General features: G+C 40.8%; 6 protein-coding genes and 4 pseudogenes across 6 annotated transcripts; 5 read left to right on the plus strand and 5 right to left on the minus strand.

The window, feature by feature from the left end:
• Positions 1 to 3,832: 3,832 nt before the first annotated feature.
• LOC123578471 (zinc finger protein 736-like) lies at positions 3,833 to 75,455 on the minus strand (the record flags this gene model as incomplete). Its single annotated transcript, XM_045441344.1, has 4 exons — positions 3,833 to 3,940; positions 20,344 to 20,433; positions 74,732 to 74,824; positions 75,314 to 75,455. Coding segments are annotated over 3 exons (288 nt in total), but the record flags the coding sequence as incomplete, so codon positions are not given.
• LOC123578470 (zinc finger protein 345-like) lies at positions 9,679 to 12,708 on the plus strand. Its single transcript, XM_045441343.1, is given in 3 exon segments — positions 9,679 to 11,821; positions 11,906 to 12,162; positions 12,610 to 12,708. Coding segments are annotated over 3 exon segments (2,499 nt in total).
• Positions 40,534 to 41,077, plus strand: LOC123578022 (annotated as a pseudogene).
• LOC123578436 lies at positions 55,200 to 55,871 on the minus strand (annotated as a pseudogene).
• Positions 75,456 to 76,795: 1,340 nt separating the features above from the next.
• On the plus strand, positions 76,796 to 77,132 carry LOC123578025 (annotated as a pseudogene).
• Positions 77,133 to 89,761: 12,629 nt separating this feature from the next.
• LOC123579532 lies at positions 89,762 to 89,858 on the plus strand (annotated as a pseudogene).
• An 8,758-nt stretch (positions 89,859 to 98,616) lies between these two features.
• On the minus strand, positions 98,617 to 103,315 carry LOC123578015 (vomeronasal type-1 receptor 4-like). Its single transcript, XM_045440511.1, has one exon. The coding sequence runs from the start codon at positions 99,919 to 99,921 to the stop codon at positions 98,980 to 98,982; it is 942 nt and encodes a 313-aa protein (XP_045296467.1). The 5' UTR covers positions 99,922 to 103,315; the 3' UTR covers positions 98,617 to 98,979.
• Positions 103,316 to 105,825: 2,510 nt separating this feature from the next.
• Positions 105,826 to 106,746, plus strand: LOC123578018 (vomeronasal type-1 receptor 4-like). Its single transcript, XM_045440514.1, has one exon. The coding sequence runs from the start codon at positions 105,826 to 105,828 to the stop codon at positions 106,744 to 106,746; it is 921 nt and encodes a 306-aa protein (XP_045296470.1).
• Positions 106,747 to 107,371: 625 nt separating this feature from the next.
• On the minus strand, positions 107,372 to 110,994 carry LOC123578473 (zinc finger protein 677-like). Its single transcript, XM_045441345.1, has 3 exons — positions 110,970 to 110,994; positions 109,585 to 110,870; positions 107,372 to 107,476 (listed from the first exon to the last, which is right to left on the minus strand). Exons 1-3 carry the CDS (start codon positions 110,992 to 110,994, stop codon positions 107,372 to 107,374), a joined length of 1,416 nt encoding a protein of 471 aa, XP_045297301.1.
• A 7,178-nt stretch (positions 110,995 to 118,172) lies between these two features.
• LOC123578474 (zinc finger protein 701-like) lies at positions 118,173 to 123,025 on the minus strand. The gene is made up of 4 exons (XM_045441346.1): positions 122,935 to 123,025; positions 122,760 to 122,902; positions 119,699 to 119,825; positions 118,173 to 119,276 (listed from the first exon to the last, which is right to left on the minus strand). Exons 1-4 carry the CDS (start codon positions 123,023 to 123,025, stop codon positions 119,194 to 119,196), a joined length of 444 nt encoding a protein of 147 aa, XP_045297302.1. The 3' UTR covers positions 118,173 to 119,193.
• Between the last annotated feature and the right edge of the window lie 2,901 nt (positions 123,026 to 125,926).

Genomic DNA, 125,926 nt, shown 5'->3' on the forward strand with positions numbered 1-125,926 from the left:
GGTTCGAAGTCACAAACCGTGAGAACGTGACTTGAGCCAAAGTTGGATACTTGACAAACCGACGCACCCAGGTGCCCCTAGAAGGACTTTCTTTAACATTTCTTGTAGGGGCGCCTGGGTGGCTCAGTCGGTTGAGCGTCCAGCTTCGGCTCAGGTCATGATCTCACAGTCTGTGAGTTTGAGCCCCATGTCGGGCTCTGTGCTGACAGCACGGAGCCTGGAGCCTACTTCGGATTCTGTGTCTCCCTCTCTCTCTGCCCCTCCCCTGCTCATGCTCTGCCTCTCTCTGTCTCAAAAATAAATCAAAACATTTTTTAAAAAAGTTAAAAAAAAAACATTTCTTGTAGGACACATCTGCTGATAAACTAGAGGGGTTTTGCCTTGGCAAAGTCTTCATTTCTACATGCATGGAAAATAGCTGTGCCAGGTAGGGTATTCTTGGTGGATATTTTTTGATCTTTCAGTATTTGAATACATCGTTCAATGCTTTTCTTTCTATAACATCTACTGAGAAGCCCACTAACAATCTTGTAGGAGCTCTCTTGTACAAGATAAGTTGCCTTTGTCAAGCTTTTCAAAAGTCTCTTTTCACTGGTCATTTTTGGTCAGTTAATTACAACTGTGTTCATGTCTTGTCTCTTTTCCTTCAATTTTTATTTAAATTTTAATTAGGTAATCTGCAGTGCAATATGGATTTCAGTATAATTCATTCAGTGGCTCATCATTTGCATACAGTGCTCATCATAACAAGTGCTTTCCTTAATAGCCATCACCAAGCAAATTGTCCCTCACCCATCTCCCGCCATTGATACTTATCCTACTGTGAATTTACTGTGCTTGTGAATTTGTCTCTCCTTTCCACATACAGGGGAACTACAAGCCTTTAGTTCCTCATGGAAACTCGCTGCCCCCGTTCACTCTGCTCTCTTTATGGGGTCCCCATAATGTACACATTGGTCCACTTGTAGGTGTCCCGTGTATCCCGAGTCTTTGTTCTTTTCCACATTTTTCTTTGGTCCTCTTAAGTAATTTAAAACAAGGGGTCTTCAGGTTCCCCAGTTCTTTCTTCTGCTTGACCAAGTCTGTGGCTGACTCCTTGGTATATTTTTAAATTCAAAGATTCTCCACTTGAGCTCCCAAATTCTGGGTGATTGTTTCTTATACTTTGCCTCTTTGGGTTTACATTTTGGTCATGCATGGTTTTTCTGCTCTCATTTAGTTACCTGTCTGCTTTCTCTTCTTCCTCCATAGGCATCTTTATGATGTTTTCTTCTTGATCTTGGTCATACCATTAATACGTCCTAATTAATTCAAGGTCAGTTTTGGAGATTTATTTCATTCCTGTGAGTGAAACAAGTTCTTCTATTTCTTTATGGCCTTGTGGTCTTTTGTTGAGATTAGTGAATTTAAGAAAACAAACTCTGGGTTTAGGCTTACGAACTTGTTTGTACAGGAGAACACAAGTAATTGGTAATGTCTGAATTTTTGGAATTTCCCAGTTTACGGAAGTATAGTTACTTCTTTAGAGCCCATGATACCTTCCTCTGTTGTCCTCAGCTCTGGAGTCTCTCCAGTGTGTAAACCAAAGCTCACCTGTTGTCTGAGCAGCCGTCACAGTGCATCCAGAGGGTGCCCTCATTCCCTCTGCTTCCACATCCTTCATGACAGAAATAAGTCCCTCTGGCACCTGCAAAAAAGCAGATCACTGAACATAGAGGTCACTCCTGTGTTTTAGCCTCCTGATGAGAGGTAACTGTTTCCACACAGTGTTGCCAAGGAGTGTCAGGAAGGGTGAGTAGCTGTTGTGGGCCAGTGTCACAAACTTTGTCTCTTTGATGTTTTTCTTTGTCTTTTGTACTTGCCTGCCTGGGTGGGGTTCTCCTAATTGCCTTCTGGAGCACTCACAAGGTAATTTAGTCCATTTCTGTCTCCATGGAGGAGCAACTTCCCGGTCCTCCCTATTTCTCCACTGCTGATGTCCTGTGATGGGTGTTAGTTTTGCATATTAGCATTTTAACATGTATGCATGTGAGTGTAGTAAGTGAGAGAACTGATTGTGTATCTTTTACTTGTGTCTTTCCGTAATACCATAGGCCTATTGGCAAAGTCAGGTAAGGAATATTCATTTTAAAGAGTGATGTAGGAACAATGAGATACCAACTCACACCTATCAGAATGGCTAACATGAACAACTCAGGGAACAGATTTTGGCAAGCATGTGGAGAAAGAGGATCTCTTGTGCACTGCTGGTGGGCATGCAAACTGGTGCAGCTACTCTGGAAAACAGTATGGTGGTTCCTCAAAAAATAAAAAAAAAGAACTACCCTGCTATCCAGCAATTGCACTACTAGGTATTTACCCAAGGGATACAAGTATGCTGTTTCAGAGGGGCACATGCACCCCAATGTTTATAACAGCACTATCACCAGTAGCCAAAGTATGGAAAGACCCCAAATGTCCGTCGATGGATGGATAAAGAAGATGTGGAGTGCACACACATATATACATACATACATACACAATGGAGTATTACTCAGCAATCAAAAGTAATGAAGTCTTGCCATTTGCAAGTCCGTGGATGAACTGGAGAGTATTATGCTAAGCCAAATTAGAGAAAGACAAATATCATATGACTTCACTATATGAGGACTTTAAGACCCAGAACAGATGAACACAAAAGAAGGAAAGAAAACATAGTGTAAAAACAGGGAGGGGGACAAGACATAAGAGACTCTTTTTTTTTTTTTTCAACGTTTATTTATTTTTGGGACAGAGAGAGACAGAGCATGAACGGGGGAGGGGCAGAGAGAGAGGGAGACACAGAATCGGAAACAGGCTCCAGGCTCTGAGCCATCAGTCCAGAGCCTGACGCGGGGCTCAAACTCACGGACCGCGAGATCGTGACCTGGCTGAAGTTGGACGCTTAACCGACTGCGCCACCCAGGCGCCCCAAGAGACTCTTAAATATGGAGAACAGAGGGTTATGGGAGGGGTTGTGGTGGAGGGGTGGGCTAAATGGGTAAGGGGCATCAAGGAATCTACACCTGAAATTATTGTTGCACTATATGTTAACTAACTTGAATGTAAATTTAAAAAATAATAGAAAAATTATAATGAACAAAAAAAATACCTCAAGCACCCTAGAGTATACTCTATACTGGTTATTTCTTTGCTCTGGCATTTTCTGTGTCCGTGATTGTCCTCATACTTGCTCACTCATGTCCCAGTGTACCTGCCCCACCAACATGCATCGAACCATGTTCCATGCAGAAAAGGAGGCAATATAAATCTGATAGGACTTAGAGAACTGGATCTGAAGTCTTTCTGTTTCCATTCAGGGAAGGCCCTCCTCCCCAAGTCACTACTCCCTCCAAGTCTTGGACCAGAATTGTGATATATGGGTTAGTCTAACTAGAAATCATAGCACTGGTGGACACATAAGATATTTGCAAACTGCTCCCGTTCTCTCAACTGTTTCACAGCATTTGACAAAAAGGCCATCACACTTTGCCCTGAAATTAGCCCTTAAACTTAGAATATCCTTAAACGTAATGCACGGGATTTATTCTACATGCACATGGACTGCTGAGGAAGAACCGCATAAACCTGCAATTACTGATGGTCTTAGGGTAGAAGCCAGCAAGTACAGATTTATAGCGAGAAGGCTATATTTGGTCTCTTTACAACATATAACATGTATTAATGTTTTGTACAGATTTTGTTATTAGAGTCAGTTTTACTTATGAAGAAAGTAAACCTCTTGTGTATGGTGAGTGTGAGACCACACGAGCATGATCACAAACAGAGATTTCTAAGAGTCACTTATCTGTGGCCAAGTCCAGGATGATTTCTGACCTAGTTCTTGCAGAGGCTGTCAAAGTTAGCTTTCATCAGAATCATCTGGAGTACTTGTAAATTTTGGAATAGTACTAGAAGGGTACTGGAAGAAGAGAAAAGGAGGTAGAAAAAATATTTTAAGGAATAATAACCATGGCACAAAAACAGACACATAGACCAATGGAATGGAATAGAAACCCCAGAACTAGACCCACAAACGTATGGCCAACTCATCTTTGACAAAGCAGGAAAGAACATCCAATGGAAAAAAGACAGCCTCTTTAACAAATGGTGCTGGGAGAACTGGACAGCAACATGCAGAAGGTTGAAACTAGACCACTTTCTCACACCATTCACAAAAATAAACTCAAAATGGATAAAGGACCTGAATGTGAGACAGGAAACCATCAAAACCTTAGAGGAGAAAGCAGGAAAAGACCTCTCTGACCTCAGCCGTAGCAATCTCTTACTCGACACATCCCCAAAGGCAAGGGAATTAAAAGCAAAAGTGAATTACTGTGACCTTATGAAGATAAAAAGCTTCTGCACAGCAAAGGAAACAACCAACAAAACTAAAAGGCAACCAACGGAATGGGAAAAAATATTTGCAAATGACATATCGGACAAAGGGCTAGTATCCAAAATCTATAAAGAGCTCACCAAACTCCACACCCGAAAAACAAAGAACCCAGTGAAGAAATGGGCAGAAAATATGAATAGACACTTCTCTAAAGAAGACATCCGGATGGCCAACAGGCACATGAAAAAATGTTCAGCATCGCTCCTTATCAGGGAAATACAAATCAAAACCACACTCAGGTATCACCTCACGCCAGTCAGAGTGGCCAAAATGAACAAATCAGGAGACTATAGATGCTGGAGAGGATGTGGAGAAACGGGAACCCTCTTGCACTGTTGGTGGGAATGCAAATTGGTGCAACCGCTCTGGAAAGCAGTGTGGAGATTCCTCAGAAAATTAAAAATAGACCTACCCTATGACCCAGCAATAGCACTGCTAGGAATTTATCCAAGGGATACAGGAGTACTGATGCATAGGGGCACTTGTACCCCAATGTTCATAGCAGCACTCTCAACAATAGCCAAATTATGGAAAGAGCCTAAATGTCCATCAACTGATGAATGGATAAAGAAATTGTGGTTTATATACACAATGGAATACTACGTGGCAATGAGAAAAAATGAAATATGGCCTTTTGTGGCAACGTGGATGGAACTGGAGAGTGTGATGCTAAGTGAAATAAGCCATACAGAGAAAGACAGATACCATATGGTTTCACTCTTATGTGGATCCTGAGAAACTTAACAGGAACCCATGGGGGAGGGGGAGGAAAAAAGAAAAAAAAAAAAAAAGAAGAGGTTAGAGTGGGAGAGAGCCAAAGCATAAGAGACTGTTAAAAACTGAGAACAAACTGAGGGTTGATGGGGGGTGGGAGAGAGGAGAGGGTGGGTGATGGGTATTGAGGAGGGCACCTTTAGGGATGAGCACTGGGTGTTGTAGGGAAACCAATTTGACAATAAATTTCATATAAAAAAAAAAAAAAGGAATAATAACCAAAAAATTCCCTATTCTGACTAAGGAAACAGACAGATCCAGAAGGCACAGGGGCACCTGGGTGGCTCAGTCAGTTAAGCGTCGGACTTCAGCTCAGGTCATAATCTCACAGTCCGTGAGTTTGAGCCCCACGTCAGGCTCTGTGCTGACAGCTCAGAACCTGCTTCAGATTCATCTTCAGGGTCTGCTTCAGATTCTGTGTGTCTCTCTCTCTCTCTCTCCCCCTCCCCTGTTCATGTTCTGTCTCTCTCTGTCTCAAAAGTAAAAACTTAAAAAAAGTTTTTTTTTAATTAAAAAAAAAAAAAAAGATCCGGAAGGCACCGAGAACTCCCGTTAAAATCAACAAAAGCAGACCCGAGATATATTAGAATTAAATTTTCAAAATACGGTGATAAAAACTCTTCAAAGCAGGAAGACATCTTTCACTTATCAGGGAGAACCATAAGGTTACCTGGTGATTCTTCAACAGAAACTTGGCAAGCCAGAAGAGAGTGGCATCATCTATGCCATGTGCTGACTGGGAGAAATAGGCAGCCAGGAATTCTCTATCCAGCAAGGCTATCATTCAGAAGGGAAGGAGGACAGAGTTTCCCAGACAAGCAAAATCTCAAGGAATTCCTCACCACTGAACTAGCCCTGCAGGAAATGTCAAAGGGGAATCTTGAAGTGCAAAGAAGACCCCAAAAGTGACACAGAAAAAGGATCAAGAAAGTTTCTAGAAACAATGACAAAAGGAGTAATAAAATGGCAATAAATATGCATCAATGAATACTTTCAATGAAAACGTACTGTACATTCCAATCAAAACACATAGGGTCTCTGGATGGAATAAAGCAACCAAACAAAATCAACAAAAAATAAACCCCAGGCCCATCTTATGTGCTGCCTACAAGAGACTCCATGCAGACCTGAAGACACAGATACAAAGTGAGGGTGATAGAGAAACCTTCCTCATGCAGATGAAGGTCCAAAGAAAGCCAGAGTAGCAATACTTAGGACGGACAAACCAGATATTTTGTTCTTGTGTGGCAATTACCCTGCTTTGGTACCAGGGTAATGCTGGCCTCCCAGGGTTATTTTGAATGGGTTCCTTCTATTCTATTTTTAAGATTTTGATGAAGAGTGCCCTAAATTTTGTTTTCTTTTTATTGTTTGCTAGAATTGACCAATGAAGGCAAGAGGCTGTGGGCTTTCCTATGCTGGGAGGTGTTTTATTCCAAATTCAACTTGTACATTTGTGATGGTCTAAGAAGATTCCTTATTTCTTGAGCTCAAAATTCATTTCTCAATCTTGGTAACTTGTGCGTTCTTTAAAATTAAATTTTTTTCTACTTTGTCTAATTTGTTAGTATATCATTGTTGATAGTGATCTGTTATCACACTATATATTTCTGTGGTTATCTGTTGTGAGGTTTCTGTTCCATTTCTCCATTTGGTGCTTGAGTTACCTCTCCTTTTTTCTTAGTTAATGGAGTTGGAGAATTTCCATTTTTGTTTGTTTTGAGAAACCTGGGCATTATTTTCCATGTTATTGTTTATTCTGGTCTCTCATTTCTAATTTTTAAGTTTTTAGTTTTCTTTATTCGTTTATTTATTCTGAGCGAGAGAGAGCGCGCATGCCAGCTGGGGCAAGGGGCAGAGTGGGAGAGACAGAATCTCAGGCTCCTCACTGGGAGTGAAGCCCTACCCGGGACTTGATCCCACAACTCTGGGATCATGACCTGAGCTGAAATCAGGAGTTAGACACTTAACAGACTGACCTACCCGGGTGCCCCAACTATTTTATGAATTTCTATTTTTTCCTTGGTATTTCCTTCTCCTCCTGCAGAGCTGAATGTGGGGCTTTAACTGGCTAACCACGAGTTTGTGAACTGAGCCAAATTCAATTGCTCTAATGACTGAGGGGCTCAGGCACCCCTGTTGTTGTTTTTAATATTTATTTGTTTTTGGAAAGAGAGAATCCCAGGCAGGCCCTGTATGGACAGCACAAAGCCCGAGAAGGGACTGCATGTCACAAACCATGAGATCATGAAAGGAGCCAAAACCAAGAGTCTGATGCTGACCTACTGAGTCACCCAGGCGCTCCTTAAAGGCAAAGACCGTGTTGTGTGTTTCATTCACATTGCAGAATTTGGGTTCCCAATTCTCCAGTTTACATTTGCACACACACTCATTGCCAAGTGATTGTGGGAAGGGTGCACTGGCTGAGGGAAATTTGAGAGAGCCACAACTGCTGGCCTATGAAGCAGACTCAAGCCAGAAATACTGAACTCAGACTATGTGCCTTACAAGATCAGCAAAATAGTGCCAATCATTCTGGGTGACCTTGGGGAGAAACAGGCAAGCTTGCTATTGGGGTGAAATTATCTAAGTAGCTGTGGAAGGCAATTTGGTAATACCTAGCAAAATTATGTATACTTTTTCATCTCTTCGCTAACAGTTTTCCCTCAAATTTACCTGCACAGTACTTGCAAACTTGTACAACAGTGACCTTCAAGTATTCACCACCCCTATGTAAAAGCCAAAGATTGGGAACAACCCAAAATCCTTTGGTAGAAAACCAATGAAGTGGAATAATGCCCAACTATAAGGAAGGAGGAAAATAATCTGCATTTATAATTGCATTAAAAAAAAACACTTTTGGAGAGTACCTAAGGAAACAAAGCTTTGTATTTTGGTGGAGTATTAATAGGTGGATACATGGATAATTATACAGATAATAATTTTATAATGCTTTAAATGATAGGAGGGAGACTTTTCTATCATTTTAAGATTCTCATCCTTAGGATCTATTAAAAACTTGACAGTCAGGGTAAATATTAGTGTCACCTAAGAAAATAGCTTATTCCAATAAAGCAACAACCAGTATTCCACCCTTGGACCGTAGTTCTCATTATATTGCAATTGTTGGCAGGTGTTCAATAATATCCTGCCCAATGTCATTACATTCAAAATGTGCCCAAAGCCATAGAAAACCACCGTGAGGTGACCAGGATCCACTGGCTAGCTCTTACTGGAAACTGAGATGCTGCTTGCCCACAGTCTACCTCATCTCCAATGATCCCCTCCCCAGACGATGGAGGCTTGAGCCCCAGTATTGCCTCTGGTCCTGGCAACCAATGATTATGCCAGGACAGGCCTGCAAGGACCAAATGTGCAAGGCAGACCACCCATTGTAAATAATCAAGCCCTCTTACCCTGTGGAGCTGTGCCAACTTCCCCTCCTGACACTCCAAATATGAGGAAATCTATGTCTAGTTCTTCAAAATCAGAGGCACAGTTGTTGTAACAATCATTTCTTGGGGATGTGGAAAAGAGGAGAATGATCTTTCCTCCAAAATCTTGGACAGGAGCTGCTTTCTGACCACAAGAGTACTGGTACAGTTCTCAAGGCTGTAAGGGGGGGCGTAAAAATGCCGTTGTGGTACATGCCTGGGCTCTTGCTCTACTCTCCAAATGAACTTGAACAGTGTGCCAAAATGCACCTTTCTTCCCCCAGGTACCCAAAATCTCTATGCTGTGTCAAACACCCCAGATTGATATGTAGGTAGGTAAGTAGGCAGCTAGGTCGCTAGGGAGACAGACAGACAGATGTCTTCATGATGGAGTCCTGGTACGTTTTATATTTTTGGAAAGTCATAACCATTCTTTGTTATCTACTTCTTGCCAGATAATTATCTATTGTGGGCTAGATTTATTTTTATTTCTATGGGATCAGTTATACTGTGTCTGCCTTCACTTCTTCACTTGTGATTTTAGTCAGTCTTCTCTATCATTCTGACTTCATTAGAGACAGGTCTGTTGACTTTGAGGGGTTTTCTGAACACCAACTTTTCAGAAGTTGGTGATTGTTCCTATTTTTGCTTTATTCTACAGTTTTCATTCCTGTCTTAGGTTTCAATTGCCTTTCTTCTGCTAATTTTGAGCACATACGGTACTTTCTTCACTTTCTGAGAGACAAGAACGTGATTTGTGCTACAGCAAGAGATGCTACAGAATTCTCTACTAAGCTATGTGGTCAATGCCTTGTGTGCAAGTTTACGTGTCCATGGAAGAAGAGAGTCCTGGTGATTTCTTCTTAGCTGTCTTCCTGATATTCTGATTGATTTTAAGGTTCTATATTAGAGGTTGTCAGTACATTCCTCTGAGAGTAGTACCCAAGAATGGTTTTACTCTTCTCTTTTTTTATCTCAGTCAGCTATATTTTCACATGGCACCGAGACATTCCTGCCACAGTCATGCATTGACGCTTCGTTCCAAAAAGGGTCATGAGTAGATATAAACATAATTCCCTTGAGAATGTACACTTAATAACAGAATGGATCAAGGTTGGGCAGAGTGAAGGGCAAAGGTATCTGGGGACTCCTTTTCCAGAGAACGATGATGAATGTAATAAATATGGGGAAGTCTTTTATCAAAGCGCCAACCTTATTCCACACAGGAGTATCCCTAAGAGAGGTAATCTTTATAAATATATTGAATGTGGGAAAAATTTTAACCAGTCTTCCAATGTTGGTGGTCATCAGAGGATTCATGAGGGAAGAAACCATTGCAGATGGAATCAACCTGGGAGCAGGTTTAGTCATTCATCAAGATTCAGTACAGGTCAGACAACTGGTACAGGAGAGGAAAGCTATATAGGTAACGTATGTGGCAAAGCCTTTGACCACCAGCAACTGCATACTGGACAGAAACCTTATGAATGTGAAGCGTGCAGCAAGAGCTTTAAATTGTGCCCAACACCTACTCAACATAAGTTAACTCATACTGGAGAGAAACCTTACCAATGTAAAGAATGTGGCAATGTCTTTAACCAGTTCTCAACCCTTACAGGATATCAAAGAATTCATACTGGAGAGAAAACGTACCAAGATAAAGAAGATGGCAAGTCCTTTACCCGGCCCTCATCCCTTACAAGACATCAAAGAATTCATACTGCAGAGACACCTTCCAAAGGTAAACGATGTCGTAAGACCTTTAGGCATCATTCACAACTTTCTGAACATCACAGGATTCATACTGAGGAGAAACCTTATCAATGCAAAGAGTGTGGCAAGGCCTTTAACTGGCACACAGCCCTTAGGAGACATCACAGAATCCATACTGGAGAGAAATCTTACCAATGTAACGAATGTGGCAAGGTCTTTGGGTACCTCTCAACCTTTACACAACATCGCAAAATTCATACTGGAGTGAACCCTTACAAATGTAACAAATGTGGCAAGGCCTTTTCCCGCCAGGCACATCTTAGTGTACATCACAGAATCCATATTGGAGAGAAACCTTACCAATGTAAACAATGTGGCAAGGCCTTTCGGTACTTGTCAAACTTTATAAAACATCGCAGAATTCATACTGGTGTGAAACCTTATAAATGTAAAGAATGTGGTAAAGCTTTTAACTGGCACTCAGCCCTCAAGACACATCACAGAATTCATAGTGGAGGGAAACCTTACCAATGTAAACAATGTGGCAAGGCCTTTACCCGGCCCTCAGCCCTTACAAAGCATTACAGAATTCATACTGGAGAGAAACCTTACCAATGCAAAGAATGTGATGAAGGCTTTTACTGGCGCTCAGCCCTTAAGTTACATCAGAGAATCCATAGTGGAGAGAAACCTTACCAATGCAAAGAATGTGGCAAGGCCTTTTCCCGGGCCTCAGTCCTTACAGAACATCACAGAATTCATACTGGACAGAAACCTTACCAATGTAAAGAATGTGGTAAAGCCTTTAACCGGCTCTCAGCCCTTAAGACGCATCGCAGAATTCATACTGGAGTGAAACCTTACCAGTGTAAAGAATGTGGCAAGGCCTTTTTCCGCCAGGAACATCTTGATGTACATCACAGAGTCCATACTGGACAGAAACCTTACCAATGTAAAGAATGTGGCAAGGCTTTTGCGTTCGTCTCAAACTTTATACAACATCGCAGAATTCATACTGGAGTGAAACCTTACAAATGTAAAGAATGTGGCAAGGCCTTTTCCCGCCAGGCATATCTTAATGTACATCACAGCATCCATGTTGGAGAGAAACCTTACCAATGTAAAGAGTGTGGCAAGGCCTTTAAAGGGCACTCAGAACATACTCGACATCACAAAATTCACAGTGGAGAGAAACCTTACCAATGTAAAGAATGTGGCAAGGCCTTTAACAAGCAATCATCCCTTAGACAACATGAAGGAATTCATACTGGACAGAAACCTTACCAATGCAAAGAATGTGGCAAAGCTTTTAACTGGCAATCGGCCCTTAAGAGACATCACAGAATTCATAGTGGAGAGAAACCTTACCAGTGTAAAGAATGTGGCAAGGCCTTTTCCCGCCAGGAACATCTTGATATGCATCACAGAGTCCATACCGGACAGAAACCTTACCAATGTAAAGAATGTGGCAAGGCCTTTTCCCGCCAGGCACATCTTAGTGTACATCACAGAATTCATACTGGAGAGAAACATTACCAATGTAAACAGTGTGGCAAGGCCTTTAAAGGGCACTCAGAACTTACTCGACATCACAAAATTCACAGTGGAGAGAAACCTTACCAATGTAAAGAATGTGGCAAAGCCTTTAACTGTCAATCGGCCCTTAAGAGACATCACAGAATTCACAGTGGAGAGAAACCTTACCAATGCAAAGAATGTGGCAAGGCCTTTACGCACCACTCAAGCCTTACCAACCATCACAAAATTCATACTGGAGATTGACCTTACCAATGTAATGAATGTGGCAAGGCCTTTTCCTCCCAGGTACATCTTAATGTACATCACAGAATTCATCTTGGAGAGAAACTTTACCAACGTAAAGAGCGTGGGAAAACTTTTGATTACTGTTCAACTTTGACTTATTAACACAGAATTCATACTAGAGCAAATCTTCTAAATGTTCAGACTATGACAATTTCTAACGACTGCTCCACTGTTATTCCACATCAGATAATTCATAGTGAAGTGTAATGATACACATTGGGAATGTGGCAAGATACTAAAGCAAAGCTTAAACCCTGATTCTTCATCAAAGAATATATACTGGAGATGATCTTACCAATACAAAGAATTTGGCAAGCCTTTTAATCAGTACTCAAGCCCCATCCAACATCAGAGAACTCATACTGCAGAGAAAACTTACAAAGAATGTGGTAAAAAACGTTTCACACTGCTCAAGCCTTACTCATTACCATAGTTCCTGTTGCACAGAGACGTTACAAATGTAATGAATGTGGCAAACCTCTAGCTGGACCTCACAACTGCCTCAGTATCATAGTTATGATACAAGAACAAAAGTATAACATGTAAAGGGAGTGGCCATGCCTTTAACTGGAATTCAGTCATGACTCAGTATCTCCAAATGCCTACTTGGGGATAATGTATGAATAAGGAAAGACCTTTTTAAATATACACTTTAGAAAACAAACCATACAGAGAGGAAAGTAACCTGAAAGATATAAATATTTGGTCATCTAATTACCTGAAAATCAACTGTCAATAAACATCACAATTCACAGTAGAAAGGAGTACATCGGTCACTCTATTCAGACATTATTCTCCATAAAAATACTTAACCATATGGGATAAAACAAGGTTGAACACTTAGATATCGAATATGCGGGTATGCCTGAAAATAGACACGGGGCTGTTTTTTGCATAGGAATAAGTAATTTCAACGCGTTTTTGTTTTACCTTGGCCCTCTTTAAGATGTTGACTACAAGTATTAATGTATTTGTGCTCCCAAATCACTTCAGAAAATTCACTGATTCCCAGTGGGTGTTGAAAGTATGTGGCTGATTCTTCCTGCATCAAAGATATCAGATGCCCTTCCCTCTTAGGTGGGACTCCTGCATACCTGATTTTCCATGGAAGATGGAGGACAATATCATGTACAATCTATGAACAAACCTAACTGGAGATGTCACTCATGTTTCTAACACTGATGTAAGTTATTACAAAATGGGTGGTCAGAACGTCATTCTTGAACATCTATTGAAACTGAAAACGTTTCTGAATGTTACAAATAAAATGTTTTGTTTATTGGTTTTGTGCAGTCCAGGCACATACTGAGACAAGTTCTTAACAGATGTAGTTAGAAGTAGAGAATACCAGTTGATGTGGTTGAAAGGAAGAAACTTTCACAGATATCAGAAAGAGAGTAACTAACTCTTCCCTAACATGGCATAGGATTGTACATTGACATCTTTTAAGAATCACCTCAGGTCTCAAAGTGTTCTGGTATGCAAAATTAAGGTGTTAACAAAATAGATTTTTATAAGATGTCTCCTTAAAGCCTCTTGGTAACCACAAAGCAAAACCTGTAGTAGATACACAAAACATAAAGAGAAAGGAATCAAAGTACACCACTCTAGAAAATCAACAAATCACAAAGAAAAAGACCAAACGGATAAGAAAGGGCAAGTAATTCTACAACAGCTAAAAACGTGGAAAACAATGACAAGAGTAACTCCATCCATACCTGTGTCAATACTTACTTTAAATATAAAGGGACTAAATTCTCCAACCAAAAGATACATTGGCTGAAAGGAAAGAAGTACACAAACTAAGGATATGTGCTGCCTTCAAGAGACTCACTTCAGCTGTAGGAACACACTCAGGCTGAAAGCGCAGGTGTGGAAAAAGATCTTCCATGCCAATGGAAAACAAAAGAATGTGGAGTAGCCATGCTTACCTCAGACAAAACAGACTTTAAGCCCAAGACTGTAAGAAGTCACTGTGCATGTGCTTACAAAATAGAGGGGTCACCTCATGCAGCGTTTTTAGTTATGTGGTGTTTGGCAGAATGGCAATAAGGTGTTCACCCATTTTTCTTGGGGGAGGGGGGGAGGGACACCAACAAGAGTGTGTTCATGTAACTCATATAGTGTTTAACACTTTGAAAACCCACACATTTTTCCATTAATGTTGGTGGTGTTTGTGCAGGTATCTGAATTGTAGCTTGTGTAATGTTTATGAACATCTGTGTCTTAGGAGTCTCCTAAATGGCTAGTTGATATTCAAAAACCTATTCCTGTCATTTGAGTTGGGGGGAAATAAAAGAACAGTGAATGACACTTTGAGAAACACCTATTGCTTCCAGGTTTTGATGAGTGTGGGAAAATAAATGTTGCAATGAAAATCTGGTACTTGACTGTAACAAGTGATCAATGGTTTTTCAAAACCAACTTGTAGAGGCTAATAAATCTTTTCCACAGTATTCCATTTGCTAACCTCTTGCTGTAATACATTCCATTTTTTTCCTCTCACATATCAATTAATTTGCATTGTTATCTGATGTTTTAAGCCCCCAAATAAGTTATTGGTCCTTTCAGACAGGTTACCAAATTACCTGTCTGTCAAATTTGTAACATTCATCTCTGAGGACTGTTTCTTTGTATGAAATTGCCAGTCATCACTTTTTATGGATCACCTTTGCAATACTTGTGATAGTGGATTTATTTCATGTTGGGTTCTTTCTGTAATGATAGATGAAAACCTTACATTCTACTTGGCTCACACTTTGTAGACCTCCAGTACCTGTTACTAAAGGTTTTATACATTATATATGTATTCACCAAATAGAAAACAGGAATCCTTTCATGTTGCAGAAAGGTAGCTAATGCATGTATTTAGAATGTGTCCGTGTTACATTAAACCAATAGATTTGTATATTCATGTAGTGTCTGCATTGACAAGACATTTAATTGTGTTTGTTGCTTTTTCTCCTTGAGGTACATAATAATCTTTTTGTGCATCAGATTGTTGTGTTGATGTTGTCAACATTTGGTACATTAGAGGTATTTATTTATAAAAACTATTTTTGTTTGTTATATATATATATACAAATCTTTTATAGTTTTTTTTTTAAAGAAATATAACCATCTTTCCCTTAAAAAAAAGAATAAATAGAGGGGTGCCTGGTGGCTTAGTGAGATAAGCTGCCGACTTCGGCTCAGGTCATGATCTCGCGGTCTGAGTTTGAGCCCACATCGGGTTCTGTGCTGACAGCTCACAGCCTGAAGCCTGCTGCAGATTCTGTGTCTCCCTCTCTCTCAACCCCTCCCCCACTCAAGCTGTCTCTTGCTCTCAAAAGTAAATAAACATTAAAAAAAATTTTTTTAAAGAACTAATAGAAACTAAACGAATCAATTCAACACAAGGATAGAACTTTGGTAAATATTTGTCCACACCACACAAAAGCACCTAAATATAAAGCAACTATTAACAGACAAGAATAGAGAAAAAGACAAGATATATTAGCAGGGGACTTCAATAGTGCACCTTCCCATAATGAGTAGATTATCCAGACAGAAAATCAATAATATCAGACTTCAATGCCATTAAGTAGGTGTATTACAACATTCCATCCAACAGGTGCAAGAAACACGTTCTTCTCATGTACAAATGGAACATTCTGTAGTATATGTTATATGCTGGGTCACAAAATCAATCTTAATAAATTTAAGATTGAAATCCTATGAAGCAGGGTGCCTGGGTGGCTCAGAAGTGTCCAAGTCTTGACTTTGGCTCAGGTCACAATCTCACAGTTCTTGGGTTTAAGCCCCACCCCCCACCCCCCAGACTCCACAATCACAGGGTGGAGCCTGCTTGGGATTCTCTCTCTCTCCCTCTTTCTGTCCCTCCCCTGCTCGTATGCTCACTCTGGTGCTCTTTGTCTCCAAAGGAACAAACTTAAAAAAAAAAAAATTCATCAAGTATCTTTTTCAACCACAATGACATAAAACCAGAAGTCATTCAGAAATACAAAACAAAATAAAAATCTCAAGTGTGAAAACTCAACAAAATCCAACATTCCTAAAAGCCAGGACTTGAAAAACATTTGTGGCCCCTGTCAGAGAAGTAGATAATGTGATGCGTATATAAGGTATATGCTGGCTTTAATTCACAATACTGTATTGCCTATTTGAAAGATGCTAAAGGGAGTAGCTCCTCAAACTTCTTATCACACCCAAGAAATTTCTAACTGTGAGGTGATGGATGTTAACTAGATTTATGGTAAATACTTTGCAATATATAAATGTATCAAATCCTTAAGTGACACATATTAGACTAAGGTGTACAGCTTCTCTCTGAATAAAAGTAGAAAAAAAAACCTAAGCAGACTAGTGGTTGTGCATGCATAAGGATAAGGGAATGAGGGTGGTGACCCAGAAGATATTTGCCTCATGAAACCTTGATTTTTAACCTCACAAAACCCTGAACAGAAAGTAAAGCCAAGTCCACTGAAATTCACATTTATTAACAACACAATTGTGTTTACATTCCCTCCTAAAATCATGATGACTGGTTATGGTAGTGATAGAAAACAACTACCTTAGGCATATCATTAATTATAATATGAAAATTATAAAGTATATGCTCATAAAATAAAAAGTAACATTAATTCTTGTCAAAAATAGCTAGATCTTCAGACATAACTTTTTCAAGTAGAGGTGGATCTTCCCTCTTATGCAAATTCAGAGTGTATGTGAAATTGCACTTGAAATTGAGTAACACACAGGCGCTAAAATATCTTGTGCTTGGTTCAATGTTTCTATAAATATTGTCACATCAAACTTACTCTCAAATTGTTTTTCTTAATGCTACATGAGGGTGGTATTTTCACACCAGTAGAATTCAATTTCACAAAAACAAAAATGCATCATATACCACAGTAATTGTAACGAAAACGTCCTTGTTCCAACAGTTTCTTGTTAATACGCTTACATAGTTGAATGTGTCTGATTCTTCCTATCACACACATCATGAAATGTGATCTTTGAGGTGAACACATGTGACTTAACTGGGTGGTTCTGGAGATTGTTGCATCATCATGACTGCATTCTTATACTGAATGGACTATTTCTACATGTCCCCTGCTAATGGATTTAAAACAAAGACCACATGATATCCTACCAACCATGTTTCCACAGTTAAATGAAATAGGGAAGCCATAGCCTGTGGTGGTTCTAATGCCACCAAAGCCTCTGTAGGGAAACCTTGATGTAATTCGCTGTCACTGCACTGGAGAGGACAAAAATTAACTTAAGAACAAGCAATTACAGTCAACTAGGCCTTCCAAAAATCAAGGAAATGCTTAAGGTGTATGCAATAAAACACTCTCCTTCCTTTGCTTCCACCTACTCTGTAAAACCCTTATCACTACCTCCTACAAGTGGACATGCTCAATCATCTGAATAGATCAATTGAACGGTCAAATTAACCCTTGAAAATGTGAATGTACATCAGTTCATCATTTACCACCACACAGTATCACCTTCCATTTTGCCCACTTGCATTGTGGGTCTAAGAGTCAGTGTGACCTCTTTCCCTGCCCCTCGCTGCTCACTCTTGCACGTGCGCCTAAGACCTCAATAAAAGTGCCCTCACTTGCCCAGACTTCACTCTTGGTAATGGCTCCCCACCGCGCCTGCGCAGATAGGTTGCCACCAAGTGTGGCACATGCGCACAGGGGACTTGTAGCACAGACCTCTCCTCTTGGGACTAAACCTACAGTCACGGGCTTCTTTCACCTGCCCAGGTCTATCCAGCATGAGCCTTGCATCTTGGCTCAACCAGACCCATCAATCCCACCTCCAGTGGTCCTTCTCACACACCACCCCCAGCCCCATTCCTGGCCCATGCTTCGCGCCTAATACTGGGCACAGAGCTCAGCTACCCCTGAATTTGCATTGGGAAGAGACCCTCTGCCTAAATGCAGCTTGCAAAGCCCAACAGAGAATTTTCCCTTCAGATTCTGTCAAAGATGACCTCTTGGGCCCTGATACTGCCCTCCATGCCTCCACAGTCAGTCCCTGATCCTCCTTTCAAAGAACAGCTCAGAGGACAGAGTTTCTGGCAGCTCCACTTACTGGGTGGCCCAAGTTGATGCTCAAAATTTCTTGAGGCTCAGACTCAGATAGAGGAGAGTCAAGCACTTACAACTTGGTGAGTCCTTTTCACCTATCTGGTTAAAACAGTGCTTCCAAGGTAACCCAAAGCATCCCATCTTCTGTTCCCGGGACATCCTTTGAGAGTCCACATTTAGAATTAACCAAACACTGGGTACCTGGGGACGCCTGGGAGGCTCAGCTCACATGGTTAAGCCGCTGACTTCTGCTTAGGTCTTGATTTCACATTTGGTGCGTTGGAGACCCACTTTGGGCTCTGTGCTGACAGAACCTGGAGCCTGCTTCAGATTCTGTGTCTCTTCTCACTGCCCCTCCCCCACTCGTTCTCTCTCTCTGTCACTCTCTCAAAAATAAATAAACATTAAAAAAATTCTTTAATAAAATTAACCAAATAGGTAAGGAAAATCAGTGGCCTATTAAATATCCCTCTAATCCACCCTTCTTTTCTCTTTCCCAATCTTTTCTCTATATTTGTGCCATTATATCCAACATTGTTTCAAGATTACTGATGATGAAAAAGAAGAGAAGCCATCTCTCATCCCAGGAAGGCTCACCCAGCATCCAAAACCCACCTGGAAAAAATGAATGTGCAGTACCCAACTCCCAAGGCACTTGGAAAGATTGACGCATGTAATGTGGGTCTGATTCCCTGCACAGTATCTTGGACACACTGCATCCTCCTATACCTAGAGCATGGAAAAGATGCTCATTAACATTCAAGAATGAGTACCTATTATGTACCCCAAACAGCCTTGCTCAGACATCCCTGCCTTATCTAGTCCCTTTCCAACTTGCAGGGGATGAGCAGAAAAGGCCATCTTTCCAGAAGCTGTTAATCTTCACACTGGCAACAGCAGTGTTTATGTTGAGATAAGATGGTTGGGTGTAAGGGGCTCGGGTGTGCTCTTCTGCTTTCTCTAGCTTAGTGCTATTGGAAATGTAGTCTTGGGTTGCCAGCCTCAATGACTGTTAAAAGTATAAACTAATGACCTTCATCTAGTCCTAGGGAGTCATGATATCTGAGTGTGGGGCCCTAGAATCTTTTTTAATGGTAACCTGAAGTGATTGGTATATACATGAAATTTTGACAAGCAACGTTTAGAAAAGTTCTCAGCTTTGCCTTCCCGTTGGGATACCCTGTGTAGTTTTTTGCACTACCATCTCCAGTGTCCCAACCCCAAAGATTTTGGCACTTAGTTCTTGATGGGGCCTAGCATCAATTAGGTATTAATGAAGTGGCCCAACGTATTCCATTGTGAGGCCAATGTGAACACTGAGGCTCCCAGGTACATTTCTTTTTTTTAATGTTTATTTAAGAGAGAGCAAGCAAGTGAGCCAGGGAGGGGCAGAGAGAGAGAGAGGGAGACAGAATTGAAGCAGGCTCCAGGCTCAGCTGTCAGCAGAGAGTCCAAAGCAAGGCTCGAACCCACAAACCATGAGGTCATGACCTGAGCTGAAGTTGGACGCTTAACTGACTGAGCCACCCAAGCACCATGCTCCCAGGTACATTTCTGAGGATGAAGTATAGGGTCTGGTCAATAGGGAAACCTCTATGGGGAAGGCTGCTCTGTATACTATTTGATATGGGAGATTCAATTTACCCACACATTCCTGATGTACCAGAGTTTGTGCATGTCTGCAACAGACAAGAGTACCCAAAAGTGGGAGAGAAGTAAATCACATTGGGGCCTCTACTTAGAAACTGCCTATGTGTAAAGATTTTCACCTGCCACCCAAAAGCAATGGAATAGCCTTCAGATCACACAGTCCCTCATTGGCCATGGGGAGGCATTTGGGTTTCACTGTGAATGCCATGGAAGACATTGGCACAGAAGGGAATTCTTTAGAGGATGTAGGAACATGACAAGAGGGAGACGGGATAGGTCCCTCTGTGACCACCACAGAAATAAACCCAGGTTTCCAGAATCAGTCCATTGAAGCAGAGCTTTCAAAATCACAGTTTAAGGTCACGTTTTCTCCTTTGATCTTTGGCCCTTACCTCTGTCATCTGGTGCATTCATTCCCACTTACCTGCATGTGTGGGTAATGTCTCCTTTCTCTTCACATGTCAGGGCTCTTTCCTTTTCCAGAAATCTTGACCAGATCCAGAGAGAGCAAGACCTATTTACCAAGAACAAAAGAAAACAAAAAACATGAGTCTTGCCGGAGAATCTAGGATTTCAACTCAAGCATTATGTTTATCAGAGAAGACAGCATATTACAAATGATATACAAAATTATTTCTCCCAACCCTGTTTCCTGGTGGCCTCTTTAGAGCACTTGGGAAGCCTTTTCAATGTCCCACTCCTTAATTCCAATTTGAAGTACTAGTGAGTCAAAATAAAGAATAGATAGCTGCTTGTGCAATGTGTACAACAATATTCCATGCCATTTAGGTCCTAGAATTATGTCTAATCTAGAGTGAGGATCATATTACCTCAGGGCAAAGGGAAGGTTCAAGTAAAGATAAAACATCATAGGGGCGCCTGGGTGGCGCAGTCGGTTAAGCGTCCGACTTCAGCCAGGTCACGATCTTGCGGTCCGTGAGTTCGAGCCCTGCGTCGGGCTCTGGGCTGATGGCTCAGAGCCTGGAGCCTGTTTCTGATTCTGTGTCTCCCTCTCTCTCTGCCCCTCCCCCGTTCATGCTCTGTCTCTCTCTGTCCCAAAAATAAATAAACGTTGAAAAAAAAATTTTTTTTTAAAAACATCATAAATACTTCCTCCTTTACACCAACAAATGCCTTATTAGTTCCTTTTTGAAATGATGTCCTTTATGGAATTTTAAGATACTTGAACATACCATAATTATAGGATACTGATTGCCTTTTGCTGAAAATAAAAGAGTGATAAATGAGAGAATATCTGTGACAATGTGCAGAACAAAGTGGAATCTTAAGAGATCAAGGACTAATATGAACTTTTATTTGCAAAGGCCAGGATCTCCAGTAAAGAAAGGTGAGAGCTTTCACTTTCTGGGTGAATCTGGGAGAGAGACCCTGAACCAAGTGAATAAAGTCAACATGAACTGTAACGAATCAAATTGATAACCAGTGTCCTGATGCAGAGAACGACTCATTGCTGCTGTGATATAGTTCCCAAAAACACAAACCAAACACAAATCATGGTATAATTCCAAACATGCAAAATACAGCAGCTTTATACGAATTTCAAGCGACATATTGGTTCCATGTCCTATCATCTTTAGTGTATTTTAAATAGTCTCTCTCTCTCTTTCTTTTTTAAGAAATCTCAACAGCAAGGCTCTCTTTTCCAAAGACCCACTTATTTTGGGCCCAACAGTCATCTGTTTTGTTTGTTCATGTTCATTAACTAGTTTACATAGACTCAGGCCACACCCAGACAGTCCCTAAATATTACATATTCTCCCCCTTCACTGGGGTCCTGAAACCCCAGTTGGAGAGAATGGAGAGAAGGCCCAGGGATGTAACACAGGAATGTCCTAAAGAGCTGAATTTGACTATCATAAAAGGGATAAATACTAGTCCAAAAGAAATTTGCCAGACAGGTCCATCAAAGGTTAAGAAAAAAAAAATGTTTTCAAGCTCTACAGTCATAGCATTTCAGTAAGAGATGAGGACACAGGCCCTGAGCTCAGTCAGGACAAGATTTACCTGAGAAGCAGCCGTTTCTTCCTCTCCCTTCTGCTCTCAAGTGCTTTCTGAGGTGCTAGTAGGTGGAGAAATCACACCTGTAGGCCTTTAAAGGCCTCACCACAGCCTCTTCACCTGCTTTCATCACCTCAGAGGCAGAAGAATCTTGAAATGCAGTAAACGCTGCCTTCTCCTTGACTTTGCCACAGGAGAGATTCAGAATAAAGGAGCTCCTCCGGGGACACTTACCTGTGAGTTTCTCCTTCCCGGTTTCAGATGTCCTCCCCTCCTACAGACAGCCACACTTCCTGCCACAGCTCAGAGAATGGGGCTGCACTGACCTGCCCCTTCCAAGTCCCCGCCAAACAGACTATCATCATCTCTTCTACTGAAAGGCAGACGCAGCCCTCCCAAACATGGCTGCGAATCCTCGTGTTTCACCCTGACCTCACCTGAGAATCACCTGGAGCTCATAGTTAAAGCAGCACCAATGCTCTCACCCTGACCAATAGACAGACTCTCACAGGGAGCACGGGTGATGCTGGTTCCTAAAACTTGCCAAAGGATGTTTATTGTAAACCCAGGCTGATAAGCCCTTCTGTGCTACTAAGTTTTCATGTGCATATAAATCATTTGGTGTTCCAGGTCCCATAGAAGAAAAACCTGTCAACCTTGCCTGGTTCCACTACAGTAAAGGAAAATGATGACATTAGAAATCCTGCAGGTTTCCAGTGAAAATCTGGACCAGGAAGATCATTTCCACTCTCAATACACAGCTACCATTTTCCATGGTTCAATATTTATATTCAGAAACAGTGAAAACAGCAGGGAAACATGAGTTGTGGGCTCACGAAAAATGAAATCCAATCTACACTATTCACCAAAGTCTAAAGTCATTCTAAAGCTTTTAAAATGTATGGTTCACTGTTATTAATGCTTTATTCTAATGATTTAACCCTTATGGCTTTATGCATTTGGACATATCTGATTCCTTTTCTACTGATGTTACATAACAGAGTGGGTATTTATTTTACTACTGAGGACAAGGTACACTGGTCAACCTTTCAAGCTTAAAACACAGGTTTTCCATCTAGAAACCAAGATCAGAGTCCACCTACAATAATTCATGGTCATCTGTGTATCTGACTGCATCGTCCCAGGCTGATTTTTTTTTTTTTAATGTTTGTTTATTTTGAGAAAGAGTGAGTGAGTGCATCATGGGGAGAGGCAGAGAGACTTGGAGACAGAGAATCTGAAGCAGGTTCCATGTTGTCAGGGCAGAGCCGATGTGGAGCTTGAACTCATAAACCACGAGATCATGACCTAAGTCGAAGTCGTATCCTTAACCAACTGAGCCACCGAGGCACCACCATGGGCTAATATCTTTATTGAAAATGACAACCATAAATATGCCCCCAGACATTTTTTCTCCAAGTAGCTTCCCAAAACTTAGCCCTTAGGTGTCACCTGAGAACTTGTGAGAAAGGAAAATTGGGGAGTTACAGCCCAGAACTATTGAAATAGTAACATGGGGGGCAGCTGGTGGCTCAGTCGGTTGGGCATCCGACTTTGGCTCCGGTCATGATTTCATGAGTTCGAGCCCCACATTGGGCTCTGTGCTGACAGCTCAGAGCCTGGAGCCTGCTTCGGATTCTGTGTCTCCCTCTCTCTCTGCTCCTCCTTCCCACTCTCACTCTGTCTCTCTCTCAAAAAAAATAAACATAAAACATTAAAAAAAAAAGAAATAGTAACATGGGAAGAGGCCTAGATATCTGATATTTTGTAAATGCTCCAAGTAAATCTGATCCAAAATTAATTTGACAGTCTCTGTAGTAACTAAATCAAAGGTCATCCCTGAGTTATGCACAGAAAAGTCAGTCTTAGGAACCCTCTATGTTCCACTAACATAGTGGAACACACACACACACACACACACACACACACACACACACACACACAAAACATACACATGTTAATAAGTCTGACTCTAACATGGTCTATTTCAGTTTTAATGTCTTCCATGACTCATTTCCTCCTCAACGCCCTCCTTGAGCATCCTGGAATTACCCAAAATACATTTGTCCTCACAAGCTTTCATCAAATAATACAATTTATTGTGAATTGGCATTTATTCAAACATTTCATCAGATAAGATATTAAACACATATAGCCACACATTAACAGGTGTTATATTTTATAATGGAATTGAATAAAGCAGCATTCTCACTATGAATCTGTATTTCATGATTTTTAGTACAAGACAATAAATAATTGCATGCTTAAGCAGCTCTTTGTGCCCAAGTATAAAGAATTAGCACTCCTTTTGCATACATTATACAATTCTTGCACATCTGAGTAAGCACACTCTAAATTTCAGGTGCTTTCCATAGCAGCTGATTCCAGTGCAAGGCATGATGTCCTTTGTGTCAGATGCCTTGAAACACTTCAGGTAACACTGGCCATTCCCAACAATCTCACATATCCACCTGTGTTACAGATATGTTTTTACTTAGAGTTGTGGTATGCCAGCAAGACAGAACTGCCTTGAAAAGGATGGCCTATCCTGAGACAAAAAGGAGTGTTGCAGAGTAAGTTCCTTAAGTCCCATCATATTTACACTCCCTCCTTGCTGCGTGGAACATGGTCTGATACCTGATAGTGGGGCAAGCATCTATGACCACGGGAGAGCAAGTGTGACCACAACGCCTGCAGGTGGGCAACACCACAGGGAAGAAATGGAAAAGCTAGAGCGCACCATAGGGTGTATATGCCATTTTATCAGACATGAACATTTATCTACTCACTGTTTACATAATACAAATATACATCTTCTTTTGTATTACGTACACATTGGCCTTTTCATGGTATAGTGGAACACAAAAGAACAGCTACCCCCAAATGCATTATTAGTACTTGTGCTAATGTTAATTGCAAGCATAACCTGGTTCCCAACTTCATGGTATCATCTGTCTCCACAATGGACAGAAATCCTGTTTCTCCCCCCACACACACAGACACACATCAGATAGGGAAAAAATGCTACATGGGCTGTGAATGAACAGAGGGGCTTCTAGCCTAAAAACTAGTGGACTGTTTGGGGCAGAAATACTCATTGCCTCTGACTGGTGAACTGCTCCCCAACTAATCAGTACCTTGCACAATCCTGAGTAGAACACTCATCATGGGGCTCAAGCAGGACTGAGTTTTCCTCCCAGCTGTGGATCAGCTTCACTGGAATGTCATCCATCTACAGTGGATCAGACCAACATGTGTTTATAAACCTAAGATTCTAGTGCTTTGTGGAAGGTCAGTGCAGTTTGCTGCTCCTGCCAGGGTCCACAAGGCTTCCTCATTTCCCGTATCTACTCTGCCATATGACATTGGAAAGCTATACCCACAACATTTGCATCTTCCAGCAAACCCTCTCCATCCATCACAACTGATTTTGGCCTGAAAAGTACAGGAATCTTTGTCATCCGGCATCCCCTGTCCTCAGCAATACATAGAATTTATGAACTCATGAAGATAGGAACTGACTTCTCTGAAACCCACATTTCCCAAGTCTCCATCTCTGTCACATTTGCTCATCACATGTAGGTTCCTAAGCCTTTGGAGTGACAAAAAGAACTCCCTCCCATTTGTGCACCCACATTTCAAGAGTTCTCCATATTTTCTTAGGTCAGTCTTATCTTCCTCTCAAAGGATACCATCATCATGTTTTATCTGCCCTCATAACTCTCTCAGTGCCAAGTGTCTGAATTAAACCTGTGGCCCACTGACACCTCTTTCCTCTTATCTCAATGAAGTGGTGACAATGTTGTATTTAAATCTTATACATAGGGGCGCCTGGATGGCTCAGTTGGTTGGGGGGCTGACTTTGGCTCAGGTCATGATCTCGTGGTTCGTGGGTTCGAGCCCCACATGGGGCTCTGTGCTGATAGCTCGGAGCCTGGATCCTGCTTCATATTCTGTGTCTTCCTCTCTCTCTGACCCTCCCTGCCTCGTGCTCTGTCTCTCAGAAGGAAATAAACGTTAAAAAAAAAAATCTTAAGTATGGCCTCCAATGATCTGTTTAAAGATCATTTCTCAGGGTACCTGGGTGGCTCAGTCGGTTGAGCGTCTGGCTTCAGCTCAGGTCATGATCTCACAATTTGTGGGTTTGAGCCCCGCATCAGGCTCTGTGCTGACTGCTTGCTCACAGCTTGGAGCCTGCTTCAGATTCTGTGTCTCCTTGTCTCTCTGCCCCTCTCCCGCTCACACTTTGTCTCACTCTGTTTCTCAAAAATAAATAAATGTAAAAAAAAATTTTTTTTTTAAAAGATCATTTCTCATTGCTCAGAAAAAAATCCAAACTGCTCATGAGAACGAACGTACAAGGGCCCGAGTGACTGATGTGGGAGTAGGACAGCTCTGATGCCTAGGTTGATGGGAATAGAAATGAGGAGACATCAAAGAACTAGAGATGATTTGGAAAGAAAACGATTAGAGTTTACCTTCCTAAGTTAAGAGTCACTAGTAGCCCAGGACAAGTGTCCTGTCTCTCTCCACATGCAGAATTCAGGCCAAGACTTCATCGGATTGTTTTCATCTCTTACATGGGGCAGTAACATTACTCCCAATGGAATACTGTTATCTTCCTAAGTATAGAAAACTACTACACACCCAGAACTGTCCCATGCTTGTTCACTTCAAACAAATATCAAAATGACCCATGACTTATGACATCTTCATATTTTTTTATTTTATTTATTTTTTAATATCTAATTTATTGTCAAATTGGTTTCCATACAACACCCAGTGCTCATCCTAACAGGTGCCTTCCTCCATGCCCCTCACCCACCCTCCCCGCCCTCCCACCCCCCCCCCCATCAACCCTCAGTTTGTTCTCAGTTTTTCAGAGTCTCTTATGGTTTGGCTCCCTTCCTAACTTTTTTTTCCTTCCCCTCCCCCATGGTCTTCTGTTAAGTTTCTCAGGATCCACTAAGAGTGAAAACATAAGGTATCTGTCTTTCTCTGTATGACTCATTGCACTTTGCATAAAGCTCTCCAGTTCCATCCACGTTGCTACAAAAGGCCATATTTCATGCTTTCTCATTGCCTGATTAATTGTCACAGCAATGTGAACAACTTGGAACATATCATTTATAAAAAGTGAAGGAAACATTAACTAAAGAAAGCTGAAACAGTGCTCTTGTCCCACTGAGACAGAATGAAATATATCAATTACACATGGAACTTAATAGGCTTACTGTATAACTAATCCCATGTTAATTAATATCTGCACAGCATGTAATTCAATGCAAGCCATTCTTAAAATCCCTGAGCAAGTCATACAAACAATGGTTCATGAACATTGGAACAAGAGAACAGAGTATATCCCACACAAGTAATAGGCAGATAGACATGACAGGATTTGCATGGGCAGATTCTCACATCAAGAGTCATGAGATTTGGGAGAGAAAAATTCAACACAATGTACAGAAAAGTGTTCTTATTATGAATCTGTAACATTTGAGTTTGCCAGGAAATCATCAGTTTTGAAACTTTGACATTACCTACATTGATCTGATGTTCCCTTTTATTGTGAAGATATTGGTACACGTACACGCACAAACTTTTCCCTCATTAGTCCTGTTACACCTCAATTATATCTTAAGCTTGGTAAATTTACAATTTGCATTCCATGCATATCAAAATCATGGAAGTCTTTTGTGTTCAGAACACTCAGAAAAAGGACATGGGCAAAGGATACTACAGAATAAAATTTTACAAATACTGATTTAGAATTGTGCAGGTATGGCTTATAATTATATTTGCAGTGACTGTGATAAATTATTATTTGTTAAGTACAGCCCCTGGGAATTAGATCGTGAGCCATAGTTCAATGCAAGAACACAGAGGAAATTGAAATAGGTTTATTACTCATAGACCTAACAGCATGTATACAGTATGCCTTCAAGTTGAGGCAGAGACTGGCAGGAACTGGGGCAGGTGCCTTTATTATGGTTCATGGTTGTAATGCCTTGCCATGCCTGGGCCAAGTCTAAAATGCACAATCTGAAGCAAAATGAGTGGAGTATGGTAAACTCTGTGGGCGTCTTCTCCAAAGGGTGCACAGGTAAATACACTGGGGGTGGAGACTGGTGTTCACAAGGACTAATGGGGATATCATATCAGGAACGTACACTAGCTTGTGACTTTGGGGGCTGTTATCTAATACATTAGCTATTAGAAGGAGCTAATGTCAGTTCGAGCCTCCTACAGGCAACCTGGTAATATAAAATGGAGTCCAGTGCAATATAAACAAATTAGCTACACTCTCAATAATACTTTTATATCATCTATATTCGAACCATTGTAATGTCTGAGTAGTTACAAAATGGAGGAAAAGATACAGTACATAAATTGGGGGAAAATAATCTCAAATAATTTCAGGTTACTGGAAAAAGGGAATATTGTGATGTTATCCCACGGCATTCATAAGTACAGTTGACTGTGGACTAATGGAGGGGTTGATTCTTCAATCCCCCAGCAGCTGAAAATACATATATAATGCTTCACTCCCCCAAATTTAACTTCAAATAGCCTACTGTTGACCAGAAACCTCACTGAAAACATAAACAGTCCATAAACACATATTTTCTATGTTATACATATTATAGACTATATTAAGGTAGAGAAAAAATGTTATTGCAAAAATCATAAGGAAAATACACTTACAGTATTGTACCATTAAAAAATATGGATGTAAGTGGATATGCACTGTGCAAAACCACATGTTCAAGGTTCAAGTGTACTTTGTCATTACAGTCTATTTACCTACAATGTTGTTTAAGACAGAGTAGGTTAAGGTTGGTTCAAGGATAACACTTCCTTCATTACAAATCAGTGTTAACACATGAAAACCCTTTCAGTTTTATTAAATAAAATATATTCAGTTCAAAAAAAACCACTGCAAAATCACTGTATAATACTTGGTCAAAATACAGACTACAAACATTCAATAACCAGTCTTCTTTCTCTGATATAATAATCTGAGAGTTGTGGTTTCCATGGTTTTGCCTATAACATTCCAAATATATGTTGACCAAATTGTTTATATTCTCAGGAAGGTTTCTGGTCAATAGTAGGCTGTTAATAGTTAAATTTTGTGGGAATCAAAAGCAACACACCTATTTCAACTGCATAGAGGTCAGAGCACCTAACATGTGGAAGGCTCTACTATAAACAATGTGTTTTAACCTGTTTTATTCTCAGTAATAAATACTCTGATTTAGATTAATATCTAAAAAGTTGTGTACACTTAGTGCTTTTCACTGTGAATTTTCTGCTGTTAATTATATATTTTTTTTCATCTTACACATTGCCAGCTTTACATATTTAAATTTTTATGTTGTATGATTCTTTTTTTCTGATATGTACATTCACAACAACTTTTTTTGTCTGTTCATTTCAAGGGTTATTATCCACTATACATTCTCTGATGTTGAGTTCCATGTAGAGCTTTTCCACATTCTTTACATGCATTCCACATTCTTTACATTTATAAGTTTTTTCCCCAGTATGCTTGTTTAACTTAGGTTGTCCTGGTGAAAGGCTTTGCTATGATTTCTATATTGTTCAGGTTTCTCCCAGGAATGTATACTCTGATATCAAAGAAGATTTAAGCAGTGGTTAAAGGCTTCACCAAATTGTTCAGATTTCTAATATTTCTTCCCAGTAAATATTCTCTTATATTCAGAAAGGTTTGTGTGCTTATTAAAGGCTTTGCCACATTCTTGACAGTTTCAAGGTTTCTCCCCAGTATGTACCTTCCAGATAATTTTGATTACTGGTTAAGGACTTTGCCACATTCTTTACATATGTAAGGTTTATTCTCAGTATGAAACCTATTGATGAGTGAGTTTTGAAGACTGGAAAAAAGATTTACCACATTCACTACATTTGTAAATCTTCTATTCAGTAAGAATACAATGACATATAAAAAGGCTGAAGCTTTGAAAAAAGACTTTCTGACATTTTTTCTTTTATAATGATATCTGGAAAGTGAGTTCTCTAAACTTTATTATGATTTCAACCTTGTAAATGTTTTCCCCAGATTCGTTGTATTCATAAGTTCTGTCTCCACTATAAACACTTTGATACTTATTAAAGATAAAGTCCTCACAAAAGGCCTTCCTAAGGCATTACAGATAGTTGCTGTAGGCTGTGTATTATGTGAAACCTATTTAACAGTGATGGTTGGATAAAGACGCTCCCATGTTTATCAAAATTAGGGACTTTGGAACAAGGAAGAATTTGTTGGCAGAAGAATAATGAACCATTAGAAAAGGACTTCTCAAATTGATTATATTTAGCCTTTTTTTTTTTTTAATTTTTGAAGGAGAGAGAGAGCATGAGTGGAGGAGGAGCAGAGAGAGAGGGAGACATAGAATCTGAAGCAGGCTCCAGGCTCTAAGCTGTCAGCACAGAGCCCAATGCGGGGCTCCAACTCACGAACTGTGAGATCATGACCTGAGCCGAAGTCGGAGGCTTAACCGACTGAACCACCCAGGCTCCCCTATATATATTTAGCCTTTTAAATCTTTATTTTCAAAGTTCTAATCTACAAAAATGCTCGAGTAATTAATCCTTCATATATTTGAAATGGCCCAAAACATTACTTTCAGCATGGAATACGTAGCTTTCCAGAATTTCCAAATTTCCTTTCAGAGAATACACATGCTAAAAAAAAAAAAAAAAGTGGATTTGGGTCTTTGTGTTCATAAAGACCTTCTTCTGCAAACATCAGTGTCTTAAACTGGGGCTTTCCCCAAATGTTTTACATTCTTTATCTCTTCTGGGAGTAAGGATTCCTTTAAAGGTAATTGTCCCAGTTTAGTTACATCCATTATAACATTCTTTCTACCCTTCAACTTTTTCCATCACCTTCTTAGTCTTTTATTAACCAAATTCTTGAAGCCACAGCTTCCATATCTTCCCAGTACCACTGTAGGGAATAAATCTTCTTCCCCTGTCTTTGTCAACAATCCCAGGATGTGATGAGAAGACATAGCTGGAAGTTATCAAAAGAATTAACCCACTTATTGCACTTATGTATATATATATACTTTAAAATGTTAATGTACAAAATTCATATCCATCATAGGGCATTGGGAAGATGGAGAAATAGGAAGCACCAAGACTTTATTCCTCCATGAAGACACAAATTGGACAAATTGCCTTTTTGAGTGCTCCAAAAGCCAGTTGGGAGAACACAGCACCCACAAGCAAGCACAAATGAAGAAGATCCAGTTTGAAGAAAGAAGAAAAGTTTGTTATACTTGCCCACAGTAGCTGCTCACCCTACCTGGCACTCCATGGCAAGACTGTGAGAAAACTCTCAACTCTGCTCAGGAGAGAAAGACGTGAGTGATGTATATGGGCAACAGTCTGATTCTTTGCAGCTGCCTGGAGGACTTATTTCTGTCATGCCTGAAATGGAGGGCTGAGGGAGTGGGAACACCCTCTTGTTGCATTGTAGTGGTTATTCACAAAATAGGTAAGTATTTGTTCCAACATGAGAGAGAATGCAGAGCTGCAGAACATCAGGAGAGGGGTGTATCATGTGCACTTAACATGAAACAATAATTGTTTAACTGTGAAATTACAAGCACTCAGACATTACACATCTCCAGAATATGTTTGACAGACCCCAGAATTACTGTACAGCTGGCTGTTGTGTTCTCCATTTAAGCAAGTCCATAAATCCTGGGACCACAGGCTGTTTTTTGTTTTTTAATGTTTATTCATTACTGAGAGATATAGAGAGACAGAGCATGAGCAGGGGAGGGGCAGAGAGAGGGGGAGACACAGAATCCAAAGCAGGCTCCAGGCTCTGAGCTGTCAGCACAGAGCCCGATGCAGGGCTTGAACTCACAAACTGTGAGACCATGACCTGAGCCAAAGTCGGACACCCAACCGACTGAGCAACCCAGGTGCCCCGATGGCTGTTTTTTAAATTCCCAATCCTCGAGGATTGGTTCAGTATGGGGATCCTGAGCTTGTCTTGTCCCTGAAACACAGCTAGATCAGGATCAAACCATTTTGAACACCTAGGAAGTTGATCTAAGGATTAAAACAACAATCTGCATAATTTGAGCAAGAGAACTTGGCAGGTATGTGGTATGGAGAGGTGAATTGGGGGAGAGAAAAGCTGCAGAGACTCAGACCTTAGGGAGCAGTTTTCACAGAGAGAGAAAGAGAAAGGGGAGAGAGCAGCACACTGTGATTGCACAAGAACACCATTACCCCCGAAAGTAGCTGGAGACAAAGAGTGAAAATATTTAAATATTTGTAGAGGAGTGGACAAGAAATCTGTTCCCCAAAACCATTGACAGGGAGAAAGGAGAGGGTTTCAATACCACCAGGATTCTATAAACAGTGGAGCACAGACTCTGAAGTTTTGGAGCTCTCAGTGCCTGGTGGTGCTCTGGTGAGGAAGTAGGGCAAATCCCCAGAAGCAGGATCGCAGTCTAAGGATTCCATGTGCCACATGGGCAGAAGTGGTTCCCCTGCTTGAAATGCATTTGATAGAGGCTTAGGGGCCATACAGCTTCCCTCTGGGCAAAAGTTCCAGCAGATCCTGAAGAGCTGCCACATTTATGGATATTGGAAAAAAGATGCCAGAGCACAGCAAAACCAGATCCCAGCTGTGTATTGGGATTTACCATAAACTCTGAGCCTCTGCTGCTGTACAATCATGCAAATGTTTTCTGGGACAAACTGGCACCCAGCCATTGCTCAGCAAGACCCACCCCCAGATAATCAGTGTGGGTCCAAGCTGCAGTGATCTCTGAAGTATGGGGTTTTGAAACATAGCCCAATCTTAGATAAAACTCTGGAGGTAGGCACCATCTGGAAGGCACACAGCCTGGACACAAACAGAGTAAAGGTGGGGGAGTGGACAGAAACCTGAGACAAAGGAGGGGTACCTGATCGCATGTCTCTAAGGGCACAAAATTCCCACACCAGAGACTAGAGAGCTGAGTGAAGACTTAGAAAAATTGGTGACTTATTAAAGACAAATAACATTTGAATGATAAGAGTCCTAGAAGATGAAGATAGAGAAAAATGGGCAGGAGGCTTATGTGAGCCAATTTCCTAATCTGGAAAAGGACACACACATCAAAATCCAAGAAGCACATAGAACTCCCATTAGATTCGGGGCGCCTGGGTGGCGCAGTCTGTTAAGTGTCCGACTTCAGCCAGGTCACGATCTCGCGGTCCGTGAGTTCGAGCCCCGCGTCAGGCTCTGGGCTGATGGCTCAGAGCCTGGAGCCTGTTTCCAATTCTGTGTCTCCCTCTCTCTCTGCCCCTCCCCCATTCATGCTCTGTCTCTCTCTGTCCCAAAAGTAAATAAACGTTGAAAAAAAAAATTAAAAAAAAAAAAGAACTCCCATTAGATTCAACAAAAACCCAGCATCACCAAGGCATATCATAGTCAAATTCACAAAATACACAGACAAGAAACAATTATGAAAGCAGCAAAGGGGAAAAGTCAAACTTTCACTCTTTGAAGATAACATGATAACTCAACATGGAAAACCCAAGAGACTCATCAAAAAATTGTTAGAAGTGATCCATAAATTCAGCAAAGTCACAAGATAGAATAAAACCAGTGTACAGAAATCAGTTGCATTTATTTTCTTTCTTTCTTCCTTTTTTTTTTTTTTTGAGAGAGAGTGGGAAAGAGAGAGCATGCATCAGTGGGGGAGGGGCAGAGAGAGAGACAGAGAGAGAGAGAACCTGAATCAGGTCCTGCACTGTCAGAGCAGAGCCTGATGCAGGGCTTGATCCTACGAACTATGAGACCATGACCTGAGCTGAAATTAAGAGCTGGATGCTTAACCTACTGAGCCACCCAAACATCCCTCATTTGCATTTCTATACACTAATAATAAAGCAGCAGAAAGAGAAATCAAAGAATCAATTCCATTTACAATTGTACCCAAAACGTAAAATACCAAGAATAAACCTAACCAAAGAGGTAAAAGATCTGTACACTGAAAATTATAGAAAGCTTATGAAAGAAACTGAAAAAGACAGAGAAGTGGAAAAACATTCCATGCTCATAGATTGGAAGAACAAAATATTGTTGAAATATCAATACTACACAAAGCAATCTACACATTCAATACAATCTCTATCAAAATAACGCTGGCATTTTTCACAGAGCTAGGACAAACAATTCTCAAATTTGTGTGGAACCACAAAAGACCTTGAATAGCAATGTTGAAAAAGAAAACCAAAGCTGGTGACATCACAATTCCAAATTTTAAGCTGTATTACAAAGCTATAATCATCAAGACAATATGATAGTGGCACAAAAACAGACACATAAATCAATGGAACAGAATAGAGAACCCAGAAATGGACCCACAAATGTATGGCCAACTAATATTCAACAAAGTAGGAAAGAATATCCAATGGGAAAAAGACCTTCTCTTCAACAAATGGTGTTGGGAAAACTGGATAGCAACATGGAGAAGAATGAGCCTATACCATTTTCTTACACCATGTACAAAAATAAACTCAAAATGGATGAAAGACATAAATGTAAGACAGGAAACCATCAAAATCCTAGAGGAGAAAACAGGCAACAAGCTCTTTGATCTAGACTAGAGCAACTTCTTACGAGATCTGTCTCTGGAGGCAAGGGAAAGAAAGACAAACATGAGCTACTGGGACTGCATCACGATGAAAAGCTACTGCACAGAGAAGGAAACAATCAACAAAACTAAATTCAATCTATGGAATGGGAGAAGATATTTGCAATGACATTTTAGACAAAGAGTTGGTATCCAAAATCCATAAAGAATTTATCAAACTCAATGCCCCAAAATCAAATAATCCAGTGAAGAAATGGGCAAAAGACATAAAGAGACACTTTTCCAAAGAAGACATCCAGATGGCTAACAGACACATGAAAAGATGCTCAACACCACTCATCATCAGGGAAATACAAATCTAAGCCACAATGAGATACCATCTCCCACCATCTCCCACCTATCAGAATGGCTAAAATTATCAACATAGCCACCAACAGATGTTGGTGAGGATGTGGAGAAAGGAAACCCTTTTGCACTGCTGGTGGGAATGCAAACTGGTGCTGTCACTCTGGAAAACAGTATGGAGTTTCCCCCAAAAAATTAAAAATAGAGCTACCCTATGACCCAGCAATTGCACTAGTAGATATATATCCAAAGGATACAAAAATGCTGATTCTAAGGGGCACATGCACAACAGTGTTTATAGCAGCACTATCAACAATAGCCAAATTGTGGAAAGAGCCCAAATGTCCACTGACAGATGAATGGATAAAGAGAAGATGGTGTACACACACACACACACACACACACACACACACACACACACAGGAATATTACTTGGCAATCAAAAAGAATGGAATCTTGCCATTTGCAACAACATGGATGGAACTAGACTGTATTATGCTAAGTGAAATAAGTCAGAGAAACATATATATCATATGATTTCACTCATGTGGAATTTAAGAAACAAAACAGGTGAGCATAGGGGAAGGGAAGGAAAAATAAGATAAAAACAGAGAGGAAGGCAAACCAGAAGAAACTCTTAAATACAGAGAACAAATTGAGGGTTGCTGGAGGGGTGTTGGGTGGGGGGATGGGCTAAATGGGCAATGGGCATTAAGTAGGGCACTTGTTGGAATGAGCACTGAGTGTTATATGGAAGTGATGAATCACTAAACTCTACTCCTGAAACCATTATTACACTACATGTTAACTAACTTGGATTTAAATTAAATTAAGAAAAATAAATTCCCAATCCTCACCAAAAGATGGCATACATAGAAACAGAAAAACATGTTCCAATCAAGGGAGCAAAATAAAACTACAAAACTGGCTCTAAATTAATAGAAAACTATTAATTACCTGACAATTCAAAATAACTATCATAAAGGTGCTCATGAAGGAAGAGGCAAAAATAGATAAGTAACTAAATGATATCCAGTAAACTATGCATGACTTAAATGAAAATCAAAAGAGACAGAGTATGAAAAACAACCAAGTATAAATTGGGAGCTGAAAAGCACAATAACTGAATTTAAAATTACACTAAAGGGCCAGCAACAGACTTGATCAAGCAGAAGAAAGAATTAGACAATTTAATTTTTTTTAACGTTTATTCATTTTTGAGAGACAGAGAGAGACAGAGCATGAGCGGGGAAGGGGCAGAGAGAGAGGGAGACACAGAATCTGAAGCAGGCTCCAGGCTCTGAGCTGTCAGCACAGAGCCTGAGGCGCAGCTCGAACTCACAAACTGCGAGATCATGACCTAAGCCGAAGTCAGACGCTCAACCAACCAAGCCACCCAGGGGCCCCAGAATTAGACAATTTAAAGACTCATTAGTTTAAGTTACCCATTGAGAGGAGAAAAAAAAAAAAAACATGTGGAAAAGGACAGAGTCTAAGGGACTTATGGGATACCAACAAGTGGACCAATATACATGTTAAGGAGATCCCCTATAGGAGAGGAGAGTGAAAGGAGGTAGAGAGCTTACATAAAGAACTATTGGTTTATAATTCTCACAATTGTGAAAAGAGATAAATTCAAGAACCTCAGTGAATTCTAGGTAGGATAGATGTCAAGACATTAACACAGTGATGTATTATAATTAATTTATCAAAAATCACATGTGAACAGAAAATTGTGAAACATCATGAGAAAAGCAATCCAACTTGTGCAAAAGAGCTCCTCTAAGAATATGAATAGTTTCTCAGCAGAACATATATGAGGAAGTGCATAGGATAATATATTCAAGTACTTAAAGATCAGAAAATATCAACCAAAAATATTGTAGGGGCTCAATCAGTTAAGCATCCAACTCTTGATTTCAGCTCAGGTTGTGATCTCATACTTCATAAGATCAAGCCAGCATAGAACCTGCTTGGGATTCTCTCTCTTTCTCTGTCCCTCCCCTGCTTGCTCTCTCCCTCTCAAAATAAATACATAAGTAAACGAAGAAAAAAAAAAAAGGAGTCTTCCTGCTTAAAATGCAAAGATTCTAAACAGTAACTAAAACCACATGAAAATATAAAGCTCTCTGGTAAATGTAAGTGTTTACACAAGTAGAGAAAATTGGACTATTGCTGTGAATAGCACAAATTGCTCTTTTTGTGACAATTGTTTTTTAATTTTTTTTTTAACGTTTATTTATTTTTGAGACAAAGAGAGACAGAGCATGAACGGGGGAGAGTCAGAGAGAGAGGGAGACACAGAATCGGAAGCAGGATCCAGGCTCCGAGCTGTCAGCACAGAGCCCGACGCGGGGCTTGAACTCACGGACCGTGAGATCATGACCTGAGCCGGAGTCGGACGCTTAACCGACCAAGCCACCCAGGCGCCCCTGTGACAATTTTTTTAAGGCATAAAAATGATATATCTAAATTATAGAGTATAAAACAAAAGAATTTGGGTTATTGGTGACATAAAGTGGATGCAGGGGTGGACATTTTAAGTAGTACATTTGTGTACGTATTGACAATATCAGCTTTGAGATGTTTTAAGTATCCCCATAGTAACCAAAAACAAAACAAAACAAAACTATAGAAGACACAAAAAGGAAATAAGAATGGTATGAAAACATATCACTACAAACGTCAAAAAAACATAATGGAACACAAATAAAAGAGGAAAAGTGGGATGAAATAGGCACAAGAAGTATAGAAAACTATGAAAAAACAGCAGTAGTAGCCTTTCCCTTTCAGTAATTACTTTGATGGTAAGTAGATTAAACTCCCCCATTAAAAGGCATAAATTGGCTGAGTGAGTAAAACACAAAATCCAACAACCTCTTGTCTGCAAGAGAGTCACATCAAATCTAAGGACACACATAAGATGCAAGTAAAAGTATTTAAATGAACATTTCACGCAAATGGAGACCAAAAGAGGGCACAGGTGGCCATATTAATATCAGACAATACACATTAAGTGCAAAGAGTGCAGGAACAGAAAAATGGCATTATATGTAGATAAAGAGATGAAATTACTCAGGTACCAGAACAATTATCATTATGTGTGCACTTAACACCAGAGATCCCATATATATGAAGCACAAAAGACAGAACTGAAGCAAGATATAAACAGCATCATGATAGTAGCAAAGGGTAGTACTTCGATTTAACTGGATAAAAAGACTACATTCAAGTTCAGTAAGGAGAGTACTTGAACAATGTTATAGACCAATTACATATAATGGACATAACATAGATCACTCCACCAGGCAAGAGCAGAATACACAATCTTTTCAATCACACATGGAACATTCTCTAGTAGAGACAACCTGTTTGTCTATGAAATAAGTTTAACAAAATAAAGAAGATTAAAATCATACCAGTATCTTTTTTGACCACAATGGAATGGAACTAAAAATGAATACCAGATGGAAAATTGGAAATTCCACAAGTATTTGGAAATTGAACAACACACTCTTGAACAATCAATGGGTCGAAATGAAATTCAAAAAATAACCAGTAAATATCTTGAGGCTAATGAAATGAAACACAATATATTTAAACTCAGGGAATTCAGAGAAAGTAATTCTAAGGAAACAGTGGAGTAGAAAGGCAATCTGAGAAATGGAAGGAAAATTTTTACAGAGCCTCTACAGCATAAAGAATTAACATCTAGAATATAGAAAGAACTCTTGCAACAACAACCAAAAAGCAACTAGCATGATTAAAAAATGGACAAAGGATTGAATGGACATAATCCAAGGAAGATATACAAATAGACAAGCATATGAGAGATGCTCAAAATCCCTATTCATTAGAGAAATACAAATCAAGCAGTGAGGTATCACCTCACACCCGTTCAGATCCCACCATTAAACAACAACAACAACAACAACAAAACCTACACATATTGGAAAGCAAGACTAGAAATTGGAACCCTTATGCACCACTAGAGGAAATGCAAATGGCACAACCACTATGGAAAAGAGAATGGAGTTTCCTCAAAAAATTTTAAATCATATTTCATATGATCCAGCCCTCCCACTTGAGTGTATATAACCAAAAGAATTCAAAGTACTATCTTCAAGAGATATTTGCAAAAGCAGTTTCATAGCAGCATTATTCAGAAAACCATTAATAAATGAAAACAATAGAAATGTTCGCAAAGAAAATGTAGCATATACATGCACTAGAATAATACCCAGCTTTAAAAAAGAAACACATCTTGTCACTTTATACACATGGTTAAGATGTGATGGTATTATGTTCAGTGAAATAAATGAGTCACAGAGAGCTACACTATGATTCATTTAACTGACTAACCTAGTATCGAGAACCTCACGAAAAAGGAAGGATGAAACGATGGGCAGACGAAAGCAGGAAGGCAGGAAGGGAGGGAGGAAAGGATGGATGGATGGATGGATGGATGGATGGATGGATGGATGGGTGGGTGGATGGGTGGATGGAGAGGGAAGAAGGGAGGGAGGAAGGAGGGGAGAGAGAGAGAGAAAGAGAGAGAGAAAGCGTGCCAGGGGCTTAGAAATGGAGACAAATGTCAAACTGGCTGCTTAAAAGGTATTGGGTCTCAGTTTTGCAAGATGAGAAAACTCCAGATTGACTTTACAATAATGTAAATACACTTAACACTTTAGTAAAAAAACAGTTAAGGGGCACCTGGGTGGCTCAGTCAGTTAAGCATCTGACTTCAACACATGTTATGATCTCACAATTCATGAGTTGGAGCCCCACTTCAGGTGAGCTTGAGCCCCACTTTGGGTGAGCACAAGCCCTGCTTCAGGTTAACCCTGCTTCTCTCTCTGCCTCACATGGGACTCTCTCTCTCCCTGTCTGTCTCTGCCCATTGCTCACTTGTGCTCTCTCTCTCTAAAAAAAAAAAAAAAAGATTAAAATGGTACATTTCATGGCATATATTTTTTGCCACAATTAAGAATAAATTACAACACCTAAAATTGATAGAGATATGAGTTTTTTAAGTTATTTTTATGAAACAAATGTGGTAAGTCATGTATAAATACTGTATAGGTAGTATTTATACAAAAAATACACGTATACTTTTATTGGCAATTGACATGTCTAACCCAAATCCTGTTTGAATTAAATCCTACATGGTCTTCAAGTACTGGGTTGAATTGTTATCCAAAATTATAAAACATAGATTAAAAAACAAAAGCACAACTAATTAATGCTGTGGGAACCATCATTAAACAGGAAGCTTTGTTATTGAATTGCAAAACAAGAATAAGAGAAATGTTGGGGTGCCTGGGTGGCTCAGTCAGTTGAGTGTCCAACTTCGGCTCAGGTCATGATCTGGTGTTCGTGGGTTCGAGCCCGGTGACGGCCTCTGTGCTGACAGCTCAGAGCCTGGAGCGTGCTTTGGATTCTGTCTCCCTCTCTTTCTCTGCCCCTCCCCTGCTCACGCTCTTCTCTGTCTCTCAAAAATGAAAAAATGTTAAAAAAATTTTTTTTTAAAGAATAAGAGAAATGTTAAAAAATTCTGAATAAAACCTAGATATTCTAGCTTTCCAGCACCGGTCCCATACATAGCAGCTGCCAAGATGTTGATGCCGGAGAAGAACTGAATTGCCATTTATGAACTCCCTTTCAAGGAGGGAGTGATGGTGGCCAAGAAGGATGTCCACATGCCAGAACACCATGAGCTGGCAGAGAAGAACATGTCAAACTTCCCATCATGAAGGCCATGCAGTCTCTCAAATCATGAGGCTACATAAAGGAACAGTTTGCCTGCAGACATTTCTACGGCTATCTTACCAATGAGGGTATCCAGGATCTCCACGCTTACCTCACCTGCCCCCTGAAATTATGCCTGCCACGCTGCCCCACAGAGATCCTGAGACAGGGAGGCCATGGCCCAAAGGCCTGGAGGGAAAGTGACCTGCAAGTCTCACACAAGGGGAAGCTGACAGAGATACCAACAGATGAAACGCTGTGCCCCCTGGTGCCAACAAGAAAGCTGGCGCCTGGGCTGGGTCAGCAACTGAACTCCAGTTTACATGCAGATTTGGTTGTGGATGTGGTCAGCCACCTCATTAAAGCTGGAGATTGTTTTGTGTCGAATAAATCTACAGCCAAAAAAAAATTTTTTTAAAAAAACAACACATAGGGTCGCCTGGGTGGCGCAGTCGGTTAAGCGTCCGACTTCAGCCAGGCCAAGATCTCACGGTCCGTGATTTCGAGCCCCGCGTCAGGCTCTGGGCTGATGGCTCAGAGCCTGGAGCCTGTTTCCGATTCTGTGTCTCCCTCTCTCTCTGCCCCTCCCCCGTTCATGCTCTGTCTCTCTCTGTCCCAAAAATAAATAAACGTTAAAAAAAAAAGGGGGGGGGGGGCAGGCTGGCTGATTCAGTTGGTTAAGCATCTGGCTCTTGATTTTGGTTCAGGTCATGATCTCACCATTCCTGGGATGGAGCCCCATGCTGAGCTCTGTGCTGACAGCATGGAGTCTGCTTGGGATTGTCTCTCTCCCGCACACTCGCTCTCTCTCTCTCTCTCTCTGCCTCTTCTGCTTTCTCTGTCTCAAAATAAATACTTAAAAATTTTGTATGATAAATATTTAAATGACATCAGAGAATGTGTTATTAAGAGCTACTCCTATTTTTACACAGAATGGCAAGTCTGTTTATTCATTCCTTAGAAGCAACAACAATAACAAACATTTCTGAATGAAGAAACACCACGATTATTGCAAAATATGCTGAGAATCACAGCTATATAAAATAAACATTTAGGTATTAATCATACCACAATTCAGATACATTTTAAGGAAAGTGGATGAAAATCCTGATGATTTTTTTTTTGTCTCAAGGGAAATTTATATATATGAACAAAACATTTTAATAAATATGGGGATTTTCACTAATGATCAAACTCACTACTTTTAAAACACATGTACATTCAAGCATGTTCTGTCAGAACTTGAGAAATTAAAATCACAGCTGAATTTCACAGAAAACTAACCACAAAGTGAAAACATCTACAACACAGTCATGCGAACTTAATATATACAAGACAAAATTAGAAAATCATCATTGTTAAGAAATACAGTAACAATTGACATCTGTTATGGAGCAAAAATGAACTTAAAAAAAATGGCTTAGCATAGAGTTCCTCAGAAATATGCACAGATTTCCCCAGACCACCACCCCCCAAAGCCATAGAAAAGCAGGCAGATCATGCAGGCCCTCACAGACTATGGAAAGCACTTTGGCCCTCACTGTGAATATGATGAAAGACCAGGGGAGCAGAAGGAGAATCCTTAGAAGACATAGGAAGATAGTGAGTGTTGGATAGGACTGTCCTTCTGTGACAGCAGGAGATATGAACTGAAGCTTCCAGAAAATTATTTCAAGTAGTGCTTCTCAATCCACATTTTAAGATTTGGTCTCCTGCTTGACCTTTGGACCTCACCTTGGTCATCTGCTTCATTCATTCCAACCTACCTGGATGTAAGGCTCCATTCTATTCACATCCCAGGATTCCTTCTCTGCTCCATGAGGTGATCAGATAGGGCTTAGACTCATCCTATATTGCAAGACTCATTTATTTTAAAAATAGTAGTATGAGTTTTGTTGGATTCTTTAATTTTCAATCCAGTATTGTCCTCATTAGAGAAGAGAGGACGTTGTAGAATTCTAGGAAATAGTTTCCCAAAATATTATTTGATGACTGAATGGAATAATTTTTATGACAATTATAGGTTCTATAGGTTATATGAAGAATGGCAACAATAATCCTCTTTAAACATTTACTGGTCACTGGATAACATCACAACAATTTTTGTAAGTTAATGCAAAAAATAAAAGAAAATTTTCTTTTTTTTTTAATTTTTTTTAACGTTTTTTTATTTATTTTTGAGACAGAGCATTAACAGGGGAGGGTCAGAGAGAGGGAGACACAGAATCCAAAACAGGCTCCGGGCTCTGAGCCGTCAGCACAGAGCCCGACGCGGGGCTCGAACTCATGAACCGTGAGATCATGACCTGAGCCGAAGTCGGCTGCTTAACCGACTGAGCCACCCAGGCGCCCCTAAAAGAAAATTTTCTAAAACTACACATATTGGGGCATCTGGGTGGTTCAATCGGTGAAACGTCTAACTCCTAATTTCAGCCCAGGTCATGATCCCCCAGTTTGTGAGTTCGAGCCCAGAGTCTGTCTCTACAGTGACAGCACTTCAAATTCTCTCTCTCTTCCACTCTCTCTGCTCCTCCCCCACTCACATGCTGTTTCTCTCTCAAAATAAATAAACTTAAAAAAAAAACCAAATATATTATTTTTCCTCTTTTATGACAGTATTTTGCCAACCAACCAATAAAGGCAAACTAGGTTTCAACCAAGGTTACCTGAACTAGAGTTTATCTAACATGACACACAGCTCTATGTACAGAGACTACCTTAAAGCAATGTTCTTTAGTGGCCCGGGCAGGCTGCTCCAAGATGGGACACTTTGGCATGAAGAGTTTTTTGAGCTAAAGGCATTTGACACCATGTAGGCCCAAGAGAAACTTTTGCCCCTCCTTAACTACAGAGAAGAATCAAAATTGGTTCTTCACAGAATAAGTATTACCAGAGACCAATCTTACCTGAGTCGCCCACCTGTGTGAAAGGGCAAACATCTAATTACCAAACATCTGCTCTTATTATCACCCTGTGAAGGGCATTTCTCCACCGTGAAGTCCCAGACCTGCCTCCTTAGTTCAGGATGACATGTATACCTCCTTTTGCCTGATTATCTTTGGGATTTCCATGTCTGTGAGGGTATCTTCTACTTACGAAATTTAATTTGATCTTCTCCTGTTAATTTGTCTTATTTCAATTGGATTCTTAGTCCAGCTAGAAGTATCTTAAAGGGGAAAGAAATTCGTATGCTCCCTGACACTATCTACGCAAAATTGATCTAATGAAGCCAGCATTGATCTTGATGGTTCAGAGGAAACAGAGCACAGGTCATATTGCCCCTAGGCACAGCTGTACCAGCCAAGGAACAGGTAGCCTAGACTCAAGAGATTGGAATGCAACCCCACTAGCTTACACGTTATCAGCACTACCCTACTGACAGAACTACCAGATGCCCCTAATGAAACCTCTAACATAAAGAAGAAAGATATTTTTCTGATTGAAAGACTTTTGAGATGGAATACACCTCTGGGGTACCAGGTGAAGTATGGCCAAAAGTTATTAAGTAACATCTGCTGACATGGCCTCACAGGTCTCCAATCAAGGGCATTCACTTTCTCGGTGATACTAAAACTGACCCAGTCCTTGAGCTCTCTGATCAATAGAAATCAACAATGAAACAAATTGGGAGTTTCATGCAAGGCTTCACTGGGCTGCATGCTTGAGAATGAAGAACACAACACCAAGGAAAGGAAAGTGTCCTCTGGCATACCCCCTAAATTAGAGATCAGGGAATTCATCATGGCATACCCTAGTTTGGTCATCTTTACCAGTGTTCACAGTAAGCATCCTCCCTCTGAATTCCTGCAACACAAACCACTAAAGAGGTTTTAGGTTGGTTCCCCCCCCCCCCTTATCCAGGGAGTCAAAAAATGCTGGATTTCATGGTTGAGAGCTGAATCTAGTCTCTGCTCTGTCTCATCAGAATACTGTTGAACCCAATTTTCTCCTTAAAAACCTTAATTTGCAAGCCATTGAGGAGTTCAAGCCTTTGAAGCATTAGCTCTTCCTTCTCCTGGGTGGGTCCACACAAATAGCTTAAATTGGTTTACTGAAAAAGCTCAATGTATGATTTTATGGTTTGCTGCACATGGTAGACAAACTCTCATTTGCTTTGGTTACTATTTTGGTGAGCACAGCGGGAACCTAGTCCCATGTAGATGTTCTATACATGATTCATTGGCCCCTGGCCAGTGGGGGCATCTCAAAGATTTCAGCCAGCAGCTGCCAAGAGTGCTTATTTTGGGGAGAGTATTGACACACTGACCACTGACCAGACCTTGTTAGTCAATGGCACTATCATTTTTTTTTCTGAGATCTACTATATTTTTTCTTTTCTGTTTATTGCAGATTCACCTTACCCCACAAAATTACACCATTTCTATTATTTCTGATGAGCTAAGGACAATAGAAGTGCTCAATTTCACCTTATTGTAACAAGGCAATGAAAGGCTGAATTCTAACTAGATGTTTTTTATTTTAACATAACATGGGACTCATGGCATGATTTTAACGCTCACATGGCTTCAATGAAGACCCCTAGAAATACTCAATTTGTACACGTATACATCCTCCTCCAGACAGCCATCTATTCACCTAAACAAATTAAACGGGGTATATATTTTGACTGCAACTTAGAAGCTTTTAAAGGAAACAGTGACAAGATAGTTACCATGCAAGAAATAAAAAAGGAGCCTTCTGAAATAGTGACAAAAACTGAGCTTAAATGTACCAACCCCAGGGTGTCTGGGTGGCTCAGTCAGTTAAGTGTCTGACTTCAGCGCAGGTTATATGATCTTGCAGTTCGTATGTTCAAGCCCCATAGAGCCATCGGACTCTATGCTGAGAGCTCAGAACCTGGAGCCTGCTTTGGATCCTGTGTCTTCCTCTCTCCCTGCCCCTCCCCTGATCATGTTGTCTCTCTCCCAACAATAAACATTAAAAAAAAATTTTTTTAATCAACCCTTGTAGAAGTATTTCCTACTTCTCAACCATCTTTTTATACTTGAAATGGGATGCCAGAAAATGAGGTATTAAAATCAAATCCTCTGTCAGAAAACAAGAATTCTTGTCCCCTCAAAGGTCATTCTGGATGGACTAAGAATCAAATTGACATGACAGAGATTAACAGGAGAAAATAAAATTTAATAGGTAGACATACAAGGAATTCACATAGATGGGGACATTCCAAAGACTGTCAGGCAAGATGAGGTACAAATATCATCCTGAACTAAGGAAAATGGTGTAGGTGCCTAGAACTCCTAAGGAAATGAATGGACTTCACAGGACAGTAAGAGCAGCTATTAGGTAATTAGATGTTTGCCCTGACTCACAGATGGGTCACTGAGATACACTTTGCCTCTGTTAATAATTGTTCTTCTGGGAAAGACTTCCAATTTCAGATTCTTCCGTGTGGTTAAAGGAGGGAGAAGTTTTCCTCTTGAGGCTGCAGTTTCAGGTATTTTCAGCTGAAATTATCCACAGGCCAAACTGGCACATTATGGGGGTGGGGTGGGAACGTCTGTCCAAATCCCCTTCCGTTCCGTCATCTGAAACTTCCTTGGGAGTTTCACGTATTAAAAGATGACCAGGTTTCATGTCACTGATCCAGCATTTTAGTCCAGTTTATGATGAATAGCATTTAAGTCTAATATCCACAAAGATGTTTCACTGAAACATTTTTTACTATAATCACCCTCATTTTTACCAAACATAGCCAAATTTCATTGCAAAAAAAGTCTAGTTTAGGAGAAAAACACTTGGCCTGGTTATTTACATAAGTGCAGCAAGAATAGAGGTTTGACTTAAAGACTCTTTTTTTCCCCTATTTAACAGAATTTAATATATTGCTACATTTGCAAAATAGGAGAAAATTGGAATATCACTAGACTTTTAACAGTGAAACTTTTTGCCAAAAGAAAGTGGAACAACATATTTAGGTCACATCCTCGCCAACATCTGTTGTTGCCTGAGTTGTTAATGTTAGCCATTCTGACAGGTGTAAAGTGGTATCTCATTGTGGTTTTGATTTGTATTTCCCTGAGGATGAGTGATGTTGAGCATTTTTTCATGTGTCGGTTGCCCATCTGGTTGTCTTCTTTGGAGAAGTGTCTGTTCATGTCTTTTGCCCATTTCTTCACTGGATTATTTGTTTTTTGGGTGTTTAGTTTGATAAGTTCTTTATAGATTTTGCGTACTAACCCTTTATCTGATGTCATTGGCAAATATCTTCTCCCATTTCATTGGTTGCCTTTTAATTCTGCTGATGGTTTCCTTTGCTGTGCCAAAGCTGTTTATTTTGATAAAGTCTCATTTTTGCTTTTGTTTCCCTTGCTTCTGGAGACATGCTGAATAAGAAGTTGCTGCAGTGACTTAAAGACTCTTTAAAACCAGTTGTGCCAGGGCTTTTCACAATGAATCTCTAGATTTAATTTTTAATAGCATTTCAAGTCCAGAAGCCAAGCCAAATACTTGCCATCAGCCTTTGGCTACAATACCTATAGTTGAAGTCCCCAAATGTCCTGAGGTTTCTGCACCTGTTAAGAAATGATCTTCTTGGGGCACCTGGGTGGCTCAGTTGGTTGAGCATCCGACTCCAGCTCAAGTCACAATCTCACAGTTCGTGAGTTCGAGCCCCTGCATTGGGCTCTGTGCTGACAACTCAGAGCCTGGAGCCTGCTTCAGATTCTGTGTCTCCCTCTCTCTCTCTGCCCCATCCCACTCATGCTCTGTCTCTCTGTCTTAAAAATAAATAAAACATTTTAAAAAATTAAAAAAAAAGAAATTATCTTCTTGGGGAGCCTCGGTGGCTCAGTTGGTTAAGCATCTGACTTCAGCTCAGGTCATAATCTCATGGTTCGTGAGTTCAAGCCTCGCATCAGGCTCTGTGCTGACAGCTCGGAACCTGGACCTTGCTTTGGATTCTGTGTGTCCCTCTCTCTCTGACCCACCCTACTGTGCTCTATCTCTCTGTCTCTCAAAAATGAATAAACGTTTAAAAAAGTATATTAAAAAAAAAAGAAATGATCTTCTTTACTCAACTCACAAGGCTGCTGAAAACTCTGTCAGCAAGGTACTAAGCTGATAATTCCAAGGGGGCTTTATTGGCTCCATAAAGTCAATCTCAATTCCTTATAGCTGTCTCTTCATATCTGAGTCTATGGAGCTCTTTCTCAGTGCTGACATTCTACACTGATTCTTGATTTCAGCTCAGGTTAGTATCCCAGTGTCACGGGAACTAGCCCTGAATCAGGCTGTATGCTGAGCAGACTTGAGAGTCTCTCTCTCTCTCTACCTCTGTCCCTTTCTCATGCTCATGCTCTCCTTCCCTCTCTCTATCAAAAGGAAAAGAAAATTAAAAAAAAAAAAAAAGAAGTTCATTCACATTCTTTAAAATTGTAAGGTTTGCCCCAGTATGAATTCTGTGATTAGGAGTAAATGTTGAACAGTGATTAAGGGTTTTCCCACATTCTTCACATTGATAAAGATTCTTTCAAGTATGAAATTTGTGATGTTGAGTGTGACTGCCTGTTAAAGGCCTTGCCACATTCTCTAGATTTCTAAAATTTCTGTCTAGCATGAATTCTGTGGTGTCGAGTAAGCATTGACTGCTGGTTGAAGGCCTTACCACATTCTTTACATTCATAAGGTTTTTCTCCAGAATGAATTCTATGATGTCTAATGAGGCTTGTGAGCTGGTTAAAGGCCTTGCTACATTCTTTACATTTGTGAAGTTTTTCTCCAGTATGAATTCTGTGATGATGATGAAAGCTTGAGGCCCAGTTAAAGGCTTTCCCACATTCTTTGCATATGTGAAGTTTCTCTCTAGTATGGATTCTCCTAGGTCCATATAGGATGAGCCATACTTAAAGGTTTTACCACATTCTTCACATTTATAAGGTTTCACTCTAGTATGCATTTGCTGATGTTGAGAGAGTCTTGAGTGCCAGGCAAAGGTTTTGCCACATTTCTTACAAATGTACCTTTTCTCTCTAGTACCTATTATCTTATGTATATTTAGTCCTGATGATTAAACATGCTCCCAGGTTTATCACTTCTGTATGATTTTTTTCCCATGTGAATTCTCTGATGATCATCAATATTGGAGAACTGGTTAAAAGCTCTCCCACATATATTATATTTATAAGGATTCTCTCCCATATGTGTACTCTTATGTATAATAAGTTTTGAACTTTGATAAAAGACTTCCTCACATTTGTTACATTCATAATGGTCCTTTGGAAAATGGGTCCTCAGATGTTTATTAATATCTGAGCCTTGGTTAAATTTTTTCTCAGATTCACTGCATTCAGTAATTCTGCCTCCATTAAAAATGCTGTGGTTATGTTGTAAGGTCAACTGCTCAGTGGAGGCCCTCTCAAGTTGATGCCACTTGGCACTTTTTTCTTCATTTTTAAATCTCTGATTTCAGGAATATTTGACTGAAAAGTCAATCCAATCCTCTTTTTAGAAGGGTTCAAATAATTATTTTCAGCATGGACTAGATAACTTCCCAGAGTTTTCAAATTTTCTTTCCGTGAATATGTATCCTTAAGTATTTTATTTGAGTCTTTGCTTACAGAAACGCACTGCTTTGCAGAAGTACCAGACTTAAACACGGATGTTTTCCAAACTGCTTTATGTTCTTCACCATTTTGGCAGTGAGATTCTTACTATGGGCAGTTGTCTCCATTTGGATATATACATCAGGAAATCTTTTCTGCCCTTCACTCTCCCCATCACTGTCCCAGTCTGTAATTAAGGGTAAATTCTCAAGGGTACTAAGTTGATATCTACCCATTGACACATTTTGGAAAGAAGCTTCTATGTGTGGCTTTGGCAGGAATCTCTGGGCACCATATGAAGATACAGCTGAAAGATATCAAATAAGAGAAAAGTAAAATCATTCCACTTACTACTCTCAGATGAATATTCTGAAAACTTCTAATATACAATCAGAGGATGTAATCAGATGGCTGAGAAGGAAATGTCACTACATCATTCCTCTATGAACACATAAACTTGCCTAAGAGATAACTCTGTAATATTGTCATGCTGTAGCACAAATCACTTTCCTATACCTCAAAAAATCAGAAGTACCATGTGAGCCCAAAATTAGCAGAAGGAAGAAAATTTAAACATAAAACCAAACTCAACAAAACAGGATACAGCAAAAATAGGAAAGTATCAACAATAGGAAGAATTGGTTTCAGAAAAGGTCAACAATGGAGTGCCTGGGTGGCTCAGCCAGTTAAGCATTCGACTTTGGCTCAGGTCATGATCTCGTGGTCTGTGGGTTCAAGCCCTGTGTCAGGCTCTGTGCTGCCTGCTTCAGATTCTGTGTCTCTCTCTCTATCTCTGATCCTCCCTTGCTCACACTATGTCTCTCTCTGTCCTCAACAATAAATAAACATTAAAAAAAATTAAAAACAAAACAAAACAGTATCTGTTATACAAGCATCACCTGGTTATCAAAGTCACAGAAAGAGACTACAAGTAAACAAGAAGACAAACTACCACCTGTGAGGAATATTCATGCAACATCCACAATAAAACAAAGCAAACTGAATCAAAAGCACATTTTATCATTTTACAGCATAATCAACTGGGAATTCTTCCTGGAATTCAAGGGTGTTTCAACCTATGGCAAGCTATCAGTTTAAGACTGCACATTAACAGATTAAAGATAAAAAATAACACGATTATATTAATTGATGCATAACAGGAATGAGAGCTTTTGGACACCATTTCATGATTGCAAACACTCATTAAAATACAAAGAAACCACCACAAATCTAAAAGACAGTACATGTGCATGAAAAGCTGAAATCTAACATATTCAATAGTAAAAGAATGAAAACTTCTCCTGTATGATCAGAAACAAGGTATGGAAGCACCTTCACCACCTTCCATTCAACACAGTATTGGATAGTCTAGCCAGAACAATTAAAGTATACCTGGCATACAAAGTTACATTGGTTCAGGTGTACAACATAGTGATTGACAACTCTATAGGTTCTACTGTGCTCGCCACAAGTGTAGCTACCACCTGTCACCATATAATGCTATTATAATAGCACTGAATGCATTCCCAAAGCTGTATCTTTTACCCTAAGATGTATTCATTCCACAACTGGAAGCCTGTCCTTCCCATTCCCCTTTACCCATTTTACCCATGCTCCCTTCCCGGTTCACTCCAATAACCAGCACTTTGTTCTTTGTATTTATGGGTCTGTTTCTGCTTTTGTCATGTTTTTTTTCTTCCACTTACAACAATGTGGATAGATGTAGAAGGTATTATGGTAAGTGAAATAAGACAAAGAAAGACATATAACCGTATGCTCTCATTTATAGGTGTGATCTAGAAAACAAACAAATGAACAAACAAATAAAACCAGAAACGTACTCATAAATATCTATTTTGTTTTGAAAAAAGTCCATGGATAATCTCAAGAATTATAAAAATTCCAAAATTCCACACATTTACAATGTAACAATTTGGCCTGTAACAATTTTCCAATGTTGGCAGAAAACAAGAGACTCCTAAATCAAACTCAAAAAATTTATGCCTTATGACACAGCTAACACCATAAACTTCTTCACACTAATTCCACTTGTCAGCCCCAACTCCCAGGCCCAACTCCCAATTCATACAGGTAAATCGTGCCCACATAGATGGTTTGTGTAACATCTGTGAGACCTTGACCATAGGAAACCTCAATATCTTTAAAAAAATGTTTTTAATGTTTACTTATTTTTCAGAGAGACTGAGAGACAGAGCACAAGTAGGGGAGGGGCAGAGAGAGAGGGTGACACAGAATCTGAAGCAGGCTCCAGGCTCTGAGCTGTCAAGACAGAGCCCGATGTGGGGGCCCGTACTCCCAAACCATGAGATCATGACCTGAGCCCAAGTCAGATGCCCAATGACTAAGCCACCCAGGCATCCCAGGAAACCCCAATATCCTAAAGCAACACCTAGCACATCTGCCCAAACTTTTGCCATAGAAGACGATATCTGTTTTCATGTGCAATAAATAAATATGTCCTCTAGCCCATGGACAAGATAATATCACTACATTCCAATGCTTTCTATACACAAACATTAGTGGAAAGACGTTTAAGAAAAAAAAAAAAAAAAAACTTACAATGCTCTATCTATAACACATGGAGAAACTGAAATAATTAAAAAATTGTCTCCCAACAATATCTACCACTCTGACCGTGGTTTGACTCCTGCCTACTTTTCTCATGTGTACACCACCTCATCAAACACTCATTAATCTGATATAGGATCTGGGATAAAATCTATTCAACTTATGTCATGAAACATTTTCCAACGCTATGATTGGCAGGATACAATGCAGAAGAATCCAGTGACTTGTAACACTCACTTCTCCAATGTCTCTGTGAGTCATTGCATTCAACCAGCTAAAGAAATCCCAATATTCATGAGGGTCTACCTTAAATTTCAGTAGTGGGCTTTCTAAGGGAGATGGGTGAAGAAACAACTAAACTATGCAAAATCATACGATTTACATGAATCTGATAAGGTGAGGGGATTTTGTACTCCTTACCCAGGCAAGGCAGGTCCTGGATACCATGAAATCATGGTTTATTATAAGAAAAAGGCTGAGAGTTGAGAAACACATAGGAATTAGGGAAGAGGTGTTTACCAACCATCAACAGGGAATATTTAAAGGAGCAACATAGATATAAAAGATGAAGGAGATTGTGTAAAATGAAACAGAGGTGGTCACAAGGACAAAAATACTTTGGGCTGCCCTGAACTCAGTTGAAGAGCTGGGAGAAACATTGATGGAAGAAACACTGATGGAAGAAAGCACTGTTTGTGCCTCTACTGGATGAAAATCAAGGAAATGTTGGTCTAGATCATAAGCTGACAGCATAATTTCAAGGAATAATAACAATGCTGTATGTAGGAATATATCATTTTGTTCTGATATCCACAACAGTGGGTTGTTTTCCACAACCTTCATGATGTTTTTGCTGCTCATTTGTTTCCCTTCATGATGTTTTTGCTGCTCATGATGTTTCCCTTCATGATGTTTTTGCTGCTCATTTGGCAATGACATATAGAGGAAAAATTTTAAAAACTCAGTGTACCTGGAAGCTTTTACTTTAAGCTCCAATCAATGTCCATAGGGCTAATCTTTACAGTCTAGAAGACACCCAATACAAACATTATAACACAATGGACACACCACTGGCAGGAAAAGATGGAGAGAAATCACAGTACAAATGTGCTCCAAGATGGTGGTGATGTTAATCCATGTCAAGAAATGACTTGTGCGGGGCGCCTATGTGTGGCTCAGTCAGTTAAGCGTCCGATTTCAGCTCAGGTCATGATCTCAACACTCATGAGTTCGAGCCCCCCATCAGGCTCTATATTGACAGTTCAGATCCTGGAGCCTGTTTCAGATTCTATGTCTCCCTCTCTCGCTCTGCCCCTCCCCTGCTTGCACTTTTTCTCTCTCTCTCTCAAAAATGAATAAACTTAAAATAATTTAAAAACATAAAAAACAAATAAAAGAAATGACTTGTGCAAGCAGAAGGAAAAAAGCACAATACAGCATTTTCAGAATATGTTTCAATTTGTTAGCCATGTTGTGAAAAAAAGAAAAAGAATAAAAAACATCAGTCACTACACAAACCACATAACTCATTGATTTTTAATACATTTCTCACCAAAATTGTAAAGATAATTAATGATGCTTTTAGAAAAACACAAAGGATTCTATCTATGTGGTCTCGGTATAAGAGAAGATTTCTAAAAACAATAAAAAACACTAACCATAATGGGTAAAGTGACAAATTAGATACATTAAAATTAAGAACTTCTTTGTACCACAAGCTCAAGAGCTAGAAATAGGCACGAGAGAGGAGACAATGGAGTCATTCTCAGCATATATACGGAACTACAAAGCCTGAAGAAAAAGATATCACAACAGAACAAAATGGTCATCATAACTAACTAGACATTTTGAAAAGGAGATTATCCAAATTAATGCCTAACTCCATAGTCACACGAAGTAACAACAACAACAAAGCAAATAAAACCATGACTTGGTCATTATCACATACCAACCAGAAGCCTAATGTGAAGATGACCTAAACTACCAAGTTTTGCAAAGTATGTAGATAAGCCAGAAATCCCATATACTGCTGGTGGGTGTGAAAATTAGTACAAAGATTTTGGCAAAGTATTGGGTACTATCTATAAAAGCTGAACACATCTGTATTTACCAGCAATATGCTCCCACATATATAGCCAGCAGATATGTGTGCATGTTCCACTAGAAGGCAAATTAAAGATTTTATATGCCAGTACTATTCATGACAGTTCTACATGGAGAATTCTTCACCTGCCCAGTAATAGTAGAATGATGAGATCAATGGATATTCACACAATGGAATTGGATCCATCCAGTCTAATGAATGATGCACAACAACGTGCAGTAAATACAGATAAATTCACAAGCAATAGATGGAAAGAAAAAAAGCCAAACAGAAGAGTTCTTCATGCCGGATTACATTTACAAAAAAGTGCAAAAATGAGGACATCAATCTATTGTCTACATGTTAAAAGAGTGCTGGGCTTTGGGCAAAGCTACTGAGGACCTCAAGGGGGAATTTTGGAGGACAAATGATATTCTGTTTCTTGATCTCAGGGGCTTATAGAGATGCGATCAGTTTGTGAAATTCCATTGAGCTGTGTGTTCACTTATGATCTGCACGTGTGACTTTAAAAAAAATGATTGAGGGGCGCCTGGGTGGCGCAGTCGGTTAAGCGTCCGACTTCAGCCAGGTCACGATCTCGCGGTCCGTGAGTTCGAGCCCCGCGTCGGGCTCTGGGCTGATGGCTCAGAGCCTGGAGCCTGTTTCCGATTCTGTGTCTCCCTCTCTCTCTGCCCCTCCCCCGTTCATGCTCTGTCTCTCTCTGTCCCAAAAATAAATAAATGTTGAAAAAAAAATTAAAAAATAAATAAATAAATAAATAAATGATTGAAAAAATAGATATAAGTAAACAGATAAGTATCATAATGTACACATATTGACAAGTTGAAATTAAAAGTAGGAAGTAACTTCAAACTGTGACTAGACTTTGAAAGCATGCTTTAATTTCTAGCTAAACCATATGGTACTGAGTACACAGTGTTCACAGAGAAAGAATGAAACTTAGAATTCTTAAAATGCACACAGGAAAGCACATAAAACATAATTTAAAAAAATAGAGTGTAAGGGAAAATATAAAAAACTTGGTAAACCCAAACCCCAACATCTCCCTTAGAATATTAACATAAATAAGCCAAATGTTCCTCCTAACATTTGCTTGACTATATTCAATTGGATTATTCCTAGAGCTGTAACTAAAACATGAGGATGAAAAGTTAAAAATAAATAAATAAAACCCATATTCATACACATATATAAGCATATGCAGATGTACATACATGTATATAGAATTATAAGATATTAGATTAAAAAATAAAATATCACAAATAAGTCTGGAAAATCATCCACCATCTTGCTTTTTTTGGAGCTGGACAACTGAGGTCTTATTGATCAGATGCTGAGTTGTTCCTTTTTCAGAAACATAGATACCATCCCAAATTTTTGTGATATCGTTGTTTTTGACAGTTGTGGCTTGCTGAATCAAAGCAGCTGGGTTTGGTACAAGTTCAATGACATTTCCTTCAAGAATTAACTTATTTTTAGGGGCTTGAGATACAGAACAAGCAACACCTGGCCTCATCCAAACCCTACAGATGTATTTTCCACCCGTGAAATTTTGAATTTCAGCAAGAGAACCATTCTCCTGAATAACCATGTTGGTGGGGAAGTGAGCATACACAGACCTCATCTTGTTACAAAAGCCCGGTTAATGCCCTTCCTTGATAATGCACCGTGCATGATGACAGATGGTGCGAACAGTAGCCACTTCTTTTCTATTTCCCCACCATTTGTCAACTCAGAGCCTCCTCTTTTTCCTTTCCAGGAGACTGAGTTCTACACTGATGTGATTGAAGTCCCTTCACAGGGTTCCTCTGGGGCACTTCTCAATAACAGTGCGTTCCTCCAGAGTGATGTTTGATGTCAACATTTTCTGTCATGTGTACAGTCTGCTGAGAATGGTCTTCATTCTCTCACTAATGCAGCAAGTGGGTACTATCTATAAAAGGGAAACATCCGTTTTTAGCTTATGAGATGGGGCACCTGGGTGGCTTGGTCGGTTAAGCTACTGACTTTGGCTCAGGCATGATCTCACCATTCATGACTTCAAACCCTGCATCGGGCCCTCTACCATCAGCATGTGAAACCTGCTTCAGATCCTCTGCCCCAAACCCCTCTCTGCCTCTGCCTGACTTCACTCTCTCTCAAAAATAAACAAACATTGGGGCGCCTGGGTGGCGCAGTCGGTTAAGCGTCCGACTTCAGCCAGGTCACGATCTCGCGGTCCGTGAGTTCGAGCCCCGCGTCGGGCTCTGGGCTGATGGCTCAGAGCCTGGAGCCTATTTCCGTTCTGTGTCTCCCTCTCTCTCTGCCCCTCCCCCGTTCATGCTCTGTCTCTCTCCCAAAAATAAATAAACGTTGGAAAAAAAAAATTTAAAAAAAAAAATAAATAAAAAATAAACAAACATCAAAAAAATCTAGATCATGAGACATGAAAATATTGATTACAGAGGGGTGACATCATTAAGATGGTGAAATATATGGTTCCCACTTCAGTCTGTCTTGTAATAAGCTCAACTAGCAACTATTCACATATGACATCATTGGGCAAATCTCAGTTCTCAGGAATGAGACTGAAGCACCCCTGGACCAGAGACCCCAGACCAGAGACCAAGGACAGCATTAGAGGGGTGCCTGGCTGGCTCGTCGGTTGAACGTCCAACTTCGGCTCAGATCGTGATCTCGCAGTTTGTGAGTTTGAGCCCTGCGTCGGGCTCTGTGCTCACAGCTCAGAGCCTGGAGCCTGCTTTGGATTCTATGTCTCCCCCTCTCTCTGCTCCTCCCCTGCTCATGCTCTCTTAATAATAAGTAAATGTTAAAAAAAATTTTTTTTAAATATTAAAAAAAAAAGGACAGCATTAGAAGGGTAAGAAGAGCCATTTCACTTTGACCACAAGCACCTCCCCCAGGACAGCACAGTGCCCCACCATGAGAGACCACCTCAAACAATGATTCCTCCATCAAAAAGAGAGAGAGACCAAGGTGGGAATCCAACATTCTGCAAATGGCCGGCCTCTTCCTGGGTGGCCCACTTAGGTCTCCTATCAAGTGGATCCTTGGGGGAATCTATACTGCTGGACCATAGGGTATCATATAAGGAAGGAGAAGGTGGGTAAGCCTTACAACAACCAGTGTTCAGATCTTGGAAGACTGTCAGAACAGACTGTGTTCCACCTTGTGGTGACACCCAATCAGAGATGTCGGTGACTCTGCCCACCTGCAGAGCTGAGATGGACCTACTTGGTCGAGGAGCTTTGTTAGCAGCTATCCCTGACTTGTGTCTCCAGCCAACAGGTTGAACTAGAGCATGGAAACCATTCTATGGCCTGTCTCAGCAGGCATGCAAGTTGGAAGTCACCTCCCACTGCTGAGCATAGCGTCCAAACCTGCCCCACCATAAGTCTTCGCAGAGAACAGACTCTATGAAATGAGACTTCAAAGTGAAAATTCCAGCCCAAACCACACACATATAACCTGAGTGGCTTTCTGGTTGACTACTAAGAACCAGACATAGAGGTCAGACATCCAAAGTACAAGGGCAGGGAAGGTCTGGCACACACATGAGTTCACCTTCACATCTGGAAAACCAAAATTAGACACCTATGTGCCTGATTGCATTCTGCAATATGCTAATATTTTTACTGAGTAACACAACCATAAACGCGCCCCAGGACATTGGTTCTCAGAGTGGGTTCCATAGACAGGCACCTGACAATGTGTATGAAAGGGAACTGGGGGAGCTGTACCCCAGAATTACCAAAGTAGTAATGTGGGGACAGGCACAGCAATCTGATTTACAAGTTCACTTGGGGATTCTGACACTAATTTGAGAGCCTCTGTGGTAACTAAGTTACAGGTCATCACAGGTAAATCACTGTTAGAATTGCTCTATGCTTGTGGTCATGCTAGTGTTGTCACACACACACACACACACACACACACACACACACACAAGATCCACAAGACACATTCTCGTTATTCAAAAATAACAAAAGCCTGTCTTATTTTCCTCCTCTCCCTTCGGTCAATACCCTCCTTGAGCTTCCTGGAATGACCCCAAACACACTTCTGTTCATGCTCCTGAATGAAAGCAATCCAAGTTAGAGTGAATTGGAACTTATTTAAATATTTTATCAAGTGAGTTATGAAATGCATACCAGACATTAACACATGGTATATATTATCATGGGATTGAATATAGCATTCTCACTATAGATCTGTATTTGATGATTTAAACATGAGACCATAAGTAATTGCAGGCTTAAGAAGTGCTTCATCAGCACTCCATTTGTATGCAGAATAAAATCCCTATGAAGTAAGGTTAAGGAAATTGTAAATTTTAGGGACTTAAAAAAATTTTTTTTAAGTAGTTATTTATTCTTTTTTAAAATTTTTTTTTTCAACGTTTATTTATTTTGGGGACAGAGAGAGACAGAGCATGAACGGGGGAGGGGCAGAGAGAGAGGGAGACACAGAATCGGAAACAGGCTCCAGGCTCTGAGCCATCAGCCCAGAGCCCGACGCGGGGCTCGAACTCACAGACCGCGAGATCGTGACCTGGCTGAAGTCGGACGCTTAACCGACTGCGCCACCCAGGCGCCCCAGTAGTTATTTATTCTTGAGAGAGAGAGAGAGAGAGAGAGCACATGAGCAGGGGAGGGGCAGAGTGAGAGAGGGACACAGAATCTGAAGCAGGTTCCAGGCTCTGAGCTGTCAGCACAGAGCACAACACGGGGCTCGAACTCACGAGCCATGATATCATGACCTGAGCCGACGCTTAACTGACTGAACCACTCAGGCACCCCTACAGACTTTTTGTAATAGCTAGTTTCAGTGCAAAATGTGATTGCCTTTCTGTCAGATGCTGTGATACGGTTCAGAGAAAAAGAGCCCTTCATAAACATCTTATATGTCTACCTGTGTTACACTTATATATTTCTACTTAGACTGGCCCATATGTCAAAGTTCTTGTCAATGACTTGGAGGGAGAAGAGCCTTGGGGAGGATGGCCTTCCTTGAATGAAAGCAAGACTTCAAAACAAATTCCCTAGCTCAATCAGATTTACACCGCCTCCTTTGCTGCACAGAACATACTATGATGCCTGGTGGTGGTGTAGGTATCTCGGGGCCATGGGAGAGCAAATATGAGCACAACACCTGGGGGTAGACAATACAAGAGAGAAGAAATGGAAAACCCAGAGCACACCAAAGGGTGTCTGTGCCATTTTATCAGATATGAGCATCTACCTACTCACTGTATACATAACACAAAATCCACCTCTTTTCTATATATACACATCAGCCTTTTCATGGTATAGTTGACCATAAAATCGAGGTACTGAAAAATGAATGATTAATCTTCATTTGAATCTATGTTAAATGTGAGTATAACATGCTACCAAACTTTATTCTATCAGTTTCTACAACTGATAAAAATCCTCTTTCCACTTGGGTCAGAATGGGTGAAAGGATAGCATGGGCTGTGAAACAATGTAGGGACATCTAGACTAAAAAGTGGGTGGGCTGTTTGAAACAGAAATGTTCATGGCCCATGAACAGTGAACTGCTCCCTAACTAAAAGGTGCCTTATACACAGTCCAGAGCATGGGACTAGATTCATCACAAGCTGAAAGGGGAAAGGTGGAAGTGAAAGGCGTCCCTGCCAGCTGCAGATCAGCATCCTTGGAAAGTGATCCATTTATCCTACATCAGACCTATACTGGGGTTTTATACCTGGGAGGCCAGTGCTTTGAGGAACTATCCACATGCCTTGCTGATTCTGATTATTCGTGTCCAGAAGACTTCTTCATCTTCAGTATGTACTCTGTCATGTGATATCTTAAAACAATGGCCATAATGTTTAAATATCCAATCTCCCCTTTCCATCCACTGCCACCCACCCGGGCCTGGGAAAGTACAGTTATCCCGCCATCCAATAACAACAGTCCTCAGAACCACCAGGGAATTCATTAAATCATGAAGAAAGGATCTGACTCCCTGAATCCCAGGAAACCACATTTTCCAAGTCCCCATCTCTGTCACATTTTTCCATTACAAGTAGCTTCCTAAGATCTTGCAGTGACCAAAAGGGGCTCCCTACCAGATCTTTCTCTGCATCTCAAGAGTTCTCCGTATTTGCCTCTAGTAGGATTTATCTTCCTCTTAAAGGATACCATCTTCATGCTTTATCCATCCCCACACATCTTAGTACCAAGTGCCTGAAATAATCCTGTGACCCATTGGTGGTGTTTTCCTGTTCTTCCAATGAGGTGGTGACAACATAGTATTTAAGTCCCAAGTATGGCCATACATGATCCAGTGACCAACCATTTCCCATTGAATTAAAAAATTCCAAACTACTCCTAAGAGCCTAGAAGGGCCTACATGGCTTATGTGGGAGGAGACAGCAGTGAAAATGGGGTCTCCATAACACAGGAAAGAAGGATAGCAGTGATGCCTACATCACTGGAATGGAGATGAGGACATTGAAGAACTGGAGATGATTTGGAAAGAAAACAAGTAAAGTTTATCCTTCTAAATTTAGACTCAGTAGTTCAGCCTTAGACAGGTGTCCTCTACCTAAATGAAGAATTCATGCCAATGCTTCAGCCTCGACATTTTATCTTTTACCCTGGGCTGCATCATCACTCTTAGTATTTGTTTTCTTCCTAACTCAAGAACACCTACTAAGCACCCAGCACTGTCCCAAGTTTGGTTCCTTTAAATTAATGTTAAAATAACACATGACTCATGAAGTCTCCAAGTTTTCACCTAATCAAATTGTTCCAGTAAAGTGAATAACTTGGATGATGTCACTTCCAAGAAGGAAAAAGAACAGTAACTAAAAAAAAATCTTACTTAGTATTCTTGTCCAATTGAGAAGAAGTAAAAGGGAGCAATTAAACTACATAGAATTAAACTACTGTGGAATTACTCCCATATTCAAATTAATTTTGGAACACCATGTCATTTCACGCTACATATTCTTAAAATCCCTGAGCAAGTCATAAAAGCAACAATTCATGAACGTTGGAACAAGGGAAACAGAGTAGATCCTACATGAGTAATAAGTAGGTAGACAAGACAGGATTTGCATGGGGAGATTCTCAAACCAAGATACAAGTGATTTAGAAGAAATCAATTCAATACAATGTGGAGAAAATTATTCCCACTATGAATATATAACATTTTGCTTGCTAGGAAATCATCAATTTTGAAATCTGGAAATTACTTCATTTGATCTAATATTGCCTTTCATTCTGAAGATATAGATATACATGCATTTCTTCTTAATTTGTTCTCTTACTACAAGATATACCTTTAGCTTAATATAGCATATTATTTTCTGTGCATATCAAAACCAAAAAACTGTGTTCAGTATGCTCAGAAAAGCAACATAAGCAAAGAAAAATATAGTGTAAAGTTTTAAAAACAGTGATTGAGAATTCTGTAGATATGGCTTATAACTATATTTGCAGTGACTTTGTTCAATTAGCAGTTAAGTAGAACCAGTACTTGGTAGTCACATGGATGCTGACCCATGGTTCAATAAAAGAAAACAAAGAAATTTAAATACATGAAGTTTATTACCCTTAGATCCTGGAGGATGTACACAATATCCCTTGAGGGACAACATGGAGAGGTCAAGGCTGAGTGCAGGTAGACAGAATGGCAGGAACTGGGGCAGATGCCTTTTTTGGGGTGCATGGTTGGAGTGCTTTGGAGTTCCTGTGCTAAGTCTAGAATGCACAATTCAAATCAAAATGAGTGGAAAATGGTAAACTCTGAGAGAGTCTTCTGTAGGGGGTACACAAGGTAAATATATAGGGAGTGGACACTCATTCACAGAGGCTACTGGGGAAATCATAGGAGGATCTTACCTTTGCTTGTGACTTTAGGGACTGTTATCTATAGTGTATTTGCTACTGGGCAGAGCCAGAGTCACTTCAAAAGCCCCTGCAGGCAGTCTAGTTGTACAAGATGGATTCCAAGGCAGCAGTATGAATTGATTAGCTACAGTCTCAATAATACTTCTATATCCTTATTAAAAATATCATAATGTTCCAGTAGTCACAATAAGGAAGAAAATATATGATACATGAACATAGGGAAAATAATCTCAAGTAATGTTCAGTGTACCCACCACTCATGCAGTTGAGTGTAATTTGTAATTTGTAATTTGTAATTTGTTGAGAGTAATGTGTAATTTTGACTCCCCAATACTTAATTTTAATAGCTTTAAAAAAATAAACAAAAAATAATAATAGCAGCTTTCTGTTGACAAGAAACGTTATGAAAACCAGTCAATTATTACACCTTTATACGTTATATATGTTACATATGGTATCCCTACAATAATGGAAGCTCAAGAAAATCAGAAGCAAGAAAAATGCATTTACAGTACTGTACTATGAATAAATCTGACTGTAAGTGGACCCACACAGTTCAAACCCATGTTGATCAAGGGTCAAGTGTACTTTGTGTTACCATCTGTTAACCTGCAACCTTGTGAAGGTGGAACAGTCCAGGGTTTGTGTAGGTTAAAACTTCATTTATTACACATCAGTGTTAACACATTAAAATCCATTCAGTGTTATTAATGAAAATATATTAAGTTCAAATGCACTCTAAACAAACCACTGCAAAATTACTGTATGATTCTTGGTTAAAATACCCATGACAAGCATTCAAGAACCATTCTTGTTCCTGTGATATAAGGATCTGTGAGTTATACTTCCTACACTTTCAAATAATTATTCATTATTGAGTAAATGTGGATTATAATAATTTCATACCCTTTTATGGAAGAGTTAGCTATAATTTCCCCAGATATCTGAGAAAATTTTTTAAATTTCAACCACATAACTAATATTCTTGACTTGTATCAATTGCTATTATGAAAATACATCCAGATTTTAATGAACTGCCATTCTCCTTAAACAGCAACTAACACAACTATTTAAAACTCAAAATGTTTCTCTATCTTACTTTATTTCAAATAATAATGCCCTGAACCCTTACTTCATCATGAGTTGTATCCCTCTTAGACATCAAACACAAACAGCATCTCCAAGTAGATTTTCTTCATACATTGTACACTACAGTCTCAATCTTCCATGGAAAAGTAGGTATGAATGAATTCCCCATCATAAAAGAGCCACTCATGTCTATGAGACAACAATCAAATCATTTTGCACGCACACAAATAAAGGCATTGCATGACATGATTTAAGGGTGAAATTAATAGTATTTGTCATGCAAAAAAAAATCTCAAACATGGTCAATAGAAAAAAAAAAAAAAAAGAAACACTGAAATTATTCCCCTCCAGACATCCATCTTTCCTTGAGACTTTCAGGCATATTAACAAATACAGTTGAGGGGCGCCTGGGTGGCACAGTCGGTTGGGCGTCCGACTTCAGCCAGGTCACGATTTGGCGGTCTGTGAGTTCGAGCCCCGCGTCAGGCTCTGGGCTGATGGCTCAGAGCCTGGAGCCTGTTTCCGATTCTGTGTCTCCCTCTCTCTCTGCCCCTCCCCCGTTCATATTCTGTCTCTCTCTGTCCCAAAAATAAATAAACGTTGAAAAAAAAAAAAAATACAGTTGATCATTGAGTAAGATGGGTTTGAGCAGTGTGGGTCCAAGTAGATTTATTTTTTGACAAACACTTTGCAGTACTATAAATGCTTCCTCTCTGTTATGATTTCCTTCATCTTTTGTTTTCTCAAGCTTACTTAATTATAACAATACCATTTATAATACAGACAACAAAGAATGAGATGATTGACTGTTAATATTCTAGGTAAGACTTCTAGTCAACGATAGGCTATTTCTGTGGAAAACCAGGTATGGTTTTAATTTGGGGGACTCAAAAGTTACAGTAAGATTCCCAGGTGTGGTGGGGTCATACCTCCAATGCCTACATTCTCCAAGGTGAAAATGTAATTCATATTAGAGTTTCATATTCAGATTTTTCTCTATAATAAATGCTCTGATTTAGAATAGTGTCTGAAAAATGATATTGACCTATTGCTTTCTGCTGTGAAACCTCTCATTTTATTTAGATTTTGTTTTCCATTACATACTTTGCCAATTGTTTACAACTTTCATGTTTTTACCTGTTATAAAGACTCTTTTTTCCCTGAAGCATGTATTAAAAACAAAGGTCTTTCATCAACCATTACATTTATAGGGCTTCCAACCATTATGATTTCTCTGATGTTGAGTAAGTGTTTGAAGCCAGATAAAGATATGACCATCATTCTTATCATATGTAAGTTATCTCCCCAAGAGATACTGCCTCACGTTGGATGTTTTTGGTTATGAATTAAATGCTTTACCATATTCTTTACATTTGTAGGGTTTCTTTCAGTATGCACACTATGATGTTCAGAAAGTTTATAGTTCTGCTTAAGGGCATTGTCACGTTTTAGTAAACATTTTTCAGCCTTCTCTCCATATTACCTAATTTTGATGTTTTGAGTGGTAAATGTTTTGCCACATTGTTTACATTTGTAAGATTTATTTCCATTATTAAATCTCTATTGTTGAGTGAGTTTTGAAGACTAGTTAAAAGGTTTGCCAGAGTTACATTTGTAAGTCTTCTGCCCAGTAAAGATACAATAATGTACAATAAGATTTGAGCTTTTATAAAAGACTTTCCCACATTTATTACTTTTATACTGGTTCATTGGAAACTGAGTTTTCTGATGTTTACTCGGATTTGACCCTTAACTGACATTTTTTCCCAGATTCATTGCATTGGTAAGTTTTATCTCCACTACAAATACCTCAGTAATTACGGAAGACTGAGTCCTCACTAAAGACCTTCCTAAAATCACAATACATAAAAACTTGCTCCAAATTAAGTATCATGTGATAACTATAGAACAGTGATGTTGGGATAAAGACCTTCTGAAGTTTATCAAAATTAGACGTTAGAATGAGGAGGGATTATGTGTTGGTGGGAGAATAATGAATACTCTGAAAAGATCTTCTCAAAACCACATGTAGAATTTTTATCTTTATTCTTAAATGTCTAACTTTCAGAAATATTTCAGTGAATTACTAATCCAATCTTGTATTTGAAATGGTTTCAATGATTACTTTCGGCATGGTTTAGGTGACTTTCCAGAATTTCCAAATGTCCCTCTAGAGAATATGAAGGATTATGAAACGGATTTTGGGGGCACCTGGGTGGCTCAGTTGGTTGAGTGTCCAACTTCAGCTCAGGTCATGATCTCACAGTTTGTGAGTTCGAGCCCCACATTGGGCTTTGGGCTGACAACTCAGAGCCTAGAGCCTGCTTCAGATTGTGTCTCCCTCTCTCCCTGCCCCCCCCCCGCCCCCCGCTCACGCTCTGTCTCTTTCTCAAAAATAAATAAACATCTTTTTAAAAATGGATTTTGGGGGGCGCCTGGGGGCTCAGTTGGTTAAGCGTCCGACTTCAGCTCAGGTCACGATCTCACAGTCTGTGAGTTCGAGCCCCGCGTCGGGCTCTGTGCTGACAGCTCAGAGCCTGGAGTCTGCTTCAGATTCTGTGTCTCCCTCTCTCTCTGCCCCTTCCCCACTCATGCTCTGTCTCTCTCTGTCTCAAAATAAACAAAAACATTAAATAAATAAATAAATAAATAAATAAATAAATAAATAAATAAAAATGGATTTTGGTCCTTGGGTTCAAAGACACTTTCTGCAAATATCACTGACTTAAGGTAGGGTTTTCCCCCAAATGTTTTATACTCTTGATCTCCTCTAGCAGTAAGGATTTCCTCATGGATAATTGTCCCAGTTTGGTTATATCCATCATAATATCTGTTCTGCCCATCACTGCCTCCCACCACCTTCCCAGTGATTCATTAAGTATAAATACTCAAGGCCACAGCTTCCATATTTTCCCATATCATTCTATGGAATGATTCTCCTTTGCCTGTCTGCCAACAGGCCTAGGGTGTTATGGAAAGATGCAACCAAAAGATACAAAGTAAGTTATCCCATTTGTTACACTAACATGCATGTACATTAAAATGCTAATGTGCAAAATTAATTTTTTTTTAATTTACATCCAAATTAGTTACCATATAGTGCAACAATGATTTCAGGAGTAGATTCCTTAGTGCCCCTTACCCATTTAGCCCATCTCCCCTCCCACACCCCCTCCAGGAATCCTCTGTTTGTTCTTCATATTTATGAGTCTTTTGTGTTTTGTCTCCTTCCCTGTTTTTATATTATTTTTGCCTCCCTTCCCTTGGGTTCATCTGTTCTGTGTCTTAAAGTCGTCATATGAGTGAAGTCTTATGATATTTGTCTTTCTCTGACCGACTAATCTCACTTTGCACAATACCCTCCAGTTCCATCCACGTAGTTGCAAATGGCAAGATTTCATTCTTTTTGATTGCCGAGTAATACTCCATACATATATATATACACCACATCTTCTTTATCCGTTCATCCATCGAGGGACATTTGGGCTCTTTCCATACTTTGGCTATTGTTGATAGTGCTGCTATAAACATGGGGGTGCATGTGTCCCTTCAAAACAGCACACCTGTATCCCGTGGATAAATGCCTAGTAGTGCAATTGCTGGGTCATAGGGTAGTTCTATTTTAGTTTTTTGAGGAACCTCCATAATGTTTTCCAGAGTGGCTGCACCAGCTTGCATTCCAACAAAATTAAATTTTTTTAAGGTTTACTTATTTTTCAGAGACAGAGAGAGAGAGAGAGAGAGAGAGAGCAAGCAGGGGAGGGGCAGAGAGAGGGGGAGACATAGAGTCCAAAGCAGGCTCCAGCTGTCAGCACAGAGCCTGACAGGGCTCAAACCCACAAACCATGAAATCATGACCTGAGCTGAAGTTGGAAACTTAACTGGCTGAGCCATCCAGGTACCCCACTAACATGCAAAATTAATACTCATAACAGGACATCATCAGAATGGAGGAATAGGAAGCAACCTGGACTTTCCTCCCCCGTGGAGACAAAAATGGACCACATTACCTTTTGGAAGCTAGTTAGGAGAACATAGCACACCCAGGCAAGTACAAATGAAGAGCCACATCAAAGAGACAAGAAAAGTTTGTGACACTTGCACACAACAGCTGTTCGTCCTCTGTGGCACTCCATGGCAAGACTGAGAAAATGGTTACCCCTCATCAGGAGAGAAACAAGTAAGTGACCTGTATATTCAGTGATCTTGCTTCTTTGCAGCTGCCTGGGGGGCTTGTTTCTGTCACGCAGGACATGGAAGCAGAGGGAATGACAGCACCCTCTGGATGCACTGTGGTGGCTGCTCAAACAAAAGGTGACTGTTTAGGGGCGCCTGGGTGGCGCAGTCGGTTAAGCGTCCGACTTCAGCCAGGCCCCGATCTCGCGGTCCGTGAGTTCGAGCCCCGCGTCGGGCTCTGGGCTGATGGCTCAGAGCCTGGAGCCTGTTTCCGATTCTGTGTCTCCCTCTCTCTCTGCCCCTCCCCCGTTCATGCTCTGTCTCTCTCTGTCCCAAAAATAAATAAACGTTGGGAAAAAAAATTTTAAAAAATAAATAAATAAATAAATAAATAAATAAATAAATAAAAAAAAGGTGACTGTTTAAACAATGAAAAGACTACAGAGCGAGGACACACAGAGAGAGGAAGGTATCATGGGCTCTAAAGAAGTAATTACACTTTTGTAAACTGGAAAATTACAAAATTTCAGACTTTGCAAATGCCCAGGAGATGTATGACAGGCCCCAGAATTACTATTATTTTTGTTCTCCTGTACAAAGCAAGTCCATAATCCTGGGCCCAGAGGCTTTTTATTTTTGTTTTTGTTTTTAATTCCCAAATGTCAGTAGAAGATCACAAGCCATACAAAGAAATAGAAAACTGTGTTCTAATCAGAGGAACAAAATAAATCTCTAAAACTGACCCTAAATTAAGAAAGAACTCGGGGCGCCTGAGTGGCTCAGTTGGTTAAGTGTCCAACTCCAGTTCAGGTCATGATCTCACGGTTTGTGAGTTCGAGCCCCGTGTAGGGCTCTGTGCTGACAGCTCAGAGCCTGGAGCCTGCTTGGATTCTGTGTGTCTCTCTCTCTGCCCCTCCCCTGCTCATGCTCTGTCTCTCAATAATAAATAAATGTTAAAAAATTTTAGAAAAAAAAAAGAACCATAAGTTTCCTGACAAAGAATTCAAATAACCATCATAAAGATACTCATGGAAGGAGAGAAAACAGGTAACTAAATGATGTCAGGACAACTATGCAGGACCAAAATGTAAACCCAAAGAGACAGCAAGTATATCAACCAGAAATTGGGAGCTGAAGAGTACCATCACTGAATTTAAAAATACAGTAAAGGGTGAGCAACAGACTTGATCAAGCAGAAGAAAGAATCAGACAATCTAAAGACCCTTTGTGTTATCTACTGAGAAACAAGAAAAATGTGGAAAAGGAATGAGGATAAGTGACCCATGGGACACCAACAAGTGAACCAGTATGTACATTACAGGGACCCCATAAGGAGAGGAGAGTGAAAGGGGACAGAGCGTTTCCATGAAGAAGTAAAGGCTGGTACTTCCCATGTATGTGGAAAAAAGAGACAAATTCACTGAGTTCAATAAATTCAAAGTAAGATAAATGTCAACATGAACACAATGACACATTATAATTAAACTATCAAAAATCACAAGTGATAAGAGAATTTTGAAAAGCATGACAAAAGCAACTCTTCTTGTACAAGAGAGCTCCTGTAAGATTATTAGTGGGGTTCTCAGCAGACCTGATTGGAAAAAGCGCATGGGACAATGTATTCAAGTACTGAATGATCAAAAAATATCCACTGAGAATCCCTATTTGGCAAAACTGTTTCCCATGAAAGTAGGAATGAAGACTTTGCCAAGTAAAAACCTCTGTATGTTTACCAGTAGACCTGTCCTATAAATGTTCAAGGAAGTCTTAGTTAAAATAGGATTCTAAACAGTAATTAAAATGACACAACACAAAGCTCTCTGCTAAATACAAATATTTACACAATTATAGAAATCTGTAAGGTTGTAATGAAGCAGCACAAGTCACTTTTATTTCTGCTACAGAATTTTTTTAAATAAAAGTATAACAATCATAAATCTAGGTAATAAAATACACAACATAAAAGAACTTGTGATATCAGGAACTTAAGGTGGGTGCAGGGGTGGAGTTGATAAGTAGAAGAGTTTTGTATGCAATTGACAATATCACTTTAAAATGATTTGTTATCTTTAGAATGTTTTAGTAATCTCTAAGGTAAAGTGATGAAAATACATTCAGAGGATGCAAAAGTTAATGAGAATGGTATCAAAATATGAGATGGGTAGAACAAAATTAAGGATAAAATATAATACCTAATCTTGGGAAAGAGCATAAAGATGATTCATATTTGGGTAACACACATTGTCCAAAAATGTCCTAAGGTGAGAAATGCCATTCTGGGACAAACTACATAGGTAAAAGAGAAAGCACAACTCTGTCCCTCTCCTGCTTACACATATGCATGCGCTCTTTCTTTCTCTCTCAAAATAAATAAATAAACATTTAAAAAATAAAAATAAAAAAATAGATAAATTATAGAAAGTCACATTTAAAAGGAAACCTTCTATGGAACAATTTTAAGGGGGAGGAGTTAAGATGGCTGAGGAGTTGGGAGACCTTAAGCTTGTCTCTTTCCTTGAACACAGCCAGATAGTTATCAAATCATTCTAAACACCGACGAAATCAATCGGAGATCTGAGAGAACAAAAACTGCAAGACTACAAGTAAAAAGTGACCACCTTTCAGCAAGTAGGAAGTTCAGAGAGTTTACCCAGGGACATACTGCTCTGGGTATGGCCCAGGGAGGGAGCCTAATATGGAGGCCACTGCAAAGTAGTATAAGCTGTGGAGCACAAAATCTGAACTTGTAGCAGTCTGCTACTGTAGGGGGAGTGCCTGACTTAAAGGTGTTCATGTGGTGAAGAGGGGCAGAATGCCAGGAGTGACAGGGTGGTCTGAGGATTTCTTGGGTCTCAGGAAAGATGGGTTGTGCCAACACGCTGGGATATTTCCAGGCATGAGATGGGACTCAGTCTGGCTGAGGGCAGCAAGCAGGGGTGCCCACGGCTTTCTGCTGTTTTGACATAAACTCTGAACAGCTGCATAGTCACATGACTTTTTTTAAGATGGGCTGGCAAAAGCATGGCCAGACGCTACCCCAGAGGAACGGCGTGGGTCCACACTGTGGGAATCCATAAAATTTGGGGTTTTGAAATTCAGTTGCTGCCTGTAATAAAAAAGCTTGGACACAGTCAGGGTGACTGCAAGGTTCTGACAGAAACTGGGGACACAAGAGGGATGATTAGTTGCTCTTGAATCAGGTTTCCCCTTAAGAGTGGGGGTCATGAACTTTAAGCTCTGGGGCTACAGAATGGGAAAACCCCATATTCATTCTGTCATTCAGAACTGAAAGCCTACAGGGAGCAAAACAGCGCCACCTAGTAGAGGCCACTGCCACTTACACCAAAACCCACTCCCTTGCAATCTGGAGGTGCATTTCCCCTGGAACAATTTAACCTGAGAATCAGCACAGCAGGCCCCTCCCCCAGAAGACCAGCACAAACAACTCACTTGCACCAACTCTACACTAACAGACTTCACCTCTAGGGGAAATAGGATCTAACTTCTCTTTTATTTCTATTCTTTATTGTTTATTATTATTTTCTTCATTTATTTTCTTATTTTTTCAATTCCCTTTGTTACTTTTTAGTATTATTTTTTTAATTTTTTTTTACATTTTAAATTGTTTGTTTGTTTGTTTGTTTAGATCAAGCTTGGGAGGGGCAGAGAGAGAGGAAGACAGAAATTCCAAGCAGGCTCCAGGCTGTTGGCACAGAGCCTGATGCAGGACTCAAACTCACAAACTGTGAGACCATGACTTGAGTTCAAATCAAGAGCTGGATGCTTAACTGACTGAGCCACCCAGGTGCCCTTATTTTTAATTTTTATATATACATATTATTTTTATTTTGATCTAATTAGTTGTTTTCATTTCATTATATTTTATTTTTTTCTTGGATCTAGATTCTTTTAACAAGCAGAAAAAACACACAAGATCTAGTTTGTTTTTTCATTTTGTTTTGTTTTGTTTGTTTTCTTTCTTTTCTTTCTCTCCTCTTTTCCTTTCTGGACAAAATGATGAGATGGAGAAACTCATCCCAAAAGAAAGAACAGGCAAACTCACGGCCAGGAATTTAATCAACACAAATACAATTAAAATGTCTGAACTAGAATTTAAAACCACGATTATAAGAATACTAGCTGGGGATGGAAAAAAAAAAAAAAAAGCATAGAAGACACCAGAAAACCCCTTTCTGCAGAGATAAAAGAACTAAAATTTAGTCAGGCCAAAATTAAAAATGCTATAACTAAGATGCAATCTCGGATGGATGCCATGACATGACAGTGAAGATGGATGAAGCAGAGTAGTAAATCAGTGATATAAAAGATAAAATTACATGGGAATGCAAGCTGGTGCAGCCATTCTGGAAAATAGTATGGAAGTTCTTAAAAAAATTAAAAATAGAACTACCCTACGACCCAGCAATAGCACTACTAGGTATTTATCCAAGGGATACAGGTGTGCTGTTTTGAAGGGACACATGTACTCCCATGTTTATAGCAGCACTATCAACAATAGCCAAAGTATGGAAAGAGACCAAATGACCATCGATGGATGAATGGATAAAGACGACGTGGTATATATATATATGTATGGAGTATTACTCGGCAATCAAAAAGAATGAAATCTTGCCATTTGCAACTACGTGGATGGAACTGGAGGGTATTATGCTAAGTGAAATTAGTCAGTCAGAGAAAGACAAATATATGACTTCACTCATATGAGGACTTTAAGAGACAAAACAGATGAACATAAGGGAAGGGAAATAAAAATATATAAAAACAGGGAGGGGGACAAAACATAAGAGACTCTTAAATATGGAAACAGAGGGTTACTGGAGGGGTTGTGGGAGGGGGGATGAGCTAAATGGGTAAGGGGCATTAAGGAATCTACTCCTGAAATCATTGTTGCACTATATGCTAAGTGATGTGGATGTAAATTTAAAAAAATAAAATTAATAAAATTAAATAAAAATAAATAAATAAATAAATAAATGATAAAATTATGGAAAATAATGAAGCAGAAAAAAGAAGGAAACACAGGCAAAAGACCACAATACAAGACTTAGAGAAATCAGCAACTTATTAAAGAATTACATTTGTATCATAGAAGTCCCAGAAAATAAAGAGAAAGAAAAGGGGGCAGAAGGATTATGTGAGCAAAGTATAGTTGAAAACTGCCCTAATCTGTGGAAGGACACAGACATCAAAATCCAAGAAGCACAGAGAACTTCCATTAAATTCAACAAAAGCAGACCATCACCAAGACATATCATAGTCTTGCCATAGGCCACAATTAACAACTTAGGAAACAATATATGTTGGCAAGGATGCAAAGAAAGGGGAACCCTCTTGCACTGTTAATGGGAATGCAAACTGGTGCAGCCCCTCTGGAAAACAGTATGGAGGTTCCTCAAAAAGCTTAATATAGGGGCGCCTGGGTGGCGCAGTCGGTTAAGCGTCCGACTTCAGCCAGGTCATGATCTCGCGGTCCGTGAGTTCGAGCCCCGCGTCAGGCTCTGGGCTGATGGCTCAGAGCCTGGAGCCTGTTCCGATTCTGTGTCTCCCTCTCTCTCTGCCCCTCCCCCGTTCATGCTCTGTCTCTCTCTGTCCCAAAAATAAATAAATAAATAAAAATGTTAAAAAAAAAAAAAAAGCTTAATATAGAACTTCCCTATGACCCAGCAATTGCACTATTAGGTATTAACTAAAAGGATACAAAAATACAGATTCGAAATGGTGCAGGCACCACAATGTTTATAGCAGCATTATCAACAACAGCCAAACTATGAAGAGAGCCCAAACGTCCATCAAGTAATGAATGTATAAGGAAGATACAGTGTGTATGTGTTTATATAGAATGGAATATTACTCAGCCATCAAAAAGAACGTACTCTTGCATTTGCAATGGTGTGGATGAAACTAGAATGTATTATACTAAGTGAAGTCCATTACAGAAAGACTAATACTATATGATTTCACTCATATGTGGAATTTAGAAACAAAACAGGTGAACATATGGGAAGGGGGTGGAAGAGAAGAGAATTTTATTGGCAAAGTGCATAAAGCTGATTCATATTTGAGTTACACTCACATTATCCCAGAATGTAATGAGTTGAAATTTATCCTATAACAAAATACACATGTGGAAATGAAACCACAACTAACTAATACTGTGGAAAGTCACATATAAATGGAAGCTGATTACTATGGAATTGCAAAAACAGAATAAGACAAAATTTAACCCAAAAAATTCTACATAAAAAAGATGTATTATTTAAAAGGAAACCTACTATGTATACAACTATAATTTTTAACAGTGACTGTGTACCCATGAAAAACAAGCATTTTGAATTACAGACATGTCTTCATTGATAGTAAAATTATAAAGAATATTCATTAAAATCCACCATGAAAAGCTATGATAAAAATTTTTATAAATAAGCACTTATAAGACATGAAAAATATATTGCTATTAATATATTCCTCCTCATACAGAGTTTAAGGCTATAATCCCACATTTAGAACCAAGCAGAAAAACAAAAACTTTTCATTTCTAAACAGACAAATACCATCAAAGTTGTAAAATATGCTGACAATCACTTTATAAAAATTAAATATTTGGGATTAAATTCAGATACATTCTGAGGAAAGTAGAAAAAACCGTACTGATTAATTTTTCCTGAAGTAAAATTACATGTATGAACAAACCTTTTTTATTCAATCAGAATTTTACTAATTATCTATTTTACTTCTTATAAAGCACATGCCAATGTCATAGCAGAATTTCTGATTTAATAAATCAGAAATGAATCTCATATATATATAATTAGAAAGTAAAAAAATATATGACAAAGTCATAGGAACTTCTTATAAGACAAAATTATGAAATGATGCAATTATTAAGAAACAAGTTAACAATTGAGAATTTATTTTACACTGTGAGTTCTAAGTTTTAATGTTCTAGTTCCCCTATGGCATTAATTGATATAAGATTCTAAGAAACAAAAAGATACATTAAATGATTTCATCATTGAGGAATGAAACACGTGGAGTGGAAATTTCTAGTTTTAGCTAATACAAAAAAAATGAACTTTTGAAGTGAAATAAAGGACTAGATTCTCTCATTTTAGGGAGGTGTTTTGTTATCTGATGAAATTACCTAACACCATTCTGTGTAAAACCTTTGTAACATTGGAAATCATAAATCAGTAAACACATGATATTGGTCTCCACTGTTCCAGGATTTCTATACCAAACCACAATATGCCCACACTACCCTGACACACTTCTCACAGGAGGCAAAGCAGAATTTAGAAAGGCTTTAGCATAAAGTTCCTCATAAATATGGGGATTTCCCCGGGGCCCTCAAACCAATGGAGCAGCTCTCAGAATATGGAGGCCCTCACGCTGCAAGGAAAGTCTCCTGGCCCTCGCAGTGGACAGGATGGGCCATCACTGGAGCTAAAGTCAAATCCTTACAGAACATAGAGCATGATAATGTTGGATACCAGATGTCCTATCGTGAGAGGGAGAGACCTAAAACTAGGCTTCTCAAACTTTTATTCAAGGAGAGCTACTGGAACCACATTTTAAGGTCTATCTTCCTCCTTCACATTTGGACCCCACCTCTGTCATCTGCTTCCTTCATTCAACCTACCTGGGTGTGAGGGTACCTTCTCCTTTCTCTTCACTCCCCATAGCTCCTTCTTTTGCTCCAAAAAGATGTCTAGGTCTGGCTTAGACACAAGACCTGTTTAGTAGAAAAAAGAAATGAGTATTGTTAGAGATTCTAACTTTCAATCCAGTATTGCACTCAGCAGATAAGAGAGGACATTGTAAAATTCTAAGAAATGATTTCCCAAAGGCTGTTACCCAATAGCCCCTTTAGAACACATAGGAGGGATTTCCAATGTTCAGATCTTGACCTCCACTTCCAAGTACTAGACACAATGATAAAGAGTGGAAATTGGTGTTTGAGATGTGGGCAGGACCATTTTATGTCACTTAATGTTTAGAATTGCCACTAATCTACAGAAATGATGTTACTCTAAGGAAGAGGAAGCTAAAGCTGAAAAGGAAACATCATGAAGATATTTCTTTACATCTACAAACTCCTACTTCTTTCTCTTACTGCAGGGATCTGAATCCCAGTCATGCAAAGAAGCTTCCGAGACTGTCTTCAAAGGAAGGAAAAAAACCCTGAGTGTGGTTTGGGAAATCTGGAGGGAGTTATCCTCACCCAAAAAGAGGAGGTGTCCATGGGTCTCTAACATCACATCCCTGTACAGTTCCCCCTGACTGTGGTTCAAGCATCCCCATTCCTCCTGAGAGAATTCTACGGCCACATCTCTAAAGGTCAGCACTCCCTGCAACAAATACCACAGTTACCAAGTGGACACAGGCAGAGCTCATAATGGTACCTATGATGAAAGAGGAAGTTAATGTCACCAGCTAGACTCCAAGACCTGACCTTTACTGCTTACCTGCTTGTACCTGCTGACCTTAGCCCCTCATTTTACTTAACCTCTTCTTTCCATCTTATCTTTTACTTCAGGCCATAGTCTCATGGTCATAGTCTCCCATGAGGGAAATAGAAACTAACAAAAGGTAATGACTGCCCTGAGGAAGAGCTTAGGCAGGCCCAGGTTGAGCTTACTCCCCACTTATATCTAAGCAGATCAACTGTGGGGTAACTCATGGAGTGAGGACTTGCCTTGACCTCATTGTAATACCAAAATCTCCACGTAAGGAGGAGCACAAACCTCATTTACATAATATACGAAGCATGATAGAACTGGTTTCTTTTTTTTTTTTTAAGTTTATTTATTTATTTTGAGAGAGACAGAGAGAGTGGGAGAGGAGGGGAAAGAGAAGTAGACAGAGAATCCTAAGCAGGCTCTGTGCTGTCCATGCAGAGCCTGATGCAGGGCTCAAACCCACAAAGCTGTGAGATCATGACTTGAGCTGAAACCAAGAGTTGGACACTTACCTGACTGAGCCAACCAGGTGCCCCTCGAACTTCTTTTTAAAAAAATTTTTAATATTTATTTTTGAGAGAGAAACAGAGCACAAATGGAGGAGGGACAGAGAGAGAAGGAGACAGAATTTGAAGCAGCTCCAGGCTCTGAGCTGTCAGCATAGAGCCGGACATGGGGCTTGAACTCACAGACTGGACTGCGAGAGCATGACCTGAGCAGAAGTTGGTCACTCATCTGACTGAGCCTACCAGGCGCCCCTAGAACTGCTTTCTCAAGGCTCATGTGTGACCTTATGCCCAACTCTACATAGATGATAAAGCTCCCCTTTCCAAATATCCATCCTAACCTTAAATAAAAGGAAATCATTCCCCCTTACTCTGTGAGTCTGTTTTAGAAGTTATTCCCTGTGGGGGTGCCTGGGTGGCTCTGTTGGTTAAACATCCAACTCTTGATTTCCCTTAGGTCATGATCTCACAGTTCATGAGTTCAAGCCCCACATGGGGCTCAGCACTGATAGCAAGCAGTCTGCTTGGGATTTTCTCTCCCTCCCTCTCTCTCTGCCCCTGCCCCACTGGTACTATCTCTCTCTCTCTCAAAATAAACAAACTTTAAAAAAACAAAAAACAAAAAAAAAAACAACCTTACCCCTCTGTCTCTTACACACCAGGGGACAACAGTGTCTTGAAAAGAGGACTTGGTATACTGATGTTATTCCTACCATCTGGAATCTCTGTGCCTTTCACAGAACTTCCAACAGCACTATGTTGGGACAGAGCATCCAAGGGTTCACAACATCTGTGGTCCATAGGAGCCACTATGAGGAGGGCCCAGGGAAGAATTTGCCATTTTCAGTGGAAAACAAGTGACAGTTACTAATTATGATGACTATGTATTTTGGATCTGGATTTGCTGCCCCCTTTTTTATGGTAAGACACCAACTGCTTAGCAAATAAGGATGTTTTCATTAATCCATTACACAGATGTGGAAAGGAGCATTTTAAGAGGTGCAGTCTCTTTGAAAAATGGATCAAACTCTTGAATACAACATACTCAATATGTTTGTAAATAAACTTATGGCATTACTTCTTAATGCCTCTTTTCTGAAAAAATAAATAACTTAAAAAAAAAAGTTATTCCCTGTGATCTCCTTTTTGGCTGCACATGAAGTTTCCTTTGTGTGTGATATGCCCCAATTCAAGAGGACCCCCCCCCCCCCCGAAAACAAACCACCAGAGTCCAGAGTCAAAGCCAAGCGGCAAGGGTCGTTTATTGCAGGTTCGAACCCGGACCTCCTCACACTCCTTGCGGGTGATGCTAAGAGGCCCCGAGCAAGGATCTTACAGCTTCTTTTATAGACAGGCACAAAAAAGTTAGGGATTTTTTGCGGTTACAGAGCTGTTATTGGTTGACATTTAAATTTGAACGCTCAGCAGAACTTGTTTGGTTCCCGCCTTTATTTCAAACCACTCAGCAGAACTTGATTGGTTCCTGCCTTTAGGTCAGACTACAACCGGGCACGCCCTGGCTGGTTTTGGGAATGGCTGGTGGGGGGGGGGGGGGTCTTTTCTTTGCAGTTGTGAGTACACCTGGTAATTTTTCTCTTAGTCTCTCATGTGACAACCCCATATGGTGTCGTTTCTACCTGTGACTCACCAAGAAGTAAACTCATGCTAGTTCAGTTATAGTAAAAAAAAGTGGTTCTGACTTAAGTGAGTTTCACGCTTTCTGCAGTGAGATAATTTTTAACACAGTCCCATATGCTCTAATGTATTCTCTAACTTAAAAAAACTTTTCTTAATGTTTATTCATTTTTGATAGACACAGAGAGAGAGAGAGAGAGCACGCGCGCGCGCGCACACACACACACACACACACACACACACACACACACGAGTGGAGGAGGGGCAGAGAGAGAGGGAGACACAGAATCCGAAGCAGGCTCTAGGCTCTGAGCTCTGGGAAGGGATGGGGCCCAAACTCACAGGCTGTGAGATCATGACCTGAGCTGAAGTCGGACGATCAACCAACTGAGCCACCCAGGCGCCCCATGTATGCTCTAACTTTAAGGTAAGGACTGTTACAGGAATACACCTTTTCTGAGTACTATGTGATGAGGTTTTGGGGGTTCAGGGGGAATAGTGGGGCTCCCAGGGTCCGGAGCCATGGCCAACAAAGAATCTTGAAGATGTCTTTGGTGCAAAAAGGTGATTTTACTAAAAGCACAGGGACAGGACCCATGGGCAGAAAGAGCTGCCCGGGGACTGTGAGGAGAGACTGGTTATATATACACTATCGAGCTGGGGGGAGGTAATGTCCAGGGGAAGTTTTCAGTGAGACTTTCATATCCTAAAGAAGACCCACAGGATACTGGAAGCCTTAGCTATTGTCAGGCTAAGGTTGTTTGCCCTCTAGCAAACCATTAGCATTAAGACTAGGAAGTTCCTGGAGAAATGTTTTATTCTGCCAGCCTCAAGTATCTGTCAATGGGCTGCAGGTTATAGGGAAATTTAGTTCTATCCGCCATTTCCTTCTGCCTTTGTTTCCCCCATCACTATGGAGAGGTGATGTTGGTGCTCCAGAAAACAGTCTACAGGTTTCTGGAGATTAGGCTGTTGATAAGATTGCCTTTTTCTCGGTGATTTACTAAGATATTTGTAAACAGATGGAGACTCAGGTCCTTCAAGACTATGATCTCTATCAGTTAACCATTTGGTTTTTTTTCCCTTTCCTCTGTTCTTGGGCAGCCAGGAGTGCCCTGAGGAATATCACACCTGGGGGTCAGGCAGTATTTGTGGCCTGTCAGCTTGCCTCATGCTCCCTCATCACTATGGTTATATCATACAGTATAATTTGTGTCTATTTCTTTGATAGAAAGTTTTGTGGTGAGTTACAAATATACTTATCAAATTCTAATCTGAATTAGACTTTCACAAAAGCACATTGGAGATGTTGTTAAAATGCAAATTTTATTCAGGAGTTCCGCCCTGGGATGAGTCTGAATTTTTTTTTTTTTTTAGTTTATTTATTTATTTTGAGAGAGAGAGAGAGAAGCAGGGAAGTGGTATAGAGAAAGGGAGAGAGAATCCCAAGCAGGCTCTGCACTGTCAGCACAGAGCCCAATGTGGGGCTTGATCTCATAAATAGTGAGAACATACCCCAAAGCTGAAGTCAGATGCTCAACCAACTGAGCTACCCTGGCACCCACTGAGCCTCCATTTCTTTTTTTTTTTTTTAATTTTTTTTTTAACGTTTATTTATTTTTGAGACAGAGAGAGACAAAGCATGAATGGGGGAGGGTCAGAGAGAGGGAGACACAGAATCTGAAACAGGCTCCAGGCTCTGAGCTGTCAGCACAGAGCCCACGCGGGGCTTGAACTCACAGACCTCGAGATCATGACCTGAGCCGAAGTCGGCTGCCCAACCGACTGAGCCACCCAGGTGCCCCTGAGCCTGCATTTCTTCCAAGGTATTAGCCTATGGGCCAAGGGATACATTTTTGAATAGTAGAGTTGAACTCCCAGGCAAGAATTCTTGGAGGACTTGGAACTGAATGGGTTTTGATGAGGAAAACAAAGGCAAGAGAAGTGTAGCCAAAATTAAATTTACAGCTTGCAGCCCACTGATAGATACCTGAGACAGGCAGAGTATGACATTCCTCAAGGAACTCATGGCTGCCTTAATGTCGGTGTTTTGCTACAGAGTACAGGCAATCTTATCTTGCCAATAGCCAGACCTCCAAGGTCCAGTAAACTCCACTTCAGCATAAAAAAAAATTCCTTCAAAACTTATGTTATCTCTCCTCCCCTAACTAAAAAGTATAGAACCAGTCACTCTTCACAATCCCAGTGCAAGCTCTTTCTGCCCACGGGTCCTGTACCTGTGCTATAATTAAAACACATTTTTGCACCAAAAACATCTCAAGAATTTTTTCTTGGCCTTTTGCTCTGGAACCCAAACTTCAAATCACATTAGGTTTTATAGCAATTACAGGTTCTACTAGAAGAGCAAGAAAGGCAACAACAAGCCTTCTGAGCATTTCCCATTTACTACATAGTATGTAACAGTTTTTCATAAGTTAATAAAAACATAGATAATCTAAGACAGCAAACACATTATTCTATTTGTATGCAAATATTTTTTAAAAATTTTTAACGTTTATTCATCTTTGAGAGACAGGGAGAAACAAAGTGTGAGTGGGGGAGGGGCAGAGAGAGAGGGAGACACAGAATCCAAAGCAGGCTCCAGGCTCCAAGCTGTCAGCACAGAGACTGACACAGGGCTTGAACCCCCGACCGTGAGATCATGACCTGAGCCGAAGTCAGTCACCCAACTGACTGAGACACCCAGATGCCCCTGTATGCAAATATTTTGTCAAACATCCAGTACATGGAGTGGATCAGTCTTTTTTTTTTTTTTTTTTTAATGTTTATTTATTTTGAGAGAGAGAGAGACAGAGAGAAAGAGAGTACACAGGGGATGGGCAGAGAGAATCCCAAGCATGCTCTGTGCTGTCAGCCCAGAGCCCGAGGTGGGGGCTGGATCTCATGAACCCTGAGATCATGACCTGAGCTGAAACCAAGAGTCAGACATTTCACCAACCACCCAGATGCCACTCAATCATTTCTTTTGAAGGCCATGGATTTTTGCTCTGTCTTCTTCAATTTTGACTTCTCAAATTTCTCAATCCCAGCCATATTGGGTTTGTCAGACATGGCTGCAGAGGAAGCAGAGTAAGAATCATGAGCAGGTCAAGTCTAGTCTGTGCAGTGACGACCACCAAGTGCCTAAAGATTTTATGTTTAAGTAATCTCTACACCCAAGGTAGGGCTCAAAATCACAACCCTGATTTCGCTCCACCAACAGAACCAGCCAGGTGGCCCTCTACAGGTACTTTCTTATGTTAAAGAAGACTTACAGGATCCTGGAGGTTTGGTTACTGTCCAGCTAAAGTTGTTTTATGTCTTGAGAAAAGCATTAACATTAAAGTAGTTGTGAATTCCTTGAGGAATATCTTACTCTGCCAGTCTCAACCAACTATTTATCAGGGGGCTGCAAGTCAGAAGGAAATTTAATTTTATCTACATTTCTTTTGTCTTTGTTTTCCTCATCAGAAACTACAAGCAAAGGTAACTCGAAAGAAGTTTCCAGTTTAAAGGTGATAATTTCTGCACATCGCAGTAAATCCATCTAAGATCCCTAGGAATGATTGAGAGGAAAAAATATGAACTTTAAAGGGGAAATATCAGGGCGCCTGGGTGGGTCAGTGGGTTGAGTGTCTGCCTTCTGCTCAGGTCGTGATCTCGCAGTCAGGGAGTTGGAGCCCCGCGTCAGGCTCACAGCCTGGAGCCTGCTTCGGATTCTGTGTCTCTCTCTCTCTCTGCCCCTCCCCGCTCACACTCTGTTCTGTCTCAAAAATGATGGGGCGCCTGGGTGGCGCAGTCGGTTAAGCGTCCGACTTCAGCCAGGTCACGATCTCGCGGTCCGTGAGTTCGAGCCCCGCGTCGGGCTCTGGGCTGATGGCTCAGAGCCTGGAGCCTGTTTCAAATTCTGTGTCTCCCTCTCTCTCTGCCCCTCCCCCGTTCATGCTCTCTCTCTGTCCCAAAAATAAATAAACGTTGAAAAAAAAATGAATAAATGTTAGAAATATTTTTTTTTAATTTTTTAAAATTAAAACAAAATAAAGGGGAAATATCTACCAGAGAGCCCCAAGCCAAGTAAAAGAAGTTAACATCATCTATAATGAAAGAAATTGATATCAGTGCCTAAGTCAGACTAAAGGACCTATTATCACTGGTGTGTTCTTGTGGACAGCAAAAAATAAATCAGAATATAAATCAAATTACAAGCATATGGTTGATTTATACAAAGTTCAATCACCTACAATCTCTATGTCCTGTAATATTTAATGTATTTTAAATAAAGTATCCTTTTCACATTCTAAACAGCAGGACTCCCTTTTTATTTGAGAACCTTCTGAGTTATCCTGGGTCTCATATCCATCCTGTTTATTTGTGCATTTTCTTAATCCTGGTCTACACAGAGCTAATAAAGCATCTAGATGGGACCTAAATGTGAAATGGTTTTCTTGACTGATATCCCAGGACCAGACCACATCAGCAATAGGAATCTTGGATTCAAGGCCTTCCCCTGTGAATCTGTCACAAAGGGAATATTTTCAATACTTGTAGGACTTTAACTCAAAGCGACAATTGTTGATGTGCTATTGGAGGCCAGGCTGGAGAAGGGAGAGAAAGCTCTGGGATATACAGGAGACGTGTTCTAAAGACCTAACCTTAAGTATCATTTTTAAAAAGGTGTAGGGGCGCCTGGGTGGCTCAGTCGGTTAAGCATCCGACTCTTGGTTTTGGCTCAGGTCGTGATCCCATGGTTCATGAGTTCAAGCCCTGTTTTGGGCTCTGCACTGACAACACTGAGCCTGCTAGGGATTCTCTCTCCTCTCTGCCCACCCCCCACTCATGCTCACACTCTCTCTCTCTCTCTCAAAAGAAATAAACTTGAAAAATATAGTACTTTAAAAAATAAATAAAATGGCTTAAAAATGAGGTGAACACATAAGGCAGAAATATCAGAGCTAGAGGAATCAACATTTGCAATTTCTAAAAGCACGGAATTTCAGGAGAAAATGATGACACAGCCTCTGACGTGGGGCATGCGGCTTACCAGAGAACTGGCCATTGCTTCTTTCACCTCGTCCTCTAGATTCCTTTCTCAGAAGGTATTTGTGGAGAAATCACCACTACATCAGGAGAAAACGCCTTCAAAGCCACCAGCTGACTCTCTTCACGGGTAAAGCGCTCGCCTGCAGGCAGGACTTGGAAATGCAGAAAACGCCCAACTTCCTAGTCCTTTGTGTCCTGAGCTCTCAGAAACTGTGAGCTTTTACTTGGAGGCCGATCCCTGCCTTTTCCTTCTCTACTTTCGGGAGCCTCCTGTCCCGCAGATGCTCACAAACTCAACTAAAGCGTAGGAAGACTGTGCTGCCTGGACCTGATCCTCCCAGACTCGTGTAGAGGAGACCCTGTTACCTCTCCTTGAGCCAAAGCTTGCCCTCAACTCTCCTAAATTCATGGGAATCCTTCCTGCTTAACCCTGGCCTGGCTTAGAATCACCTGGAGCAGTTGTAATTAAAACAACGCTGTTGTTTCCACCCACACCAACTGACGGGGGAGGGCACCAACAACGATGGTGTTTGAAACTCCACACGTGAACCTATTGGGAAGCATCTGGGGAAGTGACCAGACGGAAAACTAACCATGGCTATGGTTGTTGTTGTTTTTTTAAAAAAAACAAATTTTTTTAAAAAAAATTCTTATTAACATTTATTTATTTTTTGAGAGTCAGAGAGAGACTGAGCACGAGCAGGGGAGGTGCAGAGGGAGGGAGACACAGAATTGGAAGCAGGCTCCAGGCTCTGAGCTGTCAGCACGGGGCCTGATGAGGGCTCAAACCCAAACCCACGAACCATGAGATCATGACCCGAGGTGAAGTCAGTCGCCCAACGGACTGAGCCACCCAGGCGCCCCGATTGTTGTCCAAATTTAAATTCATGCCTTCTCCACTGATCAGAGTTTTCTGGAGATTTACACATTCCCCCCTCTTTCTTCTACGCAGAGGGAGCCTTCCAAATGGAGATTTCCTTTATAAATGTAAATGTCTCTTTCAAAGGAAACCTCTGTGTTTCAGAGATTTCCCTTTGTCTGCTGTTTCTTTAAAATAACAAGCCTAGGGGCACCTGGTGGCTCAGTCAGTTAAGTGTCCAACTTCAGCTCAGGTCATGATCTCAAGGTTTGTGGGTTCAAGCCCCACGTCAGGCTCTGTGCTGACAGCTCAGAGTCTGGAGACTGTTTCAGATTCTGTGTCTCCCTCTCTCTCTGCCCCTCCCATGCTCATACTCTCTCTCTGTCTCTCAATAATAAATAAATGTTAAAAAAACAATTTAAAAATAAATAAAATAACCAGCCTAAACTAACCCATGTTTTGGGGTGGCAAAATGCTTTCCTTCAGTAGGTAAATGCCTATTTTCATAAGTAACTGCCAAACAGTTCTCGAAAGTAAATGTAACTTTTACACTCCTATCTGCAATACATGAAAATTCTAATTCCTCTACATTTTCATGGAAAGTGGTATTACCCTTTTGTCTTAATTTTAGCCATTCTAGAAAATATTAGGTGGTTTCTCACTATAAAATATGAAGCGGCCTTGCTATATTTGTCCTGGTGACTGAGAAGACTGTGTAGGAGAAGAATCGTTTTGTTTTTGCATCTAGATTCCTTGGCTGATCTAATAATCAAACTGACATAAGACAGATTTGGTAAAATTTGGAAGTGAGGTTCATGAGCAAATTGCCAAGAAAAAATTCTTGAGACGTTTTTGGTGCAAAAACGTGATTTTGTTAAAGCACAGGTACAGGAGCTGTGGGCAGAAAGAGCTGCACTGGGCTTGGGAGAAGTGACTGATTATATAACTTCTAAGTTTGTGGAGGAAGGGGGGTTACAGATGATGTAAATCTCTAAGGAATTTTGAAGCAAGGCTTTCCAGACCTTGACGGGCTAGCTGTTGTTAAGAGAAGGTTACTTTTAAGTCTTTGATATGATATAAACATGAAGGCAGCCATAAGTTCCTTGGGGAAGAGTCATGCTCAGCTGTCTCAGGTGTCCATCAGTAAGTAGGCTGCAAGCTGTAAGGAGATTTAAGCTACATTTCTCTTTGCCTTTGTTTCCCACACCTGATTAACAGGACAAAGATTTAATTTCTTAATTACAGGAATCCTAAAGATATGAGGCTTAAAAACAGGCGATTCATGCTTTTATGCCATGCTGACTTAACAAGAAGGGGGTAGGGATTTACAGTTTCAAAAAGGGGGTAAGTTGGGGTGCCTGGGTGGCTCAGTTGGTTGAGCATCTGACTTTGGCTCAGATCATGATCTCAATGTTCTTGAGTTCAAGCCCTACATCAGGCTCTGTGCTGACAGCTCGGAGCCCCGAGTCTGTGTCTCCCTCTCTCTCTGCCCCTCTCCCGCTCATGCTCTCTCTCAAAAATAACAAACATTACCAATAATAATAATAAACAAATGGGGGAAGTACATCCACAAGGAAATGGAAAGAAGAAATATTTGGTAAACTAATATTTGCCATGCCAGGCAGGTAACTCTTTCTAATATAAAAATTTGTCTCGGGGAGGGTGGATGATGGGTATTGAGGAGGGCACCTTTTGGTATGAGCACTGGGTGTTGTATGGAAACCAATTTGACAATAAATTTCATATATTTAAAAAAAAAAAAAACTGTCTCTGGAGGGCACCTGGGCAGCTCAGTCGCTTAAGCATCTAACTTCAGCTCAGGTCATGATCTCACAGTTCATGAGTTCGAGCCCCGTGTCAGGCTCTGTGCTGACAGCTCAGAGCCTGGAGCCTGCTTTGGGTTCTGTGTCTCCCTCTCTCTCTGCCTCTCCCCTGCTCTCTCTCTCTCTCAAAAATAAACATTAAAAAAATTTTTTATTGTTGTTTAAATTGTCTCTGGTGTAAACTCTCTTCCTGATAGAGTGATAGAGGCCCCCATCTAATTTCTTTTTGGTACATATATCAGCCTCAGAAAAGAAAAGAATCCTTCTATCTGCAGCAACAGAATAAAACTGGAGGACATTTTGTTAGGTTAAATAAGCCACATAGAGAAAAATAGATACTGTTTGAAACTACATATATGCAGGATCTTAAAGAAGTTAGAATCATAAAAGTGAAGATTAGCAATGTTTGTTGCCAGGAGCTGAGGGTGGGGAAAATGTTGAGATTTTGGTCAAGTGGTAAAAACGTTCACTTATGCAAGATGTGTAAGCATGCAACATCAAATGTACATCATGGTGACTATAGTTAATAATAGTGTATTGCACGCTTGAAATTTGCTAGGAGAGGGCATCTGAAGCATTCCCACCACACACACACACACACACACACACACACACACACTTTTTTTAATTTACATCCAAATTAGTTAGCATATAGTGCAACAATGATTTCAGGAGTAGATTCCTTAGTGTCCCTTACCCATTTAGCCTCCCACAACCCCTCCCGTAACCTTCAGTTTGTTCTCCATATTTAGGAGTCTCTTCTGTTTTGTCCCCCTCCCTGTTTTTATATTATTTTTGCTTCCCTTCCCTTGTGTTCATCTGTTCTGTGTCTTAAAGTCCTCATATGAGTGAAGTCATATGATATTTGTTTTTCTCGAATTTCACTTAGCATAATACCCTCCAGTTCCATCCACGTAGTTGCAAATGGCAAGATTTCATTCTTTTTGATTGCCGAGTAATGCTCCATTGTATATATAGACCACATCTTCTTTATCTGTTCATCCATCGATGGACATTTGGGCTCTTTCCATACTTTGGCTATTGTTGATAGTGCTGCTATAAACATGGGGATGCATGTGTCCCTTCAAAACAGCACACCTGTATCCCTTGGGAAAATATCTAGTAGCGCAATTGCTGGGTCATAGGGTAGTTCTACTTTTAGTTTTTTGAGGACTCTCCATACTGTTTTCCAGAGTGGCTGCACCAGCTTGCATTCCCAACACACACACACACACACACACACCTTAACTACAGGAGGTAAGGGACATGATCATTAGCTTGACTTGTTGGAGAAATGAATAAAGTACGCCAAAGATGGCAGATGCGGCTAAAACAAACTCTGGTCTCTAGCTTATTAGAGTTCCCTCTGGGTTCTTCTTCCTTTGTTTGCTGCAGGTGCAACCCCCCCCCCCCCCCCCCCCCCCCCCCCCCCCCGCCACACACACACACACACACAAATGCGGAGGCTTACAAGTATAAATTACCCTTCCTGCTCGCATCTGGGGCTCAGCTCTTTGGAGAAACAATCTCCTCTGAGCTCATCGGTGTTAAATAAATCTCTGATCCACCAAGATCTCTGAGTGCTGCTTGATTTTTCCGCCAGCGTTCCAGCCTGGTTCCGAAACAGATTGTGGCGATCTTTTTTTTTTTTTTTTAAGAGTTTATTTTTAAGTAATCTCTACACCCAAACGTGGGGCTCGGACTCATGACCCCAAGATCAGGATTCACATGCTCTTCTAACGGAGCCAGCCAGGTGCCCAACTGTGTTAATCATTTTGTAGCTAGTGCAGAGCGGGGAAGGACATCTGGTTCCCGGGATCCCAAACAGACCAGGGATTGCTTTGTTTTGTTTTGTTTTGTTTTTAAATGTTTTATTTATTTTTATTTTTTAGAGGCAAAGAGAGAGAGGGGGAGACACAGAATCCGAAGCAGGCTCCAAGCTTTGAGCTGTCAGCACAGAGCCCCACGTGGGGCTAGAACACACAAACTGTGATCAGGACCTGAGCCAAAGTCGGATGCTTAACCGACCGAGCCTCCCAGGCACCCCCAGACCAGGTTTGGCCACTAGCTGCTGACAAAATCCAAGGCAGAAGAGCGGTGGTGGAACAGGAAAGGGATTTCCTTCAGTGGGACCAAAGGGGATATGCAGGTGAGCCGAACTCTAATTTCCAAACATCTGCTCTCCTTATCCTGTAAAGTGTATGCCTTCACTCTGAAATCCTAGACCCCTATCGATATGGGGAACAAAGGCAAAAAAAAAAAAAAAATCAATCTCCTTGCAACTTGCAGCCCATTGACAAACTTGAGACAGACTGAGTGATCTTCTTCTAGGAACTCAAGCACCTCCATGTTAATAGTTTGCTAAGGGCAAAAGGCAATCTTTTCCTTCCTTCCTCCCTTCCTTCCTTCTGAAGGACAGAGAAAGCAAGCAGAGGAGGGGCAGAGAGAGAGAGGGAGAGAGAGAATCCTAACCAGGTTCCACCCTGTCAGCCCAGAGCCTGACATGGGGCTCGAATCCACAAACTGTGATATCATGACCTGAGCTGAAACCAAGAATCTGCCACTTAACCAACTGAGCTACCCAGGCACCTCAGCAATCTTTTGCTTTAGCTTGACATTATCCCAAGCACCACACCCCCTCCCAAGATGCTGTAAGTCTCCTTTAACATATAAAAATACCTTTGGAAACTTCCTTTAACTCTACTTCCCCAAGATAACAGGTTGACAATCAGGCTCCAAGAATATGGCCCACTGATATACATCTGAAGGGTCTCATGACTGAGTTTTTAGTAAACAGTAATAAATGACCTTTTCTGAACAACAGGTAGTCCCTCAAGGTCCTGGAAACCTTGTTTCCAAAATTCCTTTGAGACTTACACTATCCCTAACCCCCTCCCCACCTGAAGGTATATAACCAGTCAGTCTTCACAGTCCTTGTGCAGCTCTTTCTGCCCACGGGTCCTGCCCCTATGCCTAAATAAAACCACCTCTGCACCAAAGTCGTCTCAAGAATTCTTTGTTCACTTCTGAACCCCAACATTGCCACATCACCTACCCCCTTGTCTTTACCTCAGAATGACATATATACCTCATTTTACCTGTGTTTAAAATTTCCATGCCTATGTGGTATTCATCATAGGTACAGCATTAAATTTTATTTTCTCATGTTAATCTGGTCTCATGTCAATTCGATTCTTTTTTTTTTTTTTTTTTTTTTTTTGAGAGAGCGAGCACAAGCAGGAGAAAGAGGAGAAAGAAAGGGAGAGATAGAATCTATCAGTGCAGAGCCTGACACAGGGCTCAATCCCACAAACCATGAGATCATGACCTGAGCTGAAATCAAGGGTCAGATGACCAACCAACTGAGCTACCCAGACGCCCCAGGATCCTTAGTCTAGAAGGATCCTTGAGGGGACAGGTCTACTCTTGCTCCCCAACAATGGTAATTAGATGTTTGTCCTGCTAACAGATGGGTCACTGAGATAAAATGTACTTCTGGTAATAACCAGAGTTTGGAAAGGGCTCCCAGTTTAGATTCCTCTGTGTCATTAAGGGAGAAGCAAAATTTCTCTTGAGCCTACAGGGTCTCAATTGTCTTCAGTTGAAAATAATCCACATGCCAAAGTGGCACATTCTGGCAGGGGCGGGGGAAGGGGGGTGCTGTCCCAAACCCTTTCAAAGCACAGAATTTAATGAGAAAGAAATCAAGGCACCAAACCATACAATCTTTGCTCCTGTATATCTGCTTTTAGATTTCAGCAAAACATTAGCACTACCATTGAGACATGGGAGGAGCAGTAAACCAAACCTCTGACCTCCTCTAATCAGTTCAGTGAGGCCACAGCCCAGGGTGGGGCCAGAGCTGGAAAAGCTTCTGGAGAGAGGGCTCTGGGTGGAGCTGGGGAGGCAGATTGATTGCTCTAGGCTTCTGAGCTCCCTGCCTGTGGGGTATTTATTCCCAATTCTGTCTTCCTACATTTGCCTAGTAAAAACTTTGTATGATTATATTCCACTTAAGCCGATTACCTACTTTACAACATAATAATAAGCAATTTAACGTAAACTCTTAAGAGTTTTCTGGGACAATCCCACCAGAAACTAAAGTTGGCCCTTGAAAAGCATGGGTTTGAATTTGCGCCAGACTACTGAGACATGGATGTTTTTCAACAAATACAGTACCGTACTGTATTTTCCCTTTGATTTCCTGAACACTGTCTCTAGCTGTCTTTATTGTTAAGACTCTAGTATATAATGTGCATATAACACACAAGGTACATGTTAATCGATTGTTTATGTCATTGGTAAGGCTTCCAGTCAACAGTAGCCTGGTAAGAGTCAAGCGTTTGGGTGTTCACATCTGCAGCACATATACTAAAAATGGAATAGTACAGATTAGCGTGGCCCCTAGAATGACATGCAAATCCATGAAGTGTTCCATATTTAAAAAAAAAAAAAAAAAAGAGCAAAGTTTTTAGGGACTCAAAAGTGACACACAGATTTTCATCACAGTGGGGTCAGTGCCCCCAACCTCCATGATGTTTAAGGGTCAAGTAGATCTTATTCTTAACAAGGTAAACAAATACTACGACTACAAAACTCTTTTCTTTGTGGATGGCCTTCAGGGGCCACAAGAGTACTCATAAAACCGCAGAGAAATGAACCCATAGTCCCCTGTGAACCACCCATTCCTTGCACTGACCCCACAGTCTGGAATTCAACCGTGTAACCATTTGCTCTAGACTGGAAGTCTCTAGATGGTAGGGGCCATTGCTCTTCATCTGTTTTTCTCATGACCACATTAAGTAGACACAATCACTTTCTCTAGTAGTTTGTACGCCTCCACAGTGTTCATCCTAGAACAAGGAACCTGGACTAACTCACACCTGGGTGCCATGGAGATTCCTTCTATGGGGGAAGAAGAGGACCCTGAATGACTCACCCCACCTCCTCTGAGATAGAAGCAAATTCAAATACTGTTGTCATCCAGACCCCAGTCTGCACACGATATTCCCCACATCCTAAACAGTCCCCGGTGCTCGAGAGAGTGTCCCCAGTGAGACTGACCTGCTGCCTCCAGAGTGATGAAGAGGAGAGACTAGGGGTGGGTCTGTGGCATCAGGTAGATCTTGAATCTGCTAGGTTGAGAGCACCCATTGCCCCAGGTGTGATACAGCCTGTCCCTGAGCAGGACACTCTTATGTAAAATGTCTCTACACTAATAACACAGTTTACACTTAGGTTTAAAAAAATTTTTTTTCAACGTTTATTTATTTTTGGGACAGAGAGAGACAGAGCATGAACGGGGGAGGGGCAGAGAGAGAGGGAGACACAGAATCGGAAACAGGCTCCAGGCTCTGAGCCGTCAGCCCAGAGCCCAACGCGGGGCTCGAACTCACGGACCGCGAGATCGTAACCTGGCTGAAGTCGGACGCTTAACCGACTGCGCCACCCAGGCGCCCCTACACTTAGGTTTAATTGTGGTCATGGCTCTGGATATTTTGGGTCCTGACCTCCCATGCCTAGGGACCTTCTCCCCTCTTGACATGGCATCAAGGCAGGGCTTATGTCCCTGAAAAGGGCTGCTTTTGCTGCCCATACTCGTTGGCACTGAACTGGACAGCAGGAGCACCTCACACAGCTGCAGCAGGTCACTGAATGAAATCTGGACAACACTGGGGGCCCATTCCAGTGAGAACCTTTGACTTCATGTCTCTGTCCATCTGTCAAGCTCAAGAAAACATGTCCCCTGGATTACCTGCACGTCCTCAAAAATCTTGCCTTCTCTCATGAATCCCAAGTAGAGAGCCTCTGTGTGCAGATTCTAGGTGGAATTGTACCTCTATCTTTGTGGTTGCTATGGAGATAGGAGGGAGCCCCAAGGGGAGATGATGCTCTAACCCATCTTAAAGATCCCCATGCACTGGATGCAGAACTTGTTGCTGCAGGGGTGACTGGGTGGCTCCATTGGTTGAGCATACAACTCTTGACTTTGGCTCAGGTCATGATCTCATGTTTCGTGAGTTCCAGCCCCACATGGGGCTCTGCACTGGCAGCAGGGAGCCTCTTTGGGATTCTATCTCCCTTTCTGTCCCTCCCCTGCTTGCTCTCTATCTCTCTCAAAATAAACAAATATAAACTTAAAAAAAAAAAGAATTTGAATCTGCAGTGTTAGGTCTCTGCAGGGAAGGGGAAGTAGCAGGTATTCTCTTCACATGTATGGGCATTTGGGCAACAGATGGAGGCAGTTCAGAACCTCAGGTCAACTTGGTGCATGCACTTATCTCCCTGGGATTTCCAAGCCCCACTGTCTCCATCAGTTTTAGGTGTGAACATTAAAACGAGCTGGAACTGCTGATGGTCACCCTGCGATGTTGTCTTCATTGGAATCTGGTCTAACTTGGCTCTAGTGGAGACAGTAGGACTCATATAAGCAAAGACATCTTCCTGCAGGCAGATTTTGGGGCATCTTAGCTCTGTGCTGCACAACTGTGGGTTAGAGCTGGAAGCCCCAGAAGGAATTGGGAAGAGGTACTCTGTGAAATGCTCCTCCAGAGGGGGTCTAATGGGCACCTGAAGTGTTTAGGTGGGGATTGGTAGTTCTGGTCAGTGGTGAGGGGAACAGAATTAAAAACAAAATGTCCTCCCAAATCAGAAAACCTCCAGACAAAAGCAGAAGAGAAAGAGAACACTTTTATTACAGAATAAGCATTAAACTGGAATGTGATGCCAATTACAGGCAATCCACTAAGTGATTAAAGACCAAAAGAAATCTAACATTTTTGGATAGCCAAGCAGATATATATACTTATCATATTCGTGTGATAAGGTAAATAACAGGCCTCAAGTAAGAGGATTGGACAGCATTTGCTATTTGGGGTGACTGTCTGTGTGCTGACTGGCCTATTCCAAGTTACAGTAAACCCACATCTTTAGGACAGGAAGTATTTTTTTGCACCATGGAACTTTTTCCTGCTGGACTTAGGCTCCTACCCTTCATGCAGAAACGGAGCAGTGGGCATGCTATCCCTTGATGTTCACATGTCAAAGAGCTAGATCTCATGCAATTGAGAAAGATATTCGCCGACCTGAAAGTTGAAGAAAGCTTTCTTCAGCTTAAAAAGATTTACATATATTTCAAAGATATGGAGAAACAAATGACAAGATTGGTAAAGTGAATATTCCAAGAAAAGGGAGGTGATGGAAAATCTCTTATTTTTGGCTCAGAGTATTAGGCTTCCTGTGTTGTTTGTCCTTACCACAGCCAGGCCCAAGGCCCTGACCACCTAGGGCTCGTTGACATGTGGATTCCCGCAGGCCCAGGATTCAGGCAGCTGGCGGTGGCCTCGAACTCACTGTCCTCCTGCAGAGGGGTTAGAGAAGGAAGGAGGAGGCAGTGCTGGACAAGGCTCAGCAAGGACACGAGTAGGGAGCCCGCACAGGTTTGGTGTTAGGACTGCTAGTGCCGTAGACACGGATTCAGGTTGGGGTTGGGTGTGCTCTGCCTTACTCCTGTGTGCATGCAGGCACATGGCATTCTGAGGGCTGCTCCATGAGCCTAGGTTGCTGCAGGAGACTCAGGGCCCGAGTGTGGTATATGCCAGGTTTGCTGGGGGCACTTGTGAGGGTTTGGGTGGAATTTCTAAGAGCACAGGCTCTGTGGCCCCTCTTCTTGAGAGGGGAGGTGTGTGTGTCTGTCTATTGCTGGGGAGCGGTGTGTCATTGCTTAGTACACATGTGTGGGTAGACAGAAGTCCATGGTGACTGCACAGTGGGTGAAGGGGACTCAGGGCCAGAATTCTGTCCTCCAGAAACTCCCCAGTCCACAGCTTCCTCCCCAGTCCATGGCGTCACAGGATGATCCGTGGTCTGAAGGCCTGGAGTGGGTGAGTGGCGTCTCCCTCCAGCCCAGGTCCCTACAGCCAGGTCTGAGTCAAGACAATGCACTCAAGTGTCCTGCCGCAACCAGGTTCACTCTCTGGAGACACTTGGTCCAAATGGCAGAGCTTTAGAACAACGACACGCATCTCCTTTGGGCATCTCTCACGGGGCGGCATCAGGAATTATTCTAGCTGAGCATGAAGGTGTCTTCACAGCTGTGTTTGAAATGAGCAAAAGGACCACAACAGAGGACAACTGGGAACAGAAGGAAGCCTTTGACGGCAGTGCCATCCACACGTCTGTGAGTTGTGTTGTCTTGTACACAAGGTAAGTCATGATCGGTGTTAAGTAATAAAGCAGATTATAACTGCACTAACGGACCAGGTTGTGTTCATCGTCCCTTGGGTTGTATGTGCATGCCTGTGTCTTCTTGGACTTTGTGCTGACACAGGCCTTTGATCTCTCTCCTTTAGGTACTTGTATTTCCTCACATCTTTAAATAGCTAATAAAAAACTCATTGGGGAGGGTGCCTGGGCGGCTCAGTCGGTTGAGCATCTGACTTCAGCTCAGGTCATGATGTTGTAGTTTGTGGGTTCGAGCCCTGCATCGGGTTCCACACTGTCAGCACAGAGTCCACTTCAGACCCTCTGTCCCCCTCTCTTCTGCCCCTCCCCTGCTCGTGCTTGTGTGCGTGCTCTTTCTCCTTCTCTCTCAAAAATAAACATTAAAAAAAAAAAAAAAACCCTCTTTGGGGAAATACATGATTCTAGGTCTGGGACAGACCTGAGAGTCTGGAGCATCTTATACTGGTATAAAAATGGAAACTTCCCAACCCCCCCCCCCCCCCAAAATTGGAACATATCAAAGCCACATGAAAGAAAACCTTTAAGGACTCCTGATGCCCAAAGCTGGAATAATTTGAGCGATAAAATAAATAGCATCATACTGGATTATAATACCTACTGTAAGTTAACATACATGAGTTCATGCTAACATGAATAAATAACTGAATAAACAAATAAATGAGGAAGGGACAAATCTTCCTGGCAGAAAAATGCTAAAGAGAATATACATATATTTTCACACACACACAGATATATACATATACGTATACATATATATGCCTCCTTTCAGGAGAAAGGCATTAATTTAACTCCCCTTGGTTTTGTTTTGGGATGAACTCAGTGACTTCTAAACAAGTATGGAAATGGGAACACAGTAATTTCATGAAGATACCTGGCAAGCATCAGCTGAACCAAGGGATCATGGTTAACAGCACCAGTGATACATCAAGATTATTTCCTGAATCTCTGATATGATATGACAGGAGATTGGGATATTCTTCTAAAAATCTACGAACATATTCTAATCATTAAAAAATAATCAGACAAACTCAACTTTAGTGACATGCAAAAATAACACCTGACCAGACTTCCCCTAACTCACTAAAACCATGAAAAACTAGAAAGGGTTAAAATACTGACACAGCACAAGGGACACTGAGGAGATATGATGACTAAAGAAAATGTGGTATTCTGAAATGGATCCTGGAACATGAAAATATATTGTTAACGACTGGTGAAATGCAAATAAAGCGTGAAGTAAATTAACAGTGCTGCACCAATGCTGGTCCTCAGTTTTGTCAACGGTGTCATGGGGGTGCCTGCCTGGCTCAGTCAGTAGAGCATGGGACTCTTGATCTCGGGGTCATGAGTTTGAGCCCCACATTGGGGGTAGGGATTATATAAACAAACAAATAGAAAGAAGTATCTTGGTAATGTACAACATTAATATGTGGATACACTCAGTGAGAAGGTATATAGGAAGTTTCTGTATTATCTTTGCTACTTATCTACACATATAAATTTATTCCAAAATAAAAATTTACATTAGAAATTGTAACTGCTTGTAATTTAATTATAGAGAATTACATTACATTATTGGCATGTTTAAGTTAATATCCTTTTGTTGTTGCTGTTATTCTGAAGTTATCCAGTGTGCTTCCTTGGTGATTTCAAAAGCAATATAACTCTTCATTAAACAAAAACAGTTTTGTATCTTTTGCCCCCAAACTGTTACTACAGGTGACCCTTGAACAACATGGGTATTTGGGCTGTCAACCCGCTGTGCAGTTGAAAATGCACGTATAACTTTTTTTTTTTTTTGAGAGAGAGGGAGAAAGAAAGAGAATGCATGAATGGGGGAGGGGCAGAGGGAGAAAGAGAATCTTAAGCAGGCTCCATGGCCAGCATGGAGCCCCATGTGAGGCTTGATCTCGTGACTGAGAGATAACGACCTGGGGCCAAAATCGAGTCAGACCCTCAACCAACTGGGCTACCCAGTGCCCCATAACTTTTGATTCTCCCAAAACTCAACTAATGTTGACCAGAAGCCTTACTAAAACCCTAACTCTATTAACACCTATTTTGTATGTTATATGTATTATGTACTGTTTTACATCTTCATACATATTACATAATTTATTCTTACAATAAACCTAGAAGAAAATGTTATTAAGAAAACCATAAGAAAAATACATTTGCAGTACTGTACTATAAAAAATCTACACATAAGTAGAACTATGCAGTTCAAAAACCATGGTTCAAGGGTCAACTGAATACAATATTATAAATTGATTTATAAGTTTGTGCTAATTTATCATTTTCATGTAAATATTATATAGATATATATTACCTGTCAATGACCATTCAAGGGTCTTAATAAAATGCTGAATAATTTTCTATTGGGTTTATATACTAAAGGTCCACATTTGGATAGCAACATAAATAATTCTATCACATTTGTTTCTCAATGAGACCAACTATAAAAATTATGTATAATCTAGGTTTCATTCTAATTTATGGTATATGAAATTCAAGTAAGTGATAAAATATTTTATGGTAGAAAGTAATCATCACTAGAGTTATATATAAATTATATATATATATTTAAAAATATTATATATATATTTTAGAAAAAATTAACTGAAAATAATAAGTGATTTGGGAATAAGATATAAGACAATAATGCAACATGGAAATTCAAGGCATTACATTTTGTTCATTCAATAAATTGAAATGAGAGAAATACAGGATGAACCTTAAAATAACATTAGATTTTTTTTTTTTGAGAGGAAGTATGCAGAGGGAGAGGGAGCAAGAATCCTAAGCAAACATATTTGAGCCCAAAAAACGCTGAAACCCTTAATTTTTCTCCTATCTGAACCTCTCAAGTGGGATGTTAACTTTTCCAAATGTCTTCTCTAACTTCACAAGAGAAAACTGTCTCCCTATGAACAACAGATTACAGATATTTTCAAGAGAGACTTAATTATACTTCAGCAATTTCCACTCAATCACATTGGGTGCACAGAGGTAGATGATTCAGTGCGCTCCTTCCAACTCCCTATTACATGCACAGAAGTGCTGTGAAGCAACTATACTAATCATGCAAATTTCTCTGTGATTTCTGTAGAGCAGATTGAATAGCAAATTAATTTATGAGTCATAGTCTTAAGGATCATAAAAGTTAGACTTTATTACTGCTTGGAACAAATTCCAACAATCATCAGAGTTTTTATGAAAATATATGCATGCAAATACACACTTTCACACGTATAAACACGCACACATGTTGTTATGCATACATATACGGATACACACACATACACATACGTACACGACACACAGAATTCAGTATGTTAGAAATGTTCTCTGTAGAAAGTAAACAAAAGATGAAGTTTAAAAATCTAAACATATTAGAAAAAAGCATAATATATTTATAAATAAATTATAATGAAGATATGAAATGTAATAAAACTGTACAAAACACTTACATATTGAATACCTTAAATAATATTCATTGATATCATAAAAGAAACTGATTTTATTAATCAAAATGAGATAGTATATTCTAATGAGGTTGTTTGTTTTTTTGTTTTTTTGTTTTTATTTAAAAAAAATTTTTTTTTCAACGTTTATTTATTTTTGGGACAGAGAGAGACAGAGCATGAACGGGGGAGGGGCAGAGAGAGAGGGAGACACAGAATCGGAAACAGGCTCCAGGCTCTGAGCCATCAGCCCAGAGCCCGACGCGGGGCTCGAACTCACGGACCGCGAGATCGTGACCTGGCTGAAGTCGGACGTTTAACCGACTGCGCCACCCAGGCGCCCCTGTGTTTTTGTTTAAGTAAACTCTATGCCCAAAATGGGGTTTGACCCGTGTAGAATAAATTCTAAACTGAATAATATTGATGGAAGAAACAGGGATAATCTATCAAAGAGCCCCCCCCCCCCCCAACAAACACACACAAACGTACCCTGATGACATGGCTTACCAGTGAGGAGGTTATGTTCATAGGTAAACCAATACTATTTAAGCCGTTCAAAAGTAAAGAAGGACGCCTGAGTGACTCAGGAGGCTGAACATCAGACTCTTGATTTCGGCTCAAGTCATGATCTCAGAAGGTGAGATCGAATCCTGTGTCAGGCTCCACACTGGGCATAAAGCCTGATTGGGATTCTCTCTCTCCCTCTCAAAATAATAAACATTTAAATATATACATATTAAAAAAAATAATAAAACATATATAAGATGAACATGAGTATCTTGTACTGACAGAAAGTAAGAAAGTTAAAAAGTATATACATATCCGAGTATGCCAAATGGCCAAAGCTGGAACAATCTGAATAAGACAATAAATGTCAGTTTTGAATTATAATGCAAAATATTAGAAACTATATGTGAGGGGCACCTGAGTGGCTCAGTTGGTTGAGCGTCCGGCTGCAGCTCAGGTCATGATCTCACGGTTGTGAGTTCGAGCTCCATGTCAGGCTCTGTGCTGGAGCCTGGAGCCTGCTTGGGATTCTGTGTCTCTTTCTCTCTCTGCCCCTCCCCTGCTCACACTCTGTCTCTCTCAAAAATGAAGAAACATTAAAAAAAAATGTGAAATTATACTGATATAAATAATAGTACAATCAATAACTTCCAAATGCTACTACTCTAGCTGCTCCAAATGAAAGACTCCTCCTTAAAATTGCTTCATAAAATCGGAAATGTAGGAGATGACCCTAAATCCATTTCTTGTTAACAGAGCCAACTGGCATCAAGACTTAGAACAAACTACCTTCTAAAAAAAAATTTTTTTTTAATGTTTATTTATTTTTGTGAGAGAGAGACAGAGTATGAGTGGGGAAGGGGCCGAGAGAGCGGGAGACGCAGAATCTGAAGCAGGCTCCAGGCTCTGAGCTGTTAGCACAGAGCCCGATGTGGGGCTCGAAGCCACGAATGGTGAGATCATGACCTGAGCTGAAGTCAGAGGCTTAACTGACTGAGCCACGCAGGCACCCCAGAACAATCTACCTTCTAAAGACTCCCCACATACATTTAACTTGATGAAACGAAACGTCTGTTTGCTTCCTACCTGCACACTTTCTAAGTATCAGCTGACATGTCTTCTTGCTTGTTTTCCTTTGTCTTCTGCAATTCATTGCTCTAATATTTACCTGAAAGTATTTTACATGCTCATCTTTCTCCAGAAGTATTTTCATATTTCAGTTGTTACTGAAACAGATGCTCTTCCTGTCTTTTTCACAACTCAATCTACAAGGAGACTGGCTTGTAATTGTGTGTAGGATTCTACTGGGAATGAGTATATCAATGCCAAACATGGTAAAAAACATACAATTTATATGTTTCTGGTGAGATGGGGTAGTTGTGTATTTCTTCCAGTACATGTACAGAAGAGTCTAGATACACAGGGGTTACAACTTAAGAGAATAAAGGGGCTGACAGTTGGGAAACAGATATTGATTAAGGCAGAGGTGTTCACCAGCCACCAAGTGGTCTTGCCAAAACAAGAAAAACAAATGTAAATGATGGAAGAGAGGGTATAAAAAGATACAAAGGTGCTTACCAGGACAAGGATGGTTTGAGTGGCTCTGGTCTCAGGGGAGAATCTAGATGACAGGTTGTTCCTATGAATGTGTTGGACCCTTTGCTTGTGTGTGTAAAGGATGAAAACCATGGAGCCGCTGGCCCAGGACATGAGCCCCAAACACAAAACATCAGGGATGGATGTGACAGTTGCACATAGGAAGTCTGTACCTTTGTCATGAAGTGTAGCTGAACAGTACTTAAAGTCTATAGTTGTGATGTTTTCATTACTCCATTTTTTAATCACATACATAGGTACTATGATATTTACCAACATGTGCAGAATCCAGCACAAAATGGTGGAGGGGCCAATGTACTTCAGGGCTTTTGCTTTCATCTCTGCCCACCTGGAACTCCTGGGACTGATGCTGATGGCCTGGAAGATACTCAAGAGGCAGGTAGTGCCAATGGACACACCCCTGGCCACTCTGTGCATATAGAAAACAACTTTGCATCCAAAGTCATTGAGAACATATCTCAACCCAAAAGCTGCCATGGTCTCCGGGATTCCTCTCGAGAGAATGACCAAAGAGTTGGCTACAGTCAAGTCCCTGAAAATCACATCTGTGGATCTTGACCTACCTCCATTGAAGCAAAGGGACATATAATGATATAAGAGTGAGAAATTCCCCAGGATTCCAATGGTAATCTGGACCAGGAAGATTACTGCAATTTTCAAATCCGCAGACGTCATTCAGTTATTTTCCAGGGCTCAATATTCACTTTCGCAAAGAAGAGGATTCTGTGTGGAGACACCGGGAATGGGCTACAATTTTCAAGAAAAATTAAATCCCCAAATCTCTACTTACTCTTACTTTTCCCTGATAACTTATTTCTAATATATATTCTTCTTTTGTTAAGAGATTTTTCCAAGTTTGATGTATTTCCTTATATAGCACTTGCAATGTATGGGTCTCTGTTATTAATGCTTTATTTATAACATTTAATATTTACAACTCTCCAAGTTAGTACCTAACATTATCTTCCTTTTACAGATGAGGAGAATTTATAGTGTTTTTGTTGTTGTTAACTCCCAACGTGGGGCTCAAACTCACGACCCAGAGATCAAGAGTTGGTCATAAGTTCTACTGACTGAGCCAGCCAGGTGCCCCCAGATAAGGAGAATTTAGCTGAAAAGAGGTTAAGTGACTCAACTAAATGTTAGTAGTAGAGCCATGGTTTGAACCTGAGTAGCCGGGTTGCAGTGACATTGGCCGTTGGCATCGTACTACTTTCTCAGATCTTGTATTCTTTAAATAATCCAAATATACTTACACATTGTCATATTTGAAACTTGCTGTATTTTACGTTTAATTGTGCTAATTAATTATTTTTTAGTATTTAGGCTATTGACTAGCACCACTAGCAAGACCATCGAAGGTCTTACAATGCAGATGCACTAAATACTTCTCCAGTATCAAATTGACTGTAGAATATAGGTCAGTGGTGCCTGGGTGGTTCAGTCACTTAAGGGTCCAACTTTGGCTCAGGTCATGATCCTGAAGTTCCTGAGTTCGAGCCCCGCATCGGGCTCTGTGCTGACAGCTCGGAGCCTGAAGCCTGCTTCAGATTCTGTGTCTCCCCCTCTCTCTGCTCCTCTTCCACTTGTGCTCTGTTCCCTCCCCCACCCCCCAAATAAATAAACATTAAAAAACAATTTAGCTAAAAAAAAAAATTAGAATATGGGTTAATATGGGGATAGCAAAGTAATGAATCATACCATTTATTTTTTCCAGTGAGATCTACCATATAAATTATTGCATACTATGTTTGTTTGTTTTTTTCTCCTAAGCAGTTGAATTTGAAATTTAAGTAAGTACTGAAATATGTTTAGGGTAAAAACTCAATTAGTCTTTATTTCATGTAAAAGAATAAAACATATAAAAATATAAAACAAGTCCTATGCAAGATGGAATTTGAGACATGAAATCTTATGCGGTGAAAAAATTCAAATAGGAGAACACAGGGGTGAGTCTGAAAATGACACATTAGAGTATTACAAGCTAGAGAAAATATCAGAAGGCACATTTGCGATTGAAAAATGCCAAGTCCTTAGTTTACTCTGCCATCTAAACCCTCAAGTTAACTTTTCCTTGAAGGCTCCTTCACTAACTTCATGGAGGAAAACTGTCCCACCTAGATCAACAGACTATGGGTATTTTCAAAAGAGAGATAATTAACACCTCCATTAAACACACCAAACCTAAGTAACAGAAAAATCACACGCCAGCAAGTGTCACTTGACCACACTGTTCGTACAGGGAGGAATGGTTCAATGAGCTCCATCAAACTCATTATCACATCCACACAACTCTTACTGAAATAACAATGCTAATCCTGGAAATCACTCCATGATTTCTATAGAGCAGATTAACTTCTGAATTATAGTCTTAAGGATCATAAAAACCAGAATCCACTAATGCTCAGAATGAAGCCCAACCATCATCATCAGTGAAGATCACAGTAAGATAAACATTAGGAACAACTGGAGATTGATATAGGGTCTCAGACCTCTGGTTCCTCTCCAGAGGTTCAGCCTGTGCCTCAGAAATTATTATTTCTTCCTGTATGGGACTGTTTCTGTGTCATTTTCTACCCTCAGAAGAATCCCTTCCCCAGACAGGAGCATTTCCCCAGACTGTGATATGCCTCATCTCCAAACATAATCTGTGTCTCAGGCTGAAACAGAAAAATACTCACGTATCTCTTTCCTGCTGCTGGGACAGTGAGCTCAGTGTGACAGTCATGACACCCTTTGCTCATGTGGGAGGGAGGCAGCCAGACCCTATGATAAGAGTCTGCGATTCTGTGATCTCAACTCTCCACAGAACTACAATTATCACTTTGCGGGCAGTTCCAATGACGCTGTGCAATGTGGCAGTTGAAATTAATCTTAAAAAAAAAAAAAAAAAAAAAAATCCTTCCAGTTCCCAATTCTCAGAAACAATTAGAGTTTCTAGTTAGCCTCTCCAAAGAGACAGACTGAATGTTTTGGAGGAGTGTTTTCCTTTTCCATAATAGCTGGGTTTAGACAGAGTCTCACTTGGTAGAAATAGAAAAATGTTGAGATCTGGCCCAGGAGACAACAGCAGTGAAGCACAAGTATTTAATCAGACCCTGCACTTCCTGGAGAATGTCACCGTCCTTAAAATATAATTGTCTGTTTACGCTCAGGCTCCTAAGCTGAAAAATAAGGCACGTTCTGAGCAGGGACAAGAAGGATACAAAAGGCCCAGGGAGGATTTTTCAAGAAGAGCGAAAGGAAGGCTGTGATGCAACAAACATGTATCACAAATCATTAGATATGCTTTGTACAACTCGGTGCAGTTAACTGGAAAGTCCAGTCGACGTGGACATTTCTAGGAATGTGTACTTCATGGCACTGACCCCAGAAGAAGTACAAATTCTGAAGTGAACCCTGTGCACTGGCCAGTTGGGGGGGAGGGGGGGAGGGGCGGAAACAGCAATATTTGTACAGGAAGTCTTTCACAAAGACAGCACCAGATGATAGTTTATCAGTGATACTCTATTATTCTTCACTATCAGATAGATCCATGTTACTTGGGCCATTCACAAATGTTATGTTTACTATACTTCAAAAGACTAATGCTTGCAAATAATTTCCCAATATCTTACAAAGATTGCCACCAATATTTAACAAATCTCACATACATAAGGGATCCCAAATTATTAAATATATTTGCAAATACTGTCACCAATAAAAGATTACAGCATAGGGGCACCTGGCTGCTAAGTCTGTAAAGCATGTAATTCTTGAGTTGTGAGTTCAAGCCCCAACGTGGAGGGACAGTTTACTTAAAAAAAAAAAAAAAGGAAAGAAAGGAAGAAAGAAAAAGAAGTTAAGGAGGAAGACAGATGATCATGTTGGTAACTGCAAACCAAGATATTTGGCAGAATTTTATAGGTGACAATGATAAAAAAAAAGTAATATTAGGATGTCCTTAAGTTGATAAATATCACTGATTTCTTCTATTAAGTTTATTTATTCTGAGAGACAGAGAGCGAGCATGCATGAATGATGGAGGGGCAGACAGACAGGGAGAGAGAGAGAATGCCAAGCAGACTGCACACTGTCAGCACAGAGCCTGACGCGAGGCTCAAACTCACCAACCGTGAGATCGTGACCTGAGCCAAGATCAAGGGTCAGATGCCTGACTAAGCCACGCAGGCACTCATAGTATTACTGCACCTACTGCTTGTAGAAGACACAAATATATACCTGGGAAGCCCAGATAATTAATTTTTTATTTAAAAAATCTCATGTTGGAAATTGGGATTCTTTCAGGTTTGAATGGGATCCAGTGCAAAAACCCCACAGGAAGGAGAAATTATCCCTTAAGTGTGAATTGAATGAGCAAATAGAAACAGGGGTCCTCAAGTCTGCAGCACTCAACAGCCCCATAAGTGATTTAACGTAATCGCTACTGAGAATAATTGTTGATGTTTAATTCAAGTAACAATAAAATCTGATTTTTAGAGTGCTTAAGAACTGTAGTTATGAAATCAATTGTTTTCAGCCTACCTTACAGGAACCATAGACAAATTCTTCAGAATTATTAACCGGCCTTAGAATACTTCCATGCTTGCAATAATGAGTAGGGTGAATCCACAGGAATCGCCAATTCAATGAAAAACATTTTATCTGAAAGGAAATTGCTAGAATGTGAATGTTTTATCTACCTTGCATAAGTAGAAAGCGCTTAATGAAGACAGTAATTGTGTTTCCCCTGAAAATACCCACGGTCTGTTGGTGTTCGTGAAACTGTTTTCTGCTTGAAGTTAAGGAAGCAGAATTTAAGGAAAAGGCAACTATATCTGCATGTCAGACAGAAGCTGTCAGACCCAAATTTACCTCGTGATCTTTTTTCTAATTTAAATTTATTCTAATACAAATCCAAAAATCTAAAAGTTACACTTAATGAAATACAGAAAACCCCATCCCTTACATCTTCTGCGTGTCTGATATTTTACAATCTTTCATAAATGTGGCCTCACTGCTAATAGTCTTACTTCTAAAGTGTTAACAAGCAGACAGTTATATAGTCTGAAATTAGTGATAATTTAGTTTTTAATCCTATATGTTTTTATACTGGATTAGCGTTCTACAACCCACAGTTTAAGGCAAGACATGCTACTGTTCAGTGGTTTCCATATAAGTGCTAATGTACTTGTCTTCCTGGCATAAAGGCAAATACGTTTTTCTCTTACCTCCTAATATGGAGCAATTCCTGAATTAATCAAGTCCAACCTGGTCACAGGCAGGCCTCTGCAGCCCCCTACTGCAGTCAGCGCATCTACCCTGCCCTAACATCTCAAGTCTTCGTTCATGATGTGTGTTGTCATCTAGAATAAGAAATCTTCGCACAGAAACTGAAACTTGTTATGACCAAAATTGGAAACTAAACATACCAGCGATATAAAACAAAATGACAGGTATAAAAACAAAACTAAATCTTTATCTAAATTATTCAAAGAAAACAGCTAACCTAACAGACTTGGTTAGTTTGGCATGACTGCTAAGTGCCCTGTCTTTGCAACCAGCCCAGATGGGTTACATTCCCCATTTTCCCCTAAACAAGGTGTGAATTTAAACAAATACGATGTGTCTATATTGTTCTGATCTTTATAATGAAATAGTAGTGCACGTTTATAGATTTACAAGAGTAAACTAAGCTACCATGTGTATGGACTTCACAGCAGTTTTTACACGCAGTAAGTGATTTTATTTTTTTTTAAGTTTATTTGTTTATTTTGAGAGTGAGAGCAAGCAGGGGAGGGGCAGAGGTGGAGGAAGAGAGAATCCCAAGCAGGCTCCGCACTATCAGCACCAAGCCCAAGGTGGGGCTCAAACCCACAAATCATGAGATCGTGACTTGAGCTGAAATCCAGGCACCCAGGTACCCCTAAGTGATTTTAAAAGTTATATATTCATGGGGCGCCTGGGTGGCGCAGTCGGTTGAGCGTCCGACTTCAGCCAGGTCACGATCTCGCGGTCCGTGAGTTCAAGCCCCACGTCGGGCTCTGGGCTGATGGCTCAGAGCCTGGAGCCTGTTTCCGATTCTGTGTCTCCCTCTCTCTCTGCCCCTCCCCCGTTCATGCTCTGTCTCTCTCTGTCCCAAAAATAAATAAACGTTGAAAAAAAAAATTTTTAAAAAAAAAAAAAAGTTATATATTCAGGGCGCCTGGGTGGCCCAGCTGGTAAAGTGTCTGACTTCAGCTCAGGTCGTGATCTCGGGGTCTGTGAGTTCGAGCCCCGCATCGGGCGTTGTCCTGACAGTTCAGAGCCTGGAGCCTGCTTTGGATTCTGTGTCTCCCTCTCTCTCTCTGCAAATGCCCCTGCTCATTCTCTCTCTCTCAGAAATAAACATTAAAAAAAAAACTTATATATTCAACACTTGAAAGCATGTGTAGAAAAAAACACAAAACACCTATAAATACTTCTAAAGGGGAACCAATGGTAACTGGAGAATACTGAATTGCAGTGGACAAGATAAATGTAGCCTGTGCACCATAATCCCAAGCAGGGAGGATCTTATTCTGGCTCTAAAGACATTATCAGTCACTGCAAGCTGGCAGAATGGCATCCATGGATGTGGCCACTGGAACAATCTTCTTATCACAGACAGTATTTGGAACTCTTGGAAATTTCTCTCTTCTCTACCATTATCTCTTCCTTTACTCCACTGAGCACAGGGTGAGGCCCACAGATTTGATTCTCAAGCACCTGATGATAGCCAACTCCTTAGCCCTGCTTTCTAAAGGAGTCCCGCAGACAATGACAGCTTTCGGTTTCAAAGATTTCCTCAACGAAGCCGGATGCAAACTGGTTTTCTATCTTCACAGAAGTGGAAGGGCCATGTCCATGAGCAGCATCTGCCTCTTGAGTGTCTTTCAGGCCATCATGATCAGCCCAAGAGACTCCACACAGGCAGAACTTAAACTGAAGGCTCCCAAGCACACTGGCTCCTTTGTTTTCTTGTGCTGGATTCTGGCAATGCTGGCAAACATCTCTTTTCCCGTAAATGTGACTGGCAAATGGAGCAACGCAAACATCACCATGAAAAAGGATTTGGGATACTGCTCTGGCGTGGGCAATAACAAACTCATGTTATCAGTACTGGCAGCGATGTTATCATTCCCTGATGTTTTATGTCTGTGGCTCATGATCTGGGCCAGCGGCTCCATGGTTTCCATCCTGCACAGGCACAAGCAGCGGGTCAGATACATTCGTGGCAACAAACTCTCTGCTAGATGCTCCCCCGAGTCCACTGCCACCCAAAGAATCCTTGTCCTTGTGAGCATCTTCGTGTCATTTTACACCCTGTCCTCCACCTTCCAACTCTGCATTGCTCTTATTAATAATCCCAGTTGGTTGCTGGTGAACATCTCTGCCTTCATCAATGGATGTTTCCCAACTGTCAGCCCCTATGTTCTCATAAACCACGGCTCCAGCCTGTCCAGGCTCTGCTTTGTCTGGCCAAGGAACAAAATCTCCTGATCTCATCAGAAGTGTATCAAGTTGTTTCTGCACAGCGTGTTTACTGTTTATTCACTCCTCTTCACAGAGTTGTGTGCGCAGTGGTGATGCAGCCATATTACAAGCAATGTTGGACCACACTGAACTTATGCCCGATAACAAACCATAAATGCTAATTACTGTAAATGTAATACTATCTAATTATCACATAAGTCCTTACATAATTGTTGGTCATGTTTGTAGTGGAGTAGTTCAACGTCTAGAAATAGTAAAATGTGGGTCCTGACACAACCTGGATATTAAGGGGGTGTCTTTGAGTATGTAACTTTCAATAGACAGAACACATTTATCCAGAAATTAACCAAGCATGGAATGTCTGGTAAAGTTCCATGAAAAAGGAACAATATGTGAGCTGGCCATTCAGGAAACTGAAAAAACAAAATGTTCTCTGAGAAAAACGAAACAGAACGGGGTGAATCTGGTTCTTGGGGGTTTTCCATAAAGTGGAAGTCTCTACACCATCACAGAACCAAGGACCTACTTCCAAGATGACATTAAACGGAAGTTAATGGTGACCAAAGGGGAGGATTAATAGGCGGACAGAAATCAGCCCCAGTCATGCTCCAAGTTCTTACTGGGTCTTCCGTTAGTCCTCTTCGTGCCGCACGGTTTTCCTAACCGAAGAGAAAGTCAAGTCCCAGTGCTGTCCAGCCACACTTCGAATGAGTTCTGGGCCCCGGTGCAGCTGCAGCTGCATGGAACTGGGGAGGCAATTCTCTGACCAGATGCGCTCATGTGGTGGCCCTTAGCTGCTGTTTTCCATCCCAGTAGCATTCCCTCCCTCACAGGAGCCTGACTCACTCTGGGAACCCTCCCCCCTCTGCCTTTTTCTGAAAAGTCCAGCTAAATTGCTCAGGAAACAGGCCAGCTTTCCTAATGTTCCAAGCTTCAGTCCTCAGGGCCTGCAGGGATGTTGGATGGGGGGCAGGTGCACCAGCCCCGCATTCTCCCTGGGACCCAATCCACACTGGCTATCCTGGTCAGCCAAGTCCCCAATTCCCAGGAGGCTTCTGTGGCTACCTGCAAGTTCTCCAGGATCCAAGTAGCCACTGAGGTGCACACCGGGCGGGGGGGGGGGGGGAGGGAGTGGGGGACTGGGGGGTGGTGGTGGCTGTGGATGTGCTCTCAGAGTCCCATTGTGAGAAAGGGAGAGTCTGGATATGTGGACCCATCTCTAGCTCAGAAAGAGAGAGCTAGGGGAAGTTTCCTGAAAGTGAGAAGTGCTGCTAACTGTAGGAGCTTTTCCTCCAGATAAAAATAATAATAATAATAAAGCCATATTAAAAATTTAGACTAGTACAATAATAATAAATTGGTCAGGAACTTTAAAGTATGTATCTCTGAATGGCACTGAAGGTCCCTGCATCTTTGATATGGCTGTTGTGTCTGTTCCTCTCACAAACACATCCTTAAGAATTAAGGCACACAGGGTTGAGTGATTTCACTAACTTCATGCCTTGTTTAGCAGCGGACTGAAGACTTGAACTTATGGGGGGTGGTAACAAATCACAGGATTTAACCATCATGATACACTGAAAAAGCTGGATGGCAATGTTCGTCCAGTAATCTAGATTTACATTTAGGTGTTTTCATAACTTGTTCTCATATTTTAGATTACTGGTATATTATTTATAATACTGGCTATGACCAGTTTCCATTTCCATTCTGTGCAAAGATTTATTTTATATGCTAATAAAAATTAGGCATAAAGCTTCTGAGATCTTAATAAACTACAGATACTCTGATTGCAACATAGTACCATAGGAACCTGCCTCATGACCAAGTTGGACTTCATGACTGCAAGATTCACTTGATAATAGTATGATAACAGAGAGTTCTTTGTTTTTATACTAGGAAGAAAACAGAGTGGCACCTGTCACCAAAGCATTGAACTATTTCATACAATGTCCCAAAGTATGGTAGATAAAATACCATTTACACCAAGGCTGCAGGCCACAAGGTTAAGGTACAAAAGTTAACTGCCTTCGGAGATACCAGAAATGAACAAGTGAATTGAAAATTAAAAACAAAACCCATTTACATTAGGACCAAAACAAAAGGTTCCATCACGGGCACTGTTAGGGCAATATGTGAAACGTCTGTGATGAAGACATTATGTCAATGATATATTTTCAACCACAGGTTCAAAGTCAGTAATAAAGTAACCTCATTAAGAAATCTAAAAGAACAGGGGCGCCTGGGTGGCTCAGTCAGTTGAGTTATCCTGCTGAGGTCACGATCTCACAGTTCGTGAGTTTGAGCCTCACATCAGGCTCTGTGCTGACAGCTTAGAGCCTGAAGTCTACCTCAGATTCTGTGTCTCCCTCTCTCTCTCTGCCCCCAACCCCATTCTATATCTCTCAAAAATAAATAATAAGTATTTTTAAAAACAAAAACAAAAGAAATCCAAAAGAATAAAAAGATTGTATAAACTTAAGGGGTTTCCACAGATGTCCCTGCTCCTTTGACACCCATCATCTCATGAATTTTAAAGCATTTTGACTTTTAATTTACCTGCAGAGTGTAACATTTGATTTGATTAACCTTCAAGAACTAGACTAAGTTCTCACTATTAGGAATTCTCTAATGCACAGTACATTGTGGAACCTGCTTAAGCAATGTACCACCTAATTATGTTTGTAGGGTTTTTTCCAACATGAAATCTTTGGTGAATCCTGAGATCAAGTCATGGCATGAGGGCCGTGCTACATTCTTTTGTAAAGTTTCTTCACAGTATCCATTCCCCTATGACTCCAAAGGTGAGAACATTTAATAAAAGTCTTAACACACCCTCTATACCTTCACTGTATGTATATTCTGATGTCTACTGAGGCTTGAATACTGCTTAAAGGATTTGCCACATTCATGACATTTGTAAGGTTTCTCTCCAGTATGAATTCTTTGGTGAACTGTAAGGCTTGAATTCTGACTAAAGGCCTTGCCACATACATTACATTTGTACGGTTTCTCTCCAGCATGAATTCTCTTATGCTGTGTAAGGTTTGAACTCCCAGTGAAGGCCTTTCCACACTCATTACATTTGTAAGGTTTCTCTCCAGTATGAATTCTCTCATGACTCCAAAGGTGTGAACGGGTGGTAAAATCCTTACCACACTGATTACATTTGTAAGGTTTTTCTCCAGAATGGATTCTCTTATGTTGAGCAAGATTTGAACACTCAGAAAAGGCTTTGCCACACACATTGCATTTGTAAGGCTTCTCTCCAGTATGAATTCGTTCGTGGCCCCAAAGGTGGGAACGTATCATAAAATGCTTACCACATACATTACATTTATATGGTTTCTCTCCAGTATGAATTCTCTGATGCCTTGTGAGGTTCGAGAACCTGTTAAAGGCTTTGCCACACTCGTTACATTTGTAAGGTCTTTGCTCAGAATGAATTCTTTGATGATTAGCTAAGGTTGAACAATGGCTAAAAGCCTTCCCACACTCATTGCATTTGTAAGGTTTTTCTCTACTGGGGGTCTTCTCATATTGTGTCAGTAATGAAGGATGCATAAGAACCTTCCCATACTTATTAACAATGTTGGTTGTGACACTAGAAGCAATTCTTTGAGGTGGTGAAACTGAGGACGTTTTGGTAGACTTCTCAACTTGATTACTTTCACAAATTTCCTCTTGGGTTTGAAATCTCTGCAGTTCAGCCAGATGCGAATGAAAGCTTACTCCAAGCTTATTGCCCAAGCAGTTCATATACTTGTTTCCTGAATGGCCTACCATGTAGTTTAGCTCCTTGTTTGTCATATCATGTTTATAATATGGAGATGTACTTCTTCTTATGGAAACACTGTGCTTTACAGGGAAATTATTCCAGAATTTAGGATGTTGTTGGTCTTCTCTACAGGTGAGATTTTTATAATGGGATGTAGTTATTCCTTCGTAATATTTTTCTTCATAAATCCACGGAGTCTCAAGTTTGTTCACATCTTGCTGGTCTTTCTTCAAATCAAAGTCATCAAAGTCATGACTTCGGTCTCTTTCAAAAGTCAACGTTTGCAGTAATTCTCCATTATTAATGCAGTCTTTTGGTGGTAATTCTTTGCCCACACATCTAGTAGCCTTATCTGTAAGATATAAATAATCGTAGGCATCTTATTAACCAGAGTTGAAGATGGGTATTTACATTGAAACGTATTACACCAAAAGTAAAACTCATAACTGACAAGCGTTATCAGGTTTCTCAACCATGGTGTGCAAATGTATAAACACAGAAAAGACATAAAATTCTTCAGTAAAGAAAGGATGACTACATATGGTTTAAATTATTTGCAGGGAAACCTATGTTCAAAAGCTCTGTGGTCAAAAGTTCCAACTGCCCTGGGGCGCCTCGGTGACTCAGTCAGTAAGGTGGCCAACTTCAGCTCAGGTCACTATCTCATGGTTCGTGAGCTTGAGCCCTGTGTCAGGTTCTTTCCCGACAGCATGGAGCCTGGAGCCTGCTGGGGATTCTGTGTCTCCCTCTCTCTCTGCCCCTCCCCCACTTGTACTGTGTCTCTCTCAAAAATAAACATTAAAAAAAAAAAAGTTCCAACTACCCTGAAATAATAGAATTTCCCACAGGCACCCCAAAGTTTACAGAACCTCACAAGAGGGATAAAGGTGAATCATATTTGTAAAAAATATAAATATTAAAGCTAACTGAATACTTATTTTGTACACAATATTAAGACCACATTTTGAAGATAGTAAAATATTCTCCTGAAATACTTCTTCAAAAATATATCCATGCAAACAGGCATTCTGCAATGTTAATAATCAGTGCACTGAGGTTATATACTGTAATATACATAAAAATTAAGTGTTAATCAAAATAAAAAATAATAAAGATTTTAGTAACCCAAGGCAAATCCAGCACTAATTAATAAGTATGTTCATTTATTAAAAATATATGGACTTCAGAATTCTAAAGAACTCACCCATAAGAAAAAAAGAGGCTGTATTTCAGAAGCACATAATATCATAAATGGAAAACATGAATATTTTGAAATAGAAGTTCTGATAAATAAGTAATATTACAGAAATTAACAATGAGGAACTGTGACATCAAAATGGCAAGAAGGGAACTCCAAATGTATCTCTTTTTACAAAGCAGGAGATAAACTAGCAAAAATTGTCAGAATGAAATTTATAAGACCTCTAGAAATTAGTCACAGGATTCTAGGCACCAGATACACTCTTAATCAAGAAAAAGGTATTTGTTTTAACTTGCTGTGACTCTGCTCCGCACCCCAGCTAGGAAGTGGCCTTGAAGATGGGAGCCTTTAAAGAATTGTGACTAGTCATTTGTTTGTTTCAATCTGTCTGCTGGCTCCCTGAGGGACTGGCTTAAAGTGTGTACCCTTCTTTGGCCTACCTCACATCTCTATCTAGGTGGAAGTGATAACTAGGGGCCATCTGTCAGAAATATTTAAAGGTAAATGTAGTAGCCACTGCCATCTAGGGAAAGGGATAACAATTGGGGCAAATACTAGACAAACCAAAACCCTAAGAAAAACCTTGGGGAGTGAGGTGCAGTGGGGAATAAGGCTCTGAAGTCCCCCTACATACTCCAGGGACTCTAGAAGGATACAGGTATGTCCAGGACCAGGCTCATGAGAAAAGACTTGAGAAACCCCCAAGCTTTTACCTCCTGCTGACCATCAGATTCTGAGCAAGCAGAAGTGAAGGGAAGGCACCACTGTAAACGTCTATACTGTGTGTTTCATGCACTCCCCAACACACACACACTCATCTACAAAGTATGGAAAGTTGGTTTGTTTTGTGTTTGGTTCCAGCTGTTTCAGGAAATCTGTTGAATCACTAGCTGACCAATAAGCGAACCAAAGACTTCAGTGGCTACCTGTAGCAAAGAAAATATGCCACACAAAATTTGTTGAGAGAAACAAACACACAACAGCAATCACAAGAGACATAAAAAACCCTAGGAAGGGAGAATATTATGATTTCCAAAGTATCAGCATATTCATATTCATAATGTCCCGTTTTTTAAAATTTTGTTTGTTTCTGAGACAGAGAGAGACAGAGCATGAGTGGGGGAGGGGGAGAGAGAAAGGGAGACACAGAATCAGAAGCAGGCTCCAGACTCTGAGCTGTCAGCACAGAGCCCAACGCAGGGCTCAAACTCACAAACCATGAGATCATGACATGAGCCAAAGTCGGTCACTCAACCAACTGAGCAACCCAGGTGCCCTAATAATGTCCCATTTTTTAATAAGAAGGTACAAAGGAGGCAACACAACAATAAAGTGCGACCCATACAGAAAAATATATAACAAATCTTGACCCTAACGAAGCCCAAACTTTGGAATTATTAAACAAACACTTTAAATCAACTATTTAAGCTAAAGGAAATGGTGGGCAAAGAATTAAAAAGAAATCAGAAAAATTGTGTTTAAATTTTTTTTTTTTAATTTTTTTTTTTTCAACGTTTATTTATTTTTGGGACAGAGAGAGACAGAGCATGAACGGGGGAGGGGCAGAGAGAGGGAGACACAGAATCGGAAACAGGCTCCAGGCTCTGAGCCATCAGCCCAGAGCCCGACGCGGGGCTCGAACTCACGGACCGCGAGATCGTGACCTGGCTGAAGTCGGACACTTAACCGACTGCGCCACCCAGGCGCCCCAGAAAAATTGTGTTTAAATAAACAGAGAATATCAATAAAGAGATAGAACGTGGAAGATGAAACAAAACACCTTCTCAAGTTTAAATGTAAAATACTCAAAGTGTAAAATACACAAAATGAAAAACTTCACAGAGAAGTTCAATAACAGATTTCATGAGGTAGAAATAAGATTCAGCAAACTAGTAGGGAAGTCATTTGAAATCACCTTGTCTGAGCAGCACAAAGAATGAATACAAATGAACAGAGTCTAATAGTCCTACCAGACAACATCATGGGGAACAATATATGAACAATGAGAGTCCCACAAAGAAAGGGAAGGAGGCAAAGGAATATGGAGAAAATATGGTAGACAATTTTGTAACTGTTAAAAGACATGCATCTACAAATCTAAGTACTCAATGAACACACAATTAAGAAAAATTCAGAGACGTACACTGCAACAAGTCATGATCACTACGTGGAAAGACAAAGGTAAAAAGAGAATCTTGAAAGCAAGAAGTGAGAAGCGTCATGTAGAAAGCACACACAATATCTTTCAAAGCTGAATGTTCAGCCAAACCATGAAGCAAAAGACCATGGGATAACATATTTAAAGTGTTGACAAAGAAAACAAAAACAAAAACCTGGCAATCAATTCAATCTCCAGAAACCCTGTCCTTTGAAAATAAGGGAGAAATTAAGACTTACTAGAGAAACAAAAGGTGAGGAAGTTCCTTATAACTAAAATAACACTACAAGGAATAAACAATGGCACTTCTTAGTTTATTCTGAGGCAAACATTATTCTGATTCCAAACCAGACAAAGACATCACAAGAAAACTACAGAGCAATACCCTTATTAATAAAGATGTAAAAGTCTTCAGCAAAATGCCAGCCAACTAAATAGAAAGCATATTAAAATCACACAACATAAGTAAAAGGGATTTATTCCAAGAATTCAGTGGTAGAAAGTTCAACATATAAACATCTATCAACGTTACAATCCACATTAATATTAGGAAGACAAAAAGAAAAACAAAACCTAATGATCTTATTGCATGCAAAATATCTGAAAAATTCTAGAACTCTTAAATGACAAAACACTCAGCATACTCAGAAGTGACCTTCCTCAACCTTTAAAGATTATTTATGAAAAACTACAGCTAATATCCTCTAAGAAACAGTAAAAAACTTCCCCCTGACATAAGAAATAAGACATGAATATCCACTTTCACTGCTGGTATCTAACACTATTCTGCAAGTTCTTTTTTTTTTTTTTTTAATTATTGAATGTTTTTTTTTTTTTTTAATTTTTTTTTTTCAACGTTTATTTATTTTTGGGACAGAGAGAGACAGAGCATGAACGGGGGAGGGGCAGAGAGAGAGGGAGACACAGAATCTGAAACAGGCTCCAGGCTCTGAGCCATCAGCCCAGAGCCCGACGCGGGGCTTGAACTCACGGACCACGAGATCGTGACCTGGCTGAAGTCGGATGCTTAACCGACTGCGCCACCCAGGCGCCCCTATTCTGCAAGTTCTAACCAAAGCAATAAAACAAGAAAAAAGGAAAACAAGCATAGATAATAGAAGAGAAAAAGGAAAATTATCTCTGTGTGAAAATGACACACATAAATAAATATATATAATAGACATATATGTAAATATATAAAATTTATCTGTTCTATAGATTTTCTTTTTCTATTTTGTCTGGACTCTTCACAGCCCTTTGCAGTTCTGTATGTTTTCAGTCATGTTTTACACTTTCTTTAAAAAAAATTTTTTTTACATTTGTTTACTTTTGAAAGACAGAGCAGGACCAGAGGAGGGGCAGAAAGAGAGAGGGAGAAAGAGGATCCAAAGTGGGCTCCACACTGACATACCCCCCAACACACATACAACCTGCTAATGTTTAAAAAGATGTCAGCAAAGTTGCAGGATACGGTACCAAAATTCACTTGTGTTTTACACACTATAATGAACAATCTGAAAAGGAAATTTTAAACATGGTATCAAGTATAAAGTACCATCCAAAGAATAAAATACTGTGAAATAAATTTTAACCAAGGAGGTGAAAGACCTATAGGCTGAAAACTGTAAAATGCTGCTCAGAGAAATTAAACACATAAATAAAGAGAAAGACAATACGTAATTATGGATTGGAAGATTTCATATTTTTCAAGATGGCAATATGAGGGCCCTGGGTAGCTCAGTCAGTTAAATGACCTTGTTCTCAGCTCAGGTCTTGATCTCAGGGTCGTGGGTTCAAGCCTGTATTGGTCTCCACACCGGGCATGAAGCCTACTTTAAAAAAAAAAAAAAAAAAAAAAAGGTAATATTGACCAAAGTGATCTGGAGACCCTACATAGACATGTAAAAACTCCAAAAACCATTTTTAAATAAGTGGAAAACATGGGGCGCTTGGGCGGCTCAGTCAGTTAAGCGTCCGACTTCAGCTCAGGTCATGATCTCACTGTTTGTGAATTTGAGCCCCACGTTGGACTCACTGCTGTCAATGTGGAGCCAGTTTTGGATCCTCTTCCCCCTCGCCTCCCCCTGACCCCTCCCCTGCTCCCGCTCTCTCTCAAAAAAAAACAAACATTAAAAAATTTTTAAACACATACAGAATTGCAAAGGGCTGTGAAGAGTCCAGACAAAATAGAAAAAGAAAATCTACAAACAGATTAAACAGAGACAGAATGCAGACTGTTGTTTCAGGGACTGGGGACAGAGGAAATTGGGGAAAAACTGCTTAATGGGTAAAATGGAGTGATGGAAATGTGCAACTAGGCCAAGATGGTAGTTGAACAACCCGTAAATATGCAAACTGCTCACTTGAAAATGGCTAACTTTATGTTATGTGAATTCTACTTTAATTAGAAGTTCTTTTTAAACTAGCTAACAACTGAAATTACTAATTTCACAATAGATTAAAAAATTTGAAACTAAGTCTATTTATATAATGTAAAAATAATAGTGTCTCCTAGGCTAGCTTCCTCTCATACTCTGCAGTTCTATCACTGGATCTATCGCCATGAAACATACATGAGGTGAGGAATGCTATCACCAAATGTATTAAAAAACATATAATTATCATGAATGAATAAAAATAACATGCACTTGCCCAAAAGTAATAAATCCTGACTTCACAAAATTATCAGGAGACTATAAATAACCTTAAGGGTCATATGACCAAAACAACAAGGAATAACTTCTAATGAAGGTGGTATTACCAGTAGCAGTTAAGGGCAGAAACAATATTTGCCAGTTCCAGAAGATCAATGGAAGAGGTTGGCTGTGCAGAGGTACCAACAAGACAGGAAACAATAATGGTGGCAGAACAACAGGACAGCTATGTGGGTCAACAAGAACAACGTGAACCTTAGAGTTCAGGTTAAATAGAAAATGAGAAACAAAATAGTAATCATGGGTTAACTGAAAAATGGAATTTCCAGAACCTTAAAAATTTTGTGGAGATCTATGCCATAAGTAACAGTGATGAAGAAGTACATGAAAGAAATTGGTCATGTAGCTATAAAGTAAAATTAGATATTTAACTATTAGTTCAGTATACTCAGAGTTTCACGGTGGATCTATACACTGAGATGACTAAAATAAAACATTTGAACTGAAATTAAAAAATATATCAAATTTATATAAAACCCAACAAGTTATCTTTAGACAAATTAAAACATACTATAGAAAAGGATGATATCTTATATAACTGTTTATGGACGAAATTTTCATAATTCTGGAATTAACAGTCATTTCATAACAAAACTATATTCTCAAGATATCCAATATTCCCAATTTTAAAATCCAAATTCATTCAAAAGAGAAAAGTATTTATTATTTTAATGTTTATTGATTTATTTTGAAAGAGAGAGAGAGAGAGCGAGCTTGAGGAGAGGAGGGGCAGATAAAGAGAGTGAGAGAGAATTCTAGGCAGGCTCCATACTGTCAGTGCAGAGCCCAATGCAGGGCTTGATCTAGGGAACTGTGGGATCATGACCTGAGTTGAAACCAAGAGTCAGAAGCTTAACCAAGTGGGCCACCCAGGAGCCCCAAGAAAAGCATTTATTAATAATGTGTTATAATGTCAAGCAAAACTCATGCAGAAAGGGTAACTATGATTTTACTCACCCCATTTTAGAGGTTATATAGGTTTGGGAAAAGGCGTGCTCACCCATAACCCTTAACGCTCAGGAAGGAAATCTTGTAAAATGTACGAGACAACATTCATTCACTGATTAAATAGTCCCACAAATTGCAGGTATAAGACTAACAACACTAACTTGAGGAGGAACAAGGGCATACACATGGAATGAATACTGTTGTATGAACATTAGTTTAGTCAACAGTCTCAAAGACGGGTTTCTGAAGGCAGACAAAGATCTCACTAGAATAATTTCCTGTATTTCTTCACGTCAAATCAAAGGGGGATGACCCTTAGTGTACTCGATCCCTATTACCACTGTGCCCTTGAGAGACACTTTTGTGACACTCCAAAAACCAGAAGTCCTGGAGCCCTAAGCCAGGCTCTCATGCTACACTCGATGCCAGCATCCTGGAACATGCTGACCACTCTACTCAGGTGCTTTGGGGGCACAGCTCCACTTAGCAGAATGGTGCTTTGACATCTAAATATAAGTGTTCTGCATCTAGAATGTTCTTTTTACCACTAAACTTTGTATGGAAGAGTTCACCACACAAGTCGTCCAGTACATAATGGGTAGGTTATCACAACAGAAAATACGAGGATAAAAGTTCAGACACTAAGGAAGTGTATTTCACAACCCAGAAAGTTTCAGAGGCAAACCCACACAAACTTAGGAGACTATGAAATCAGGGAGAGCCAAAGTTTTCCCACACTCCCAGACTAAGGAAGACCTGCAAGACAGAGACAAAGAAGATAAGAGACTAAGGAAAGGGGTTATACTTTGTGGGATGTTGAAACAGGACCTGGGATCTACCTACAGACTCCTGGCTGATGGCCCAAAGCCTGAAATACGGTCCCCATGAAGGACTGGGGATCAAACAAAGGGCCCCCCACCGGACCGCCCCCCGCCACACACTGTCTTTACAGCATTGCTGAGTAACAATCTTGAAACACCCACTCCATTCCCAGTACACATGCCCCTACAGCGTGAAAGTGGAAATGAAGAAATGGCAGAGGCATGGAGCGGGCAGAGGGCTTGGGACAGCCCATGCACCTGCCTCTGGCCCTAGACGCAAAGAGTGTTGCCATCATGACAGGTCACTCAAGCACATGAAACAGGATACAAGCTGGAGAAGGCCCGCAGTCAGGACGAAGGGGGCCTCACCTAAGATCTGTGTGACTGACTAGAGAAGGAGACGCAGCGAAGGAAGACGCCCCTTACAAACAGCTCTCCATGTGCTCCCCAAGGTCGAACCAGTAAGGACTCCTGGGGGCAGAGAAGGGCATGCCTGGGTCGTGACAAAGACTTTGCCCTTGTTGCTGCCAGGAGCTGCACTACCACTGAGGAGGGCAGGAGACATGCACACACCAAGAAGAGGGTGAAGGAGGAGAGTAACACCCTCCTTTGAGACCCCACAAGAGATCAACTCTTCTTTTCCAAACACCTCTCCCACCCGGGGAGAATGTCCCAAACAACATTTCAGGGAGTCAATTCCTCTCTGCCATCTGACCCTCACTTGCCTTCACATCTCTGATACCTTCCCACCCACCTGGGTTTTGCCGCTAGTTTCACCCCACTCCTGGCCGTGCAAGGCTCTTCCTTCCTCCACAGTGGAGATGATATTCAGCTCAGAGAGAGGGTCTTGCTGACATGGAAACCGGTAGATGATGCCCTGCAGCTTTTCCATAAACTAATCCCAGTCCCTGGACAGCTGAGACCAAGGACATTCAACACAGGCGGGTTGTGAATAGCATTTCACAGACTTGTTCAGTGACCGACCTACATCTTCCAAATGCTTGAATGTTTGACAAATACAGATATCCAGCTCTCTTCCCAGAACTACTGAATCAAGAGTACAGGAGCAAAACCAGGCAATCCGATGTTTCAAAGTTTTGACATAAAGTCTTGTGTCTCCTCAACTTCTAGCGCCACCACTAACCTGCATATAGGGAGCATATCATCGGAAGAAAGGGGGCACTTCAAATCCAGACACCTCGTTGCGAAGCTTTTCACTTCTGGATCAACAGGGCTTCACTCTCAGTCAAACAGGGCAGGGACTCTCAAGCGCCTCCCAAAAGAAACACAAAGGTAGCCTAGAACATTTTCCAACCTCTGCAGGGAAACTATCCTCACCCAGGGAGACCAGGGTCCTGTAGTTCTCCAACGTCACGTCCCTGTACAAGGCCCTCTGAGCGGGGTCCAGGCACTCCCACTCCTCCTGAGAGAACTCTATGGCCACATCCCTGAATGTCAACAGTTCCTGAAATGAAAGCACATTTCACCAAGAGGCCATCAGGAGAGTACTCCTTTCACAAAAATGAGAGGAGGAGAGAGGTATAAGAGTTAATTATAAATGAGTAATTGGATAAGACACATCATTTTGAGCAAGTCATAAATCCCTGATTTTGCTTTGTTACACTTTCCATTAGAGAATTTCCATCAGCTAAACTACGGAGAATTTTACAATATTGTGCCAGATAAAATTCAAAAATGAAAAACGTCAACGAATGGTAGACTATATGCAAGTTCTAGACAGTATCATTCCAAAATTCCAGCATCATTCACAATATGCCTGACCAAAGAAACTTCTTTCATGGTTTTAGTCACATTAATCCCAAACAATTAGTGCCTCTTTTCCAGGAATTTATAGGGAAATGTTTTAAACATATAAAATGATAAACACAGAGATTTGCTGCTTAACATTTGGGTCAGCTATGGAAATGAGCTCCGAGCACATTTCCTGACCATGAATAGATGGGTTCTGTTGGAACAAAGTTCCAAGTCAACCCAGCCTACCTTCAACATATTCAGACGATGGACAAGGGGGACTTGAGGGAACATGTACTTCAAAGCTGAAACCTAACTCATAGACAAATCACATCAAGGAAGACACGTTGTGCAATATTAGACTAACTTAACTAAACTAGGTTCTGTCTAGATCCTAGACACACCAAGTGCACAGTGAAATAGTAAAATTATTCACTGATTAGAAAAAATGTTCCAACATATGACAAAAAGTAGAAAGAATGGAGAGCTGCTCATCTGAACTACACAAAATATATATTTTTTAATCAGCAATTTTCATTTAATCTAATGTCTTCTGGGGTCAAAGCTTTAAAAACTGCAACTACGTCCTATTTAGAAAAGAATAATAAGGGCTGGTTTGAGATGTCAACAAAGCTTATTGAAGAAGTTAATGATTATTTACAGAACAGCAGATATCCAATACACTAACATTTACCTCTATTTAAAAAGATAATAATAGGGGCGCCTGGGTGGCTCGGTCGGTTAAGCGTCCGACTTCGGCTCAGGTCATGGCTCAGGTCATGATCTCACGGTCAGTGAGTTCGAGCCCCGCGTCGGGCTCTGTGCTGACAGCTCAGAGCCTGGAGCCTGCTTCAGATTCTGTGTCTCACTCTCTCTCTGCCCCTCCCCTGTTCATGCTCTGTCTCTCTCTGTCTCAAAAATAAATAAACGTTAAAAAAATTTTTTTAAATAAAAAGATAATAATAATTAAATGCGAGAGAGGTAGAAAAATTAAATCCACTTAAAAGGAAAAGAAACACTTGATAGTGCTTTAAAAAGCATCATGTAGTGCCCGATTCAGTAATTTCTTGCTCTAGTCCACCTCCTTCATGCCATCCCAGGATAAGAGAAGAGGGTGACCCATAACTGACTGAAACAGGTCTCTCCCCTCTGGCTGATTAAGGTTGCGAATGCAAGCTATGTTATGATGCAAATAATTATAAAATGCGCGAGCCATATAAGCAGGAGTTCTGTAATTCTTTTTCCCATCTGTTCAATTCAAACCAGCAAATTTCACTTGTTATTTATTTTTTTAGAGAGAGACAGAGTGCGAGCGGGGGAGGGGCAGAGAGAGGGAGACCCAGAATCCAGAGGCTCCAGACTCTGAGCTGTCAGCACAGAGCCAGCGGTGGGGCTTGAGCTCATGAACCATGAGATCTTGACCTAACCCCAAGTCGGATGCTTAACCGACTCAGCACCCAGGTGCCCCCAAACCAGCAAATTTCAAGTTAAAAACCTTATGAAGACACAGGTCACTGGATCACAACTTAATCACCCATATCCCATCAACCACCACTCATCCAGACCTGGGTTCCCCCTTTTTTCTGCCTCCGAAGCACTGATTTCTATCAATCTGTTCATGTCTCCCTCTTTCCTGATTCTCTCCGCTGTTTTTCCTGTGTTTCCCCATCTCCTCCCTTGCTTTCTCCCCTTTCCTCTCTTCCTTTCCCTGCACCTACACTTTCCGGGGAACTCTTCACACCTATTTCGCCTTGTCCTACTCTTTCTCCCCAGTCTTTCTGACTGTTCCACTCGCCATACGTTTCTGCCTCTCTCTGCCCCCACGGGCGTCCCCTCTGCTCTCCCTGTTCCAATCCCGCTTTCCGGTTACACCCCCTCCGCCCGACTCACTGGCACCCCCATCGGATCTCGCACCGCTGTTTCTCTCCCCGCTGTCATCCTACCTTCTCCTGCTGTCTCTGTCTCTGCCCGCAACCTTTTGCTCTTTCCCGCTCTGCGTTTGAAGCGCCTCGCTCTTGTGGCCCCACTTCTGCTTGTGCTCGCTATTTTGCTCCCCTTGTCCTGGGGCGCCTCCCTTTTCTCCACATTTCGCTCTTTTCTCTTCGTCTGCCACTCTCCCGAGTTACTGCGTCCGCTCCCACGGTCCCTCTGTGTCGACCCTCTCACTGATCTTCTCTCCTTCATTCTCTCTCTCTCTCTCTCTCTCTCTCCTCATCCCTGGCCTCCCTGCCGCAGTCACGGCTTCCACAAGGCCCCTCAGCCTCGCGTGCGGGACGTGACCCGCGCTCTGACACCCCGCGCTCTCCCGTCCTCGGTCCCGCTCCTGAAAGCCCCCGCTCAACAGCGTGCTCTTCCCGGACATCGGTCCTCCCACCACATGCGGGGCTGCAGGGGAGATTCCTAGGAGGCGGCGGGGTCTGCGCCACCCCAGGGCCAGACTCCGAGCCCCGATGGGCCCAGACCCGCCAGGCTGCGGGCACAGGCGCCGAGCGCTGCCATCCACCCCGCACGCCCATCTCCCGAGACTCACGCGGCGCGGGGGACACGGGTGCCCAGGGACACAAGGCGGCAGGCGGCGCCTGACGGCCCGAGGGCCCCGAGCACCACAGGCGGGGACCGACTCCGAAAGATCCGAACCGAAACCAACCGGGACCCCCGCGCGGGCAGCGCCGCCAGCACGGTTCGGTGTGCCCGCGACGCCATTCACCGCGGTAGGGGGCGCGGGGCAGGGGACGTTAACGTGTATTGAGACCCCAGGCGCTGGGCGTGTGCGACTGTTGACTGGAGACGCTCACGTACAAAACAGAAAGTTCAAAACCCACTGAGGTCGATACGACCTTCGCTTCGTCCAGCCGCTTCCGGGTCTTTCAATAACTGCACAAGAGCGCAGGTGGAAGATCCGGCACGGGACATGCCTGGAGGGAACGCTTCCGGTAATGGGCGGGGTGTGTCTATTGGCCAGGCCCCGACGCGCAACGGCTGAGGGCGGGGTTGAGGCGGGGCCTAGGTGAAGCGCTTCGGGCAACGGAGTGGACGCAGGGACCTGCCAGGACTTGGCCCAAACGCTGCAGGCAGGATGGGGCGGAGCTTTGGAGGAGCGCTTCCGGTAATGGGAGGAAAACAAATATGGCCGCTGCGCTGAGAGTATCCGGAGGGCCTTGACAGGGCGGTGACCTGAGCGGACTGTTTAGGCACCCGTTGAAACGCGATGTTCGCTGGGACTGGGGCTTGAGGGCAAGGCCAAGACTTCTGGGCGGGATGTGCGGGGGCGGGGGGGAGGCGTGCTGGTCTTCTCTGGGTGCCGATCCCTGGGCGTGTCTTTTTTTGGAAATTCCCACTTTCTGAATATGCTTTGTGTTCTCTGGGTCAAGACTGATACTTCCCCCCCCCCCCAATAATTTTTTTTTTTTTACGTTTATTTTTATTTTTGACAGAGTGCGAGGGGGAAGGGACAGAGAGAGAGGCAGAATCCGAAGCAGGCTCCAGGCTCTGAGCTCTCAGCACGGAGCCTGATAGTGGGGGATCATGACCTGAGGCGAAGTCAGATGCTCCACCGACCGAGCCCCGGGGCGCCCCTAGAGTTTTAGAGTTGTGTGGGCCGCTTGTGTTGAAAGTTTACATTTTATCAAAGTGACAATCGCTTAACTCAAAAACTTTTCAGAACAATCTCTTTATCCCTCTCTCGCTGCCCCTTCCCCACTTGCACTTTCTCTCTCTCAAAATAAATGAACTTAAAAATATATATATTTCCACAACAAGAAACACTAAGCCCCTTGGCTGGGTGTGGAGACAAAGGAACTCCCTTGCACTGCTGGTGGGAATGCAAACTGGTGCAGTCACTATGGAATACAGTATGAAGGTTGCTCAACAATTTAATTCTGTAACTACCTTATGACATAGTAATTTCATTGCTGGGTATTTACTCAACCAAGAGGAAAACACTAATTCACAAGGATACAAGCACTCCTGCGTTTATAACAGCATTATTTACAATAGCCAGAGTATGGAAAGCAGATTAGTGTCCATTGATAGAGGAATGGATAAAGAAGATGTGGCATAAATACACAATGGACTATTACTCGGCCATAAAATGGAGTGAAAGTTTGCCATTTCAAAGAAATAGATGGAGCTAATGTATATTATACTAAGTGAAATAAGCCGGTCAGAGAAAACAAATACCATAGGAATTCACTCGTGGAATTTAAGGAAAAAAAGAAAAAAGAAAGAACAAAGGAGGGAAAAAGACCAAAAAAAAGCCTTTTTATTGTTTTGAGAGAGAGAGTGTGTGTGTGTGAACAGGAGAGCAGCAGAGGAAGAGAGAGAGAGGAGAGAGAGAGAGAGAGAGAGAGAGAGAGAGAGAGAGAGAGAAAGAAAGAATCCCAAGCCAGCTGTTCATTGTCAGCCCAGAGCCAGACACATTCTGGTCTTGATCTCACCTACTGTGAGATCATTACCTGAGCTGAAATCAAGAGTCAGACACTGAACTAACTGAACCACCCAGGTGCTCACCCCCTAAAACAGACCTTGAACCTTAGAAAATTTATGGTTAGCAGAGGGGGAACTGGGTGGGGATATGGGAGAAATAGGTGATGGGGATTAAGACTACACTTATGATGAACACTGGGTAGTATACAGATTGGTTAAATCATGATACTGTACACCTGAAACTAATGTAATACTGCATGTTAACTATATTGAAATTAAATTTTAAAACTTAATTAAAAAAAACTTTTCACAAAGTGGTAGAAAGGCACATCCTGCGAGAGGCAGGCAGGGTCTGCAGTCTGGGACCAAGTCACCCATGGAGAGTCTATGTGGGGCCATGGCTGGATCCACATACGTCTCCTGCATTAGAATTTAAGCAATTTAACTAAGTAAGGAGGGCTTCTGTCTGTGTAGGGGATGCAAACTGAAATGTGATATGCAATGCTTACCAATGTGAAATGTGCCACTATTTACCGACATTTTTTCAGAACGTCATTTCCATTTCTATCCCCGTTTACCATGTGCTCAACCCTGCGCTCATTTCCAGAGATGTTCATAGCCACAACACCTGGGATGTGGGAGATGAGGGATAAGACATGTGATAATTTAGCTTACCAACCATTGCTAAAAAAAGAAAAGAAAAGAAACCCAAAACTTCAAAATGTGAAACTAAGTTGAGTTGTTCTTTATATTATTCATCGTGTTCCACACTTGAGGTGATTGATAAACTCAAATAACTTTCAGGTAATCTTTATGACATAATAATTCATTTCTCAGTAATCTCTAAATATAATTTCAAAATCACTTTACTTTTTTAATTTCAGAAGATTTTTTTATTTTTAAAAAATTGTTATAGTTTCTTTTTATTTCCACTTAGCTAACATATAGTGTTAATATTAGTTTCAGGTGTAAAGTATAGTGATTCAGTAATTCTATACATCACCCAGTGTTCATCAGGACAAGTGCACTCCTTAATCCCCATCACCTTTTTAATCCATCCCTCCATCCACCTCCCCTGTGGTGACCATCAGTTGTTGTTTTTTTTAATTTTTTTAAGTTTATTTCTTTATTTTTGAGAGAGACAGAGAAAGAGTGGGTGGGAGGGGGCAGAAAGAGAAGGAGAGAGAGAAAATCCCAAGCAGGCCCCTCACTGTCAGCACAGAACTGGTCATGGGACTCGAACCCACAAACCCTGAGATCATGACCTGAGCTGAAATCAAGAGTCAGATCTTTACCCAACTGAGCCACCCAGGTGCCCCCTATCCCCATCAGTTTGTTTTCTATAATTAAGAGTCTATTTTTTGGTTTGTCTTTCATTTTTTCCCCTTT

The sequence above is a fragment of the Leopardus geoffroyi genome, chromosome E2, assembly GCF_018350155.1.
Source record: "Leopardus geoffroyi isolate Oge1 chromosome E2, O.geoffroyi_Oge1_pat1.0, whole genome shotgun sequence".
In the NCBI taxonomy this organism is placed as follows: domain Eukaryota; kingdom Metazoa; phylum Chordata; class Mammalia; order Carnivora; family Felidae; genus Leopardus; species Leopardus geoffroyi.

Bases quoted from the DNA above. Each gene is read 5' to 3' on its own strand.
- LOC123578473 (XM_045441345.1), bottom strand. From the start codon at position 110,994: ATGGTTGAGAAACCTGATAACGCTT. The intron at 110,871-110,969 runs GTCAGTTATGAG...TATATCTTACAG, and splicing joins TGAGAAACCTGATAACGCTT to ATAAGGCTACTAGATGTGTG. The intron at 107,477-109,584 runs GTATAGAGGGTG...AGTTCCATGCAG, and splicing joins AGAATATACATACAGTGAAG to CTGCAGCTGCACCGGGGCCC.
- LOC123578474 (XM_045441346.1), bottom strand. From the start codon at position 123,025: ATGTCCCGTGCCGGATCTTCCACCTGCGCTCTTGTGCAGTTATTGAAA. The intron at 122,903-122,934 runs GTGGGTTTTGAA...TTTGTACGTGAG, and splicing joins CGAAGGTCGTATCGACCTCA to CGTCTCCAGTCAACAGTCGC. The intron at 119,826-122,759 runs GTTGGTTTCGGT...CTTTCATTTCAG, and splicing joins CTGCCCGCGCGGGGGTCCCG to GAACTGTTGACATTCAGGGA.
- LOC123578018 (XM_045440514.1), top strand. From the start codon at position 105,826: ATGGCATCCATGGATGTGGCCACTGGAACAATCTTCTTATCACAGACA.
- LOC123578015 (XM_045440511.1), bottom strand. From the start codon at position 99,921: ATGACGTCTGCGGATTTGAAAATTGCAGTAATCTTCCTGGTCCAGATT.